Raw genomic sequence first — 144,179 nt, forward strand, 5'->3', positions numbered from 1 at the left:
ATATACCCAGTGAGACTCCATCGGGGAAGACTATTTTCTTTTAGCATGCTGGTGCAGAAAACTTCTTGGCTAGGGTTGGGAATCCATGTTCATCTCCTCCCTTCAGGACTAGAACCCTCTCTGGCTTGAGTCTGTGAAAAGGCCCCGCATGTTCTGTCAGTTCATGTATGTATCCTTCCTGTTGTGTCTGGAAGACATTACCTGCATCACCTCTGGCTTTTATAATCTGGTTCTTTGCACTGGACTTCAGGATGTGGTGTTTTCAAAATGTACGAAGGGACGTATTTACAATTTACGGAACAGGATCACTTTAAAATATATTTTTAAAGTATTTTAACAGTTAATTAGCCTCTTGTCCTTTAGAAGAATTAACACTTAGACTTGCAGCTGAGATTAATGAACCTAACCTCAGGGAAACCAATGGAACAAGAGATGTTTCTGTGCCAATCTCAGGATGTTATCTAAGTGTTTTCATGAAGAAGAAAGTGAACTTTTTTAAACTGCTGAAACTAGGATTACATACCTGTTGTCCAATATTTCCAGTGATTGCAGTTGTCTAAAGTCATGTGCTCTGAAGGGTTGTGGGAATCTACTGAGGAACATCAAGCAATAAATTACTTGAGTCTAGAAACAGCTTTCATGAAAGCGAAAGAATATTAAGAAGTCCCCATGTTATGTACTTGCTCACATATGCTAGAAGGATATAAATGAAGAGACCTTACTTAGTAACTTCAAATTTTTCTTCAAAACAAATATCACTTGTTATTATAAGCCTACACCAAAAATAAAAAACAAAAGTTATCAAAGAAATAAATAACCTAGAAATCAAACCACTTCACTCTTAACCATTACTTATTTTCCATCGACATCACTACTCCTGATAAGGTCTGGAGTTAATTAGCTAGTTGAAAGAGATAAAACTCAAAGAGGCAAAAGAAATCTAGATTTGATGAATACCAACATTTCTACTTTATCATAGAAATACATTTCTGTTTTGTTATCTACATTTGGTTCTCATTTGTTCTTTATCAACATTCGGTAAATATTTGGGGAATTTCTAGAAAAAGTGAGTTTTATCAGTAAGCCATCAAGTTGAGGAGTTTTTATTTCATGTGCATGCATTGCTACAGCATATTGCTGATGTCTGCAAGGATGGCTCAGTGGTTAAGAGCACTGGCTGCTCTTTCAAAATGTCCTGGTTCAATTCCCAGTACCTATATGGTTGCTCACAACTATTTATAACTCCTGTTCTAGGCAATCCAAGGCCCTTTGCTGGCTTCTGAATGCATAAGGAGTGCCAGTAGTATACAGACATATAGGTAAATAGCTATATTCATAAGATAAATCATAAAAAATATTGTTTACCCCTTTAGAGACTCTTTGGCAGCTTGCAATTGGAAGAGCAGAAGTCACTAAATGTGGTGAAATTCCCAGATGCAATATGTATCAGTGAGAAAATTAGTAATCATATCCCTGCTTGGTAATTGCTCTTGCTGCATTTCACCTTAATAATTTACTTAATTAGAATCCTCAGATGCTAACGCAGTAAAGTAACATTATACTTACAGGTTTGACTTGGTATCAACTGGAAAAGTTCTGCTGGAATTATTTGTCACTTTGCCAAACTTCAGATTACTATAAAATAGCAAAGTTCTTTTTGTAGATGCTGGCAATATTTTAGTTGACAATAATTGATGGGTTTATCTGACATATATATATATATATATATATATATATATATATATATATGTCATGGTAATTAACTTAAACAACATTTTAGTTTTTAATTTCAAAGAAACAAATGCCAAAGGAACATGGCTATGAGTGTGCCCTAGTCATCTTTCTGATTTCACCACCTGGTAAGGTTGTTCAGGATGCGTGGAGAGAGTTCTCAATATTTGTAGAAGCCAGTATTTCCCAGGTGTCTTGACCATATGCAGTGGCAGAATTTATATTTATACTGAGAAACCTGAAATATGAGAAGGTTGAAAGAATACACTCCATTTTGGGGATATCTGGTATGGAGCTTTGGAAATATAAAGTTGAAGCTCGGATAGAACATAAACAAAATATATGTTTTGTGAGGGTATTTCATTTGGTTTTGCTTTTGCTTTGAGATCTTATTTCCTTTAAGTTTTTTGTGTTTTTAATTTTTAAAAATATATTATTTAGTAGATATAGAGGAGATCAGTAGATCAATATAGATCTATAAATGCATACATATATATATATACATATATATATATATATATATATATCTCCATTACCTTCTCTTATTCCTCCTCACTTTGGCTTTCTTTTTTATGTTTGTTTGTGTGTTTGTGTGTGTGTGTGTGTGTGTGTTTTAAAGGGTTTTTGCAGGATAGACCAGCCTAAACTCACAATATAAATAAAGCACAAAGCTGTCCTTGAATTCTATATCATTTTTTTTCCTCCCACCAAGTGGGATGACATGTGTCCTAATACACCAACCCACCACATTATCTAAGAGGTTTTAAATGTTAGAGCCACTAGAAATGCAAGTCTCTCCACTGATTAATGTAACTTATAAAATTGACATGCATGAAATTTTGGGCTATCTCACACTTACTAGCCTGGGACAATAGAGATGAAAGAAGCCTAAGTAGCAATATCTGAATTGTCTCCAAGATAAAGCTTTCTTTGTAAAACAAGGCTTAACTTTGTGTTTTAAATTGTCTGAAGTGCTTTTGATGATCTGCAGCTATGAAATTGTAAGTTACAACCTTGTTTACTCTGGATTTCTTGCAGACAAAGCAATAGTGCTTTACAACCTGTTGTAAACACCACCTTTCACAGGACTTAATGAAGCTAATAAGAGATATGTAAATATGCTAGGAGAATTAAAATCAGAATTAAGGCCTATTAAGACAATCAAGCCACGTTAAACATGAATCTTCGGAACATTACTAATACAGTAATACAGATACAGTCTCGTTTGCATTTATCTTTGAGTAATGACGTTAGCTCTCACATGAAAACAAGTGTATGTATATATGATACATTTGTATGTGATGTGTGTGTGTGTGTGTGTGTGTGTGTGTGTGTGTGTGTGTGTGTGTAAGCCAGGGGAAAGCATCAGATACCCTCTTCTACCATTTGCCATTTTGCTATTCCAAGGCAGGATCTTTCCCTGAACCGAATGCTCAAGATATATGGGGAGGGTAGCAGGAAACAACCTCTCTGCCTTTTTCCTGCTGGGTGCTAAGGATACAGACACACATGGGAGCTTGTATTCTTGATATATGGGTTTGAAAATCTCAATGCAAGTTGCTTAACAAGTGTTCTTAACCAATAGGCAATCTCTCCAGCCTATACTTTACATTTCATATATGGCAACCCACCTACAAAATGCACTTAGCAATATCCTTAGAAAGCTGGTCGTTGTCCTGGATTCTTTTTATTTGTTGCCCAGTTTTGTTAAAGTGAACCATACCATTAGAAATGTGAGCATCCATTGTTACCATGCTATAGACAGTATAAGTAGAAGGAGCTTTTGATGTTCAAAGTAATTAATGAGTAATAACAATAAGAAACTGATCCAGGAGCTATGGTTTTAAGCACAAATAAACTGAAATTAGTTACTTTTTGAATTTTATTTTTTTTTATTTTTGAAAATATAAATCACACATGAATATATATATATATATATATATATATATATATATATATATATATATATATATATATACACATAGAGATACATGGTCTCTGAGTACATACTCTTCATCTGTTTGTCTGCACATTCATTTTGGCAAGCTACATGAAACCTTGCCCACATACATCTGGACATACTCAGGGCTCATCAGGGTAGAGCTGAGAGACGGGGATGGATTCTGCTCTGCTGTTACTGGCTTTTGACATTTGTGTCTGTGCCATTGCTTTAAACGGAGAGCATTTGCAAACAGTTTGCAGAGTGGTACTTGAGATCTGAAGCACACTGACACAGCTCGTTGTACATGAAAAGGAAGTGTTTCATTGTTTGCCCCTGGTTTCCGTGCCAAAAGTTTCAGACATGAAAGATAACGATGCCAAGTGCTCAGAGAACAGAGTGTGGTGGAGTTATGGTAAACATTGGTGCAGCCAGGGCATTTGGACTTTAGATGATAAAACAATGAAAGCTTGAAGGTTCAAGTTATGCTCTCTGAGAATTACAAAGGAACATCCCTCTCTCTGATGGTCTGTCAAGGCTCAAGAAAGAAGGTTTCCAGGAAGGAGCTGGAAGGCATCTCCTTTACAAATATCTGCCAATTTCCTGTAGAAACACTACTTAGGAGTTGCCATGCCTTTTCGTCTTAATTGTGAAATCACCATCTGTCCTTCCTCCACTTTTTTTCCATAAGGCATGAATGATAGGAGCAAGCCGTGGAATGAGGGAAGAAGTCAGGGAAGAGGGAGAGAATGGCTTGAGAAATGTCTGTCTTCAAGGTGATAACCGTGATGCTATCTTTTTTCTTAAATATGATGAAATTCAAGTCTTGAATAAAGACAAATTACAGGCAGAGCCATTTTACAAAGCAAAGAAATGGAACAGAAAGCACGTAACATTTTCAGGATAAAATGCTGATCTGTCTCTCGTCTTATCTCTTCGAATGAGATAGTACACCATCTGCTCTCCCAGCCGGTATTTCCTATCAAGCTGGATTTCTGCATGGGCTCCTCCCTTCGTTTCTCTGAGTTTTCAGATTGGCTCTCTTCCGGTGAGTCACATCCTTTCTTTAAATGTTTCCATATTTTCCCCCATTCTCTTCAGCTGATGTGTAACTCTTGGTTCAGCATTTCAAAATACTACACTTAACGTAATAGTTTCCTTGTACCTAACACCTCCATTTATTTATAGGAGTTGGTGGTGCTCAGACAAATACCATCCTCCTCAGTATAGCATTAAAAGTGGTCATTTGCTTTGCTGCTTCGAAACCTGCTCGAATGGGCGTCTCAGTCTTTGATTCTACAGTGCTCAGCCTAATTCAGGGTCTTGTCAGTATAATCTCAAGGCATCCCTCTATTTATAATCACGTAATATCTCCTTGTCTTTCTCAGATTCTTCTGCGTATCATCATGTGAGCTTTAGGATTACTCACTGGCAATTATCCTTACATGAAGACTAGGTCAGGGTCTGGACAGCATTCTCTTCTTTACTTTTATCCACCCCTCCCCTTGCAATTTTATCTCCTCAGAAGTTTGGTAATTCTTGCAAAGCTTGACCGTGAGTCAAAAATCTGATAGCTGCTTTTTGTAAATAAAGTTTTACTGGATGAAACCATGCTCGCTTATTTTCACACTGGCTGTGGCAGAATTTTTTTTTTAAATAATTTTATTTGTTTACATTTTAAATATCACCCCCTTCCCTGTCTGCCCTCCACATTATGGCAGACTTCAAACATAAAAGTCACAGATTGGAATTCATTACTATCCAATTTCAAAAGCCAGGGACTTCCGCCTTCTGTCAGTAACATTCTCACATTCCTAACCTCAGTTTGCATGGATTTTTGCCACTTGGGGTGTCTTTGTTTTTCTTGATTCCTACACAACAGAGATTCTAGACAGGAACAACTTCAAATAAGTTGCCGTATTATCCCAAACCATATTAGAAAAGGTTCCTAATTCTAATAGTGTGTGTTAGATACCTAGCCACTGGTATGTAAGAAAATGTCACATTTCTGACACTTCCTAGAATTTCTCAATTGCTTCACTCATCGTCTGAATCACTGCCCCATTTAGAAGCACCGCATGCAGCTCCTAGCATACAGGAAGAACTGAGAAATAAACAAATAATAAATAATAAATTGTACCTGCTGCTCACATGCTCAAAAAAAAAAAAAAAGAAGAAGAAGAAATGGCAAGAAAAGCCAATATCTGCAGAGATGGTTCGGGAGTTGATAAACTTACTGAAACTTCAGTTTGGCTCTCAGTATTCACATCTGGTGACTCAAAATGGCATCCTTTCCTAGTTTCTATTGGCACACTGCACTCACTTGGTCCGTATACATAAACTCAGGACACACACACACACACACACACACACATACAGACACATACACACATACATGCACACACATACACACACACATACATACACACACACACACACACACTTTTTTTTAAGAATAGGAAAAGCCTCATATATATATGATATTTGTTCTGAAATAATTCAATTTAAAAAATAAAAGGAATCAGGTAAAATCCAAAAGTAGTTAAAAGGATATGTACGTTCCTTGGCCATTTGTTTAGTTTTGACAAGTAATATCATGGAGCTTTAAGAAATAGTGATGTAAGACTAGCCTGTATTTTCTTTCATCATATGAAGAAGAACCAATGCCGTAGCTACATTTCTTATTCTACTTATTAACATACTTATTACACAATTGCACATACATTAGCATTTCTATTTTCACATGATACTTCTTGTAAATAAATTATGATTTATCCACTGTTTTAATATATATATATATATATAGAATGGCATTATTTCTATGACTGCTTACCTGGGTATGTTTTTGTAATATATGAAGTGCATTAATTAGTATAAAATTACATGACTGAACATGTGCCTCATTAAACTAGACGGCAAATTACTGCATCTCTGACGGCAGCTAGGTAAGATGCCCGATGGGAAGAACTGCTCCCTGCACTTTGCTGTTTGATTCCATTCCATAGTACCTAATGTTTGAAACTCCCCAAACAATCTCAGGATTGGGAATAGTATTGTAATATGTATTTATATTCCCTACTCAAGTTCCATTCAAAAAAAAAAAAAAAAAAGACAATTGCAGTGTTCTCGCTAGCATTGATTTGTTGACATACTTCCTGTTACAGCTTTTTAAAAATCAGTCTTACTCAGGATGATATTCTCTAGATGCATCCATTTTCTTAAGAATTCCATAAAGTCATTGTTTCTGATAGCTGAGTAGTAGTCCATTGTGTGAATACACCACACTATTTGTATCCATTTATCTACTGAAGGGCATCTGGATTCTTTCCAGCTTCTGGCTATTATAAATAGGGCTGCTATGAACATTGTGGTGCACCCACTCACAAAAGAACAGACATAATATGCAGTCACTGATAATTGGATACTAACCCCAGAAAGCTCAGAACACTCCAAAAACAGCTCACAGATTATATGAAGTTCAAGAAAAAAAAAAAAAAGAAAATGAAAAGCCATTATTCTTAATCTTTACACACCAAGAAAACTGTGACTAATTCCTGGTTACATCTTGTTTTACAAGTACTTTACGCTCATTGTAACTAGTAAGATCTTAAAGCACACTATCAAACCTTTAAAAAAACCAAGTACTGACAAAAACGTATTTGTATACTTTTATGCAAAAATGCATAAAATCTGTACATTTGTCTCTGTTTTTTAAAATAAAGTTGGTCAATTAAAAAAATCATTCTTTATTACAACTGCTCTATGTAGTTTCTGGCATTTCTGACAAGAAAAATATCAGTGTTTGTAAATTGGTAAGAATGAAACATTTGCAAAAGAGAGGACTTGGTAGTGTTTGCAGAAGAATCTGAATGAATTGCCAATGCAGTTTAACCACCAAGAGTGACCTGAACTCTTGGGCTGTGTAACTAGCTCATTCCTCCCCATGAAACTTTCCCCCTTAGCAGTAGGATAGAATGAACGCTTTCCATTTCATCTCGCCCAGGCAATGCACAGGAAGGACCTTCAGCACCTTTGCCTCATCATAACTTTAGAGCATTAACTGTCTGAAAACAAACAAGTGTGGGATAGTATGTTATTCACATAAACAACCTGCCTGATCCTGGGAAAGAAGAGCCCCCCTGCAGTTCTCAGTGGTTACATGACAGGATAGACCTTGTTTGAACTGTTTGAATGCATATCTACTTACTTCTGCCTGGTGGGATTCAGAGTCACCCACTAGGCAGGGTTAACTAATGACTGAAATGAAATCCAGTCATTTAAGGAAATCTCAAAGGCTTCCTGGGGCTCGGTTGAAAAGATGTTATACTAAGTGTAGTGTTGTACTGGATGCTGCTGCCTTGTTTACAGAACCTGTAAAAATGGCTCCTGATTAATGAGGCTCTTCTAACTCTAACCCTGGCCTAAGACCATTCTTGTCTACATGATCTACTGGTCTTCATGTCTACAGATCAACCTTTATCACCCTATAATGACAGAAATGTAAACCAGAACCTTGTCATTTCCAGAGTGCTAACTCTGGCTTTCATCCCCTAGTGAACTAATGGGTTAAGGAGGAAATGTTCTCATTCTCTAAGTGAGATCCACACTTTTTCATTGTGAAATGTTTTATCCTCAAACACTTTTACACCAGGCATGTTATTCTATACTCATGGAGTGGTGTAAAACAAGATTGCAAAAATCATTGTCATTTCATGATGGCTGAGATATCTGGGGCACAAGGTTATCGAGTTAACTACAGAAAATATAACAAGTTGGAAACTTGCTTGGTCCTGGAATTCAGTCTGGCTCTACTATTTTTATTGTTATCATTGTCGTCATCATCATCATCATCACCACCACCACCACCATCATTATTATCATGTTTGATTTTGTTTTGTGAACAGGTTTTCTCTTTGTAGCCCTCCTGGAACTTGCAGACTGGCATTAATTCAGAGATTCACCTGCCTCTGCTCTCCCAAGTGCTAAGATTATTGGCATGTGCCACCACCACCTGGCTTCATTATTATTATTATTATCATTATTATTATCATCATCATTATTATTATTATTATTATCATCATCATTATCATTATTATTATTTAGGTTTCAATATAATAGTTTTGTTATGACATTTTTACCTCTGTATCCTTGCATTTGGTCAGATTCACTTCTCATTCTCTGATATTTTACTTCCCCCACCTTTTTAAATTTCAAACTTTTGTCTGTTCATTTTTTAATGCATAGTATACATAAGCTTATGTACTTCAGACTCAAAATATACTGACACGTCTTTATACCTAAGCACATCCTATAAGACATTCACCAAAAAAACCTGGCTAACGAGCAGTTCTTCCTAGCATTTCCAAATAAACTCTTCTCCCCCTTTCCCTAGAAGAATATGCAAAACAAAGGCCATGTGATTTATACCTAAAGGGAACAATTTTTCATTGTTTTGATCAAAAATAAAAACGTCGCTCTCAAAATCATCATAATTGTTCTTTCTTCCTTCAGCCCAAGATCCTACCTTCTAAGGTGTGCTTTCCCCTTTCTCTCTCACTGGGGCTGCTTCCAGAAGCGCAGCTCATGGGTGCTTCCCAGGGCCAATCGCTCTAGTCCTAACCCCCTCCATCCTAGAATGCTCTTTGTGGTCTGAAGCTAAAAGTTGTCTTTGCTGTAAAAAGCCATGAAGGAGCATGGCACAGCGATGTTACTGCTTCTTTGGTTGGAGACATGGACAGAGAAAACCAAGGAGGACCTGTTTCTCACGTCTTGACACTCCTGGTGTGCAGAGCACAATCTGTTTTGCATCCTTTTGTGTCATTCAAGGTAGATGGGAATCATTCTTTCAGCAGATTTGTTTTTCCTTAACAACACCTCCAAGGTGACAGCTACCCAAATGTAACCAACATGACCTGCAATTGTCATATTTTCTTCTTTGGTTGTACTTAAATTTTGTCAGGTCCTTTTCTCAGTAAAATGACAGATTTATCTTTTCCAGACACCGTAATGGAGAACACAAAGACACATTATTTGGTGGTTTCGGTTGTTTATTTTATGGTTCCTCGGAGTTCTGGATTTGTCACCGTTTGAGTAAAGAAAGACTCTTCATCCAAGAGTCTTGACAGACAGGATGTTGTCATTGTTCCCGCCCCTTGGCAACTGATACTATGTCTGATTGTCTTTAGCCATCTGTCTTGTGTTTCTTACTTTGCCAGAGTGAAAAGGAAAACCTCGACAGTTTCAGAAATTGATATTGACATTGCTGTAGCTGGACAGAGGCAAGGAAACCCAAATGATGCTTGATGCTTGAATATCTAAAAAACTTAACGGCTTTGTGTGCAATCAATTCATAATTCTGTGATCAAAAATAAAGTTTTATGAAAAAAAACCTATCCATCTTACCATGAATGTAGTAAACAGATATCCCAAAAGCTACATACACACACACACACACACACACACACACACACATGTATGACAGAGAATTTTGGGCATCCGTGTCTGGGGGCAAGTAGCCACAAAAACCAGAACTTTTCCTTTGCATGTGAATTGACAAACCTTTAAAATATAAATGTCTTCTTAGAGAAAATACAGTGGGAAGAATAAGTTATATTTTTTTCTAAATTTAACAAATCACATGGATAGATTTAATTAAAGTGTTGGTCACCTGTGGCTGTCAAGTGCTCTAGAACCACAGATAGTGCTGTGTGTTGGGTATTTCTCTTATACCCCAATATCTGATTTCCCATTAAGATTCACATCTTATACATCAGTGGTAACAGAAAACTTCCAAAGATTAAATAATCATAAGTAATGACATTGTTCTTTTTATCTTTTCTTTTTGAAGATAATCCTACTTAGGCATATTTTGTATAACTCAAATGTTCTAAAAAATTGTTTTGCTCAACAATTCTAAAGAGCTTATCGAATAATGTATCTTTCAAGATTATCACTGTAATAGTATGACCCAATATATTTTTATATTACTTCTACTCATTTCTTGAGGATTTCACCCCCCACACACATATATATGTAATGTGTGTGTGTGTGTGTGTGTGTGTGTGTGTGTGTGTGTGTGTGTGTGTGTAATGTATTTAGGTCCTGGTACTCCTCTCCCTTGCCTGTCTCACTTAGAATACCCTTCAACATATTCACCCTTCCATGACTAGGCTCTCTAGTTTTTGGTGTTTGGTTTAATTTAGTCTAGTGTACAAATGAGTTTGATTGGTGCTGTTCATGCGTGCATGAGCATGGAGCCATCCAGTGGAGCACAGTCCCAAAGAAAAATGCCCCTGCGTCCTGCTGCAGTCATGACTTTTTAATAGTGTCTCAGCTAAGAACATGGCCTCAGGAGACATCCACATCAGACTTCTGAAATAGTGTATGGGTTTGGCATCTGAATATGGAATGGATCCCCAGGTAAAGAAGACTCTGGATGGCCTTTCCTTCAGTTTCTGTTTCACTGTTTGTCCCTGTCCTTTCTTTAGGCAGGAGCAATTCTGGGTTAAAATTTTGAGAAGGATAGTTGCCCCCATTTCTCAGCTGGAGGGGCCATGTTTAACCTCTGAATATGGTCTTTATAGGTTCTCTCTCCCCTTTTTGGGTATTTTAGCTAATATCATCCCTGTTGAGTGTCTCCTGGGAGGCTCTTCCAGAAAGCTTTATAGATACAAATGTGGGTGTTTTCAGCCAACCATCAGATTGAACATGGGGACCTCCATGAAGGAGTTAGGGGAAGGACAGAAGGATCTAAGGGTGTTTGCAACTCGATAGGAAGAACAACAATATCAGCCAATCAGATCCCCTAGAGCTCCCAGAGACTAAACCACCAACCCAAAACATAGAAGGACCCATGGCTCCAGCTGCATATGTAGCAGAGGATGTCATTATCTGGCATCAGTGGAAAAAGAGGCTCTTGGTCCTGCGAAATTTTGATGTGACAGCATAGGGGAATGCTAGGGTGGTGGGGCGGGAATGAGTGGATGGAAGAGCACCCTCATAGAAACAAGGGGTAACAGATTAGGATAGAATTTTTTTTGAAGGGGAATAACATTTGAAATAAATAAAATAACTAATAAAATTTTAAAAAATAATATGACCTCCGCTATCTATTTAGTAATTTCTACTCTTTCTCTGCTTGTCCAGATCTAATGTAAATAACACACTGCAGAGTTTATGGCTGGGGCAGCCATAGCAGGATAGATAGCTGCTAACAGCACACCTTCCCTTCTTAATGTCTTTTTTTCCCTTTTTTTCCCTATGCTGTTTTCTAAGCCATGTTGGGTAAGGGAAGCCCAGGAAGGGAATTGATGTAAATGCCCCATTGAGATTTGAGTGCTCAAAAGGCATTTATTCTGGGTTTTTTGACCAGTTATATGTCTCTGTTTTGACTGCTGCCTACTGTACAAAAGAAGCTTCTCAGATCAAAGCTGAGAAAAGTCCAGGTCTATGGGTATGAGCATAAATATCAGGAAGGCAATATTAAAATCTGACTGTTTAGCAAAGGAGCAAAAGAAGGCTCTCTATTAAGTTCTATGACTTGCCCAGCTATAGGTTTTGGAGAGGTTCACACTTTCAGTTATGAATTCCACTCTATAGATCAGGCCTCAAATATAATAATAATAATATAATTATGAATGGATATTTCCATAAGTGTATTCATTTATTGTATCATTTAGTATAACTAGCTCTGTAATGTGGCACGCAGAGTCTAGGAAACAAGAAAGAAAACACTAAGATGATGGATTGGTTAACAAAGGAGGAGGAGATCAAAAGTCAAAGAAAAATAAATAGGTGATGTTACAGGTGGGAAACTTTAAGCAGGGAAAAAGTTAGGGGGGAGTGGGAGAAATGAAGTTACAGGAAAAGAGAAGTTAAACAAATTAAAGGGTTATAGAAAGTCATTGGGAAATCTCTTAACTTGCAACCCAATTTAAAAACAAATATATATATATATTATTAGCCAGATGATCAAAAAGCATGCAATATGAAAAAGAGGGTTTTGATGGGGTTACGTTTTTTATCTAGGACAGAGGATGTGAGCGAAGGTAGGAGTGGGTTAAACAAAACTAATGATATATGAGAAGCCTTAGGAAAAACTTACTAGTTTGTCAGCTAATTATGATTGTCTAAGGGAAGTTTGAATGGAGATGCCCTGAATGGGTGGATAATGCTGCTCTCAGAAAATGGAAAATTAAACGAAAAGAAAAATCTCAGTGCTAGTCAAAAAATGCCTTCTGATGAGCTATTGTTCAGGAAGCACTGGAGCTCTCCAAAACAACCTAGGCTACTACTCTTGCTCTTGGCTGCCTACCATAAATAGATGCTAAGACTTCATTATTGACAACAGCACCTGTTTTGGTTTTAAAACAGAGAGAAATTAATCTTGGTCTGACATGAAAACTTCTTCCCTGTGGGCTTGCTTGTCCAGTGCTCCTAGAGTTACTACTTAGGTTGCCGGGAAATAAAAGACGTCAATAGCCTTACTGTGTACTTTCTCTGTATGCTACAACCTCATACTCTTTTACTGTTAATCTACATCTCTTCTTCTTTGCCAGCTTAACCTTCCATAGAAGCCATTAATTAATATGCTTTAAGTCTGCATAGTTTAAACACACACACACACACGTACACACACACACGCACAAATTAGATCAAATAATCTAATTTTCCCCCATGTTATCTTTCACTGAATACAATATTTGTGGGTTTCAAACATTTTGTAGAATGTAACCATAGTCTTATTTTTCATTGTCTAATAGCATATCACTGTGCAGCTATGCCACTTTCATCTGTCTGTTTTCTCATTCCAGTAGATATTAATTGGTGTCTCATTCTAGTCTGGGTTTGCAGTTTCTTTAGCTTCCCTAGACGCACTCCTATAATATAAAATGGCATCTATTAGAGACTGACAAACAAAAAAAAAATATGGGGCCTTTTTGGTCTTATAGGTATTTATATTTTAATTCAGGGGTAATTAGAAACAACTGGAACTACTATTGGCTTCACCTACGATCACAAAACTAATATTTGTCCCTATCCAAAAATGAAATAAATACTCATCAGGAAGGGGGCCAGACTCTACAATCTTCTGAGAGATGACATATCATTTATTTATATCTATTTCACACACACAAAACAATCGAACACTTCATCATTTACAAAGAACTAAAGGAAAGATGGGGAGGCATGAGATGAATGAGAGACACAGCACAACTAAATCAAATACACACACACACACACACACACACACACACACACACACACACACACATATATATATATATATATATATATATATATATATCCTCCTACAAGCAGTCAAGGTGAAAAGTGAAGAAGATTCTCTACTCTCTTGACACAGGAAACACAACAAAATCATGCATATCATGAGATTCACGTCTTTGTTTTCACTTTAAGAACACCCTGGAAAGTACCCAGGCCATCAAAGATATGCATATCTATCCAAATCTCTGAAGAATGCCACTTTAACAAACCAATGTGTGCCGTCCCAGCACACATTGTGTATGATGGAAGAGTCAGTACATGCACCCAGGCCAAAAAGTGGGGCTGGACACAAGAGTGATGGCCAAGAAAAAGTGCTGAATTTTTGCTGAGCGTGTTTTAAAACACAGAGGGTAATGTTGAACTTAAGGGTTTGAATATAGATTCTCTATTATTGAATGTAAGGAAGTGAACAAGCCACCTACAATGTGCTGCTGCTGATGTTACAGACTCATGGTCAGATTAACCCATACGTGAGCAGCTCCCCTGCCACACTGAGATGATCCTCACTAAGAAGGAACAGATGGTTCCAAAGCCAGAAAAAGGCATTGCACAGAAGAAAAAGATATCCCAGAGAAATTTGAAGAAACTTCATGGCACAGTAATTAATTCAGTGTAAAATAAATGCGGATAAAAGTAAAAAAAAAAAATGTATAGTTCAGAACCAGAAGAATCTCAGACTTCCTAACATGAGTATTCTGGGTGGATGAGCAAAATATTCCTTATTCCTTATCACATAAGTTATATTAATAAAACTGTTTTTATAAGACATTGGTCCCTTATGTTTAGATATCTGACTGACAAAAACATTTTTATTACGAAGTGAAGCTATTTCTTCTCTTCTTTTTTCTTTTATTGAAAATAGATTTCCCCCTAACACAATGTATCTTGATAATCGTTTCCCTCTCTGCCTACACCCAGCCCTCTCCATGTCCCCTCCCATTTAGATTCACTTCTTTCCTTTTTCCCATTAGAAACAAAGAGACTTCTATGGGATAATAACAAAATAAAGTATAACATAAAACTGCCACAGACTGTCTAATGGTCAGTGACATCCTGACTGCAAGGTATACTAGAGCCAGGGAAGCCCACAATTGGTGAGAAAACTGAAGCTACTGCTGTGATGAACTTGGTGATGTGCTTCATGGGTCTAGTTATTGGAGTTGCAGAGTATACCATGGACTCTTCAGGAACTGGGCTAGAGGGCTTTCATGTGATAGTCTGAAGAAGAACCTGGCTTCATCTGTCCATGTTCTGAGAATATGAATGAATTCAACAGAATACAGATTATATACTGAGCTGATAGTGCAACTTGAAAGCTCTGTGTAAATAATTCTGGTTTTGTAGGCATGCGAGATGCAAGAACAAGTGGATGATAGTGGCCTGAACCAATGTTTCCAGAAAGCTACAAAGGCCAGTCACTGTGTTTTTACCTCCTTTGTCAAAGATCAAGTGACTGTAGTTGTGTGGGTTCATTTCTGGGTTTGTGATTCTATTTCACTGATCTACCCTCCTGTTTATCTACCAATATCATGCAGTTTTTATCACAAATGATCTGTAATACAGCTTGAGGTCAGTGATGGTGATTCCCTCAGAAGTTTTTTTTTTTTTTTTTAGTGTTTTTTTTTCTATCCTGAATTTTTTATTATTCCAGATGAATTTGCAAATTGTTCTTTCTAACTCTATGAAGAATTGAGTTGGAATTTTGATGGGGATTGCATTAAATGTGTAGATTGCCTTAGGCAATATGGCCATTTTTTACTATGCTGATCCGTCCAACCCATGAGCATGAGAGATCTTCCCACCTTCTGAGATCTTCTTCAATTTCCTTCTTCAGAGACACGAACTACTTATTATACAGATCTTTCACTTGCCTGGTTAGGGTCACCCCAAGGTATTTTATATTCTTTGTGACTATTGTGAAGAGTGTCGATTCTCTAATTTCTTTCTCAGCCTGTTTATCCTTTGAGTATAGGAAGGCTACTGATTTGTTTGAGTTAACTGTGTATCCAGCCACTTTGCTGAAGTTGTTTATTAGATCTAAAAGTTCTATGGTAGAATTTTGGGGGGCACTTATGTATACTATCATATAATCAGCAAATAGTGATATTTTGACTTCTTTGTTTCCAATTCATGTTCCTTTGACCTCTTTTGTTATCTAATTTCTCTGGCTAGTTCTTCCAGTACTATATGGAATAGGTAGGGAGAGAGTGTGCAGTCTTGTCTAGTCCCTGATTTTAGTTGGATTGATTCAATTTTCTCACCATCTAGTTTGTTGTTGGCTTCTGGATTGCTGTATATTGCATTTCCTATCTTTAAGTATGAGCCTTGAGTTCCTGGTCTTTCCAAGACTTCTAACATGAAGGAGTGTTGAATTTTGTCAAATGCTTCCTCAGCATCTAACTACCCAAGATTGTTCTTATACCCAAAGTCTTTTAAGACTCAAGACTGAAAGTAAAAAATAAAAAAATTAACAATATTTATCCTATATACAATGAAATAAACATTCCAAGAATATCAAAGAAAGACTCAATCAAAGACTAAACTGTAAAAGAGCAGATGCCAACCTTCATATACTGCAAATGAAGTTAACCCTGCTACCCCAGGTCTGGTGCCTATAGCATATGCCCACTGTGCCTTGAGTTGGCTCCATTCTATTCTAAAATTTTATGTGGTAAATATTTTACAGTTGTCATTCCTTTCATCCTGGGGTATTTGTTGTCATTTAAACCTTATATTGACACCTTTATTTTTCTGGTCCCCCAAGATTTTCCTAGAGGGGATCCAACACAAAATGATGCTGGTTCAACTGGCAGTCAGTCAGCATGTAGAAGAATGCAAATTGTTCCATTCTTAACTCCTTGTACAAAGCTCGAGGGCAAGTGGATAAAAGACGTCCACATAAAACCAGGTACACTGAAACTAATAGAACAGAAACTGAGGAACAGCTTAGAACACAAGGCACAAGGGAAATTTTAAAAATGGGGTATAGAGCTGAAAAAAAAAAAAAACTCAACTGAGGAATATTGAATGACTGAAAGAAGCACCTAAAGAAATGCTTAACATTTCTAGTCATCAGGAAAATGCAAATCAAAACCACCCTAGGATTCCACCTCACACCAGTCAGAATGTTTAAGATAAAAAACTCAGGTGACAGCAGATGTTGGTGTCAATGTGGAGAAAGAGGAACACTCCTCCATGGTTGGTAGGAATATAAACTGGTACAACCACTCTGGAAATCAGTTTGGAGGTTCCTCAGAAAATTGGACAAAGTGCTACCTGAGGTCCCAACTCTACCACTCCTGGGCATATACCCATAAGAAGCTCCAACATCTAACAAGTACACATGCTTTACCATGTTCATAACAGCCTTAATTATAATAGCAAGAAGCTGGAAAGAACCCAGATGTTCTCCAACAGAGGAATGGATACAGAAACTGTGGTGCATTTACACAATGAAGTACCACTCAGCTATTAAAAAACAATGAGTTCATGAAATTTCTTGGCAAATGAATGAAACTTGAAGCTATCATCCTGAATGAGGTAACCCAGTCACAAAAGAACACCTGCGGTATTTACTCACTTCTAAGTGGATACCAACACAAAAAGCTTGAATACCCAAAAAACTAACAAAACTTATAAAGATCAAAGAGAAGGAATGCCAGAAGGTGGATGCCTCAGACCTTTTTAGAAGGGAAAACAAAACATTCATGGGAGAAAATAAAGGGACAAATAGAGAAGAAAGGTTTGGAGAAAAGATCATCCAGAGGCTGCTCCACCAGGGGATCCACCCCATATGCAGCCACTAGACCCAACTACTATTGCTGATGCCAAGAAGTGCTTACTGGCAGGAACACGATATGGATGCCTCCTCAGAGGCTCTGCCAGAACCATACTGATACAGAGGAGGACCTTGCATCTAACTATCAGACTGAACACAGGAGGACCCCAATGAAGGAGCTAGAGAAAGAACTGAAGGAGCTGACAGGGTCTGCAACCCCATGGGAAGAACAATATTATTGACTAACCAAGCCCATCACAGCTCCCAGGGACTAAAACACCAACCAATGTGTTCAAAAAGAGAATCCCTTGGGCCCAGGTGCATATGCAACAGAGGATAACATTTTCTGACATCAATGGGAGGAATGGCCTATGGTCCAGAGAATGCTCGTTTCCCAGTATTGGGGAACACCAATGTACTGAAGTGGGACAGGGATTTGGGAGAGGAAGCACCCTCATGGAGGCAGTGGGTAGTAGAAGCAATTGGAGGAAGGAAATACATCTGAAATGTAAATGCAGAGAATATTCAAGTTAAAAAAAAAGAACAATGTTGCAGGTGTTAATAGATAAGGAAGCTTCCAGAGACAAATTTTGAATTATACTATGAAAATGAAGAGCTAAGAACCAGAGGCAGGAATCTATATTATAAAATTGATGTGTTTGGGTGTCAGGTTGACAAGGTGTGGGGTATGATGATTGTTCCTTGTCAGCCTGACAAGGTTTAAAATCACCATGAAAATAAGCTTCAAGGTCTTAGACTGTGTTTCCAGGAAGGTTTAATTGAGGGTGAGTCTATGGGATGGGGTCCCAGGCTGAATGAGTTTATTAGTCCAAAATTCAGTGTCTCTCTGCTTCCTTAGTTTGGATTACTATGACAAGTTGCCTTCTTTTCCTGCCTCCATGACTTCTCTACAGTGGTAACCTGACTTTCAGATAAAGGGGCCAAATAATTTATATTTCTCTGGTACTGTGTTTCAGCAGAAAATCAACTAACACAACTTTTCAAAGCAAATATCTTTGTGAACCAAAAAGAATAGCCTAATAAACTAGTGTGTCCTTAGTGCAAAGTGGCAAATATCAAATTGAAATTATATGGATGGAGAAACACTTTGAGAAACTATTTAACTTTTAAAGCACCAAGTTCTGATATTCATTTTAATTTTCGAGAGTGTTTCTAACAGAAAAAGGAGAAAACATGAGACCCAGGTAGAACCAACTAAGTAAATGTGATACCTAAATCATGGAAATTTGAGTCCTAAAATAAAGCAAGAATATAATAAAGATGACAAGTGACAAAAACCTATTTGAAAAGCTCTACTTCTGCAAGTCAGAAGAGGAAGTGTAATAACGATTTCTCAGCAAATAATATGACAGCTTTAAATGACACACTGACAGATTAAAGTCTTGAAGGTCAGGTACTTTTTCTTCCATGAGTAAAATTTGGTACCAAAACATGACTGCTGAAGGTATTGTGCCAAAGTAACTTTGCAAGAGCCCTGTGGGTCTATGCATTGGAAGTTAAGAGAGGCTGTGTAAAACCAAGTGATGAGCAACTGGGGACCTAAGACACAAGTAAGATCTCATGAGGCAGTGCTCAAGAGTCTAGAGTGGAATATGTCAAGAGTAGAATTATGCTCTACCGAACACCTTAACAGTATAAAGACAAGTTCTTCCTATGCTGAGGTCTGAGCTAGCTCAGTGGACTTGTTTTTTTCCACATGCATCTCTATGGTAGACTCGGTTTAAGATTTATTTGATAGCAAGAAGACTGGGCCTGAGAGCCATGTAATGATTTCCTGATAAACTGATGGGGACTTGAAATAAGACCTTCTAAGTCCAAGTTTGGAATATCTGTAATCGAACACGCCAGAGTGAAGATGTGTTTGTTTTCCTAATAAAAGTCAGTCTTGCAAGCAGTCTCTGCCTTCCTAAGAAATTAAGTTTATTTTTCTAGTATGTCAATACACAGAAACTGAGAGCGTATATCAGTTTTAATTCAGAATCTAACATAGACATATTCAATTAAATGTGCTTTTCTCAGATTATAAGACGCTGCCTCTGCTCATCAGAATCACAGCTAGATATAAGAAGCTCTATTACGTTTACTATAATGGAAACATCTAAGATTAAGTCAGTCCCTGGGTAGATCTTGCATTTCTTTTTATATCCCCGTTTTAAAAAGGTGTGTCTCCAAGTTATTCCCCCTAGTGCAGTTGAAGAATATACATCACGTTTTTGCTAGCCTTCCTTTGGAACAGAACAACTGCAGAACACAAGGCAGGTTTGTGTAAGAGGAAATCTCCATGGTTTAATGTGCTTTTGTTTCCTGTCAGTGTGTACCTTCTGTTTTTGTTCACGCATAATCATCTTGTAACCTACACAGAAATGAGAAAAAAAAAATAACAGGGCTAAGAAAATGGATGTTCCAGCAATTACTTATAGGCTGGCTTTTCAGTCTTAGTTTAAATTGCTTTTCATGAGACTAGAAACTCCAGTAACAGTGGCTGCAACACAGAGAAGGCTGGATATAAAATAATGCTACAGAGGTCCCTGTAAAATCAGAATACTGTCAAGAGATCCTCACCATCACTTGAGTGAGGCCTTCTCTCCAGAGAAATGTCTTTCAAAGCACTAAAGCTCTTTGCACATACTAAACTTGTTTTATTTCTATAATGAGCATGTAATTATGTGTCTCTGGGACTTCACTAGACTGAGAATTTGACAGGGTAGACACAAAATCTATTCATCAAAGGCCCTGCTACAAGTTGTACGTTTTCTACAGATGTTGGTGGGGTGTGCCCAACACTTTGCACTGTAATGTTTTCAAATCAGAAGGGAATGTTTCCCAGTGCTGCAGAGGGCAGGACAACAGCCCCACTGACAAAATAATTTCAGGAATTAGTCCTATTTTCTACTTGTGAAAGAGAAGAAAAGCCATCTGTGGACTGTGTGCTAGCCATGGATTTTCTTACAATTGTCCCCACCTTAGAAGAAAGGATGTATCTCTATGACTGGCATAGAAATCAAACCATCTTGGAGCATCTGCTGGGGGAAAGAATGATGAACTATGTACAAGTGAAATAGAAATGTGAAACTGATATAATTCTTTGTGATGCTAAGGTCTAGTTGGGGGACAAAAGCTGAGATAGTTATACATTACCTTATGAAAAACTGAAATGAACAGCAATCTTGTAGAAAATTTGAGATGGAGGGACAGAGAGCCATGCTTCTGATGACTGTTGTCTTTGCAAAATGTGATGTGGGTATAGAAAGAAAGCACAAAACAAAAGTAAAAGAAAGAGTGTTTTGATACAGATTAGTTGAGGCTTTATAGTACTAGAAGACCATCTGCACACTGCAGAGGGAGGAGGGTAATAGGTAAGTCCTACCAGCTATAATTTCATGTCTGTCACAGAAAAAGAGAAAACCCTGCATTGGCAAGATATCACCAATAGTGCAATTTGGACAAAGGCTTGCTCAATAGGAAGGAATTAATGTCTGATACTGTAAACCTGGAAATGCAGAAGAGGTGACAAACAAGAAAGAACCCATTACTGCCATTTTCCAAAACATATATACTTCGCAACCATGTTATAAATACTTACCTTTAAACCTACAGGTAACTGTAGCTCTTACCCTTCATCAAAGGAGCTTCTTTTGCAACAGATGAAGACTGTTATAGATATATGCAACTTGTCAAAATACAAAGATTAAGGAATGCAGGTGTCCAGTCACAATGGAAACATCTGCTGTTCAACCTCTGCACCCAAAAGGCTCACAGGACATTATGGAAAAGAAGTCAGAAAAGGTGTAAGATGGAGAATCTCAGGATGTCTGATGTTAGATTGTACCCCTTAAGCATGACAGGAGAAATGTACCCATGGTACCTTATATTGTGATTGCCTGGACAAGATAATAATGATAATTCCAGTTGACATGTCAACAGCAGACATTTCACATAGTCCTACACTTACAGGTAGAGTTACAAGTGGTCACCCAATGGCAGACGCAAGAGAATCAGTCTTTCCCAAGAACCAGGTTCCTCATAGAATGTTCAAGCCCAGGGAGGTAACGCTTTAGACACGGGTATATGAGTAGTGCTTAGTGGACTCATTAGCCCCCTCCCTCCCTCCCTCCCTCCCTCCCACTCACTCTCTCTCCCTTCCTCTCCCTCTCCCTTCTCTCTCTCCCTCTGTCTCTGTCTTTGTCTGTCTCTCTGTCTCTGTCTCTGTCTCTGTCTCTGCCTCTGTCTCTCTCTCTCTCTCTCTCTCTCTCTCTGTGTGTGTGTGTGTGTGTGTGTGTGTATGTGTGTGTGATGCTTAGTAAGACCACTGATTCAGAAGGAGAAACATGGGAACATGAGGTTAATTTGGGGCATAGTAGAGGGTGGGGGTAATATAAGAACCAATGACCATGTAAAAAGTTCTCAAAAAAAAAAAATCCTAACATATTAAAAAAAAAGAAAAAAGACCAGTACCATTCCTTGAAGATGCTTTCTTTTTTCCACTCTACACTTTTGGCTTCTTTGTCAACAATCAAGTGTACATGGGGGTCTGGGTTTATTTCTGGGTCATTGATTATATTCCATTGATCCATTGATCCATCTGTCTGTCTCTCTACCAATACCATGAAGTTTTTATCACTATTGCTCTGTATTACAGCTTAAGGTCAGGGATATTGATTCCCCTGGAAGTTCTTTTATTGTTCAAGTTTTTTTCTGGTTATCCTGAGTTTCTTTTCAAATGCATGTATAATGCACCTTGCCTGTACTGAATCCACAGTGGAGCAGGAATACTTCATGTCCATTTTCTGAATCAAGTGACACTGGTTCAGTGTGGATTTTAATTAACACAGTATTGAAAGTTTAAGCACTTGGAGTATGAAGCATGGTTTGTGATCTACGTATTCTGTTAGATAGTATTAGGAAAATTGGTCAGTTCCCCCTCCAGTGTGTGTGTGTGTGTGTGTGTGTGTGTGTGTGTGTGTGTGTGTGTATGTGTGTATGTATATGTGTGTTCATACATGTGCACCCATGTGCACATGCTACATATTGGTGGAGAACTCTGAGAATTTGAGACATTAGAATCCAAATAATTAATCTGAAATGGTAATCAAGTTTCAGTTGCAATTAAACATCCACTTAGGACTAAAGATTATTAGTGATTTAGCATCTCTCTCTCTCTCTCTCTCTCTCTCTCTCTCTCTCTCTCTCTCTCTCTCTTCATTTCTCTTCTTCCCACTTTAAGGCTACCACTAACATTCTAATATATTAGTCGTGGTTTCTCAATAAAGTCTAAAACATTGTAGTCACCAGAGACTGCCAGTTTGTAAGATCATTAGACTGTGGAGCCCCTAGATCACATCTACTTCTGTTTTTTTCTAACCTGACCTCCATGCATTTCTGAAGTTGCCTCTTAAGTCATCTGATTTATGACTTATCACATTGCCTTTCTTCCTAAGTTTCCAGTAATATTTTCTTTACTTAAGTGATCACAATAATCACACCCATACCTTTTTAGGAAGGAAACCATGATAATCGCATAATTTTATTATAATTTTGAATCACCATTACTGGAAAATGAAACTTTATTAACAACCCTCCCCTCTTCCTTTTCTGGATTAATTCTGTTCCGAGCATCATAAATCACAACTAAAGCCTGTTTAGAGTTTCATCTTGTCACTTAACTGATATATGTTTGTACGGATGAACTTAAACTGTCCTCTCAGGAGAAGAAAGCAGAGGAAAATCGGTTCTGCGGACCCATCTGCATACTTGCACAGAAAGATACATTTAAAGAACGGTGGAGATGCATTTGTCCTAAAGTGTGATCTTTGCTGATTCAAGAACCGAAGGAGCTATTCCTATGCTCTACTGCCACCTTGGCAAACCAGAAGGATTTACAACAGAATTCTTCAAGCTGAAGTTTGAAGCAGCTCCAGGCCTCTTAGGATTGCTGGGCTTAGATGGGCATTTGAAGTGGCTGCCTTTCCCATCAGGTTGGGTATGTTGGGTCCAGTGGAGGGCATTGGGGTTTTGCTCTTCATTTAAAAATAAGCCATCTCAGCAAAGCCTGCCTCTTAACTCTCAGAGCACTCTAACAAATTCCTACTTCTTTAGTGTTGAATGGAGCCTGAGAAAAGCAGTTGTAGGTTTGAGCTCAGATGATAGTCCTGGCTCATTTGACAGAGAAAGCTACCACAGAGAAGAAGTTTTTCTCAGACTTTAGTTTCTATTTGGGGTCAAGGAGCTGGTTCTCTGCTTATCCAGTTAACTTTCTGGAAGTTCTGATTGTACAGGCAAAGCTGTTCACTAAACCCTAGCACGAGTTTATTATATAATTAACCTGTTTCAACGTTGCTGAGGAAAACTGTTGGTTAAATCACCCTTAAAGCTAACCTGCTATATTAAGCCCCGCCCTCTTCATTACTTTTCGTCCTTGTTTTTAATTTTTGCATTTTTTAGTCTCCCCCCCCCCACCTGCTTATTCTAGTCAAGCGGTTCTCTTTAGGCTCATCTCCCCAATTATGAATCAACTTCTTTCCTTTTTTTTTTTTTTTTTTTTTTATCCCACCGGGTCTTTAGGTGCCTTACTTTCTTACTTGATTGATGTCATTTAGTTGACACCAGCCTCTGATGGGTGGAAGGCAGCTGTCCCTGCGGTTTCATTTAAATTTATCAGGAGTGAGTGGGTACCTATCTCTATTCCTCTCAGACTGCAGTCGAAATTCTGTGAAGAGTTAGAGCTAGCTAGATATGAGATTTCTAAGCCTTTAAAGCGCAGCTGGGAAAAAAATTATATTAGAGGCGGGGGACACAGAAGTAAAGGAATAAAAACCAACTTTGCTGGCAACTTCAATAAATTCGGTAACTGGAGGTTAAAAAAAATAGATTGTGAGGACTAGGTCTGGTCCAGAAGAAACGCTAGGTTCCTTCCCATCCCCTAGTCTGGCTCAGAAAGCACTCCACTGGCATCTTGCCAAGCCAAGTGCCCCTAGACAGCCACAGGCCCGGTGGAACTGCACGTGAACAAAGCTTTTGCCTGGAGAGCCACCAACTGCAGTTTCTCAGCACAATCTAGATTCTATCCAGAGTGTAGGGTGAACACAGGGTTAAGCGAGTTCCCTCCTTGATGGGAGGGAAAGGAGTGGGAGGTGAAGGAAGCTCTCTCTCTCTCTGTCTTGCCCGGTACCTTGCAGTTAGTTGAACCTTTGAAAGCAGTCACCATCACTTGTGAGTTTGGCGTCATCCATTGTCACCACTGAGGAATGTGCGCTGGGAGATAACACCAAGTGCAGGGCTTCTCAAACACGCAGCGCTCTCTCTGCTTCCAGGTGCGCTCCTCTCTGGTCCTAGCTCCGGAGTTTCCAGCATCTGGAGGAAGTACCGCAGAACGGGGTCGCCCAGTCCACTGAGCCTCGGGATCAGGCTGGCAAGTCTCAACGATGGGCAGGAGGGACCTCGGCGGCGACCCCTAAAACAATACAATGCCCGGAGAGTCCCTCTGCTGCCGCGTCAGCTTCTTCCCTTTCCACCTCCCCGACCCCGTCGGATTCGGATGAGCTAAGGAGACAAGGCTGCCAGGTAAAGGAATTGCTATACCAGATGAAGTTTCTAGTGACTGCCCTAGCTTTCTTTACGTGGCCACCACGTTATTTGATTCCCCCTCCCTTTGGGGAAAGTGGTGGGTGGTCACTGGGTGGGTGTTCCAGGTTTTGTCTTTTTATCTGCAAAGAAAATTGGCTTTTTTTTCTTCTCTACCCCGACTTTGGGGATGGGGGGAAGGCTTCTATACTCAAGTCGATTCCAAATCCTCTAGGGGAGTCTTGTAACTGAGTTGTGGGTAAAATCACTCATTTGCTACCTGCCAAAAACATCGATCCTAAATGGAGATTTCCAAATCCCCTATGCTCAGAACAGTCTTTCATTTCCTTAGAATGCTTCTCTTAAGTCCGGTAAGTAGCAACCTCCCATACCCATCTGTGTTGAATGCAAGAAGTGCTATTATCAAGCCTCGGTATCTCGAGCCCCTTCCTGCCCTGTGCCTAAAATGCGGGCTCAATTAGCCACTAAACTGAGGACACTAGTTCCTTTTCTTTCCAGTCCTCTGTGATTTTTTTTTTCCAAGCTAAGGACCTTTCCTGCCCTGCTGTTGTACCCGGGACTGGCAAATTTCAGCGCTAGTGTCTCTGTGCTTTACTCACTGGCTGGCCAGGGGAGAAGTCCCCAGGAGTCTGTCACCCACTTTCCCTTCGCTTGCGCTCCTGGGATGCTAATATAGGTCCTCCCTCCGGTGCTGAAAGCTGGCACCCAGAGTAGTGAGGGGGGAGGACCTATCCAACTGCCCTAGAGTCTCCAACAGACTCTGGGCCTCCTGGAAAGAGTCCTCCTCCGAGTTAAACAGTCCAGGGCTCTTCCCGGAACTCCCCCCCTTCCCAATCACTCTCTGTGTCTCTGTCTCTGTGTCTCTGTCTCTGTCTCTGTCTCTCCCTCCCTCCCTCCCTCCCTCCCTCCCTCCCTCCCTCCCTCCCTCCCTCCCTCCCTCCCTCCCTCCCTCTCTCTCTCTCTCTCTCTCTCTCTCTCTCTCTCTCTCTCTCTCTCTCTCTCTCTCTCTCTCATATTCTCCTCCAGGATCAAGAAGCCCAACTAGCTAAGTCTGTCTTAGAGGGGCTGGTCCCACACTTGCTATTTGGATAAATCATGTGGCCTGCCAGGCGCCTTGAGCAAGCAGGGGCAGTAGCTCCTGAAGGCTGCCTCCACCTCCACTTTTATCCGGGCACTTCAGAAGCTCCCAAGATGACTCTCACTATCTGTTCTCAGATTAGTCTCCATTGGAGCCGGTTCTCTCCTGGTTATTTGTCAGTTACTCCCTGAGTTTGGAGAGAAGACAGACAAGGATATGCCCGTGTGTTTTCTAGTCTCCTTTTGTATATATAAAGCCCGGGGAAGGATGGCAAGCTCTTTTGACCCCCAGTGGTGTGAACCAATAGGTGTGAATGCAAGAGTCTCAGAGGGTTTGGGTGGATCCCCGTGTGACTTGGGAGACAAATCGGGCGTTTCTCCCAAGTAGCCTCGCCAGGGTTTAAGAGCCCAAATCCATGAAGGTAGCAGACACAACAGCCAGCACTGCAAGGAAATAAAAACAATTGGGGAAGTGCTGCCAAGTGACTCAGACTTTGAACTGAGGACAAGGAGTGCGGTCGCGCCGGGGGTTCATCCGGAAATCATCTCCAGCGCGTTACAGCCAACGCCCCTGCCAAAGTCCTCAGCCCGGCGAGCTAAGATCCCTAGGGAGTTGGTCCAGGCCATCTTTCAAGTTGCAGATCGCTTTTTTTCCCCGGGGCTCTACCCAAAGTGCGCCTCCAAGAAGCCGAAGGCTCGGTGACCGCTTGTTCTCCCTCTTCTGTTAGTATTCCGCTGCTCTACAGACTAGTTAAAACAGGACCACAACTTGCTGGAGACACGGGGGACAGCAATGAATGGAGGAACAAACCAGGTCACTATTCTCTTGCCAAAAAGGGAAGGTGGGGGGTTGTCAAATAAAAGAGTCATGTCTCTGATTTCTTAGATTACCTCTGCAAAGAGAATCCCGAGTGAGAAAGCTGTATCACTGGACTTCTTAACTACACAGCCGGTTCTCTTAGTCTTTAAAGCAGACATTGTCAGTTGTCTATTGTAATTTATGGAGACAACTCACCTACTGGACACCCTTCTTTCCAGGAGCAGCCACGGTGGTAGGGGAAAGTGAATGTGTCTAAATATAAGGCCAAACTCTAATTTCTCCAATTAAAGTTTATGAAAGAAAGCTTGGTAAGCGGACTTTTGGTGGCCTGGGGGTGCAGCACATTCCTAGTGTTGCCTGTGAGTGAAATTACGCCATTTTGTTTGAGAGACTTGCGATATTTTTTTCCCTCTAATGTTCCCTTTCGATCATTTCTGAGTCTAAGTGATAACTCCTCTGGCGTAGACAGACATCCGGAGGACCACAGGGAAAGGGTCTTTCACCTTTCAGAGAAGCTGCGAATGGTACTGAGGACGCCTGGGGAAGCTTAGAGAGAGGGAGCGGAGGAGCAGTGCTGGGTCAAGTTGGCATCCCTGGGTAAGCGGGGTGCACTTAACTCTCTCCAGGGAGGACAGGGTTAAAAGCCCCATCTGATTTCTCTTGGAAAGCTTAGAGTTGCTGCGGCTCCTCCCTAGCATTCTTTAAACCAGAGAAGTGGGAGGGACTCCGCCGGGCGAGGGTGGGAGGAGGATAGGGAAGCAGAGAAAGAGGGCTCCTAGAGGGGAGCGCGCCAGAGCACGAGGGACCGCGGGAGAGGAGGGGCGCGAGCGCAGCAAAGCCGACCCCGAGAATTCATTACAGTAAACATCTCCCGAGAGAAGGGGGGTGTGTGTCAGGAGGGGTATGGGTGGAGACCTCGCTCCGAGCCTACATTAGCTGGCCGGGTCCGACCCAGGCTGCAGTGTGGCTGGAGCAGCCTCCAGACCCGCGCCCCGCAGACGCTGCACTTGGAGCCAGACCCGCGCCCGCCCCCGCGCAGCCCGAACTGCACGCCCGGCTGCTGGAGGTCCGCGCACACTCGGCTGAGCTCCCGCCCGGTTCCCCAAGCGGCCGAGTGGTCTCTCAGCAGTCCCGGTATCGCTCGGACGCTCTCCACCGCCCTCCTAGATCGCCCTACTTTTGGGGTGGTTCCAGGCGGAGAGGGGGGAAACAGAGGGGAGAAGACCAAAGCTGCGGTGGCAGACCGAGCCTAGAGAAAGTGGCATGCCCGACCCCTGGAGGCGGAGGTGTTGGAGGACGGGGGAAGACGATGCCGCGGCTCCGTAGGGGACGTAGGCGACAGCAAGCGAAGCGAGCTGGGTGCTGGGGCGCCGGCAGGCTGCGGGGGGGCGCGCACCGCTCTGAAGCTCCAGCCTTTGCCTCCTGGGGCTCCGACGCAGCGGGAGACCGAGCTCGGTTCCAGCAGCCGCCGCCGCCGCCCGGAGGACGTAGCAAAAGTTTGGATCTTGGGGAGGGCGCTGTGCTGAGAGGAATTACCAGCGGGGCTGGAAGGAGACGTGAAAATCCTTAGCAGGTAAAGGAGCACCCTTAACCTTGCCTTCCACTCTGGGCTTCCTTTCCTTTGAGAGCAGAGTTAGCTAGGTTTGACTCAAAGTAAAAGGAAGTCCAAGTTCACTGTCCCGGGGATGGGTATCCAGCGCAGGCAGTTCGACAGTTCTGTTAGCTGGGTGTGTGAGTGTGAGTGTGTGGCAGCGGCTGGGGGAGGGGGGTGTCTTGGTGTTTCTTCTTGCCAGATAGGCAGCTGTGCCAGAATCGACCCCCCTCTCTCCCAGGAGTTCAGGAGAACCCTGGGCTCCAGCTGGTGTCTGATTTTGTATAGTTTGAAAATTTGGAATGTGTAGCCAAGGACTTTTAAGTGTGCTCGAATTCAGAGAAGAGATTGATGGATTTCACTCACCCCCGCCGTCTCTTTCTCTCAACCTATTTCCCTGTGAACCATGCCCTCTTCTCTGGGCTCTCCCTGGATCTTAGATTTGAAACGGGGATACGAATATTGAAAGCAAAGTGGAAAAACTGTATCTTTCCCTCCTTTGACGTCCTCGGAGTCTTCCCTACTTTCATTAACCTTCTGGTGTCATAAAAGCACGAACTATAAAATTCACATTTTCACTGAAGGGCAAAATGAAATGTGCTACACATTGGTGGTTGAAATTCTGTGTGGTAGCGAAAAGGGGGGGTGTAGATATGGGTATGGTGTGCTTACCCTGCCTGAGGTTATTGATGTTGTAGACAGCCCCCCTCTCGCTTTGCCTAATGCTCAGTGATGTGGGGGATGTGAGAATGGCCTCCTGTGTGCAAGGAGGCTAGAGTAGCAGGGGAAGAGGCTCACAAATCCTGAACAGTAGCCCTATGCATTTCAGCTAATAAAACAGCGTCTGCTCATTCCCAGGGCAAAAAAAAAAAAAAAAAAAAGATTCAACACCACCATCACCCCTTAAGGCCCTATAGAGTTTTGAAGCATCTCTTGGGGCCCTGCTCTCATCTTTATTATGATGATCACTATTAATTCTCCTGGAAACTCTTAGTACTTTCCCTGAATGAGCATCCTCTCTCCATGAGCTTCTGATGAGTTCTAATACAGGGAATCTCCTATAAAGCTAACAGTAGATTAATCAAGCAAGCACAAGGCGAAAATCCCTGTAAAAGCTCCTACAGGAGTGCAAAATGCTGATCAGATTTCCTTGCATGCTGTGTCTGCTGTGCAAACCCTCTTCTAAATGGGAGCCATTGCTCCCCATTCATCTGGGAGTCTCCTTAATCGCACAGGGTTCCAGGAGCTTTAGAGCATGTCCACTAGCTTACAGGATTATTGCTAAATTTATTATGTCTAACTTCCCCCAGTCCAAAGCTAATATGAAGGACGGCTTCCATACCAGAGTGGGATTCTGTCTAGATCTACCTGGCATGACCTTATTAAATCTGCTAAGAAGTGTCTCCCAAACACTCTGAGGTAAATAGAATGCAGGGTTAGCATTCATACAGCACTGTGAGATTGTTGCTGAATGAATATAAAATTCTAGGTTGGGATCTGAAATGTTAGGACTGGATTGTTTCTTTTAAATCAGCAAGGATATTTACCAGATGGTATAACCTCTGAATGGGAACAACTTTTCTCTCCTTGTCTGGTTTCTGTGAAGCCCTAGAAGTAATCAAAGCAGGAGAGGATAAAAACCCTTTAAGGGTCTTTACTAATGACCCCTGACAGTGCTAGACCACACTTTCATGTCAAGTTGTAAATATCTGTGATAGAACGAGGTTGAGAGGTGTAATTTCAATCATTGTCCCGTGTGACCGATATTAGGACCATGTAATTGTTCAAAGAACTGGACCAGCTGAGTTATTGCAGAACCCATTATACTAATGTAGACCTTGCACAGAATGAATACTCGTTTTGTGTGTGTGTGTGTGTGTGTGTGTGTGTGTGTGTGCTTTTGTTTTCTGTTGTTGTTTTGTAAATGGGCCCATATCTTAACAAGTAAGTGGCTTCACAGCAGCCTTGCAAATTCTCTGGGGTGCTTTCAGGAAAATATATTAGGTTCCAAAAGATGTCATGCTGCCCTTTTCTGGAGTCCTTACAGCAGTCGGTCATGTTTTTCCTGTGTACAGGGTTTGAGTTGATGTGGTCCTATCTGAGTTTCAATGGATGGATCTCATTTGAACCTCCTCTGAAGGCCTTTACATTTATTCTGACCTGCTGAGGATGGCAGGACTTAGGATTTAAATGAACTCCCTAAAGCAGTGGTTTAGTTTCCCAGTCTGAGGCTGTGGTTTTAAGTATGTCTACAACCAGAAGTTTTATTCTGTAGAGGTTCAGCTGGAGCATCTGATCTAGTTTGACCCTTGAGCTTTATACTTTTCTAAGGAAGAATGTCTGCTCTTAGGATGATGGGCAGTGCCTAGGGTTCTAAATAAACACATACAAGGAAAGAGTGAGGGTGCTCAGAGACTGTTGCTCTCTTTTTAGAACATTCCAGTAAGTGAAGGTGAAGAATGTTATTTCTGTTTGGGTCATAGGTTTTGGTTTTGTTTTGTTTTTGTTTTTTTGAATAATCATCTTTTGGTATCTTTAATTTTAATTCAGGTTCATTTTTTCCCCAACTGGATTGCTTTCGTAACTTTGTGGTTTCTGCCACACTGATTCAAATTCAGTCCATTAGTGACCTCTATCTGTGAGAAGTGAATACTCATTGTTTTTCTTTCTTCTCATCAGGATCTGCAGACAGATGATGTGTGTCTGGGGACCCACCAGCTCCATAGATCTTTCTGAATATTTCATATTTTTTTCTAATTTTATTTTTCTAATACAGAGTCCAAGATGGTTAATGATATTTAATAACAGCAATAAAATGTTATCAGTGAATAGAGTCATCCTACTAAATTGTTATTCCATAAAGCATTGACAATATGATCAAAATAAATTAAATCCAAGCAATGTAAACTGTCTGAAAGAATTATGCACTCAAGGTGACTGTTGTGTGAGACCGAATGTCTGTGAAATTTTATTGCCTCTAAGTGGTTACATAAGAAGGGAAACTTGAGATAGGCCCGGAGCATGTATGTGGTAACTAGACTTCTTAGTAACTGTGTGCCTGCATCTTTAAGTTAAGCTTGTTTGACTTCTGTGAACTTTGGTGCTGATGAAGGGTGAGGTGGAGTGTGAGAAGGGCATTTATATACAGATGGCCATTTTAAGGAGACCCTTTATCCAGTTCTGTCTTCTGGGGCTTTTCAAATAGAAATCTGGGTTTTAGTTGATTATTGGAAATATCAATTGAAGCCAGAGATTATGCCATTTATTAACTTGGGTGGATATCATTATCTGACATTTTCCACATGTTTTGGATTTACTGGTATTTGAGACACAGAGTTTTCAGGAGTTTGTCTTTATTCTCCCTTCAGCAGGTTTTACACAAACGACATTTTTAATGACCAGTTATTACTGTTGAAGTCAACCATTGTGGTTTTCCCACCGGCTTTCTTCCTCCCAGCCCTCATTTATTTGCTTTTGTGAAATCGTGTTTTTTTTTTTTTTTTTTTGCTCTGTAACTACATGTTGAGGATACAAGCATATTATCAATATGCTGCAACTCAATCTCATTTTTTTTAAAAAAGCAAACTCCATTTAAATATTTGTCTATTATCAAATGCACTTATATGTACACATCATGAGCAGTTTTTCAGACAGAGATTCTTTTCAAAGGTCTAAGTATGTTTCTTTTTTATAAGGGATATGACACAAATATTGTAATGAAAATATTCTGTGTTCTGATGAATACAGAGGCTTATTTCAGTTGTACCGAACAGTAAAACACTGTATTAGCAAAATAATCAGTGGTATTTTGAGTACATGGTCAAAATCTGTTAGAACTTACATGTTTCTTTCCTTTTTTTTCTTATTTTTTTCTTCTACCCTTTGGCAAATTTCACATCTACTGGATCTTTTGGTTTTCTTTGATTCCTTCTACTGTGGCCCTTTGAAGTGCTTCAAAATTAAACAGTAGCTACTTTTTAGGGAAATTCATCATGTTATGTTCAGGATTCCAGGAGAGTTAATGACGCAGAAAAAGTCCTGTAAAACATCTTTCTAAAAGAAGCCCTTTTCTCCCAGGTTTCCTACTTACTGGCCTCCTGTACCATTTGCAGTGAATTGGAACTACGTTATTTATTTGTTTTTCAAATACCACCTTTAACTTAATTTAATGTGGGATGTGTTTCTGCAGAAGTGTGCAGTGCCTTGTGTGTTTTGAGTCCCTTGAACAAAGCAGCATCATTGTTTCCAAATTGCTGTAACAGAAGGTAAAAGAAAATCCTCTGGTGGTAATTGAGCAAATCTTAAGGCCTCATTCACAATTCTCAAACATTGGTCAGGTAGTCTACTGATGTTTAATAAGGACATCTCCCCCCCCCCTTTTTTTTAAAAAAAATTGGGCAGCTTATCGGTTAAAGACTTCAGCCATTTTGAGAAGCATTCCCAAGATAAATCTTGGGAACCACAAATGATTGCCTTCCCTTCACACTTCCTACTTTCCTCTCTTGATGTCCAAGAAACGTGGAAGAAGCCTTCTGTTGACCTACACTCATAGGTACTCTTGTTCATTTCAATCATACTGTTATATGTCAGTTGTTTTTACCCTGGCTTTCATACAGATTAAAGGATCCCCTCATAGGATCGTTTTGGATTCTCATTCTTTTGGAGAACCTGGAGGATTTTGGAGATAAGACCACTGAAAGATAGCAGGTCCCGAAGTTCACAGATAGCAGTGACCACCCTTGTTTGGGAAGTAAAAGAGCAGTGGCTTCTATGAGTGTTTATCAATCTTCTGTTTCCTGGAGTTCACCCAAGTCACGTGGCCAAGTGGAAAACATTAGATGCCTGTTAGTCCTGAAATAGGTTCACCTGTTGGTGTCCCTCTAAGCCCCAGCTGGTTATGGGTATAACTTTCAGGAGACACTGGGGTCAAGACAAACTTTGAGATCGATTCCTCTCTTATTTTGATCTTATGCTTGTACAGAGATGCTTGGATGAAGGCATTTTGAAGGGGTTCTAAGACTCAACTCCATGTGGGACAAAGGGGAGCTGAGGAGAATTGCTTAAACATTGCCCTTCAAGTCCCTAACATGCATTTCATTTATTTTTTTCCCCTCAAATTGCAGAACAGCTTCTGAATAAGTGACATCATGAAGGTGAGGGCTACCTTGCTTTACACAGTCTTAATAATGAACATTCACTTTACATTTTAATTAAGCAGATTCAAAATTCTCCAAATACAAAGAAAATTTTCTTTCTTTTACAGATCCAACAAAAATGATCAGAGTTAAATATTTTTATTAAGATATAGAAACTTCATGACAGTCTTTGATGTATTTACATTTAAAATAATAGCATTTCTTTATTTTTATGCTATTATACAAGATTATAAATTTTTGTTGTTTAAATATTTTTGTTATATAGGTATTTGGCCCTCAGTCATGATAGATAAGAAATGTCATATTTTGGTGGAAAAAATACAATGTGCATTTTTATGTCCGTATATTTCTTCCTATATTTGACCTTGTAGGAATTGCTTCATGTAGTAAAAACTTAATTTTCTCTTTGTAGAGTTCAATAAAGTTGTTGAGAGTTCTAATAAGATTAATGTGTATGGAATGCCTTGATAACAATACAGAGTTATATTCTCATAAAGAGGCATTATTCAGGTTGATAACATTTATCATTGCATGACTGTCTTGTGCTAGGCTAGTCTGGGTTTTCTCTAATTAACAGGTTATGCAAGAGATTCCTTTGTCCTTCAGGAGACTTGGTTCTTGTGTGTGTGTGTGTGTGTGTGTGTGTGTGTGTGTGTGTGTGTGTGTGGTGTTTCAACTAACTTATGAAGTGTTTTCTGGACCCATGAATTACTTTTTCCAGTTCATTTAGTGACTGGCTGCCTCCTTTGATGAACTTTATTTTGTTCCACTTCTTCTTGCCAAACATGGAAAGTAATTTAGGACAAGATCAGTTCAAGGGCTAGCCTTTCTTTCCCTTGATTGAACTGATCATGAATAAATTCTGTTAAGAGTATTTATTGGAAGGATGCTTGAAATAAATATTCTTAATGTAAAATCACTTCTGTTTTTGACCAGGTTTAAACTTTTTAAATATGAAAGTTACCTGTTGTAAAAATAACAGCATTCATTAAAAAGCAAAGTATGGTGCATTTTTAAACGTTTGTCTTACAAAATAAGACCACTTTTCAGTTCCTCGGTAAAAAGAAAAAAATATTCAATACTTATCAATGAATGAAAAGGTTGGATTTGCTATGATGGAAACATATATACAAATGTTAGGCCTTCAGTGTTACTAACACCGGGTGATGCAGTTATTTATGACTTATTTCTGGACATTCTGCTCAGCTGTAGTCTTCAGTCTAAAGTTTCACAAATGTGTGCATTTGTGGAGTGTGCAAAATTATCTTGTCATCATGATTCTTGGTTGGAATGGAAATTTTAACTCATGATTCTAGCTTATTTTCCATTCCTAATTGTTATCTTTCCAGGTTCTAAAAGTCAGTGTTAATTTCTGTTTTATGTGTTTGTTTGATATTATTTATTTGTACTTTTTGAAGTTCCTGGAATAGGTTCTTACTCCAGAGCCTCAGCGATTCTAAATTGGCTTTGAAGACCAGGCTGGTCTTGAACTCACAGAGACCTGCCTGCCTCTGCTTTCTAAGTCCTGAATTTAAAGGCACTTGCCATTAATCTTCCTTAAGTCTGGTACTTTTATAGCATCTTTTAAAGGCCACGGTCATAGATATATATTTTGAGATGGAAAATTGCTTGCATAGTTTGGCAGAATGGATGAGCACACTTTTGGGTTTGGCCATGTATAATACAGTAATAATAAGTTCTTAAGAAGGAAGATGTTTTCTACTGCTGAAAGTTTCAACAACCAAATGAATACAACTTATATGTATCTGTGTAGGGAAGTTAACATATTAACATGTACCCTTGTCGGGTAAAAATATATCTTAGGTCTTGGAAACTGGAGAGGAAGTAATGTTTAGGCTAAAACAATCCATTGTTAATTTAGCTGTCATTCCCTTGAGATAATAAAGTAATGAGGTCTCAAGTGCAGTACCTCCAATTTATCTTTCTTTGTTTGAGTTTATAATGTAATTATTCTTTTCCTTACCCTTTCCTCCTTCTGAAAATGCCCCGCCTCCACCCTATAAGGCCACCTTAATCTTTTTCAAATTTATGCCTCCCTTGTCACTATTGCTACATAAAAATGTGCATATCTATATACACATTTATGTTTAGATATATACGCATGCATTCTCCAATATAACAGTCTCAATCTGGACAATACCACTCATGTGCATGTCCTCAGAAGTCATCAGTTGCACAGCCAATTGGTGTGCTCTTCCCTGGAGAAGACTGTTTCTCCCACTCTCAGCATTCCTTAGGTACTTGTTGCTCTTCTTTAATTGGAGTTCTTTCTTTCCATGTAGGCTGAAAGGAAACAGCATGGGGCAAATGTGCCCCTTGTGAAGTCCATTATGATGCTTTAGACACAGAAGGTATACTGCAGATGTGGAAGAAAGTTTATTCATTCATTCAAAATACAATCTTTAGATCTTGCCATGGGCCAGGCACACAATGCAGGCATAAGTAGACAGGATTTCTGGAATTTTCCAAGGTCTGTAGTGAAGGAGTCCTGTGGTCAGGCTCAACTCTGGTGGCAGGAAAGGGGATTCAGAACCTGATTACATCACTGGGTTATGCATGACTGAAGATAGTGCTGTCAACCTGAATGAGTGAGCCAGAAATATGCAGTGAAAGGAACTCGGCTTTCAGATAATGATGCCCTTAGGTCCTAATGTTGTTTCTTCTACTTGTTGGTTTTGTGAAATATGCAAAATTGTAATGTGTTTCTAAGTCTTTGCCTTCTTTAAGCAGGAAATAGTACTGCTAGGCATATATCTCTATGGCAGGGAAACTGCCTAGCATATAGAAAAGGATCTGCTGTCCATTTCTAGCATCGGAAGGACTGGGAAAGGAAGAAGGAAAGGGATCGGGAGACAGAAGGGAAGAATGCCAAGAATGTGGAAAATGTGTTAGATACATAAGCTGGTCCTGTGAAAATTAAGTTAGTTATATGAAATATCCAAGTGGCCAGAAATAAATACTGACTGTGTACCCTTACATCCTCAAAATGACACCTTCACCTTCTATAAATATTTTGGCCATTTCCTTGAAATCCCAAAGATTTTTCCCAATTTTTGACCAGATGTAACCTCTACTCCAAAGTATTTTTTTTTTTTTTTAGATGGCTGGGACCTGTAGATAACAAGGAAGGACATGAAATGCGATATAGTGACAAAAGAAGCCTGTAGCTAGTAGGTGTAAGAAGCTAATTTGAGCCAGTGTTGGGAACAAAGAGAGAGAAGACCATTAGAATGAAGACCTTCTCTCAAGTTAGGAAATCTGATAGTCATGTCAACTAGTTCATTGGAAGCATAACCTATTGACAGTTTTCTTTGGGCTTTCACCCATGGAAATATATCCATGCACCACTGGCAAACTTCTTCAAGAAATTCAGATTCTAGGCTATACACCACTCACAGTGAGCTATGCTGATTATGCCTTTGCATTTCATAAAAATGTACAGCGATTTTTATCAAGGTGAATTTTCAGCACGTTCTTTGCCCAATTCACTTCACACATACTTTATTGTAGAAAATTAAAAGTTAAATTATTGTTATGTTTCTTCTTTAATGATTTTTTATTGGATATTCTCTGTATTTAATTTTCAGATGTTATCCCCTTTCTCTCCCCTTCCTTCTCCCTCCCCTACACTTGTTTCTATGAAGATGCTCCTTCTCCCAAGCATCCTTTCCACCTCAGTGCCTCGTCATTCCTCTACACTGGGAAAAACACACCTACACTGAACCAAAAGCCTCTTCTCTCATAGATGTCAGACAATGCCATTCTCTGCCACATATGCACCTGGAGCCATGGGTCTCTCCATGTGTGCTCATTGGTTGGCGTTTTAGTCCCTGGTATCTCTGGAGTGTTTGTTTGGTTGAAAATGTTGTTCTTCCCATGGGGTTGCAAATCTTTTCAGCTCCTTCAGTCTTTCCTCTAGCTCCTTCATTTGTGGTCCCTGATGATTAGCTGCAAGCATCCTCAACTGTATTAGTATGACTCTGGTAGAGCCTCTGAGGAGGCATTCATATCTGGCTTCTGCCAGTAAGCACTTCTTGGCATCAGCAATAGTGCTAGGGTTTGGTGGCTGCATCCCTCAGTCCTTCTTAGAAGGGAGAATAAAGCACTCATGGGAGAAACTACAGGGACAAAATGGAGGACCAGGGCTTAAAGAAAAGATTATTCAGAGACTGACCCACCTGCGATAATTATTATTATATTTCTTATACTTTTTTTTACATCCTTATGCAATGATTGAGCCTGAAGGGTCACAGTTTTTATTGTCAACTAACTCAATGCAAACTAGGGAAGAGGGAAGTTCAACTAAAAGAATCAGCTCATCCAGATTGTCCTGTTGCCAAGTCTGTGAGAGATTGTCTTGACTGATTTATGTGGAAGAGGCCATCTATAGGCAAGCAGGTTAGGGTTTTCTAATGAAGATGAGCCAGTGAGTGAACCAGTAAAGAATTTCCCAAAAGTTTGTGCTTCAGTTCCTGCCCTGGCTTGCCCTAGTGTTGGAAAGTATAAACTGAGATGATCTCTTTTCTTCCTGAAGTTGCTATGGGTCATAATATTTATCAGAGCAACAGGAATCAAGCTAGTCCCCTTATATAGTTTGGATATGGGATGGTGTCATTGGGCTATTAGTTCAGTACAGAGACATCTCTTTCAAAAGTATGTTTAAATCATTTCAAAGGGAGGTTTTGCACACCTTCTATAATAGGCTTCTTAGCAAGTAAAGTCCTAAGATGCACTGTTGAAAATTCATTTTAATTTATCATTATATGCAGAAAATACTATATATATATAATTATATAATACTCTCTCTCTATATTTATATTTATATAATTAAGAAAGTATAATATGTATTACTGAAATCTGTTTGCTTTTTTGAATTGTAATTCTATGAATGTCTTGGTTTAGCTGGGTATTTGACAGACCCAGGCCACCAGGTACAGAAACACAGTAGCTTTTCCTTTTAAGATCACATAATATATAATGTAACATGAATACAGGTAACTAATTAAATTAAATCAAGGGGCAGCAAGCCCCAGAGTACACTTCTTAAGCTGTTACTATGTTTTTAAGTAGCTTCTGAGTTAACATTCAACCCAATATAAAACAATAAGACCTTGTTTTGCTACTTTTGAAAATATAAAAGAGATTAAAATTCTTTCGAAAATGATTTTAAAAAAAATATTTTTCTTTTTACCCAAATAAGTAAGAAACAAGTCAAGTAGTGCTGACAGCAGTGGAATGTAAAACTTCAGTGTAATACTCGCAGGCTCCAAGGAATGCCAGACAGACATCTGTTGGAGTCAGGAGCTTGTAGTAACTGAGGTCTGGGCAAAGACTGAACACTAATCATGTGCCACATACTACGATAAGTTTGTGCAAAGGCATTTGGGATAAATGTTGAAGTAAAGCTCCATTCTTGTTCCCAAAATGATGTTAGTTTTACCCTCGGTAGAATTAGTTGAAGACACTAGATAAAAATGCAAGCTTTTAGACCCTAACAGACATTTTGGGCTCATAAGAACTCCTTGATAGTAATCAAAGGTTAGATATTATGTTCTCTGACCTTGTTATTCAGTAGGTATATAATTTTCTAGTTGAGAATTTGTCTGTCTTTCTGTCTGTCTGCCTCTTTCAGTGTGTGGGGGGAGGGGAGAGGGACTGGGGGAGAGAGAGAGAGAGACAGGGATAGGGAGAGGGAGGGAAGGAGGAAGAGAGGGAGGGTCTGAGAGGGTAGGGAGGAAGAAAGGGAGGGAGGAAGGGAGAAAGTAAGGGAGGGAGAAAGGGAGGAAGTAAGAAAGTGAGGGAGGGAGGGGGAGATTGGTTGGGGTGTAAACTTTCCTCCTAGTAAGCATAAATCATATCTTTCTTTGGATCTCTCCAAGTATCATTTAAAACTCCATTGGCTATTGATAGATGTTATCTTATAATATATTTGTACATATATCTGTTTCTCTCACTGTACTCCAGAGCTTTAACTTCCTGATGCTAAAAAAAATGTCTGGTTCAGCAAATTCTGCGTACATGTAATTAAATGAGTTTATATGTAACTGCATAAGTTAATCAGGAAAGACAAGATCTTTATACTGTAAGAGAGAAGGGCTGTCAGAAGTGCATTTCATTCCCATACATTGATTTCCTAATGGAAAAAAAAAAAAAGCGTCCAACTTTTTACTTTCTCCAAACAGGTTTTACAGGTAAACAGCTGCTGGTTAGCCCAATCCTGATCAGCAACTAGCTCTGCAACCCACACATGAGGTAATTCAGATGCCACATTGCATAGATATGTTAAAAATAATTTTGTTTCATGATATGACTCCCGTTGTGCCAAGCGAAATCGTTTGTAATAAATCCTCATATCGCTGTGTATTTTCACATAGAATTAAAAGAGTAACCCTCTGAATCACCTTTATGTATCTGTCTTGGCAGTTTTCAATAGAACAAAGAAAAGAAACATGTGAGAGTTTGTGCATTTGCTCTCTTTTTATATTTCTTGTCCTTGGATTTGATGTTATTTCCTTTATCTTTGATATATTCTTTCTTGACAGTGTTCTTTGGGAGGTAGGGGCTAGAGGAGACTAGAAATCACTTTTCTTAAAAAAACGCAGGGTCTGCTGAGCCTATTTATTTGCATGTCGAGTGCAGCAAAGGGTATGTGAAGGTTATGATAAGTTATAACAAATATGGAAGAACTCGATTTGACAGATAACCCTGGCAACTACAGAAGGTAAACCTTACGTCACTTCCTGTTGACAAGTCTAAGTGTGCTTTTCCGATTTCATGGTGGGGAATGAATTGGTGGAAAGCCATGGCTTACTGGCAAGTGTTGTGTCTGTGGTTGTATCTATTCCTATTTAATAGAAAAAATAAAACATAAGACAGGTAGAAAAAAAATGGGAAAAAGACTGTTTTGATACATGCCTTTTAGGTTTCCTTTCCCATTACATATTTATGTTATCCATTCTTTCAAACCCCAAAACAGTTTTTTTTCACAAGATCAAGGCCTTTGATACTGCAGACTAATGCCAACTCAGACTTTTATTGTGGATCTCTTGGTTGCTATGAAGCAAAAACCTCCCTCTCCAGTTGGAAATTTCAAAGAGCATTAGCGAGGCTACATTCTCATCCAGAGAATCAATAGTAATAACATGACCAATAACTATTAGTAATAATTTTATTAATCATATAGTTATTCTTTCATAAGGCTGCCTTTTTAATTTATATATGACACCACATTAAATTACTCCAAAAGCCTGTGTGAAATACCTTCTTCTGATCACTGTTGTAAATAAAGGCTCTGCCTTGCACATAGTAAAACTGATAGGCTTACTTAGATTTCTTTCTCTTAATTTATAGTTATTAATAGTTCTCTTAATACAATGGAACAGCCTAAGGCATTGTGATGCATTCCTTGCCGTTATTTTGACTGAAGAAAATCATCCTTGAATTGATCAATATAATTCCGTGAAATGAGAATATTGAAAGTGCCACTCATTTATACACAAAACATGACAACTTTTAGTAATGTTTGTGATGAGAATCTGAGCCTGCAGATAAATGCTAGAGGTGGAGAACTATTATACAGGAGGCTCTCCATTTTTTCCTTCTTGTCCTCCCACCAGCAGTGCTAATAAATAGTTAAAAGGATTGATTTGAGACTCACCTCTTTTCTCTGTGCAGGTGATAATGGGCAATGGAGTGACCATAGCTTAAGAGAGTCTGGAATAATGGAGGATGACTGTGTTATAAATAGGCCAGTTTTGCTCCTTTTCTCAATATGTGTAATTGCTTGGGTAGTAAGCTTTTATTAAATGAAAAAAAAAAAAAAAAATGGCCCAGAGATAGGCTGGGAAGGTTGATGACTTGAAAATAAGAAAAGCGTCAGCTTTCAAGACTCCCATCAACTCTTGAGTGGAGGTTTGACTGCCTTTTTCTCTTATTGACTCTCTGTCTATGGAGACCATTCCTGCACATATAAAAGCTGTATTTTCATAAGGTCCAGACTTAAAATTAAGATCCTCCAGTTATGTGTTCATTATGTTTGCATGTAAATACTATTAATACTGCTGAAATTAAGTGGTCTGTTTATTAGTTCTTTCCCTCCCTTGAGGCAGGAGACTGCAGTCTCTGTTATTTCTGTACATGGTTGTCACTATACCCAATTAGCTGTTGTGAGTCATGAGGGTACTGCAGATTATTTCTGACCTAGGTCAGCGCAGAAGAGCTCATTTCTGGGTTTGTCTGACAGAATTCAGTACTCCGGTGTGGGAAATTTTTAGAGAGCATATTTGAAGGCACTCAACTCCATGACTCCTTAGAATTATCAGCTCAGCTTAGCTCTCTGTAAATGATTCAGTGTTTCTTGTCTAGGACCCTGCACTAGGTAGAATGTCAACATTTGTTATGTGATCTTATAATTAGAAATGATCAAGTCTAATTAAAGTAAAGCCATAACTGTCCAGTGTAAATTCTTCTGGAAATGGCTGGGCAGTTGGTGTCTTTGCACCACAAACTTCAGCAGGTAGGTCTGAGGCATGGGGTCTCTCTTCACCCCTATTCTTGTTGGTGTGCTTATTTGAACACTTTAGATTTCATTGTCAGTACTTTTTAGGTCCAGATAGTTTCACTCATGCTCAACTCTCAGATATTTTGTGAAGAAGAGATGCTGCCTACATAGGACCACAAATTTAAGTCATTTGCTCTTCTTGTTTGTTCTAGTGAGGCCAGCCAATCTCACTCTGTGGCCATGGTCTGCTTCAAACTCCTGGCTTATTAGCCTTGTAAGTGGTATAAGCAGAGGTCTGCTCTACAATGGCTGGCCAGCTCTGAGCAACATTCACTTCTTCATCTATCATCATCTTTCCCAGCATTACTTCCATGCATTATGAGGGAGTTCCTTCCTTAGTATCCTTCATGCGTATTTACAACTGTGGCTAGTGTAGTGATTTCCACCCTTTCATTTCTCATTCACTGACCCAAAGGGCAGTTACATGAATCTTCCCCATTCTTCTTGATAATCTTATTCTACACTAATTGTGGGGTTCAGGCTGATTTACAGGGTTTGTAACCAATATTTCTCCCTCAGAAATATTCCATGGTCTTTCAAGGACACGTATCTTCTCTTTTTCTAACTAAATTTTAAGATAGGCTGTTACTTTTTATTTTTCTTCCTCTCAATGTGAATATAAAGTATTACTCAATCCTCTTCGTCTACTCCCCAACTGAGAGCTCACTCAGAGCAAAAGTCATTTGCAAAGATGCATAGCTGAATTAATCTCAGTTGTCTATCTCTCCACCTCTTTGTATTATAACATGATAAGTGTATTGTTAGAGATACTTGCTCCACTTGGGGTTCTAATTGCAGAACATACCAGTATTTACAGATTCTGTACAAACAACACAGATGTACAAAAGTTTTTAATGGTCTTTTGGAAGAAGCATCCTTTGTTCTCGCTGGAATACTTTTCAAAGCAGTGTGCCTTCTTACTTTGAAAACAGGAAGGTAGAACATTCCAACAGCATCATGAGCCCTCTGTTTATATTTGTAAAGCTTGTACTCTTTCTGTGCCACTAAGAAAATGCAAATAGGAATAATCAGAGACATTAGAACTTGAGTATGTTCACTTGGATTCTTAAAATCAAAACTTGATAGCAAAATTATTGTTGTGATAGTGTATTCTGAAAGAGATCCTTGTGATATTGCAAAACTATAGACTTTCCACTTGCTGGAATCTTTAAAGACTGCTAGACACCTTGAAAAAAATAATACCTGACTTTGATGATATTTTGATTATCTCTATAATGAACATGGAGCTCTGCATAGAATGGAGAAAGAGGAAGGCTGGAGAGCTTGGATTTACATTAATTCAACTTGAATCCTGATTTGACCTCAGATTGTTAGCATGTGGTATTCACTTTATGTCTGTTTTCTCAGTTTTAAATTAGGGGACAAGTAATACTCAAGGGCCATTTTGACTGACAGCTTATGTGGTACATATCATGTCTAGCACACATGAAGGATTCTCTTCTTTATCCCTCAACTTGATATAATTTTATGGCTTATAAGGCATTTTGTTGTTGTTGTTGTCATTGTTGTTTTGATTTTTTTCGATCTGAACTGATATGAAAGTCCTGTAAGACAATTACCATTTTCCCAAAGGAACCTTCTGTCTGGCCACCATAAATTTTTCTATAACAATATTTATTTCTAGGGTCCAGAGCAAGAGAAGATACTCTGAGACACGTTACTGTTTTCTCTAAGTGAGGAACCTTCTTTGCTCATAAAAATCAATTCTTCTGAAAAAGAAAAGAAAAGAAAAGAATTCTCTTCAAGAGACTTACCATTTCACAAGCAGTGGATAATAGGGATTGTTAGAAAGGAGTTACCCAAACAAAGGGTTGTTCAAAATAACTGTCTGTAGAGGAGCATTGCTGATCAGCTGGAGAAAAGAGAGGTTTTCTACTAAATTTCCTCTTGTCACTATAAATGAGACAATACAGCATCCCTGATGTATTCTATGGGGACAATGCTGTGAACGTTTCCACTAGGTTCAATTCTGTAGGAGTGTCTGAGAATGAACATGTACTCTCCAGATACCCAGGGAGAAACTCCTAGGGCACAGGCAGATGAACAAATGAGAGCCCTTGCAAAGGGAAAAGCAAAAATAACTATCAATAATAAATAAGCAAATCATTTCACTAAATTCTAGACTACATTGTGTATGTGACACATTTTGCTCAGAATGAAAGATCATTGTGATTATTGTTAATGAGTATCTTTGCTTTTTTTGCATGGTACTAATATCACCTAAAATCTTATAATATTTTGTGTCCAAGTTTCATAGTAATGCATAATAATAATAACAATAATAATAATAATAATAATAATAATTGTGGTTGTGGTTGTGAAAAATAACTTGTATTTCTCTGTTCTTTAAAAATGTTAATTCTTATTCCATTGAGTGCTTACCTGCTCCTATATATGAACATCACATGTGTTCATTTCTTGCAGAGGACCAAGCAGAACACTAGATTTCCAGGACCTGGAGTTGTGCATAGGAATGAACTGTGCTGTAGGTGCTGGAAAATAACCTGGGTACATTTTAATCGGAAGAAGTGACTTTAGCAGTTGAGCTGTCTCTCTACCCAATGTTCTTTTAATCTTTTTTAAAGCCTCGACTTAACAGTTTACTGACCATTGGAATCTCAACTTCAGAACATAGTCAAGGATTTATAGAATATATTTTGTGACCTAAAGCAGAGGAATGATGGAACATTCTTGTGTAGAAGGATTGTCCTTTTATAACATATTTTGGAGATCTGGAAGTGGTGTCACTTCCAGTAGGGTCTAAATCTTCTAGGTCATTCAGAGCCAGTTGCTCTAATTCTGACAAGTGTGCAAACAAGTTGGCCATCATTGTCTTCTCTAGATCTATGCTTCTCACATTGCTAAATCATTAATGGAGTTTCTCTGAATACAGCATATAAATTCCTGAAATAAACTGCTATTCGAATAATTCTTCTCTGTGTCCAGAAGAGACTTCTAAATAATTAAATCTAGCAACAAGTCTCTAGTTTCATTTAAATGGTAGATTGGATTCAACTCTGACTACAGCTGCTTATCAGAGCTCCCAACAGGAAGATGAAACGGATCTAATCTTCAAACCCCATTTCTTTTTCTCTTTGAAATCGAGACCTCTATGCTGTATTGGAAGGAAGGTGATGAATGGGAGAAGTTTGCTATAGTTAAAGTAATATGAGAAGTAGAATTGTCCAGAAAGTTTTGAAAATGAGGGCTGGGTGAATAGGAAAGTACTAGAGAAATGCCCCTCTATGTTGTAGATTTTTAAAAGAGTCATTTAACGTGTGTTTTTATGTTAAGTAGACCTTATACTTCTCCAAAAGGGCATTACCTGTTAACACTGTTAAAAACTTTAAAACAAATCTCTTGCTTTCATCCAGTTAACTCTTAAAAGCTCATTTGATAACAGGGATTCTACATGTCTTGTTTAAGAGGGAGGGACCAAAGAGGTGGTGAGGTGAATGTTCTCCCTTGCCACATACAAGCATGACTGTACACAGATAGAAAATTAGTCACCACCAATGAAGAATTAAATACAACCAAAAAATTGAGAGTGTTATTAGTTTTATCTAAAATTTTCCTGCAAAGCGAGAATACTGTATGCAGTTTATAGAAAAGTAAACTGAAATGGAGTGATCACAATCGTCTGCATAGGAATTTAGTGTGCTGTGGTTGGCATTGTATATGCCTTTCAATTGACCACTATGGTCTCATTGTTTAGTAAATTTAATGGGCAAAGGCATTCATGCAATAAATGAATGTGTATGAATGAGAGTTTAGCCCTGGAAGTCTGTGAAGGCTTTTTGTTTGTTTGTATAAGGTGACAAGGAACCCAAATAGATAACTAAAGTTTCAAGTCAAATTTTACCAAGTGTATCCATATAATGAGGGAATGAGAAACTTGGAGGAGAAAACAACCTTTCCTAATCCTTTTTCACTTTTGTAGTCTGTTTGCCTTTGATTAAAGTGTGCATTGTGCATATCACATTTATAGGCATGTGGAGTCACAGACAGGGGAGCAAAGGAAATGATCTCCTTTTTGTAGATTTCTGCCATGCTTTCCGTAACTGTATCGATCTGTTGAAAATCCCACGTAACATGTTGGGGCTCAGCTCCTAGCATCAATTGTTGATGAAATACCTTTTGGCTATTTTGCAAAATACTGCACCCTAATTCTTATGCTACTTCAAAAAAAAAAAAAAAAAAAAAAAAAAAAAAAACCCTTTGTGTAATATGAGATTATTTAACCTTGGTCTTCAGTTTATTTATCTTTCAAAGTCTAACATCTGATTTTCACAGTTTAGGTTGTCCACAGTGGTAGACTTGGCCTTGACTTAAAATTAAGTATTAAACCATGACTTGAATTAAGGACTGCCTTATTTTTCATGTTGTTGTGTTGACAAGATGCTTAACCTACATATGAGCCTCATTTTTCATATATGTACAGTGTAGAAAACATTGATCAAAAATTGTGTAATAATTTGTCCTGAAAATTAAATGACAGAGTCATTAAGAAGCCTTTAGCAGAGTATGTGATACATTTAAGAGTTGAAAAAAGTACCACCAAATTTTCCAATGTGACTGTAAAAACATTTAGACAATATTTGTGATGTTTTAAGAAATCATTGGCATTAATATATTCTTGTGTTTTTACTCAGCAGCCTAGATCATGTTCAATAAAATACTCCAAAGGCTGGCTCATCATGGCTCAACTTGGCATATCTCAGAGTCCTCTTCAAAGTGAAAATTAGTTTTTGTAGGCACTGGGTTTGGGAATGATAGTGTTGCTGAATTTGTTAGACGTGAAGTTTTCAGGTGAAGACAGATAAAGTGTGGAGACTTTCAGAATGTAGGAGGTTATGAGGGACATTTTGGAAGAAAGTTATTTCGAACATCTAAGATACCTAAACTGCTGACCTAATGACACTTGACAACCATTCATCTAATGTATCTTCTACTGTATTCAGTCTCTGAAAAGGTAGGGTACAATTTCTAGGATAGAGTTCTGAAGACTGCAGAAATGATGCTCTAATTTTTTTTTTTTAATGCAGTGTTTGACATGTGAAGCCTTCACTGAATTTCAATAATGGGAAATTTGTGATTAAAGATATTCAGGCAAAGCAGATAAAGGGGATCAGGTAGTGCTGTTAAGTAGAGCTGGTCTTTATATTTTACCTTTTGATCCAGGTAAGCTAGTATGAGGCTCAGTATTAGTGATCGTTATGTAATGTGCTCCCAACTATCATTTTCAATATTCAGAAAGGCCCAAATGATTCTGTTAATGGTGCAGCTATGATGTTTGATTTGCCAAGAAGCATGAATAAGGACAAGATGTGATGATGGAACTGCTTAACATACAGAGTATTTACCAGTGGTTAACTTTAACTGCCGCCCTTGATGTCACACAGGTTTCCTTTGTTTCAGAGCTGATGTCAGTGTTAACATTGCTGGCAATCTGGCCTTGTTGAAACACTTGAGGACTAGAGATGTTAATTCCATATTTTTATTGTTAGATGCTGATGGCAATTGTATTCATTAAGTGTTTGTGGAAAGCAGGGGTTAAGTGGTGAAAAGGAGGAGAATGAAGATTGTAGGGCTTGTAGTAAAGAGAAAAGATTGAACCTTGCTTCCAAAAGTCATTGTAAATTGTTTTTATTTTCATTCAGTACTTTAAATTTTGAGGACAGGGACTTTGTGAGGGCTATAAAAGAAATAGAATTAAAAGGTGATTTTCAGGGTGTATTAAAATTCAACTCTGCCTAAAGAAACACAATAGATTCTGTGCTTTTTGGCTTACAGGAGAGGGTAGATACTTGTCAAATGTGCTTTTGAGGGTTTAAATTGAAAAGAAAATCTTATCAGAAACACAAAGCAAAGCCTGCCTTTTCATTTGCAGTGAGAAGAAAGGGGAAACTTCTTATTTTATTCTCTTTTAAGAGCTTAACTTAGTAGAGGAATTTAAGACACTCTGCAGGACACCATATATGCTCAAGCAAAAAAAGATTCTTGCCAGAGTCAGCGATCATCAAGTATTTATTGAAGTTCCAAGTGCCAGAAAGTTCTAAGGCTAGTACAGTGGCCTTCCTCAGAGATTCAATGGACAGTCATCGAGTGATAACAAACAGCTAGAGATGGACATTCATCTGGAGTTGTCATGGCTATGATGCCCTTCTGACATCTATGAAGGACAGATCAGAATGCACAGAGATCCCTTTTGCTTTTAAAGTACATCCGTGGGTGACAAATCATTCTCATGTCTTAGTATGTTATAGGCTTATGATTTTTAATTTATTGTTATAGGCTTATGATTTTTAATTTATTCTTTTAGTGGAAATAGATTGATTTCTTGCACAAATATACTGATTATGCCTTCTCCTACCTCCTGATTTCTACCCACTTTATGTCTCTAAGGAAACAAACATGTCTCTAAAAGATGATAATAGAAGGAAATAAAAGTCTTCCATTTCAGGCCTGCTTAGGCCTTTCCTACCTAATAGGAAAGAGGTTGCTTCCTCTTTGAGTTGTGTGATTTTAGTTGAAACATTTGGAAAATTAAATTCATTAACAACTGATGCTATGAATATCAGTATAGCCTTTAACCTACTTCAAGCAATGATTATCTCTGCTTAGTATTTCCTTTCTGAATGTTAACTCAAAAGGAAGAGATCTTGCTTTGTATTTTAATGAACTTCTCCTGGTAAAACACTTCTCCTTCAACACAGAATTAAGGTGACTTTGAGGTTTCCTTTTTGGTTTGGCTGAAAGTAGTAGTTTGCTGTCCTGCAAGGGTGGGGTCAGCCTTTACCATGTGGTTGGACCACATATCCTCACCTCTAGGTATTTATCACACCCTTGAAGAATGCTATGATGTCAGAAACCAAAAACAAACAGACAGACAGACAACACTGCATCGTCAAAAAGTGTCTGTTTACTAGAAACAGATATCACTTTGATAATTTAGTTTTGTTCCTTAGACATTCAGTGTGAACTTAGGAATTGTACTTTGTGTAAAAGCTCTCTTAAAATAGGGGGAAAATAGGGATATCCAATGTAGTAGAAACATAGTAAATGATGTTTTATCTCTTATTGTTTGGGACGGCTTGGAATTGAACCATGGGCCTGGCACATTCTAGGATATAGTGCTGGCATTAAATAGGTAAAAGGGATTTGGGAAGGATATAGGCAAGATAGAGCCAGGCAACTTAATATCTTGATGACACTTTTAAAGATGAGAATAAATAAAAATTTTACATGTAAAAACAAACCGGAAAAAAAAATAAGATAAGTGCTCATGATTCTGGGAAACTGATCAGCACAAAAACACATACAAGTCATGCAAGTATGATTGGAGTCAGTGAACCCATGTAAGAAATCAAACACAGTAGCACATGCTGTGAATCTCAGACAAAGACACATCTGGAAGCTCACTGACAAGTTAACTCGCCATAAACAGCAGTAAACAACAAGCCATCCTTACTCAAATAAGGTGCAAAGTTAGGACTGACACCTGAAATGGTTCTCTGACCTCCCCATAGATGCTCTGGCACCCATGTGCTTATACCAAACATATGGGGACCTAAACCTTTAAAAACAGAGAAATATAGTGCTTTCTGGTTTCTAGCAATAGGCTTTTGGTTCAGGGTGAATGGTAAAGTAGGAATATTTATCAGATAGGCCAGTGCGATCTTGCAAATCTCAAATTCTTTTTTTAATTCAAAACTTATTTTGTGTGTGTGTGTGTGTGTGTGTGTGTGTGTGTGTGTGTGTGTGTGTGTATACTTGCATGACATGGAACACATGTGGGCAAAAGAGAACAACTTAGAGGAATTAATTTTCTTCTTCCACTATGGGGACTGTGGGATCAAACTGTGGTTTGGTGGGAAGTGTCACTATCCACTGAGACATTTTCCCAGTCCATTGAATGTCACTAACCATGTGCCTCCATTACAAACCGTCACCACTTAGGTATTCATAATACTTCGAAGAATGCCATGAAGTGGACTAGAAATCCATGGCCTCATTTAAGGGTATCTGTCTAGTAGACACAGGCATCACTTTGGTGGTTTAGAGCTGGAAGGAGTATGTCGATGATTCTTTATTGCAAAGTCAAAGCATCAATAGCAATTATTGCGGACCAGACACTTAAGGTGAGCAGGCTTCATGTCCTAGAGATAATATATAGATCCTGTCTATAGTGCTAACCATACAGAAAGAATGCCTACTTTTATTCCCTTTGAATGTCCTTGGGAAGCAGTTTCTGAAAGATGGTGTCTGTGAGACACAATTTCAGCAACAGGCACTTTCTAAAATAACTTCCCTTTCCAAACCACCCACTTACTCCCCAAATATCTTCTTTTTATTACCTGTATTTCCATTCTAATAATGTTGATAATCTTAAAAATTATCAATAAAATTCTGTTGCTAAAATATGTTCATTTGGAATGGAATGTAGTTTAGGTTTGGAGCATATTCTTGGGCGAAAAGCATGTTCATTCTCATTATAAAATAGGCCCCAGGGGGATACTTCAGTTGTAGAAAATGTAAAGCAGGCAAGGGAACCAGGCTCCCTAGTTTCAAAGACAATCTCTTACATGTACTGAATCACTATGGTCAGACTTCTTGTCTCTGAAGACTTTAAGGTGGCTCTGTTTGCATTTGGGGAGGAGATTGCATCAGTTAGCATACACAGAGTACAGAACATGTTTTTGTGTGCAGTGAGTATTCGTTCTTACTGTTAGTTATAAATAGTACATTCTTGGCACAGATTCTGTACCACTTGCGGTTTTCCTTGCTAAAAGACTGTACAGATACCTATGGAAAATAAATATATTCCTACTGGAGCAGAAGCTTAAAATACTCACTGATTTCCAGTGTTCTTTCTTAAAGCATTTTTGATGACATAGTTGGTATGATAGATTTAAAGTATTACAAATGAAAAGTGTTGCTAGAAGCATCTAGTGATACCTCTATCCAGCTATTGAAATAATGACCAAATCTCCTTTCATGTTTCCTTCCCTGGATTTACATTAGGAATATAAGCAATATCAGTGGTGATGTTCCCTGCGCAGGCTACATGACAGCAAAAACTGAAAGGACTCTTCTTCAAAATGTTCCCCCACACACACACTTGTTCATGTCAAAAGAACACTGACCTTTGAAATGGTCTGCCTAGGAACGCTTTCGGGAATTATAGCCCTGAAAGGACTTCCACAGAAAGCATCTTCCAGGACATTCTAGGACAGATTGTTATGATAATGAAGCCTCTGGGCATTGCCCTTGGAGTATTTGTTCCTGTGTGTGTGTGTGTGTGTGTGTGTGTGTGTGTGTGTGTTTGTGTGTCTGTGTGTGTGTGCATATATGTGTTTATGCCTGTGATTTCAGAAGTGTCAGATGAAATTTTTATTTGCTAAGCACAATGAGCAGTAAATTGTTCTTTGTTTTTTAACCCACAAATCATACCGAAGATTTTTTTCCCAGAGAATTTTTTTCCCCACAGTTCTTTGTACAATTTGTTCTTGCTTCCAAAAGTAATTTGAAAAATAAGTAAATGAGACAAAATGAAAAAGAGTCAGTGGACAGGTGGGAGAGGCAAGAATTTGAATTTGATAATGGGTTCATGGTTAGATGATTACAAACAAGGAGTAAATCTGGGGCCAGTAATCCTGAGTAAATGCCAATATGCATTATTAAAGGAAACAGGGGTAAAATAAAAACTGTCAGAAGAATTTTTTTCCCTTACAGAGACACAGGGCAAATCGAAATATGGTTTCAAAGGAGAAGTTTCTCACTATGCTTCTTAATAATTTTCCCTGTGAAGCTTTAATCACAGTACTTCTTACTGCCTAACACTTTTGGTTTAAATCCCAACACAAAAGAGACTGGCTGCTCTTCTGCACAACAGAGAGCTGTTTCAGCATTAAGGTGATCCTTCAGCACGGAGTTCCTGCTAAGTGGTTCCTTCCTCGATCAACATTTTGTTTGGGGGAATGCTTTTGTGTCCTGCGTTTCTGTTTCAGTCTTTCTTTGAAGTGAATGCTCAGACACTATCATTAGCAGCACTGATAGCAACCTGTAGGAAATAATATGTTTTAAATAAAGAAGCTCATTAGTCAAATATTGTTTTCTAGATAGGACAATGTGTGCAAGATGACTAGTGCCTTCCCTGGTATCTAGCATGCTAATCCTGACACCTTGAATTTAAAATGTATTTACATAGCTAGAAATGCACATGGAGGCACATATACACATGGATACACAAAAATTCACAGCCACACAAAGATTCTATGTGTGCTTAGTGTGAGGAACAGAGATGTGGAATACTCTGTTCCCAGGTTGCTCCATGGCTTGGCAGAAAAGGATGGGGGTGCGGATTACAATCGGATGGTCGAGGACATAAACACATAGTTGTAAGCAGAGCAAAGTGAGGCTTTTACTCCTTGGCAGTCTCCAGGAGGGAGTGACCTCTGAGTTCATTCCTGATACAAGAAGAGGAACTAGATAATAAGTACAGAATCAGTAGGAAGTTATAGCAGGTGAAAAGCAGTCTTTCATTTACTGAGGAAAGGGAGACAGGGGGCTGGATTATTCCATATTGCCTGGCATGAAGACCGTTTTTAATGTTCAGTGCATAAAATCTATTTGCATAAATGTATGTCTTCATTTACATATATGTAGCATATATATGTTGTATAAAATTCTTTTCTATGTTCTATGTTCTACTTCTTTCCCTGCTTCTGCTTCTCCTCCTCCTTGTTTTTTTTTTTTTTTTTTGGTTTTTTTTTTACCACCAACAAATTAGACCAATGGGTCTATTGTCTTTCAGTAAAAGACAGTGTCCGTATTGCAAGTTCATGGGTGTTCTTTATCTCCAGTGATGTTTTAGGGCAAATCTCCCTTGCCATGACCCTTAGGTTGAACTGCAGGTTGTATATGACATTTATGATCTTGGTTGCGTGGTCATTGTCAACATCTAGTTAGTGACTTTCCTGGGAGTATCTGGCTTATACTCCATTCAGACTATTTCAGACATCCTGTCAAATCTCAGTAAATCATTGACTTCCTGTCAATTCTGCCATGTCACCAGGAGGATAAATAAATCGCTTAATGCCATTTTCTCATTTCCAAATCTCAAAAAGTATCTGCCAGATGCATATTGCCGAAACCACCTCTGAGTTTTTATCAAAGTTCTCATTTCCTTCATATGTATGGGCGTACGTAATGTAGGGAGCTGCTTCCCCTTCCCTCATTTCTGTAGTCAGGGAGGTGTAGTCACTAAATTAACTGAAAGGATATTGGCCAGAACCTGATAATATATCTTAATCGAATAGAATTAGACATGCTGACATAATGATTCTTCACACACGCAACACAGATGGATCCATGCTGTAGGACCAAGAATTTGTAGCTGCTTAAAAAAAAAAAAAAGGTATTCACAGGAAGCACAAATGGGAGGAGTTGTTTATGTGTTCATGTGATAACTGTAGGAAAATTTAAAAGTAAATACAAATATCCATTTCTCTTTTTTCTTTCTAAAATTAGATCATTCTAATTAAAACTTCAGACAAAAGAGCAACTAACCAGTTATGATAATTGCTCTCCTAATTATAATGATGGCCTTGTCATATTACCATAATCTTCCAAACAGAAAATGCAAGCTTCAAATTGCACCAATATTGGTTATGTTCCTTTGTAAATGGCTCACTGTCAAGACTTAGGATGATAAAATTTTTCTCCATTACATTTCTCTTACACTGCACATATTTCGTTGCCTCAGAAAATGATAATATATTCAGTCTGATGTGTTTGTGTTCCACTACTCCATGATCTGAATATAGCTTTTTGAACATCTCCACAGTTCTGACACCATCTCCTGAGCAGTATATAATTCTCCCTGGCTGTTTGATGGTAATGGGAACGGTACACATAACCGAGGGAAGTAAAACACAGCCGGGGGTGAGCAAGGCACTATTTATCAAGGTATCTTACAACCTTGGTTTATGTTGTTATAAAATGTTACTGTGCATGCTCTGTAAGATTACATCCCCGAGAAATTTTTCATCCATTATCAACACACTGTAAGGAGAAAAGAACGTGTATTCTTCCAGTCAGCTTAATTTCATTCTGATTTCTTTGCCCTCATTTTCAAAGAGACTATCAGGGACACTGTTTAATGGTGCCATCTGTTAGATTATGAACTGTAGAGAATGAGCTGAGGAAATATACCAGGACACTCCCTGAACACGAGAAGGTGGATGACAAGGCACCCTGATGCATGGCTCCTGCCAGTGTGGAAACCCTCCCTCCATCATTATAGCAGATGATACTGTTGACAACCAATAATGTTACAGAATGGCTGTCTCCAAAACAGTGATGAAGTGGAGATGCCATAAAATAGAATCACTTTCTGCATGCAGTGGGGAATTGCCCTAATTTTAAATGTACTGCAATGGCACCTTTAAAACCATTAGTTCTGATGGCTCGGTGCTTAAAGAGTACTTATCCCTCTTGCAGAGGACGTGGGTTCCATTCCTAGCACCTACAAGGAGATCACAATTGCCTTCAACTCTAGTTCTGGGGAATCTGATGCTCTCTTCTGGCCTCTACAGTCACTGCATGGGTGTGGTCTATGACACATATGCAGTCAAACTACCCTTACATCTAAAATAATACAAAAATACCCTTAACTCTTCAGTTCTTCAGGCATCTGGGCCTTGGATAAATATTTTTAACTCTATTTTCTGTAATTGCTGGGAGTTAGTACTCCTGAAGGTAAAGAGAGCCTCCTTCTTGAATGTTCAAGGCACTTTAAACACGTAGTTTATGTGTGTCCTAATGTTTTCTGACTATTGGAAGCGGTTTCAGTGAAGAGGAGACTCATTCTCATTACAGTGACTCTCACTGAGACCCATGTTGCAATGGACTTAGTCAGAAGCATTTACCCTTTAAAACTGTGCCTTTATCTTGGACTACAAGTGAGTACCTGTGGATATGGGTACTTGGACAATGGATGACCTGGGTAACAGGACTGGTTAACAAAACTACCACTGTCTCCCTTAAGATGTCCTTATATCTCTAGGTTCCAGGGCATCATTTAGTACATGTTGAGCCTATGACCTAGTGAAAATTGCTAAACGTTCCAAAAATCCAGTCCCTGTTATATATTTAATTTGATGATATAGAAATGCAGACTAATTCCAAGGCGTAGATGACCTATTGTTTGCATATCATCATAGAGAATAAATGGCTAGATATTGTCTGGTATATGGTGCTTGTTTCCAAAACATCCCTTGGGGCCATGTTCTTTTGTTTTTAAGTTCTATAACTCACTTCACCATGTTTTTTTTTTTTTTTTTTTTTTTTTCCGAAGACTGGTGTTCATAGGCATATTTCATGTTTCTCTGCTGTGTTAGGGCATTCTACAAAATGCAACAGCTTACTTGAAGGAAAAAAACACCATCCCATGATGGCACTACCAGTGTTGAGAAGGGAATATATTCATTGCTCAACAGCGTAAACAGCAAAGAGTATAATTGGTCGGAATGACCCAGGAGAAATAGCCCAATGAAATTAGGCAAATGGAATTTTATGCCATGAGTGAAAATCAATGATTGTAACAGAACCCCACACAAAGAGTTGTGCTCTTAGAAACAGGGAGGCATTGTACAGCAGCATAAGCCAGGTCCTGGGTCCTTATTTCTACATTACTATGACTTTCTAAATATAAAACTAAATAGTAGCCAAATGTGGTTTCCTTCTCATTGATTCTACTTCTCTCAGTGACTCATATAGCAACAAATTCAGCTGGATGCCCACCGCCTTGATATCTGTGTAAAGATATTACAGCAAAAAAGCTTAGGTTCCTGCCTCATGGATTGATTTGGCCTACACCTATTAATGACATGAATACTCATTGGATGATTGGTTTGTATTGTCTCTTTCAACGCTCTATGGCTCTTTAAGCCCTGTGTCAAGTAGCACAAGTAACAATTTAGAAACAGTAAAATAGGTACTGGTTTATCTTATAGGTAAAAATGGATTCTTTTAGAATGGTGTAGTTTAATTAAAAAAAAAAAACAAACTAACAGAAATAACCACTAGCAACTTGAGCGTATTATTTATGCGATTAAAAGCTATAGTCATTGTATTATTATCGGACCAACCAATACCATTAACATGCATGCTTTTTGAGATCTATTTGAAGATATTTTGATATTCCTGAGAAAGGCTGTCTTTCAGATGTAGGTAGTGTTCTGAAATAACAATCAAACATTAGGAAGCAAGATTCTATTATACCATGTGATAGGTCTTTCTTAATGACATAGAAGTGCAGACTAATTCTAAGGCTTAGATGATCTATTGTTTGTGTATCATCATAGAGAACAAAGGGTTAAATATTGTCTGGTATATGGTGCTTGTCTCTTACGATCTCTATCCTGACTCAACAATATGTAATTTAAACAATATTTAATTTAATGCTGTAACTCTTAAACTGCAGCATTTCTCCCCTTTGGAGATCAGCTGATTCACCAGTCTATGGGGCCCATAACATGCACATCGAGAGGACTTTCTGTGAAACTGTCTAGAAGTGACTTTGAAGTTGAAGAACGCTATTCACATGTAAATCCCATGACTGATAATTATTGGGAGTGTCTGAAGAGGTTAAACACTGAGTAATTTCATATGGCTTATCTATTTTTCATATAGTAATAACAATGTGACTGTTTTTCTTACCAACTTCTCTTCAGTTACTGTATACCTACAGATTAGTTCTTAAAGTACAATCCTGGATTCCTTAAAAAGCAAATGATTTTAGGACTTAGTCTGATCTCTGAGATGTTCAAATATTTTTTCCCAGTTCAAAGGTAATTGTAACTAGTGATCGGATGGGCTTTCCTAATATCTATGATATTATAAAGAAAGCTGTACAATGTGCACTGACAATTTTCTACTATAGTGGAGAGTTACCATTTATCATGTGATGACTAATTTTATCCAGGCTGCACATACTGTCTGTGACAACAAGGACTAAGCACTGGGAATCTGAACTGTGCCTTAGTCTCAGGTGCAGAGACTAAGATGATATATAGTCGCATGTTCTACAAAGCCCATAGGATTCTAATTCAAGCTTCATGCTACGTTTTCATTTGTGCCTGCTATTCCTCCCATGGATCTTAGGAACAGAAATGAAATGACTGAAAATGAACAAACAAAAACCCAAAAGAACTCGATACTATTTTTTTCTATGAATGAAAGTAAAAAAGTCACTATGACTCCTCAGCTGATGTTCAGGTAGCAATGTGTGTGTGTGTGTGTGTGTGTGTGTGTTTGTGTGTGTGTGTTTGTGTGTGTGTGTGTGTGTTTGTTTGTGTTTGTGTGTTTGTTTGTGTGTGTGTGTTTGTGTGTGTGTGTGTGTGTTTGTGTGTGTGTGTGTGTGTGTGTTTGTGTGTGTGTGTGTCTGTGTGTATTGGACTGGGGAGACTCTTCACTTACCTCTTTAAAGTCCCTATAATTCACACACACACACACACACACACACACACACACACACACACACAAACACACACACACACACAGACTTGACCTTGTTTGTATAACGCATGCATATTTTGCATAGATTGATGTGAAAGTCCTCCATACATATACAATAATAAAAATAACTTTTGTCATAACATCACTAGTGGGCTATTACTTTTCTCATAAGGAATCTGTCACGTTCATTTTAAGTTAAATTTGTGGCTGTGACTCAAGCAGAAGCGGCAGGTTTTAAAAATGCTCTGTGGGTAGAAATAATGATCTCCCAGTAGCTGCTCCGAGTGTTATGTGCTAACAGAAATTCTGACAATTGCCTCATCTTACCCCCAAGAATATTGTCACCTTTATTGCATGTCTGGAAACTGGGTTTGTTTGTTTGTTTGTTTGTTTATTGGCATTTCTCATAATATCCAAATCTAAGTAAAAAGATATATATTGGCAGGTGGGGTCCTTGAACTCTGGTTTCAGGTTTTAAAATGTAGGTTGTTAAGTCTTAAAATAAATGTTGCTATTTTGAGATGTCTCGCCTGAAAGACATTTGAAAATAACATGAAAGGATTCCTAGATTGAAAGCTGCTACATGCCACAAGGGAAAAATGTGCTTCCAATGACAGTAATTTATTCACACAGGTTGAATCCACAGGGTCTCGGGAATCTGTGATGAAACTTATTGTAAAATAGCACCAGTCACAGTGTTAAAGGAGACAGGATGCTGCTTTGTTGGCATCCTTGGCAGAAAATGGCCCGTTTAAGGAGAGACTTTGATAGAACAGGAATGTATACTATGTACTAAATTTCATAGGATTCTTCTGACAACATTTAGAATATGAAAGAAAAGTCTTCGTCAGCTTCCAGATCTATACTATCCTAACAAATGAAAAAGTTAAGAAAATTAAAAAAAAAAACTTAATGGAAATTTTTAGATTTTACTGTCAGTAGTCGCTTTTTCCTGGTGTAATCTAATGACACACACTGGACACACCTGTAGGACAGAAGAATTATACCTGGGTAGATGGTGATATTTATAATGGTGCTTACTTAGTCATTCTGCTTTGGGGCCTTGAGAAATATGTGAGCCAAAAGTACACTGAAATCTAGATATAAAAACTGGAGAAAGGGCACATTGTTGTGGCCTGGGGAACCCAGATCATCTCGATATGCATGGCCCAGGGATGATGGCATTCCCTAGAACCTAGTGACTTGAGGATGGATGAGTTTGACTACAGAAATGCAAAACAGGTTTCCCTGGGAAAATGCAAAAGTAACAAAGCATTTTGATAAATTTTTCCTCTAAGGATATGATCATTGTAAAAAGGTGAAAAAAATGACTTTTTTTAGTGCATAATAAAAGACTGACAGAATTCACAAGTTTAAGTTATGCAAGCTGGCCTCATCTATTTGTAGATTTCTCTTTCTGTCCTTCTGTCTGTCTTTGTTTTCATCTCTGTGCTCTCTCTCTCTCTGTCTCTCCGTCTCTCACTGTCTCTGTCTCCCTGTCTCTGTCTCTTTCTGTCTCTGTCTCTCTGTCTGTTTCTGTCTCTCTGTCTCTCTCTCTCTCACTGTTTCTGTTTCCCTGTCTCTGTCTCTCTCTTTCTCTGTCTCTCTGTGTCTGTTTCTGTCTCTCTGACTCTTTGAATCTCTGTCTATTTCTCTCTATCCTGTGTTGAGTGTGTGCATTCTCACAAGTATACATACGTGAACAAAACAGACATTTATGCTACTTTAGAGAAAGAGTTCCAGAAAATGCAAATGTTGTTACCTATTTGATGGAAATGTGTTTGGTAGACTTTACAGGGCTTATATCCCTAGCCTACTTTGCAGGAAAAAGAAGTATCATCAATTTTGGCTGAAAAATAATGTCAGTGTTTAGTCTTATTAAATCTTTGACATGATAAAGGGACTTATATATTCTATGTGTCAACTTCCTAAAACTGCAGCAAGCGTAAATACTGTGTGAGGAAGTCATTTGTGTATTAACCATAATTAAAAAGCAGCCTATTTCTGCCAGAGGAAGGGTAATATACTATAAAATTTCAAACACTATTAATGTTCGTATTGGGATTAAAGTACAATGAATCCTGGTTTAGTTATACAAAATGTCTCATTCTACAATGTCATTGAATGTTGAGTAAAAGATGTATCTCTTGAAACGTGTTTAGAAAAATAATATGCAACATCTCTATCAAAAAGTAATTCATTGGGAAGAGGCTAGAGCTGGAGAAATAAGTATATATTATACGCACATTGACACATATATGTAAATTAGGTGAAGAATTTTAGGTTTAAAATTTAAAACAATCAAAATTATCTGACCTACTAGACATGTTCTCCCTAAACCATTAGCCATAGTCTTCATCATTGCTATTTGTTTGTTTGTCTGTTTTTCCCAAACTCGGCTCTTGGAGATGCTCCAAGTATGTTTAAACCTCTAAACTTCCTTCTGCTTATAAGATAGATATGAGAAAGAAAGGAAACTTAAAAGGCTGCTTTCTATGTGTACAGTGTGTATTTCTGCTTTGCATATTGGGTTGGTTCAAAGTGCCTGGTTGTCTCCTTAAGAGCTAAGGCATATGCCTTCCTTCTGCTTGCTTGTCTCTCTTTGCAAAGTGCACATGGGATCTCTCATGCCTCACATGAAATGATGGCTAAATGTAAAGATATCTTCAAATGGCTTAGAGTATGGTACTTATTAGGGAAGTTATCCCTTTGTTCACTGTTCCTATAAAACACCATGATTTTCCCTTCCCTTAGCACATTTGTTTTAGACAGCCTGTGACATGACATTAGCAAGGATTTTGATGGCCGACTTGGTAATTAACCATTTCTGATCCTAACTTGGTTGTCCTCAAGAATCTTTTAACTTTCCTGCTTTGTAAGTGGAGTAATAAAGACTAATAAATACTTTTCTCATAAAACCTTGCTGATGTACATATAGGCATATTAGTCCACTTACAAAGCAGGTGAGGTAGCCTTTTTGTGTGTCGATCCATTTATATATTAAATTATTATTGATTAAAAAGAAATGCATGGACAGTTTCTTGCCATCCCCTCAATACAATAAATGACCATTGATATTTAATATGACATTCAATATGTCAAGATATCAAGAGATGATTTAAATATAAAGATGGATGGGTGTAAATTTCATGTAAATTCTACCAACTTATAAGAAGGAGGTGTTGGAGATTTTGGAGCTGGGATGTCCTGACACCGGTAACCCTCAGATGTTGAACTACAAGTGCATTTTATCTAGCACAGTGTCTGGCTTGATTTTCCTACGCCTTTTCCCTGACTCTCATTTATCCATTTTTGCTTTATTTTGATACCACTTTCTCTTAAACAGTATGTAAACCAATGTTCTTGTTATCGTAGAAAGAATATGATATGTTTGATCAATAATTTAAATTGATCTGGTATTTCCTAGTAACTGTATGTAGCCTTTCACAAGAACGGAGGACTAAATAGTCCTGTAGGTTTAAGCTGGCATATTGTGTAGGTAGGCAAGTGGCACCTCAGAAAGGCACCCGTGGGAAGAAAAAGTGAGCACTGGAGAAACCACAGGTGCTCACCATTTTGATTTTGACCACCATTCTTGGCTTTCTCCTAGGAGGAATAAAATGTGTCTACTCAGAGCAGCTCTGACATACCCCAACTTCTTTGGCAGCTGAACAGCTACTGTCAAGAATACTGCTTTCAATGTGGGTTTTTCTTTTTACAGCCTGACCTGAAGTGAAGGGAAATTTGATCACCTCTGGTTTTCTTCCCTGATCAGGAAATGACACCAGAAGGAGGAGGACTGTGGAATCTTCTATCCTGGGACTGTGGAACCAGGGCGGGGCAAAAAAGGCAGGGACAAGAGGTCATTTCATGCTATGTGAACCCAACCTGGTTGAATTCATTTCAGAGGTACAGATAAAAGTTTGCAGCAGGGACCATTCAGAGCCATGACAATGTATACATGCTGGAGGGTGCTAATCTCAGTCTGTAGTCTGTCATAGACATGCTTATGAGAATTTCAGGTGAGGATTATTTTGTCCCTGGGCCTTTATAACTGTGGGTTGTTAGGATTTTATTACAGATATTAAAAAATACATTTATCTTGCTAAAAATGACAAGACAATGACAGAATGACAATCGTAGAATATTCTTAAGGCTTTAGCCCCAAGTCCTGTGATTTAGGAGGATCAGCAGTAAGTAGAATCACAAGAGTTTTGGTGACAAGGCTGTTTTCTTTTAAATGTTTTTGGCCAGATTGAATTTCGGAATCAAGTTAATTGAATGTGACAGCAAGTCTCAGTGGTATTTATAAGATGTCGCTGTGCTCATTTTGTTTACTCCAGAATTCTTTAAGCAGTCTTCCTCCAAATGGGCATATCATCTTTCAACCTCACATAAAATCGAGAGCTAAAAGTGACAAGCTTTCGTATCAAATAAGAAAGCATTTCTACCTTTTCTCTGGTCTCTAGTATTGACAGCCATCCTCCAGGAGGGAAGAGTTGTCATTTCAGTGCAGGAGTAATATTGCTGCCCATTCAAAGATGTTTTCTGGTCTCTGTGCCCAGCTTCTGTTGAGCACTGAAGATGAAGAACTTTATTTTTTAACGATTTCAAAAATCCACATTAGATTAGAATCTATGTGATGGTATTGTAAATAACCCAGAACACATATGGAAAATGAAAGTGTAATAATTCTGCTCCTTTTGGTTTCAGACATTAGAATCCTTGGTTGTGCTTTCTCTTCTCAATTTGAACATGGTGTTATAAGTAGATAAGAGATTCATTGCCTATTTAAATTTTTCATTGATATGCTTTAATTTATATAATTAAATGAAGAATCAAAAATGTAGTACATTAAATATTCTTTCCTTATTATTTTGTTGCTTTATTTGAGGGGAGGTTTGTTGTATCCTTGAGTGGCTTCCAACTTCCTAGTTGTCAAGGCAGATCTTAAACTCTTGACTTTCTTTCCTCTACCTACCAACTGATTCACAACCCTGTAGCATAAGGCTGCCAGTATGATGGACTTAGAAGCATACTTTGTATTTTCCCTTCAACGTCCATTATATTTTGAGAAATTAATGAGGAAAATATTATAAAATATACTTGTAAGACTTTATCTAAAATCTATGCTACAACAGGAATTGCACTTATTGGACTTGTTGCTGCCATTAGCAACTTTCAGGAACCCTGTCTCTAGAAGATGCTTGGTTAGGGTTCTCAGTTTTGTTTGAGTGATGTAAATTGAAAACAGGAGAACTTTAGTCCAGGTCCTGGTTAAGGATTTGGAACCATGCTTTCCCTCATATGTTTTTTAGCAAGACTGAAAAGGTTTAAAATGCAAAGCTGTATGTTGACTCAGAAGGCTGATGTGGTTCTATAAATGAACATGTCATTTAATGAATACCATGATGTTAACTTGGGGTCATCTAGCTTGTCTGTAGAATGTAAATGTTCTAGCATTTCTTTCAAAATAGAACTTATTACATTCTTGTATATATATGTTTCAGAAATGCTCAAACTCTATTAATCAAAAATTATAGAGTGGTGAGGGTATTGAATTATTAGATAGCTGAGCTCTGATTGTTAGGATACTCCATTCCCTATACAAATTGACAGTGTACAAAACGTAACCCAGTCCTATTGTTAGAGCATAGGAAAAATGCTCATGTAATCTCTGAGATCTTTTTATTCATTGATTGACATGTCGCAAGGCTATATCAACAGCTTGTTCTCCAAAAGGTAGAATGAAAGGTATCCATTATTCATCTGGAATTATTTCCATGATGTGGTCACAGTGGTAGCAAGGGGGAAATTCTAACAAGTGGAGTGGCTTGGGATGACATGGCCAGAGCTATAGAGTGTTGTGTTTGTCTAACTTCTGGTGCACATGATGTCTAAAGAACAGCGTCAGCACCTTCTTTCCTTATCAAGTGTTCTATGATAGGCCTTGTCAAAGCATCCAGTGACTCCTGTTCCACAGAGTGGTGATGTAAACCATGTGTCCAGAAACTCCTTTACTTTGCATTCCATGAAGCAACAACATGGGCTTGGGCTTAGACTGTTGAGGGAAGGCAATTACAATTCATTGGCTAATTCTTATATTTTGAGAAAGGACATTACCTGAATCTGATTGTTATATAATATCAATATACTGCCAAGATAACATACTCGTAGAAACCCCTAAACAGCAGCGGCTTAATAATGGCATTGAAGACATGGAAAATGTTGATTAAGGGTTGCTGTGTCTCCCAGTTTTCCCCTGGTTCTGTATTTTTTCATTTCTAAGGCTTCCCTTGTGTCATAAGTAAAGGATTTTCTCTTTTCTCCTTATCTGAACTCTGATTCATCTTCAAAGCCTGTCTCCAGTGGCTTATCATCCATGAAGAATTCCCAGACTCCTTTAAGTGAAGGTGGCTCTTCTCTTCTGAGCTCATATATTCCTTTTAACCAATTACAGTGGCTATTCTGTTTACTTTTATGCAGTCATTTTGTAGTCATTATTTCATTCCTTGCTACTAACTTTTCAAGGCAATTACACATTTTCTCCCCATCCAAGATGTGGAGGCCAAGCATAAAAGACTTAGAATTTTTGTACAATTTGCATACTCATATGCCAAGTTTATGAAGAGGGTTTATATTGAGCATGAATTAATTTCCTTAGTAATATGACATTGATTGTCAAGTAAAACAGTAGATTTTGGTGTTATTCTGTTGTTCCTTTGTCCTGTTCACAACTAGGCACAAATTTGCATTCATAGCTAGACACAGAGTAAATTCATGCCTGAGGCTGGGTAAATATATGGTAATTGGAAAATCTTTTGGGTGCACAGAAATGCACTCCATTGCTGTCCATTCCTCTCATTAAGTGGCACGTATTATTCTGTGTGCTGGATACTTAGTACATATAATTTTATTTACCCTTCATCGATGATCAAGAGACTCAGAGGATTCAGATTTGAATATTCTGTGCGTTAGCCAGTGTCAGGAAAACTTGAATTTGAGCGTGGGTAGGTCTGAGTAACTCTTAAGAAGGAACTCCTGTCAATCATTTCTTTCCTGTATGTAATATGGACTACAGGGCTATTTACACTTCAGATTCAGCTTTTGAATCCTTGGTCATTCTTTGCCCTCATTTGCAAGGAGTTTTCTCTGAATATCTGTCTCGGTCTATATCATCATTATAGAAGGTTGGAATTCCTAGCAAAATATAATTGTCACCTATATGCATCCATAGGGAAGTTCCTATCAATTATCAGTGACCACACATATGATGGGGTTTGTTACCAGCCTAGTATTTTAATTACAAGATGATATGTAACTTTCATCTTTCTTCAAAGAAGGTTCTTTGTTGCAGCAGAAGGAGACCATTACAGAAAGCCACAGCTGGTTCACATGCGGAGAATAGCAATTGGCCATGAGGTGTCCAGACCCTGTCATACATTTATGTGGGAATCCCTACATGCAGGGCTCCGGGAACTTTCAGATGGGAGGCTGTGAAATCGCGTCTCCCAGAAATGACAGGGAGGTTACACCCATGTAATCTCAGCAATATGGCTGCCTAAACAAGAACTGCCCAGTAACACCAGTTGACATGCCAACAGAGATGAGAGAAAACTCATGGAACTCCACCCTTAGATGAAGAGATTCAGGCTAATTAGCTCCAAGAGGGAGAGAATCAGTCTTTCCCAGAAAAAAGTAACTTAAATGTTTATGCAGCCCTAAAAACATACACGTGCAAGCCACAGTAAATGGATTCCAAAAGTTTTATTTACATTATTATTCAATGTGTACACACACATATGTAGAAATAATAATTAAAGATAAAAAAAACAGGAAGCAGAGGCAGGATGTGGGGTATTAGACAAAGGAGAGGGAATGGGAACATGATACCATTCTATTTTAATTAAAAGAAAATAATTGTCAGATGTTAATGATGTTAAGGGAAAAAGAAAAAAATATATATATATAAAGAAAAGAAAAGGAGCTATTTCCTTCTCTACCCATGACTATACATGCACACATATAACACATATACCAAGAAGAAACAAAGTTTAATTTGATTCAACTTCAATTATATAATTTTGTATTTACTTTTTAATGTTGTACAACCTTTTGCTGATAAAATGAAGAAATGGTTTACATCTGGTCAGGTAATTCCTGATTCCTATGTGGATTTCCTTATGCCCTATGATGATGATCTGACAGTCTCTCTGTGGTGAAGGAGTTAGGGCATTATGTAAGCACAGAAAAATGTGTCCACTCCTTTGGTTGGGTGTGCCAGTTCTTTCAGCTGTTGAAGAAACAGGACTCGAGGGGGATTGTTCAGCAGTGACAGCATGGGTGAGTTCTGGATCGGGTACCACAGCTTCTATTCTTGTCCTACTCGCTTGCTACTTTAGATGACTTTCTCTGTAGTGTCCTCATCTGGTTGCTAAAGAAGCAAGCTCTTATTTGGATTGGCATAATCTCTTTGTCCATTCCCAGGGTGATGCTGTCTCAAGCTTCTAGACTTCTAAACTATCTTTATAAGTCTGGTGGAGTGACATGAGATGTCACAGGTCCTTCTTCATTTTTCCTTGTATTAATTGGGTTGTAACAGTTATTCAAAAGTGGGTGTGCACAGGGACTATGCCATGATGATCCTTGATTCATAAGAAAACTGAAAAGGGGAAGGCTACAAGAGTTAATGCTTTTCAAATATGTCCCAGGAAACTGGAAAATGCTTACCTTGATGAGAACCTTTGGCTTGCATAATTAACCAAGAAGAGATCATTCAGTAATTGGCTCCTGACTGCCAGAATTCTTTCTTAATGCAACAATAGTGTTAATAAATATATTTCAGAATAATAGATTACCTTGGAATTTATGACAAATACCCAATATATTTTGTGCACATATGCCTCAGGGAAAAAGTAGTTTGATTAGTATACTTCCCTGAATGAAACAACGAGTCAGAGAAAATTCTGGTGTTCTCAAATGTTAATGCAGGGAGATGGGGGACAGGGTTGGGTTTTGGAAGTACTGGTCCCACCATGGACCTGTCTTCAGATACCTTCTCCAGAATCATTGTAATAGAAACGTGGTGATGCTTTATTTATATTTTATTCTGTTCTCTTCATTTTTGCTGCTCTGTGACAACCCAACATTCACTTCTGTCCTTTAAATAAACTGAATATTGCCTTGTGAAGTACGGAGGAGAGAAACCCCCCCGGCTCTTATTAAGTCATCTCTTCACATGGAAATGGGTACCAGGTTTTCTCATTTGGGTACAATTTCTTCCCCTAAATTTCAGAAATTTATTTTGATTGGTGGTTTATGAGGAAGCTGGGATGTCCCCATTGACTACTTTGTTCTCTTCTGAAACAGTCATTTTCCCAAATGGAATATTTTGTCTAGCAGTTGAATGGCAGTTTTTAAGTCTCTGTTTGAGAAGAAAAACAAAACAAAACTTTGAGGGCAATCCTAGGCAATGTGAGAAAGCAAAGCTCCTGGCTACCTTCCAAGAGTAAAGCAGGTCAGTACCGATGATGGGAGGATTCATTTTCACTAGGATCTCTGGGCATCGCCTAACACGTGTTACAAATTCACTTAGCAGAAACGTTCTTTTGCCTAGATAAGCAAATGCTTTCTCTATGGCTTTTAGTAAGTTATCACATGTGGCTTTTTTTTGTGCTCTTCATAGCCACACACATTTGTTCCTGTTACAGGTTCTAAGAGAGAACTTGGAATGGCTAGTTAGGATGGCCACTGAAATAGCTGAGCTGGCCAGATTCCAACTTATTATAGTTTTGTTTATCTCCAATACTTGTCCTTAGACATTTACAATCTGAAATTGAGAAGCTCAGGACCAGATGAACCTCCGCAGTGATATTATGCCTAAAGCATGAGTGGTGTTACTTTACACAAAAATATTGAGTGCATGTTTCTGCTACATCTAGAACATCAGGATGGAATATGGATGCTGTACAACAGGAGATTCTGTACCTGCAAACTCAGTTCCCTTTTCCAAGACTAAGTGTTTGGTCATCCCTTATTGAAATATTTCTTCCAATTCAAATACATCTTTTTGATTCATTGTCACCTTAAAAATAATGTTTTTGTAAAGAAAAATTGAGGTATTTTGTGCTCCAAGTTTTTCAGGGGTACAATGTACTAATGAATAAAGACCATTCTTCACAATTCGAAGCTTCCCCATAGGAAGTGTACACTGAGAATGTCTAGAAGCCAAGGTAAAGAGCCTTTTAGACACCTGCTCACTAGAGGGCCACAGCCCTAGATAATGCTTACTTCTGGTTGCCAGAAGTTCATAACAAAAGAGGTGGTACCTTCACTTACTGCCCTAAGCTATGGGAAGCATTAGAACTAATATTGGCTCAGAGCGTAGCACCTTCCCAACCTTAATACTTCGTTGCCTCTTGGGAGATCACGTTGTAGGATTGAAATGAATGTGCATGCACCCATAAGACTTCTTTGCTGTTTCCTATAATTAATGATCTAGTGTGGGAATTCATAATTAACATCATGGGGGGGGAGATAATCTGGGCTATGCTTGAAAATCTGACAGGAGTCTTGGGAACTCATGATTATACCCTCAGTTACACAATTTTGTTTGTATTCAGTGTTTTTTTTTTAAACTACAGATGTTGTTTTTTTTTTTTTTTTTTATTTTTCAGGACAAATACCATATAATTTTATTATGACAGTAACCTCTGAATAGCTCAAGTTGTTTTGCCTGTTCTTCTGTTTGAGAATAGAAGCAAAGGACTCTTGATTTATTTGAAAGTATTTGCTGTCTCCAAACAGTAGGAAGAGTGACTTACATTTATAATGTGAAAAGACATGACCGTTATGTGCTTCTCCTGGTTTGCAAACTTGGGATTTTACATGTTATTAAAAGCTTTCAACACCCGTTCTCCTTTGGAGAATAATCAGCATATTACTTGCCCCTAGCTTTCTTTCAAGGAAAACCAAAAACAGCATTTTCTTGTTCCTGAAAATTCTAATTCTAAATACAGAGGCAGCACACACTGGTTGTGTTGCTTAGGACTCTAGGTAAACGCTCTATTTGTCCTTTTTACTTTTATTTTCAAACTCATTTTCAGCTTTCAAGCTCTCCTTGGGTAAAACTAATTGCTTGCTCAGTGGTGGGAATTCCTTAGTTCATAGCGGGAAGGACAGTATAGATGGAATTTAGAAGCATCTCCAACATACCTGCGAGAGCATTTACTGCAGACATCAGAGTGGAACGGAGAATTCTGCTGCAAGGTGCACACCACTGATGTGGGTTTCTTACTGGGTGCATTTGGTTTCTCTTTCTGTAGAGAAAGAGTAGAAACTAACTCTGTCAGTGTGTGCTCCTCATCTTAAATATTGTTATTCCTCTAAATATAGCTCAGGACATTTGTCGGCGGACTGTAAAGCTCTTGTTAAAAATAAAATGGAAATTCGAATCTCAAAATAAATCCAGAGCAATCTGCAATGCTCAAGCACTTGCACTTTTCCTTGTGAGCTGGTTGAGTCTGTGGCCCATTTGAATTCCATTGTGGGTCACCCCACTTGAGTATTTGTTCACAGGCCGTCAAATCTTTTAATTCTCAGGGCTCCTTTTGATGCTTCAGAAGAATACTACAAAACAAAATTGATTTTCTTTTCAGAATGTATTTTTATATTCTGTCAATATATATAAAAAATGTAGGAGAGGAAGCAAAATGAATCATTGAAAATGACGTACGAATCCATTTGCCTCTGCAATGCTGGAAGAAAACTCCTGTTGACATTGGAAGAGAGTACAATTTCAGTCGGAATTCTAGTCATGGGCCCACCGCTGCTGTTACTGAGAAGAGATGTATGGATTTTTACTAATTCCCCACAGCCAAACTATTTATCCATGTTCACTTTCTAGGCAGCATTCTGCCTTGTAGTGTGTTTATTAGCCTCTGAGGATCATGCGCAGCCTCCAGGATGTTTTACTTCCTTGATTGTCAGTAGGACAAGCAGTAAGGCAGACTGTAGAGAGATTCTCAAACTGCTTAGAGAATGAATGGACCCGCATTTGCTTTCTTTTCCTGTTGGGATGTGCATTTACTTTCTCTTTCCATCTCTACATGAGAGGACACTCAGCCCAGTATTTCAAAGGATGCTAGAAACTTGTTGTCTTTTTCCTCTTTCAGCTCTACAGGTAGCCATCCAGAAAGCTGCCAATGGCTTTGGTGGCAGAGCATCAGTTAAATGTATCTTGTTTTAACTAGGCAGTGTGGATGCATATTGCAAACATTACCAGAAGGTTCATCTTTATAATCTGTAATAATTTGGATTCATGATAAACCAGACCTGATGACGAAGGATGGATAATGAAGTAAGATTGCCCAAATAGATGTTTCAAAGAAGTCAGCTTGGAAATCTGTGACAGACCAGTTGGAGAGAGGCATGTGCCCGACTTCCAGGCAGACTCCAGTCCCTGACACAGCAGAGGAAACAGATGCCCTAGCAACATGGAGAGGCTGGGGTTGGTAACACAAGCGATCTCTACTAGTATCACAAGTTTCTTTAATACACTCACTCTAGGGCCATCTTTTCTTCTACAAAATAAAATGAATTCTTAAAATTACAGAAGTGTATAAACACAGACAGTTTAGCTCTGGGGAAACATAGTAGCCATTGCTTTGTCGTGGTAGATCTTTTCCTGCTCATCAAACCCAGACGGACACAGAAACCCGGAACAGTCTTAGAAACCTGGGAACTATCTGTGCAGCAGAAACACATCCCGCCCCAATGGAAACTCTGAGCCACACCAGGTCCCTGATAGAAATCAGCATCGGGTGGATTCTTTGAACACATGATTTGAGCTAACTGGCATGTGCAATGAATCTCTGTTTCTCCCTGCCTCTCCTATGTATCAGGGCCTTCTCCACCTGGCCCTTTTAGACCTCATTGCTCTTGCTTTTGTAGGAGCTGATTCTGAAGTCAGTGGGAGGTGGAATATCAGGAAGAAAGGAAGAGTCAGCAGATGTCCACGTCGTTCCATGGAATTATAGCTTTCTTCTTTACCTTCTTTTGCATCTATTCGTCTCTTGTTTTGAAGTGGATATATTCTCTTTGCTAAAAAAAAATCATCAAGATTCAGAAACCCTTGAAAATCAGCCTATTTTTCCAGAGCAGTGTGTAATGAGCTCCTGTATGCAAACCCATTGGAGCCAGGATTTGGAAGTTGGGCAAATATTCATTTCATTTAGTCATAGTTAAAGAGAATGAGTTAAAGCAGGAGGGAAGTGTTATAAAATTCATAAAAGATTCATATGTCTTCTTATACCCATTTTCTCCGTATTTACTATATGGATCAAATTTCTTTTCTTCCCCCAAGCCTCCTTTTTTTTTTTTTTTTAACTGTAAAATAGAAAACATTTATCACTCCTTTGGTTGTTTCAAAGATTAAAGGATCCAGTATGCTTCAACACTTAATATAAGTTCTCATTTATTCTAACTGTTCATTGACCTAAATACTTGTCAAGAGCAGAGCCATGTTTATGGCAAGGCCCTTTCTACTGGATATGCATAAAGACTGGAATGGCAAAATTTGGCATTTTTTTTTATGGCAATACCACTGGAGTCAGCATAGATACTTTCTTGTGAACATGCAAGCAATACTGCAGATGGGACCACTCACGGTGGTCATCCCACACACACAGTGCTGAGATTTCATAGATCAGAAGAAGATGTCCTCATCTATTGGGGATTTGACCCTTAACATGTGCTAGCCTATTATGGGTTGTCTTAAATTTGTCTCTCCCATTTGCATCTTGTCTTTGCATTTCTTTCCCAGAGTATTTGTGGCTGAGAATTGTTCGGACTCTGAGCTGCCTTTTTTTTTTTTTTTTTTTTTTTTTAACATAAGCTTTGAATGAGACTCAATAGAACCAAGATGCCAGGCACATTTAGCTTAATGGCAGGTGTGTGTCAGCTGGACAGTGTGACTGACTGTTTTCCTGACAATAGCAAATTTGTGCCAGAATTAATGATCCAGAAATTGGTGCTGTTGATGCTGCAGGGCTTGTGCAGACGTTTTCAGAAGAAAGATGGGTTATTTTTTCCTCTCCTGATAGGTACATTGACACAAGAAATGTCTGTTCATTCAAACACATGCCTCTATCAGTGTACCTTCATTATGAATTTGGTCCAGCTTAGTTCATACAACCTCAGTAGGGTTTAATTTAAAGTCATGGTTTTATGCTAGTTAGTGTTCGGGGAGCAAAACACAGGAAAGCTGAGTGGGTTGAGTTCTCCGTTGCATTTATCAGCCTCAGTTCTATCACAGGAAAAAAAAAAAAGAAAGAAAAACTCTTAGAAAATGACTGGCCAGAAAGCAAGTTGGGTAACCAAGGTTTAAGGATATGGGTCAGATCCGGGTATGACAGCATTTGTATCTTGTTTCTGCTCTTACAGTATTTTGAATGTCTTCATTATTCTAGATGCCTTTACATATTAAATGCAGATATGCAAATGAACGACAGGGATACCGCATGGGCACCCCATAAATGCTGACTCTCCAGAAATTCATGTTGATAGATAGGACACGTAGTGCTGTGTCCAGTTGCCTTCACACTGACATCTTCCACGGCCACTCTGTCTGTCTGTCTGTCTGTCTGTCTGTCTCTGTCTCTGTCTCTGTCTCTGTCTCTCTCTCTCTCTCTCTCTCTCTCTCTCTCTCTCTCTCTCTCTCTCTCTCTCTTTCTCTCTCTCTCCTTGCAATAAGCTTTCTCTAGTTCCAGCTATTAACTTCAGATATAAACTGATTTCTGGAGCATGTGCCTTCTAATTACTGATCTTGTATACCCTTCTCTGTTAGTGACTTCCCACATTTGGATGCTTCCAATCCACACTGATCTAGATTTAGGCCAAAGATGAATGAAGTAGAAATCAAACTTACGCACATTGGTTTCTCCTCTGTTCCACCAAGATTTGGAGGCAGTAGTGAGGGAAATCGGCCTTCTGAAGTTAAGATGGGAACAACCAGTGCTCTGAATGAGATGCTTGTGGTCACAGTGGCTCCTTGAAGAAAGCCACTGGGCTCAGAAAAGGCATGCTTTAGTGTAAAGAGAGGAAAACAAACAATAACTGGGAAGTGCCACAGAGTTCTGGCTGTAACAGTTTAGAGAAGTCTACCACATCTCAATTTCTTGGAAGCATGTTCTGGCTGTTGTGGTGCCTGTTTCCTACCTCAAAGTTCACAACCCCAGTCTCTTTACGCATGCCTGCTCACCATTACAGGAGCTGTAGAATTAAACTTTCTTTCTGAAGGGTGCTCACTCTGCTGGAATCAGAGGCTACATTTCCTCCATACAATGCAGGCGATACAAATATTCTTATGGCTATTTTTATAGAATGTTTTATGTCTTAATTTTTAGGAATGAATTTGAAATGCTGAAATTATTTTTTCAGAATGGAAGTGTCAAAAACACAATCATGTGCCCTATTAAGGCAACCAATATCACTGCCTTTGAAAGGATGCAGTTTTGGCTATAATTGGTAGAGGTACATGTGAGCAAAAACATTCTCTGGTATAGACAATCTATGAGAGGCATGTTATGGTACCTTTAGTAAAGAAAATCTTTCCTTAATGAGGACTGCTAATTTACATTCTGTAGGATATATGAACCAAAATGCATGTTTAGGTTGTGCTGTTGGATCCTATTGGCTTAAATAATGTAGGGCAAATAAAAATTAGATGTAATTCTCTTCAGTAGTGATGGAAGTATTATTTTGGTAGACAAGAAATATTATTTACAATTGATATATATGGGTGTTTTTCTCTAAGGAAATGTAGCTGTGATTTATTTTGATTTAAGACTAAAGGAAGCAGACATAAAGTATGAATATTTGGATGACCTGGCAGTTCGTTGATCAGTAACATTAGATATCCTTTGGAGTTCCATTCATTGGTTTTCATTTGTATCCAGCATTTGTTTGAAGTATATTTACACAGTGACTATGAAGTCTAGGACACAGGCATTTTGAGTTAAAGTTATTGTTTAGGAGGCATTAAGTCACTGGCATTCTGGGGTATCAATTTCTGACTCCATATCATGGAAATAACTGAAGAACCAGCTTCAGTACGGTTACATGAGCTAAATGAAGGCACCTTAATTATTGTGCCTGGCAGGTACAGTTAATTTACTTTAAATCTTACTGGTATAATCACTACCGTGCGTGTATAATAGCAATGATAATTAGTCCTTTCTTAAGTGGCTATTTAGGGGATAACATGAGATATTCATATATAGATTCTTTTACTTCAAAGAGTAAATTCTGGCTTGCTATTTTCAGCTAAGTAGGAAACTTCATCATTTTGAGAGCTTGTTAAGTAGTGGTGCAATACAAAATATAATAATAATAATAATAATAATAATAATAATAATAATCTTAAGACTGAAAAGAAGCTAGGAAAAAATTCTCTAGAGGAATGAAATATCTTGGTGAATAATCAATGAAAGATAGTTTGTACGTATAACGAACATTACTGGAAAGGTTCAACTTTGAGGCTGAGACTGTCTCTTGTACTGGTACAAATAATACCTAAAGAAATGTGTTCATTTCTGGTCTGCGTTACTTTTAAGGTATATTATTTTTCAGGAGCAAAGGAATTTAAAGTGTATTTTTAAAGGGATTTAATTTTTGTTCATATTCTTAAAACCATCCCAGATTCTTGCTACTGGGAAACTGGAACATGTACGTTTTCAGAGTAGTAGTAATCAAGGGGTAAACCCATTTACCAGTGGATGGGCACTCTGTCACTGGAGGAATTCACATGTGGGTTAGTACAAGAATTTTAGAATTGCAGCTCCATCTTGGCAGCAGGTGCTTAAAGCCACATGTCCTCCCAGAATCAGGCCCTGATGCCTCTGAGAGCTAATAGGAATGTATCCAGGAACTCTTCTTATAAGACCAAGGCAGAGTCACAGCTCCTGGTCCCATTCAGGAAGGTTGTTTCAAGGTATTGTTAAAGAAAGAAATACTGTTCCCTTTATAATCACTAAGTGCATGAAGTTGACTACCATACTGTAGGGAGCAGAGTGGTTGAAGGACCTTCTTAAGCTAATCAGAATCTGGTCATGAGAGAGAACATGGATGGTGTGGGACCAGCACGTGATTGGCATTGGCTTTTTGTTATCGATGGGTCCCTATGTGTGAACTGTCTTCAGCACCGCAGTCAGATTTATTTATGACCCAGGGGATGTGGGCACCCCCACTCCTTTGCTCTGGAGTTTGAAGGCTCTGGGAGGCGCTCCAATAATATTGATTGCTCTGTTGTCTTAACCTCCCTAAGCACTGTTGAACTAGGTCTTCTTAGCTACTTACCTCATAATGTTAACGGTGAGATGATTAATGTTTGCATAAGATTTGAGATGCCTGTCCCGAGGAGAATGTGCACATATCAGGTTGTAGAATGTTGACTCAGGATGTGATACTTATTTCCGTGTTGAAATAATTAAGGAAGATCGATCGTGACCAAACCATTGAAAAGTAAGTATAAGTGAGGGAAATGTAGAGGCCAATAAAAGGTGCACAAAGCCTTTTTATTTTTTTTTTTTTTGTAACTCTGTATCTTTACTGTAAAAGAACAGATATTAGTCACCTAGACAGGGACATAGTGGGGCTGAGATTCTTCCACTGACAGCTTTTGGCTGGCTTTCCCCTTCCTGTCTTTCAGCCTGTGACAATACACCCTCCAGAGCCACAGAGGATGGACATTCTTTTCTGGCTCCCAGGCCCTTTTCTTTGCTCACATGCAGGCCTGCCCCAGTTCAGCAGAGAATCGCTCACTGTGCAGTGTCTGGCTTCGGCTGCAGATGCACGCTCACATGGGGTGCTACGTGCTGCTGAAAGCTGCTTTATGAGCCACGCAGAGTTGGCGTGCTTGTCTGTGGCTGCCCTTCTGGGGGAATGCTACCCTACTCCGGCACTGCTGACTTTCTAGGTGGATGTATGGGGAGGGTCTTGTACCCTTGCTTTCTTTTCACTGAAAGGAGGCATCAATCCAAAAGGCGCAGAGGGGACAAGCTGGCAAAATGGCAAAGGAGTGAAGAAATATATAGATGGACCAATGAAAGAAGAAGCAGGCTAGGTCTCCATGACATAGGTCAAAGGGTGTTCAACTTAGTTCCAAGAAATATGCAGGCATTTCAAAGTCCTATTCTGGTCCTTTATGTGGCTTTGAACCCTGATTTCTTTTTTCTTAAACTACACTAGGGCGCATACCTTGTATACCTAGTGATAACTCCAAAGGGGACTGAGAGAAAGGGAGATAATAGTGCCACATTGTCATTAGCTCTCAGGGATGAGTACAAGCCATCTCTGATTAAGTTTTACCCTGCCACCTGTCTAGGCTCCTCCTCCAGACAGAAGGTTGTTCACTAAGGCATTCTGTTTTGACACTTTCCAGGACAGTATTAGCACCGTACTAGAATTATCCCACCTTCCCCTTCCAGAGGGGCAGTTAGTGTTTGGAGATGATGGTAAGCCTGAATCCATCCTCATGGAACAAAGAGACACTCTCTTCATTTCCGGTGATAAACAAAACTGTATTCTTCACGGTTCTCGGAAATTCAAAGCTGAAGAGTAAATGACCCAGCGACTGGAAACTCAACACAAGAGGGATCATCATATGGGCACCTAGGTGTGTACACGTGTGTATATTTTCATCTGTTGCCATGCGGGTAAAGGGTGTTCTTGTAAGCGTGGTAGTTCTTATTGTGTTATTTAGGTTTCAGAGAATGAAGACAGGCTGTTTTTCATGTTTATCTAAATCTAATCATTACAACATTTGTCACACAGACAAAGTTGCAAAGGGTTCCTTAGATTTCTTCCTGAAGCTCTCTGGAAGAATGAGGAGAAGAAGTCAAAACAGAGATGAGTGGCTCTCTGTGCCTTTCCTCATGCTGAGGGAGAGGAACAGCTTCAGTTTTGTTGATAATTACAGTAAATATTGTGATATATTTTCCTCCTTGGCATCAGCTCGATATTCCTTAAATGAGTAAGTGAAAGCATTTTGTTAAAACACTGTGCAACTCCAAAGTATGATTAATGTAATCAATGCTTATAAAACATATAAGCATAAGCACATGTGTTAATCATCTACTTATATATGTATTATAGATTAAAATATTATTGATTCTTACTAAGAATTGAAGCTAAGACCTTGTGTTTGCTACATTGCTGCTTTGCAATTAAGCTGTATCCATAGCCTAGATGATTAATTCATAAGCAATACTATGATAAGTAATTCTTTCATCTTTATTTGTAAAATGAGGGAAAGGAAAGCCAACCACTTAAGTGATTAGCTCTAAGTGACAGAGTCATTGTGGGGAGACTAGGTTTTGATCCTATGTGGTGAGCCTGAGCCTTTCCCTAATTAGGGTCGACCAGGCAGGGCAAACTCTCATCCTCAGTCAGCAGTAGGAAATTTTCAAGCATGAAAGAGCAAGCTATGGAGGTCTGTAATACATAATTGCCCTGTGGTTAATATGCCATATTCAACAGATAACAATTGTGGATCACTAACATGTTAGATGTTATTGCCATAGTGTGGCAGAATTTTTAAAACAAGGGATGGTGCTAAAATTGGTGTTTAAAGCCCTTGTATGTGTACCAATGTTTGTGTAGTAATTTAAGTCCTGCATTTTTTCAAATTATGGCACTTACAGGCCTGCAGAGAGTGCCAAGTGGTTAAGAGTACTTACTTGTTGATCTTGCACAGGATTCTGGTCCAATTCCCAGCACTAACGTGGTTGTTCATAACCATCTGTAACCGACACACAGAAATGAAAACAACCTTACACTTAAATTTAAAAGTAAAATGTCTTCAAAAATTTGGTATATATATACATGTGTAATACATAAAACACATGACAATACATGAATAATTTTTATGTATAAAATGAGCATCTTCATGGGATTTTTTAACATAGAATCCATTTGAAAAATGAACTTGATCTCAAAAGTAATAAGTAAGAAATTCACAAGGCAAAGGTCGCACATGGAAAAGGTTGACACACAGGAAAGACTTATTCTGAGGCACTTTGGTGGGACAAGGAGACTCCCACAGAGCTTAAAAATGGTAGAAATGTTTTTGTCCTTATTTTTCTATGTTTTCCTTGAGAAACCAATAGTCTCTGTTGTAACTGCAGCAAACTCTAAGAGGAGTTATACAGCGCAGCATCTAGCTTGGTATTTGCTACTTGACTGTATTTTAGACAAGCATGCAGTGATTGTCTCTTGTCATCAGAGGAGGAAGCTCCCTTTAACCTTGTTTCCAAAAGTGACACAGATGTGCATGCTCAGTGACTCACACACACGGAGGAGGAGTCTTTCTGCATTTTAGAAAGTGGGCACAAGTTTTTTTTTTTTTTTTTCTTCCACCAAAACTGCTTTGTCATCTAACTTGTAGCTGGCTACAGGATGAGAGAAAATTAAAAACCAGAGGTCATCTTGATCCCCGCTAATTGACATTGACAGCAAGTACCAATGTGCTAACAGTTGCAGTGAATTTCTGCTGAAGAGCTCCTTCTGCTGTCAGGATCTTCCCGAGTTGTTTTGTTTGTTCATTGGCTGTATAATCTTGTGGTTTCTGGCTCTGCTCACCTCTTAAAACAGAGAAACGTATTGGATTTTAGGTCGTTTTAATAGAAACTTGCTTTTCAAGTGCCAACTGTTTCAACAAATTAAACGACCAGACCCGGGAGGAAACCCACCCTCCCTGCCCAAGTGAAGACATCCCTGTTATTCAAAACTTGCTACAAGATCAGCAGACCCATGCAAAGTGCCTCTTCTGATGTGGTCACAGTTAACAGTTCAAACAAACCATATTAGATCTCTTAAGACTAGATAAAAATTTTAGCCTTGGCATAGGAACTCCTGCTTCAGATAATACAGATAAAATTGGGATTTTTTTTTTGACATCCTTTTAGGTGTAAATTCTTTCTGCTTAAACACTGAGGGAAAATTTTAATTGCTTTTTTTCTTCAGAAAAATACTCAGAATTGTGGGACGGCAAATGGAGAGACTGTTATGGAATTGTTTATTTTAGCATCCTGTCTTCTTGATAGGATTAAACCAAGGGTGGCAAGTATTTGCTTTTTTCAATAATGGGCTTCCTTGTTGGTATTTTAAATCTAAAACTAGGAGCTTTTACCACTTTCTCAAGTTGTCAATCTATAATTCAAATGTCTGTTCTTTATAATAAATTATTTAAAGTACAAATAATAAAACAAACAAAAATAAGATACAACTAACCAAACAAACAAAAACCCTAGGGTTTTTTTTTTTTTTTTTTCAGAGATAGATTTTCTTCATTTTATCATATTTGTTCTAAAGCCTTCTGGGTAACATTAAAGCTGAAATTCCAGGATCCTTTCAGCAACTGAATGAAATGTTTTGATTGAATTGTGTCTTGACACACCAAAATGTAGCTTTCAAGGTAGAATTTGTTTTATTAGTAATATTATGTAGGTGGGGATACAAAGGCTTCCAGAAAATCAGTAACCTAGTCAGGTTCCTGTCACCCACTGGGTATTCTTTAGGATGACAGTAGTGAACATGGAAGGCTTTGTTACAGAAGGTTGTTCTGTGCTCTCCACTGTAGGAGAATTAGCCATCACTATCCTCTCTGTCTCTGCCCACCCAATGCCAGTCACACCTCCTACTGAGACTTTCAAAAGTGTTTGTATCAGACCCATCATTTAGAGTAGAGACAGAAGTAGAATTCTTATAAGGGGGAGCTATGATGTAGAAATGCCTAGGGGCATTCCTCAAAAGTGTATTGTTGTTTCTCTGTTTAGCTTGTACTTAGTGAAAGTTGCTTGCTTTTGTCCCTGCTGTCTTCCTGAATATATTCAATTAAAAATAGAACAGAGACTTGAATATCTGAAGGCCATACATAGTATCTACATATTATTACATGGAGAAGCATTTGAGAATCATCATGTGGTTATTCTCATTGAATGTGTGGGAGGAAAGTGCTTCACTGGGTCAAATGTTTCATCACTGTTTCCTCTGAATGCTGAGTGGCCTTGGGTAAGTCACTGCGTGCTTGTCTTTCTCCTTTCTCCCTCCTCCTTCTCCTCCTCTCCCTCCTCCTCCCCCTCCTCTTCTTCCCCCTTGTATTGCAGAGAGAGTAATAGTCATTCTCTTTTGCTATTCTTTTTACCTTTTACTTTGGGTAAGTGTCAAAAGGCTAATTGCAAGGTAGCATAAAAGAAATTCCAAGTCAATTAATTCATTCACAATGAAATGCCGCCGTGCTTCAGAAAGAAAGCATTTACTCAAAAGGCTTTACCATTTGATGTGAAATAGTCATCATTTAAAAAAAATGCATGATTAAGTCAGGAACTTTTCAAAGACCTGGAAGCTACTGTTAGGTTTCTGTTTTCTCCTTGTGGACTCTTTCTTAGGCCTTGAAGTTTTAATCTAGCTCTGTGTGCTGCTTCAGTCTGATGACTGCCTTGAAATTTTGCCCCTTCATTCCATTCTTAACTTCCAAGTTTAGCATCTCTGTGACTTACCTTAATCTGGTGAGTTTTTCCTGATTCTAGCCTATCATGTATCCTTCCAATCTCTAGGTTTAGACTGGGTCTCACATCTGTGCTCTCTCCCAGTCTGTTTTCTCCCTGAAAGCTTTCTTTCATGTGCCTTTCTCAGCTCTCATCTCTAACCTCTATCTCCGGCTTTACACTGCCCACACTGCACCAGCCAGTGCTTAAGGCCCGGGCCCACACACTACCAATAGCTCAGGCAGCCCAGTGGAGACACACACAGCCTAAACATGTCCAGCTGTTTGTCTCAGTCCCATGGACTTTTTTGCTGGGATTATATCCTTTCCTTAAATGTACTTTCAACACTGCCTATCTGAAAGATTCCCTACATACTTCTTATATCTGAGTTGCAGTCAGTCTATCTTGGAAAACAACAAGTACCCAGGCATTAGGAAAACATAATGTAGGTGCTGACTTGATATTAAAGGCATCTTGAGAATAACAGAAGGTTAATAAGACCTTGTTATGTAGATGCTTTGGAAGGGCAATGCACTGTTCTGAAGACTTCTATTAGGAAGCCTCGGTCCTTCTTAGTAAAACAAAAACAAAACAAAAAGAAAATAAGTGTATAGCATCTTCTCAGAGTGGGGTATACATAGACCTTAAATCATTAATAAGTCAAGGCTAAGAAAATAGCCTTGTGGCAAGCTTTGGTATTTAAAAATCATTATGTTTAATTTTTACACACCAAGAAAACTTTGACTATCTACATGTTATGTTTTGTTTTACACGTACTTTATGCTCACTGTAACTAGTAAGATTTCAATGCATACTATGAAACCTTTAAAAGAAAATAAAGGGCAGCTTGGCTGCTTTGTGAAGAAAAACATATGTATATATAAAGAAAGTCTGCAGTGTGAAGGAATTTGGATTCTGAACATCTGAAGACACACACAGTGAGTATGTGGCACAGCCCTTCCCTTTGCTTGAACCAGTAGAACAGGTTGCTATTATTCCGTTAAAACTTAGCTTATCACTTGGGTATTTAGAAACTCACTACGTCAAGTCTTCAAAATAACCGCCAACTTGTTTCTGCCAATTACTACATAAAACTATATGAGAATAATATAAATCTTCATTTATCCAGGGTTATAGGTCATTGCATGTTTCTCTTTAATTACTTTTGATTTATTGAGTGACAGGTGAGTGTGCTTCCTAAGTTATAATTGAGCCATTGTTTTAACTGGTGAATGTATAGGAGTTTTATTGTGTAATAAATATTTTGATGGTGAGACCTTGACACTTAGAGATGTGTAAGATAAAACAACATTACCAGCACACAGATAATGTATAATTTTAGTGCACATTTATCTTAATTTTTTAAAACATACGTAAGAGTAAAAATGAGTATCTTACTACATTCATTGAAAAATCACACATTGAAATACAACATGACTCAGAAATTGTCAAATGGACAAATTCTTTACACCACAGTAATAGATTTGACCCTACTTGAAATTGGTCATTAAAATAGATGTTTTTGAAATAACTAATAAGTTTTTCTTGACATCATATATTCAAAATATCATCATTGTACAACAGCAGTTGTTAATAAGAATATTTTACACTGTCTTCAAATAATTGATGTATTTTAAAAATTATGATGACATCATTTTCATCATCCATTTGCTTCCTTCAAATTCTTTCATACATCCCATCCTGTTCTCTTCATATTCATGGCTTCTTTTTAAATTAAATGTCATACTATTAGTTTTTCTAAATACATATTTTAAAGCTGCCTACTCTGCATGATGCTTCATTTTATATATGCTTTCAAGGCTGAGGGATCATTGTAGAAGATTTTAAAAGAATATTGTTGGAGTTTGTGGAGGGGGGAGGGTATTTTCTTTGTGTACATTTCAAATGTTATGTCCTTTCCCAGTTTCCTTTCTAAAAGCTCCCTATTTGCACTTCGTACCCCTGCCTCTATTGAGGTGCTCCCCCACCTGTCTATTTACTCCTGCCTCAGCTACCTAGCATTCCTCCATCTTGGGTCATGGAGCTTCTACAGGACCAAGAAGAGTCCTCTCCCAGTAATGCTAAATAAGACAATCCTTTGCTATATATTTAGTTAGAGCCATGGATAACCCCTGTATACCCTTTGGTTGGTAGTTTAGTCCCTGGGAGCTTTGGGTGGTCTGGTTGGTTGATATTATTCTTCCTATGCATTTGCAAACCCCTTCAGCTCCTACAGTCCTTGCCCTAACTTCCCCATTGGGGTCCCCATGCTTAGTTCAGTGTTTGGCTGTGTACATCAACATCTGTGTTGGTCCTGTTCTTGCAGAATCTCTCAGGAGATAACTATGCAGGGCTCCTCTGTGCAAGCACTTTTTGGCATCAGGAATAGTGTCTGGGTTTGGTGCCTGCAGATTGGAAGATGGGAAAAATCCCTAGGTGGGGCGTAGCAGTAGGGGAGGGGGAACTGTGGGTAGCCACCAGAAAGTTTCAGATGCCAAGGACCCAACAGGGAGGATTTTAGCCAAAATACCAAACAAATGGGAGATAGAACCCATAGAGACCATAAGAAGTGGAAAGGCATGGCCCTCATTTGAAGGATGGGGCTACCCACCCACCTCAAAAATATTAATCCAGAATTTTTCTTGTCAAATGGAAAGGCAGGGACAAAGAGTGGAGCAGAAAATGAAGGAAAGGCCACCTAGAGGTAAAAAAACATTATAAGAGCTAGAAGGACAGGCATTTCTTATAAGATTGTATCTCCAAAGAACATCAGAAACTTTCCCATAATGTTTCACCAACAGGACTGCTTAATCATGCACTAAATAAGGAAGACAGCAAGAAACCTGCTAGTGGAATTGTAGGAAATTCCAGGAGATGTCAGTCATAACCAAAGAACTACAGGGAACTAAGGAATGCTGAGAGTAGGAGAAATAGTCATCCCCATGGAAGTGAACACAGACTGATTATCCATTGAAAACATTTTGTAAGACAATTCTTTGGGGAATAGGAAATAACTGGTTAAAGGTGGCATTTTCTTTCATCTTTTGTGTGTCTGTGTGCATATACATATACACAGTATATTAATGTACATATATATATATATCTATATTAAGATCAGTGTTTATTGTAAGAATAAATTGTAAAAATATAACAGTTAGTCCAGAGAAGGACAAGCATTTCCCTTTAGTGCTGCACAATTTGTTGAGAACACTCTGGGTTTTTTTCCAAGTCTAGAAGCAATCCATCTGCAAATAGTGAAGCAGCCTGTGGATGAAGCATTTCATCTCTCTTCCTGTCATATAGTAAATAATAGAACTTTCTGTAAGAACAGAAGTCTGCAGCATGGGGAAATATCTGCTCCATCAGAAAGTATAACTTGTGAATTCTGCCTTTCTTCCTGTGCGATATTATATGGTGTTCTGGGGAATGCATTTGTGGAAAGTAAGCTATCATATTAGTTCCATGAACATGAGGCTTTTTAGATTATGCATTCTAATGTATGCCCTAATTGCATAAGTGTTTTATATGTGACTTTCAGATCAAGGGGTGGATGTGAAGCACAGAAAATATTCTTTCTTGTACTATATACTATTTCACTTCAATTATAGATATAAGTAATATTTACTTCTTTTCTTAAATAACAGGGTATGTTTCTTTAAGAAGGCTCTGATTGACTACAAAACAAGTGCTGTAAAGAATATTTTACACAGTGTTAATAGTTAATTTGTTTTTCTTTTTAGGACAAATGACTTTTAAAATGAATCAGTTTGCTTTTGAACTTTTAGGTTTTTAAATTTTGTGTAGATTTTATGCATTCCCTGTTAAGATGCAGCCATGTGTTTCTTTTGAAATTGCAAGAAGCTATCCATATCTCTTGCATCTGATTTTGGAACTTTTTCATTTTACACCCTTGGATTGCATGGATATTGTGTAAATCCTGCCATACTTTCTGCAAGGTCCCTCTTTAACTTAAAGCTTGGGTGCTTGAAGAGATGGAAATGTGTTGAGCATAAATCAGGCCATGATAGTCAAATATTCCAGGTATCCGATGTTCTCCGTGGGTGAGCCCCGTGGTATGTTGTGCAGCATTTGTATTCTTTCTGAGAGCCAACGGATAACATTTGGTAGTCTCCCAATAACTCTACATCATTATCAGCTCTTAATTATTTTTTTATTATTTGTAAGTGTTTAAATGCTGCTTACTTGCCTATATGTTTCTCCCTTTCCTAGAAATAACTTGGCATCTGGCTCTGAGTATTAAAGATAGTTAACATCTGTTTTTTAGTCATATATTTTGCACCTCTAGTCACCTTAGACTATAGATCTTGTCAATTACCCGTCTTTCTGAAAGCATCCAGATATTTATTAATAAAATAAATTAAAATATTAAAATTACTAATGAATAGAATATAGGATGCATATAAGAATTTAATAAGATAACTTAAGTAATCTTAAGGCAATCAACTCATGAGAAGTTTTACTAAAATAACTAGCTTTAATGTAAGCTAAAACTCACATTTCTAACAATAATGAGTTTCTTCAGTCCACTCATATGGCAATATTTCAAGGCCCTGATTTCTGATTCTGAATCAAGATTCTATAAGGAATTCAAATAAGAGTTGGGTTCACAGACACACCCAAATCACCAATATTTAGAATGAAGATTGGCTCTGTCTTGACAGGACCAGAATATGTGTTGAGGATGTGATGTAGCTGGTGTGGGAGAGTACTTTTAACACCATGTTGTACTCTGAGGTACATAAACCTGGTTAGCTGCTCCTAACTTTTACCCCAGTGTAACTCACTCACCAGCAAGGTGACCTTCCTTGGGATTTCTCTGGAGCTGTCCTCCACTAAAAATTGATTGAAAAGTAATTCATGAGGATTGTATGTAGGCAGTCTTTAAAGTTTATATGTCCTTGCCCTGGGATGTTTTGAGTGGTGTAGTTATTAATGTTGATTTTCAATGTGATTGTCTATAGAATCACCTAGGACACAAACCTGGCCATGCCTGGGAGGTATTACCTAGATGAGACAGACTGATCTGAGTGGACATGACTAGACAACTGGTGACTTTAGTCAATGAGCTGAGGTCCTGGACTGGATAAAATGAGAAAGTGAACCGAGTAGAAGGATTCTTATCTCTCAGTGTCCTAACTACAGATGCAGTAATACCAGCTGTTCCAAGCTTCTGCTATTGAGACTTCTCTGCCACAACAGACTGCAGTTTACACTGCGGGGAGCCAATAAGTTCTTTCTTAAGTTCCTTCAATCTGGTATGTTCTCACAGTACCTGGACAAGTAAGTAATGCAGCTATTAATGTAGGACAAGAATATAGCTGTGAAATATGTTTGCCAGAAGGAAAAGTGAAATACAAAAAGGCACCTGAGTCAAGATGGCTCCACACAGCAAGAACAGTAGAGATTTTTTACAGACGTCTATGCATGTTGAGACTCATATTTCATGGGAGTTAAAAGCTTGTCAAAGGGGCAGAAAGTTGGAAATGATGTACTATCAGGCTACGTACACGGGTCTTGCTTGGGTTCTGCCTGTGATTCAAGTTTGAAGGGAGAGAGAGCTGGGAAGTCTAAAATGTCTGTAGTGTAAGATACACACTTGTGTCTTTGCCTGTAGGTCTGGGTGAGCTGGCAGAGATGACAACAGATGTCTTTGTGCCAAGATCCTTTATGTGTATAAGTCTTATTTAAACATCTTGGTGAGGTTTACCTTGACCATGGCTGTGTAAAATTGCTCCCACACAGCCCTTTACTGCACATCTTAAGCTCCACTATCTTAAGTTTGAGAAGCTCTGGTTCACTTAGAAAAACACTTGGCAAATATCTTCCCGAACCCTGCAGGAAGCAGAGCCTTTGGGATTATCTATGTCTTGCTCATTTGTAGTTGACTCGCAGATACAATTGTGTGTTAAAACCTTCAAATTTCAATCTTTCCATTGTTATCTACACAATCCTGTTATGAGCTAAGATTTTTTTTAGGAGTTCCATGCACATTTCTATTAACTAAGTAATAGAAAATGAGTATTATAAATCATTATGATCCTGGGTTGGGGGAGTTTTGTAATCATAGGATCAAGTGCTGATTCTTAAAATAATTTCCATCATAATGAGTAATTTTTAATTTTTCTTCATCTTAAAAGTCTTATAACTATGTGAATAATCAGAACCTACAGGGAGTATTCTGAAGATATTAAGAGAAAATGATGATAAAAATGTCTGAAAAAATCTGAAATAGGTGATGATCTCAAACATTGATCCACATGCATTCCAAGGACTCTTTTCATGTTGATTTGTTTGTATAAACGTATATGTACATGGCTATAAGAAATTATAGATTTCTTTCAATGACCTAAAATAAAGACCCTTTTGAAGTTTATGAAAGAGCTCAGGAGTTAATGTTCTGTTTTTATCCAAGTTCTAAATGCCTGCCGTGTTCAAAGGGTACCGATAGGATTAATATGAAATTTTTCTTTGAAGTTCTAATACAGAAGAACCTAGGAGTAAAATCTATAGTTATTCCTATAAGGGAGTGCATAAAGAAACATGCACAGTGGGAAAACGCAGCATCCTTTGTTGTTATGTTCTCTGGACTTTTATCTGTGTTTCTGATTCCATGGAGAGTTGAGCTGGTCCCTCGAATGGCGAGTGATGATCTTATTGTCTGATGTTCTGTTAGGTGTCTGTAGGAGTCCTTGGGAGAATGTCTGCAGCTCTGAGGATTCTGCAGCTCACATGACACTTAATTTCATGTTACTATATCAAGGAAGAGCTACATCACAAAGGAAGTTACAGTTCTTTTTTTTTCTGTTTTTGCTTTTTTATTTTTTATTTTTATTTTTGGCATGACCAGGAAGAGTCTTGAAATTCTCCTGCCTTCCAAGAAGGCAGCATGGAGGCTGGGACTTGCCCAGGGTGCAGGAAGCAGGTGCCTCTGGACTGTCATCTGTTTGTTTCCACTGCTTATCATATCTTGTAGATCTGGGGACAGATGCAGTAATAGTCCTCACAAGTCTCTGTGGAGTCAGTACAGTGATTAACCGCTCCTATCTGCCCACACACACATGCAAACAAAATTCATCATTTATATCTGTAAAAATGTCAGACACACACTTTCCATGTACTTCTGTTCCTTCTTCGTTTTTGTTTCTTTCTCTTATTTGGGAGGCAAAGTAAGCAGGAACATTTTTTTTTTTTTTTTTTTTTTTTTTTTTTTTTTTTTTTTTTTTGCTCTTTGTCATCTTTCTTTTTAAAATTGTGAACCAAGCCAGAATTAGACAGTAGTACAAAGTAAGCTGATTTTTAGTTCGTGTGTGTGCGCATGCATGTTAATGCACAAATATGCCTGTGCTGAATTTAGGTATGCCCAAATTATATATGCGAGTATAACTATTTATATGTGTGTTGGCCTGGCTTGATACCACGTCCATTACTAAAAAATGTCTACAGTTTTTATTTTGTTTTGTTTTGCTTTGTTTTTGAGGCTGGGTCTCTCACTGAACTAGCAGACAAATTCAGAGAGATTGGCTGGTAGAAAGTCTACCTGGCTATTTTCTAGGTCTGGTGTTACAGGTGCTGCTGCAGTGCCCAGCTTTTTATATGAGCATTTGGAATAAGCTCTCAGGCCCCTGTGCTTTTTACTGCAGGCATTATTTCTATAAATGATTTCTTCAGCCTACGAAGTAATTTTACATGTGAATATATAAAGTGATATATATATATATGTATATATATATATATATATATATATGTATGTATTCTAGAGTTTTCAATGTTCAAGTAGATAAAAAAATTACATTTAAGAATTTTATCATAACCCTACCTATCATCTTTCCTGAGACTTAATTTTATTTTGGAGCATTTTTTTTCCTTTTAAGCTCTTTCTTCCTGTCAGAATGTCCCCGGGAGAATTCAGGTGTTTCCTTGCACAGATCCAGACCTGCTAACTAGGCTCTACTATATGACGTGGTGATGTTCCATTGATTTTAAGCACACTTTAAAGGGTATGCTTGCATCAAATGCAAATGCTGAGCAGGGAGATAGCATACAGTTTTTAAAGATCTGATTCTCAGAATGCAAGCAAATATTTAAACACAACAGTTTTGTGACAGTAAAGATCAAGGTGAAATCAGGATGTCTGAATGGCAGAAATGATTTACTTCTTCCTTACTTTACCTATGGCTCATTCTGTTGTTTTGTTCATATAGTTGGAAAAGCAGAACTAGCCATTCGAGTTTAGATAAAGTTAAATGTGACATAAAAGACCACTATGATAACATGACCTTTTCGGGGTTTTTGAATTCAAAAAATCATTTAAATAAAATATAGGATATGAATGTGAAGTAAAGTGTAAGAAGGAATATACTGTTAACATATGGAATATATTATATATTCTTTTACTAGTCTAGAGAAATTTGTGGCTGAATATGATGAGATTGTAGTAGTTAATTTGACAGAACCAGAGGAATCTGATTCATAGCTATTATCTTGCTTGACAAATGACCCTAGTCCATATGCCAACCTTGTAGGAGAAGCAAAGTCACTAAAGCACTCATAGAAGAATTATATACCATCTTTGGTGGCCAGACTATTTTCTCACTATCATTAGAATATGTTAATAGAATGAGAGAAAGCCCAAATACATTTTGACTAAGCATGATCCACAAGTACTATATTACCACGTAAGATCCTTTAACCTGCTTCAGGCAGTTAAATTCCCCCTGTCTTGATGCTGAGTCTTGGGCAAGATTAATCCTTATGTTGGTCATAAATTTTGGAATTCTGAAGCCATCTGTGTCTTAAGTCCCAAGGTATCTGTAACTGTTGGAGCCATACACCAAGAATGCATTCTATTACAGTTGTTTGAATTATGCAGGGAAATATTATATGTACACTTCTAGATAGCAAGAAAAGATTGCAATAAAATAGAAAAAAATTCTAAGCTAATTTTGAAACTGATATTGTTTTCTCATTTGAAAGACAAATACTAGAAATATCAACACACAGTTGTCTCTAAGATACTTAATGAGTGTGAACGAGCCAGAGAATTCCAATATGTTTATGGAGACTTTACATTTCTCTTCTCAGTGGTTTCTCCTTCTGCAAATAAATATAATGGTATTGAGTTTTGTTCAGTAATATTTGGCTGAAATTTATATAACACAAGATGTTATAGCTGAATGGAACTGCAGAGAAGATAGAGTCTGACAGTATTGTTTTTAGTCCAGAAATTGTTTTTATATTTACAGTCATGACACACATCTCTGTTTGCCAACTCTGCTAGGTTGATTTCCCTGGTGTCAAATGGTCTCCAATGGCTCCCGTACATTTACCACTATTTGAGTTCACTTTATACTATTAAGCTGGTCATGTTATGGAGATACAGCCTATGCTTAATGCTGAATCATGATTACTTTTTCTTTAGCACTTGCGACATTTAGGCTATTTCCCAAGTAAAAGCTTTACCCGAGTGGTCTTGTTTAATCTCTGCAACTATGCTTCAATGAAATGTTGCATTAGAAGAGTTAAACGACTTGTTAAATATTTGCCCACAGCTCATTAATGGCAGAATAGTGTTTGGATCCACAATCTGACTGACTGTTTTATTCATCCTTGTATCAAGCAGACTTTTTAGCTCCTGAAACAAGTTATTCCAGAATCCTGAACTTCATTAGATTTTTCAAGTTAATTCTTGGCTACAATTCATAAATAATGCCTGAAATTCAAAATATGTGCAAGGAATTGTCTTTTTTACTATATTCATTAAAGTTTCAGGAGTAGTAGATATAACATAAGCTTGGGCTTCTGATGGTGAAACTCATGCTCTGAAACATCTCTAGGTGATTAGACTTTTTCTCGAATGAATTTAGTGGAGTATATTCATCTGAGTCTCAGGATCTCAGGCTGACTGAGACCTTACTTATGAAAACTCCCTCATGTTTCACTTTCAGAAGACTCAGTCCCAGATAACCAAGATGTCTAGTCAGTGACAGAATGAATACATGAATCTAAAGCTTGGAACCCAAACCCCCTTTCTACTATACATGTTACACAGTTGACTTAAAGGTGTATAATCCATTTTGTGCAGTTATGCATTAGGGGGTAATAAGAGGAATGCAGTTATTCTAAGGTAGCAGATGGAATTAAGGTGATATTGTAGTGTCAAGAGGCTAAACCTATTGTTAATGTTAGAGAAGCCATTTTGTTTGCTAGCCTAGGTCATATTTCTTAGACAAGTCTCAGAAATAGTTTCAATATTCAAAAAACTAGGGACATAGCTCTGTAGTTAAGAGCAAAGTATGGAGCTGAGTAACCCCAATGTGTGGGTGTGTAAATCTAGGCATGATCATGAGTGTTTGTAACCCCAGTACCAAAGAAATCAAAGAAAGGAAGATCTTTGGGGACTTGATGAACAATAGCTTATCCCCGCAAAGGTAAGTTCCAGTTTTCCAATTTCCTGTTCAGTGACAGATCTTGTCTAACTCTCTCTCTCTCTCTCTCTCTCTCTCTCTCTCTCTCTCTCTCTCTCTCTCTCTCCCTCCCTCCCTCCCTCCCTCTCTCTCTCTCTCTCTCTCTCTCTCTCTCTCTCCCTCCCTCTCTCTCTCTCTCTCACACACACACACACACACACACACACACACACACACACACACACACACTCTTAATAAAGATAATGCAGTACGTGATGACCAAAGGTAAAACCTGTTGCTATTCTCAGTTCTCATTAATTTATTTTGTATATAGTATTCTGCTTGCATTTATACCTGCATGCCAGAAGAGGGCACCAGACCTCATGATAGATGGTTATGATCCACCATGTGGTTGCTGGGAATTGAACTCAGGACCTCTGGAAGAGCAGCCAGTGCTTTTACCCTCTGAGCCATCTCTCCAGCCTCATCTAAATAACTCTTAAAGTTAAGTAATGTTATGGCCTTATATTGACTTTTTTTTATTAAGGGACATAATATATTTCAATGTCTTTTCAGTACCACACACACATTAAAAATGTTTAGGAATTGAAAATCACTTCCCTTTTGTTTAAATGTGCTTATTTGCTTCTATAACATATTGGATTAGTTGGGTACATATTTGCTTGATCTAATAGTGCCATGCAAAATTAGTAAATCATACCTTAGCCATGTATTCTTAACTGTTCTTTTTTCTTTCTTTTTCTTCATCCTCACTTTCTGCCTTTATCATCTCTCTACACATGACTACCTCTCCTCCTTTTCCCTCTTCCATTATACGAGGTTTTCAGTATTTCACAGGCTTAGAAGTATAGAGCCAAATTTCTAGTCAAATGATATATCTTTTTTAAACTTTAAAGGTTCTGTTTAGTTAGTTTTGAGGACATAGTGGATGGAATCAATTGTTGCCATAGAGGTTACTTTGAGGGTGGTTAAGGCAGTTAAAAGTGAACTTAAGGAGTTGAAAAGAAAAAAACATGGTAGAAAATTTTAGGTGAGAATGAGGTGGCCACCTCCCCTTTGAATTTAGAGAAAGGCAAAGACCATGAGACATGAGGTAATTCCACAGCTAATTCAGTAGGTCTAAGTTAAAATTTTATGGAACTAGAGAAGAGAAGACATCATAATGCACATAAATGCAAAGTAAAAACTGGGTGGGGAGTTGGTGAACCTCTAGTGCTACTAAGAGATTTGGTACAGTGAAAACATGACCATCTTTATCCTCAAGGTTGACTTTGCCTGAGGCCCCAGCTTTGGCTTGTTTCACCTTGCAGTATATTGACTAGTGGATTGTTTCTGATGACAAATTTAGCTTTTTTTCAAAGCTAAATTTTACATATTCCTCACACGTTATATTGATATGGTGCTAGTGAGTCATAAATCCAAACTCAAAAAGGGCAGCAGGATAGGGGTGCAGACAGGGAGGTGAGAAAGGATGCTCTGTGAGAGGTGCAATGGTGTCCCACTGTCACCAAAGTTACGGGTGTATCATATTTAATATTAAATTTGGCCAGAACTTCGTAAAAGGGTTCAGAGATACAATCATACAATATGCCTAAAATAATTCCCAGTATCACCCATCACCTGTGGAAACAGGGGAACCTCTCATTAATGAGAGACAACACATGCATTTGTGGTTAGTGGTCAGGTCCCGCAGATAAATGGCCCAGAGAATAAGCCTTGAATATCTTACCAGAACAAAAGAAAGTAAATACACTGTGGCTTGACTCCAAGTTCTGCTGTCTGCTGCATAAACAGGCTTATGCAAATCCTTGGTAAGGCTGTTTTGTCATTTTAAAAGGGAGATGTTTGATGATATTTACTCCCCAAATACTGTGATATGTCCGTAAGGTGTATCAGGATAGAGTTTAAGGGATAGTATATAAATATTAGAACTATACTAATCGTCATTACTGGTCAAGCCTCAGAGGTAGGTTGGGATTGTATAGAAAGAATACTAACAGAGGAACTGCCCTGCAAGAGGCACAGAATACTCAGGAATGGGAGCCTTTCAAAAAGGGTTTCTTTTTAACCATATATAAAGGTGAAAATAATAGCAGTAATTATTTATTAATGATATTTGGTAGTATTTTGTCTGTGCAGACATATTGTAAGAATACATGAACACAGTAAATGCAAGTAAGCGTGCACACATTTCTCTCAGATTACATAAGTCTGATGATTTTCTGTGCTGTGTTCTGTCAAATGTTGGTCTAGATTTTCTGAGTCATAATGTTGCCAAAGTAGCCTTTGGACAATTCTTTTGCTTTAATTACATTTCTCTTCATGAAAAAATTTTCACTTAAACCTGGTTCTTCTTCCTGCCCTGATATTTTGGGAAACGGAAGATGGCCCTTATGATGTCACAGAATCATCCTGTAGTTCAAAGAACAAATTGAAGAAATCGGGATTGGTTTCCTTATCTGCTCCATGTCTGTGTATTGGGGTTTATTCAAAACTCTGGAGTTTTCTTTCCTTTTGCTTTTAAATTCAATGATATATTTTTACAAGGCAGTTAAAATTACAGCAAGGAGAAAAAGAAATAGGCACAAAACCCCATCCTTAGCAGAGAAGCTGTTGGCAACTGATAGCTGCTGGGAGAGGGAACACTTATTCCTCTTCCTTAACTTACACTGGTTGTTTCAATCACACACCAAGGCAGGTCCCATCCACAGTAGTGGAAACACAAAGAGAAATCCATGGCACAGTTTTTGTAGCTTTTTTTTTTTTTAAAGAGATCGTGAACATGAAGTTGGATGGATAGAGAGCAAGTAGAAGAGCTGGAAGGAACTGAGGGAGAGAAAGAAATATGATAAAAAATACATAATATGTCTCTGCTTTTTCTCCTTGCCTGCACTTCTTGTGGACAGGATAAATTTTTGGGTTGAAAGCTTTGAAGTTTTCAAGTGAGAGTCTCCAAAAGACATCTTGTACTCAGGGCAGAGAAGTATAATTTGAGCAAAATTCTGAATACTTTTAATGAATGAACTATAAAGGGAGTAAATATACTTTTTCAACTGCACTTTCAGATTAGTGCCTTTTGTCACATAAACTGCATTGGTCTGGGAACATATTGGAGAGCAAGCTGATTATGTCACACATGAATGGTACATGGATCCAGGCATGGGATTCTGTGTGGAGATCTTTGCTGCTGTGGAGAATGATAATTATCTTCCATAATGCTGGATTAATAGCATCCATGTCCTTGTTTTATGTTTCAGGAGAAAGGGTATCTTTCTTGCAACTCACTGTAGAGTGTAAGCCATCAAACACAACTAATCTCTCATGCAACTTTCCGTCCTGTCTAATGTGTTTCCCTAATCAAATAGCGTCTCATTCTTTCGAACAGGGTACACATTTGTACCTCTATTCATGATGCTCTGTCTACAGAGCATCTTTGTCCCTATTCTAAATAATATATAGGTGGGATGTCGAGGTGCTTTTTCAGTTGTGTTCCCTACAGTTGCTTAGTATATACTGTCCACTTACATTCTCACTTATTAAATAATGCATTTATTCTTTTGGCATAAGTTGCAGAGGACAGGACATAGAGGTCCTTTTATGCTGTCGGGAAGAGTGAAGCTGAAGTCCTGGGCACTGATTTTTACAGATGTTGGAATAGACCCAAGTATGCTTTCTAGAACAAGAGGATTTACTGAATAATTGAGAACCACATCAGAAAATTTCTGTAGTATTAACTGATAATAGAAGCTTTCTCATGAGGACATGATAAGAACAGATAAGTTTTTATTCCCTTTTCAATTGTGTGTGTTATTCTGTCAAAAATATAACTTTTGCACTAAAAATGCAAAAAAGTTCAACTGTTAAAGTTGTACATATTTCCAAGTAACAAAATATTTTTTCTTGTGTTGTAATTGAGGTGGTTTTGATTGTATTGTGATATTTCTTTCATAAATGTCCAGGTCTGTTGCTTTCCACATTATTTTGATGAATTGAATGTCTTAAGAAGCCATTCTACTTGCCTTATAGATTTAAAAACTGTTGTAAGATGTTGTATTATCTATTATAGATGAGTGTTGAAATAGTGTCACACATTATAAAGTTGGAAATCAGGTTACTTTATAATTATGAGTAATTTTGTGTTACGCCCATGAAAGCTGAGCAGCTCATCTGCATTTGTATAACATACAGAACTCAAAGTCAAAGTTCCAAACTTTTCTCCAGGCCTTGACTCCTTCTCTTTTTGTTTTCTAAATGTTTGCATCTTCTCTGTTGTACCAACTGTGTTCATTAATCTAGGCTATATTTCTCAAGGACTTTATAAACACTTAAAAAGTATTATTGTTGACATCTTTTGACATTTCACCACCTGCCTCACATGTTGGCCATTATCATTCTTGGTTGGGTCACACATTAAGGATGCATGATTCTCATCTATCCCATGTCTACCACATTGTGATTGTTGATAGGTCATCCTTCAAGAATAAATTATGACTGTGGGTTGCATTTATTTTTACAAATTGATATGAGTGGTGAAAGTGAGAAACAATTGGAAAATTACACCAAAATGTTTTAAATGGAAATAGGAATTTCTAAGTCAATGTGATGTTTTACTGGTTATTGTTAATTAGATGAATTATAGAATCAGTAATTTGGTACAGATAAATGAAGTTGCTCTAAATAGCTATAGTTCAGAGCTGTACTAAAGAAGACTATTTTTCTCTTTTTTTTCATTTTTTTATTGGATATTTTCTTTTCGTTTTTTCTCCCTTTTTAATTGGATATTCTCTATTTATATTTCAGATTCAAATGCTATTCCCTTTTCCAGTATCCCCTCTGGAATCCCCCTATTCCATCCTCCCCACCCCTGCCTCTATGAAAGTGTTCTCCCAAGGAGCCCACTTTCTCCCATCTCCCCGCCTCCAGCATTCCCTACACTGGGGTATTGATCCTTCACAGGCCCAAGAACCTCTCCTCTCTTTAATGCTTGACAATGCCATCTTCTGCTACATATGTTGCTGGAACCATGGATCCCTCCATATGAACTCTTTGTTTGGTGGTTTACTTACTGGGAGGTCTGTGGGGTCTAGTTGGTTGATACTGTTATTCTTCCTGTGGGGTTTCAAATCCCTTCAGCTCCTTCAGTTCTTTTTCTGACTCCTCTATTGGGGACCCCATTCTCAGTCCAATGGTTGACTGAGAGCATCTGACTCAGTATTTCTCAGGCTCTAATAGAGCCTCTAAGGAGACAGCTATATCAGGTTCCTGTCAGCATGCACTTGACATCCACAGTATTGTCTGGGTTTGGTGACAGTATATGGCATGGATCCCTACCATCTCTGGAAGGTCTTTTTTTCAGTCTCTGCCCCATACTTTGTCTCTGTATTTTCTCCTGTGAATATCTTGTTCCCCCTTTTAAGAAGGACTAAAGCATCCCATCTTTGGTCTTCTTGAGCTTCATGTGGTTTGTGGACTGTATCTTGGGTAATCCTATTTTTTTGGCCTATTAGTCACTTATCCGTGAGTGAATACCATGTGTGTTCTTTTGTGATTTGGTTACCTTGCTCAGGATGCTATTTACAAGTTTCATCCATTTGACTAAGAATTTCATAACGTCATTGATTTTAATAGCTGAATAGTACTCAATTGTGTAAATATGGCACATTATGTATATCCATTTCTCCACTGAAGGAGATTTGGGTTTTTTTTTTCCAGCTTTTGGCTATTACAAACAAGGCTGCTATAAACATAGTGGAGCATGTGTCTCTGATATATGTTGGAGCATCTTTGGGGTGTATTCCCAGGAATGGTATAGCTGGATCCTCAGGTAGTACTGTGACCAATTTTCTGATGACACCAGACTGATTTACAGATTAGTTGTACCAACTTGCAAGGGCTTTCAACAGAGCAAGGATGAGAGATTGTTTATTTATTTTTTCCTTACTGGGTGTGTGTCTGCAAAGACCTGAGGTGCAGGAATTAGGAAACAATACAAGAAACTGGGGGAATAAATTTTGGAAGTTTTTGGCTATCAGCACAGTCAGCAAAGACAAGAAGACCCTTCTGTGTAGAGTCTAGCATTCTCACAGGACTCAGAGAAAGTGTCACTAACTAGTCATAGCCCTTTGGGAGTCTGGAGGCAGTGACCTGATAAATAATGCAGAGGCAGGGATTTGTTTGTGCCTAAAGGCAACATTTCCCTTCACTTCTTTAATGTCATCCTGGACCTTTCCATCTGACTCACATCCTTTTGCATACTTGCTTTGGTCTAAGAAGACTTGTCATGGAGCCAGAGGTTTGGCTTGCATTCAGATAATTTTCTTACAGTAACCACAAACACAGGTGGAGATTGACCCTTGTCTCTTGGTAACTGTATCTCTCTCTCAGTTGTAAGATAATTGGTGTGGGGATCTTACCTCAATGACTCTACTGCTCAGGGCTCATAAAAACGTTTTATGCATTTGAAAATGTCTGCTGTCTTCAAGTTACTTATTATCAAAGTTGATAGTTACTTCAGTAAAATGAAGACATAAACATAAAATGCCAGTTTAAACATAAAATGTGCATGGTTGGCCATGAACTTGCCAGGTGGTGGAGCCCAGATATCACTCTAACCATGGAAATGCTGACTGAGGAGGCAGCATTGCTTTCTCCTCTCATAGAGGCTTCTCTCCTTCCCATTTTCTCTCTTATATTAGAAGGATGGATTTAATATTCTCTCTATCTTAACTCCCCACAGCCTCAATTCAGTCAGTATGTTGACTTAGTATTATTTTTAACATTGCTAGTATTTATTCTTTTCTTTGAAAGTTTCATACAAATTCTACTATATTATTGTAATTTTATCACATTCCTGCCCACATCTCCAGGCCTCCCTTTTGTCCTCCTTCATCCTTCCATCCAACAACAAAATGGTATGGGGAACACTACATAGTCTTCTCACTCTTGATTAGCATGGTGCTCAGCTGTCAAAAGTAGGCATAGTTTCCAGTGCTATGTAGTGTACCTATGGCCCCAGCACTAAGGAAGCCGATGCATGACAGTTGCATGTTTAAGGTTAGCCTGCTCTGCAAATTGGGTCACACAGATTTAAAACCAAGCAAGTAAACAGAGTACTGATAGAGAACCAAGAAGAATATATATTCTCGGTGCCCTCCACTCACTGTGTGGTTTTTCCTATGTATTTTTCTGAGGGCATGAGGAAAGAGTGTTGGCATATAAACCTCCAGTCCACAGATCTTAGCAGGGAGCTCTCAATAATGTTACCTTAGAAGAGTGATCTAAATATTTGACCCTTCAGTGTACAAATCGCAAATGTGATAGCTTAGTGATGTTTATTCCATAGTCCTGTAAGGAAGATGAATTCAGTTGACAAGTTTCACACAGCTATGTGATATAGTTCCTTTCTCATGATGCAGGGTTCTCAGTTACAGTGGTTTACTTCCATGCTTGATAGTCTATGGCACCGTACATTGTCATTACTGCTCTCTGAAGAGCTGCCTCATAGACCTTTAGTCTTTATAATTCTCGTCTTTGGAGGGACACAAGCAATATCACATGGCTAGTGATTTTTCTCTCCTCATCCAAAGCCAAATTTCATTCTCTGGTGCTTACTGCCCTCATTGAAGTTATAGACTCTGTTCCCAGTATTGTGTTCTCTGTAGTACAGGCACTGTGGAACCACAGTAAAATGGGAATTACATTAATTGGGGTTTGTCAAATGTCCACTTGAAAGTCCCACTCTGCGCCCTTTAATCTGACATATGTCCCTTCTGAGATAGACACTTAATTTTGGAAGCTATTGGTACAAAGGGTCAGTAAAATACTGAAGTACTTCAGTGATTTTCATGGTCTGAGAAAGCAATTAGAGGTAGTTGATATCACTTATCTTAATGAACACTTAGCAGCAGTTTTCATTTTTGTTAATGGCTTGTCATTGAAGATATGAAGTCATAACTCACTGTCCTGGATAGGAGGGGGTTGGTACATTCTTATAACTGCTAAGAACTCAGCACCTGGGAAATGAGAGTTTCATCTCCTAGAATACAAAATACTCTAGGGGGATGCTGGGCATATGAGATTAGATGCAAAATGGGCATCAAGTGGAAACATTTGTTGAACATATGCATGCTTTGCAAGACCTTTTATGGGAGTGGGTACTAGCGGGCTGTTTCTTTCTCCCTATGGTAGAGCAGGGGGTTGAATAATGAGCCCACAGTCATTTGCATGTTTGAACACTGCTACTGAACTATGTCTCTGGCTAAATATGCAGGTTTTTAATCATCCTCTGTGATGATGACTTTTACTTTCTTTTATGTCATGTGTTTGTGCCCTTGTTGCTGTCTCGAATGTCTCTGCTTTAGCTATCCTGGAATGACAAAAAGCACCACCCATTAGGCAACAATGGCTCAGGTAGCTTATTTTCTCTCATTCTGAGGGCTGAACTTCCTGAGTAGAGATATGGACAGAATTAGATTCTTCTGAAGACTCTCTCCTTTGATTGTATAAGACCCTACTTTCTTCCTGTGTGCCTTGACATGGTCTGTCTTCTGTATAAATCAATGTCTTGTTCTATTTTTGATAACAACACCAGAGGTACTAGCCTCTGTCTCTAAATATAGTCTCATTTTAAAATATTAGAGGTTAAGACTTCAACAAATGGATTTGCATGCATAAATGGGTAATGGATTTTTCGTTAATTTTAGTATGCATTAGGAGTTAGAAATTCTCACAGTTAACTAATGTGCCATGTTCTAAAGTTTCTGTGCTTTGCTCACGCTGCCAATATATTGAGGAATCAACATTCTTTGGTAATATTTCTATTGATTCAATAACTGTGCCCATTTTTCTTCATGTAAGGAGGTTAAAAAAAAAACGTTCTATCTACCATGAGACCCACCATGACCCTACCATGAGAAACAATATATGAGGGGTTTGCTAAACCTTTATTGCACATATTTAAAGAGGTATGTTGCTGATGGAATTATTAAAAAGTTGCACACCTTATTCCTCAGTTTTTAAAAATGTGTGTGTGGTTTGTGTAATATGTGACTAATGTCTCAGTAAATCCTGGAAGGCCAGGCAAGCTATACATTAGAATTCTCAAAGTCTAGCAAGTTCAGACTGGAAAACTGGCAGTGCACTAAGGACTGACCTTTTATTCGTCCAGTTGTCTGTGTGCACACTCTTACCCTCATCTGTGCCCTCTGCTCCTCCTCTATCTACAAGCCTAGAAACATCATAATGAGAGCCACCCTGGACCAGAATGGTTTAGCACAAGATATTATGTGATCTGTGTACCTGAGATGTTGTCCATTACCATTCTAATGAATTCCATGACTGCCTTCATTCAGCACCAGTAGATCACTTTGTTATCAAAATCCTTGTTGGCTTGAAGCTGTGTTTTGCTTATTTATGTTTGTTTGTTTGTTTGTTTGCTCACTTCTTTGTTTGTTACACTTTGTCTAGTCGCAAAGAGAATTTGAGAAAGCTGAGCAAAGTATGTAGAGTGCTTAGGAGACACTCAAGTAGTCATTGAAAGAATGCTGACAATGGTTGGGGGATTCTTTTCCTCTTTCTTTCTCTCAGAAAACATTTCCCATCTAGTTCATTATGACTTTCATTTGGTTCTTCAGTATCTTCAGCGACAGTGTTAAATTCTTATATTCTCTTCATATCTACTTCTTGCTCAAGAGAATTCAGATACAACGTTCCCCTCACTTCCCCAGACTCATCAAAGCCACATGGTTTGCACATCCTAACCCTGTAGAACTCTTGAATGTCTCTTTTTCGTTACAAGTTAATTGCTTTTAGTTTCTTAAGGTAGCCAGTAGGTATCTCCCTATTGGCATCGCACCTGCTTTAGGAATGACTCTGAACTAAAGCATGTTCTCTAATAGCTGCCCTTCCTCATCTTCAATCCTGGTCCTTAGCAGTTGTTGTCCAATCTCATTTTTTTTATATCTACCTTTCCTGACTACTCTATCTTAATTCCCTCCTGTGTCTTTTTGTTTGTTTAAAATTACATTTTAATTTCTTCTTAACATTGATCATAATTTTTTCACTCCAAGTCTTTTTTGTTGTTATTTTCTTTTTATTTTGTGTGTTTTATTTCTATCCATATGATTGTGCTGGCTATAGAGAGTTCATCTCTATTGCCCCATATTATACAGGAGCCACTAAATAATGAATGAATGAATAAGAAACACTGGAGGAAAAGATCTAAGTCTAGAAATTTGATTCAGCTAGTAAAGCAATGGACTTACCAGTGTGGAGATTGAAACATCAAAATCTCTATAAAAAAAACTGGGCATAGTACCCTGTACCTACAATCCCAGGGATGGCAAAATGGGGGGGGGGTAGAGACAGAATGCTCTTCCATATTCACTGGTCAGCTATCTTTGTTCACTTGGCAGAATTCCAAGACAATGAGAGACACCTTGTCTCAAACAAAAGTGTGAAAAGCACCTGATATGATACCAATGGTTGCAGTCTGAACTCAAACTCACTGGGTAGTAATAATAAACATGTGAATGCTATGAGTCGACAAGGGCAGTGCTTAAGGAAGTGGACGAAATCATTGGAAAATGACAATCTTTTGGTCATCTGCTGGTAGACCCCCCCAAACGTGTGTCATTCTCCTTGATGTGTGCTTTGTCATGTTGTTTTGAGTAAGAATCTGATGACGTCTGAAGCAGTTCTCTACAGGTGCATAATGGAATGCCATTCTCGAAAATGCCATATTTGGTCATCACATCTCAGCTCATGTTTCCAGAACTCTCTATCAAAATAGCTCTTATGGGTGGATGAGAGGGAGTGAAATTGAATGTATTGGCACAAGCAGTACCACCTCATGAGGGACCTAGAATTGGGGCTTTAGTTGGTTATGTTGCTTAAATCTAGTGATAAATAGGACCAGCATGCTGAACATTAATTTTCTGAACATTAAGTGATTGGAAAAGATCGATACTCCCTGGTCATAATATGAGCAATAAGAGGTACACAATGGTGATGTCATGTTCCCAACTTAACTTACTAAAGGATCTTTATTTTTTGGATTGCTTCCAACACTCTTCAGAACCAGAGCCTGCATTGCAGCCAAGCTAAAGAAGGCATGAATGGCCCAGTCCCATGCAATCATATAACGATCTCCTCATAAAGTGTCTGTGTTTCAAATCTATTTCATTACGACTCACTTCCCATTGTTCTCTGATGTGTGCATGTCATTTACATAGAGCAATGAAGACTATTGGTGTTCTGCGGAAGCATCATCTAGTTAAAATCAAGATTAAAAATGAATTATATTTTCAAGTGAGTGATTGTGTGTGTGTGTATGTGTGTATGTGTGTGTGTGTGTGTGTGTGTGTGTGTGAGAGAGAGAGAGAGAGAGAGAGAGAGAGAGAGAGAGAGAGAGAGAGAGAGAGAGAGAGAGAGAGAGAGAGGTGGTAATTTTTTTGACTGATGTGGTAATTTTAAGCACACGGACCAAACCAAAATGTGGCTTGAGTTCCAAGCTGGAAAGTAAAGATATGATTTGTTTTAAATTGTGGACATGGGTGTATGTGATGGTCTCCTCTCTTTTCTTTTCTTCTTCCTCCTCTCCTCTCATTTCATCTCCCCTAAAATTAAATCGCTGAAACCCATTGACAGTCTATAAACATGAGTAAAGGGAGAATTATCTTTTGGCATTTAGAATATAATACAAGAGCAGTGTTTGGATAGCGTGTCACCTACACCTGACACTTCTACAAGGTTCAACTTGTATGTTTTAATATCTATGTGATTTCTCAAACCACTTCCACTATCTCTCTGCTTCCCTTCTTCCTCTTCCTGCTCTACATATGCACGGGGGCTTCTGTAATCTGTTATGTGAGTTTTAATTTTTTTTACTTTGAGTAATGTTTTCTGTCTGTTGTGAAACCACTCTGGGTATGATGCTGATTACCCTTATCAGAAGTTTTATTTTAAGCATTAGGAATGAATAATCTTAACCTACATCCTTTCTAGTCCTGGGGATAGCACATTCTTGAGAGAATGAAATAGGGTCAAGGATATGGAAAAAAAATAATCTTTCTTCTGTTTCTTCCCCTTCTCATTTCTACAACCCAGAAATAGTCCCCAGAATGTAGCCTTGACACCTCAACATGACAGGTTTCTGAAGATGAGAATGCACACTGTAAAAACTACTTATTCAGAAAGAACTCTTACATCATTTACATTCAGAGCCATGACTAGTTGGTACTAGTCATGAACTTAGGTGATGAATTTTTCATGTTTCAGACAAAACTCCAGAAAACTCACCTGGAAGTACACGCTGTGTAATTTTATTTCAGGTTCACAATTTTTATTGCCCACTGAAATCTGCATTGGTCTTTTGAAGGAGGCATACAATTTTCTGTTCTGATATGTCTATTATGTGTAGCAAAGTATTTTGGTGGAGAAGTAGGCAATGTTTATATATTTGGATTCAGTTTTTCATTTTCCCCCATTGGCTTTTTTATAGCTATCAAAGATAGTGGCCTATTTTTATTGATATTGAGTATATAGAATGATAAAATGCTATACAACTGAAGCTCACTTCAACAATGAGCTTCTGTAAATATTTAGAATTTCTGTAAATACTTTGAAATTCAGTAAAGTTCTGTAAATATGTAGACACTAATGACATTGTGTAAGCAGAAATGTATATATTTTACACCACAAAATACACCACAAAAGAGTTTCCTAATTTTACCTCACAACCCTCATAGAACTGAAGCAGTAGATAAGAACATGCCTCTTTTGAAACTTAATACCCATGGCTCCAGCTGGATATGTAGCAGAGGATTGCCTTATCTGGCTTCACTGGGAGGGAGCCCCTTAGTTCTATGGAGACTTGATGATCCGAGACAGGGAAATGCTCAGCAGCTGTGGCAAAGGTTGGTAGACAGGTGGGAATAACCCTTACAACTTCAGGGGTGAGGAAGGAGGGGTTAGGGAGCTTGTAGATGGAAAAGTAGGAAAGGGGCATAACATTTGAAATGTAAATAAAGTAACCAGTAAAAAAGAAACTCAGTCACAAAAGAACAGACATAATATGCAGTCACTGATAATTGGATACTAACCCTAGAAAGATCTGAACACCCCAGAAACAACTCACAGATTATGACATTCAAAAAAAGAAAAAGAAAATAAAAAAAACATTATGTTTAATCTTTACACACCAAGAAAACTTTGACAAATTCCAGGTTCCATCTTGTTTTACATGTACCTTATGCTCATTGTAACTAGTAAGATCTTAATGCACACTATCACACCTTATTAAAAAAAAAGCCAAGCAATGACAATAATGTATTCATATACTTTTATGCAAAAATGCTTAAAATCTGTACATTTATCTTTGTTTTTTAAAATAAAGTTTTTCAATAAAAAAAAAACCTAGTTTTCAGCAATGCTTCATTCTGACCCTATTTCTAAGTTAATAAGACAAGTAATTTAGTAATTATTTCAAATACTTTATTATTTTATAAACCAAGTACAGCGCTGAAGCAATTTGAAGTTTTTCTCTGGATTCATGTTCTATACCCTTTTCTCAGATCATTTATTGTCTCAGGATGCAGGAACTATTATTCATCCATCTCTGCCACTCAGCCTTCCTGCACAGGTGAGGGTATCTTAAACTTTTAGAAGGCATCTTTGTGATTTCTTGTGGAACTTCAGATTGAAGACATTGCAACAATTTATAGATTGCCTCTTCAAATGGTGCAATACCTGAAGGTCATTCTTTGATTTGTTCAATTTTTATAAGCAGTTCTTAAATGCTTGCCACATACATGTGTGCGTTTGGGGACAATAGCACAAGATAAAATCTGTCCAGCCTGCAAGGAGCCTACATGGAAAAACAAGGCCCTGTAGCTCAGGTCTGTACTCCTATTCTGACCAAGTCTCCTGTTCACTGATGAGTCACTACGTATGTCTATACATCTGCCTCACTGGTGTCTGGGAATGAGTATATGTATGATACCAAAGGGAACATTGGTAAAGAGCGAATAGAAGAAGGAAAGTAACATTGTCTGGATTTTTGAGAAGAGCCTTTGTCAAATGAGAAACAGATCTTCTGTGGTGTGGGAACTATTGTTATCTAAAGTAATAGTTGGGAATATCAACAGAGTGAGCATCATTTTCTGTGTGTTGATGTTAAGAGATGGTGGTACTCTTTCCTACAAATTTACCCAGAGTATTTGTGTTGTAGATGTGAAAGACACTATTGAAGTTAACACATGGAGTAAGTGGAGATGCCGATTAAATTTATACCTCCTCATAGCTCACCCCTTGCTTGGTACATTTTCCTTCTCTATCTTTCTTAAACATGTGTGCTTTCTGCTTAATTGCTGATGTTCCCAGGTTTTCCTTTCCATAGCTAATCTTCCCCAGTGTTCTGTAAACACAGCTGATTGTTACCCTCTGTGATAGGCCTATCCAAAGTGAAATCTGGCATCATAATCCTGCTCCTAGCAAGCAGATGACCTAAGATTAATTTGTATTGACTCCAACCCCCCCCCCCCCGATTTTTCAAAATGCCACATCAACTCCATCATTATTGTTGCAGAAGAGAAAAGGGCACAATACGTAGATACCAGGAAAGCAGTTCTTGAAGGGAATATCTGGCTGGATGCATGCTAAAGTGGTTGAATGTCAGTTAGTTAGCTGGGGAAAATCTGTACCATGTGCATGCATATCTAACTACCTTCAATGGACTAAAATGTTTATAAGCATAAACTATAGGAAGGTCATCATCAATGAACTGTGTCTTTTCTTGTCTATTTGTTCTTTCTTTCGTCCATCTCTCCTTTTGCAGGGTGCCTCGCCTGACTACCAATCAACAGCTCTGTCAGTGGTCAGAATTTGTTTTATGAGCATCTATTAAGGCAGATGGTCATCCTAACTGCTGGCTCAAACTAACTCAGGTGGTTAATGTGCAAAGTGGTGTGTGCCAGGCAGCACCCAATACTACAGGTATTACAACACAGTCGCTTGAAACTTACAGTGAAATGAGGCAGACAAGTGGCAGTCATGAATGTGCATTCAGATTTTATGTATCTGACTCTGTAATGGTGGCCGTTTGTTCTCAGTTTATTTCTACCACTCAAACTAATTGGAAACTACAGGGGGGAATAAAACCTTTTAAGCTCCCTAGAGCCTGTGCTTGGCTAGAGTAGGTTTTATTTTTACGTTTACTGCTTCCAGCTATGGACTTAGTGGGACCAGAAAATTGTCCAGTGTGTAAATTGTATCTTTCCCCTGCTCATTAACATTCTCTTCTATCTGGTATTTTTCATTTTCCTATTCTGCTTCTGAAAAGGAGAATATTCCCCTGATGGTGTATTACAAGAGGGCAAAAAAGTGATTTCAAGATGAGTGGGAGGGCTTTTTTTCTTCCACTCTTTCAAATTCCCTTCCTAATTGTGCATTTTGGTTGGCACAATCAGTACATCTCTATTGATATATCATGGTGCCTATAACCTTTGCTGAAGAACGAAGACCGGCATGCACAATCTCTAAATCGCTTTGGTGATTCCGGATTGCAAGGGAATCATTTACAGGCTGGCTGGCTGTGTAGGTATCACACCTGCAAGGGTCTGATTTTAAGTTCAAATTGCTGAACTAGCAATTACCCGAGTGGAACTTGAACCTGGCAAGCTTTTCTATGATGGTCCCTATTCAGATCAGCATCCCCTGCCCGCAACCAACGTTTCCTGTAAGCTGGGGTGGCCTTGACCTCACTGGGTATCCAAAGGAGACCTCACACTTCTGATCTGATTGCTAGAATTATAGAAGTGCATCAGCCTTCCAGTTCATGTGGTGATGGGAATTGAACCTAGGCCACTGTACACTCTGGGCAACTGATCTACATCCCCTGACCTACATTGTCATTTGTACCCCATTATACCCAACGCTGTCCTGTCACAATCCAGCCAACATAACTAGCTCTGGAGCCATTAAGGTTTTATTAGGTTTGTCCTGGTATCATTATGTGATGCGATTGGCAGTGCTTATTGACGATTCTTGTTTTCTGTTCTATGATTTTTATAGCCTGAGTTTATTAAGCGCTCCTGGAATCCAGCCTTCTGGAATTAATTAAAAAAAAAAAAAAAAAAAAAAAAGCTCTCTTCTTAGGCAGCACTCTGGCAGAAATGTGCAGAAAGCTTTTTGCATGATTTATATGCCACGAATCTCAGTTCCCGTGAAAGGAGTTAAATTAACTCACAGAAGCCTAGAAGAACAGCTGTTGTCACTGTCTTCCTTAAGAGACTGGCTGGACCGGGTTCTCCTTGCCACGGATCGGCAGTTGTACATTCTGCATTTTGATGCTGTGCTGATAGTCACTGTCTGTGCAACTTTCTGTTTGTAGCCTTAAAGACCTATAAAGCCATTATTTGTAACCTGGTTTCCTGGGCTGGGTACGTTCGTATTACAAATAGTGTCCATATGCGTAAGGGGAAAAAAAAAAAAAAAGCAGTTTGCTCTCTATGTTTTTGAGTTCGTTTTATAAAGCATTTTTATCACTGACATTTAGACACTTGTAAATGGAGTGTAGAATAAATTTTGAAATGTTCATTACTTTCTAGAAGGACAGCAAATCGTTGGAGAAAGTATTCTGCTGTAGAAACTTCAGTCACTCTCTGGGTTAAGCTGGGTCTTAGGCCTTGCTTCAAGCCACAGGCACTCATAGCACAGTCTTTTACATGAACCCTTGCCATGAGCCCTCTGCCCTTCAGATCCAGTCCTACCTCCTGCGTGTTGTTGGTTGTTAGGCTTGTGTTTGTGTTTCCAGTGACGCCATGGATTAGGTTAGAGTTCAGGACACAGTGCCAAGTCTATGTATCATGACCTCACAGTTCTTGTCATATGTTGCTAATTCCCTCCTAACACACTCCTTCCCCTCACTAAACATGAAACCCCATGAGGTCAAAAATCGCATGGTCCCTTTTACCGTTTTTTTGTGAGTTAAGCTCATTAGTAATTATCTCTGTATAGCCAATAATGCATATGTGTTATATTGATGATGTAAATAAAAGCACTTCCTCTTGGAGTTATTTAGCTATGAATGAATCCACATTTGGATTTTTTTTTTTTTTTTTTTTACTTCATCTTCCTGGCCTGTGTCTTCTGCCTGTCTATCTGTCTATCTTTTGTATGAATCTGAATCTGTGCCTGCCTGAAGGCTGTCTTGTTCATCTGTTTCCTGTGACTGTCTATATTTGTCTCTCTGTGTGTGTCTGTTGTATGACCTTGTGTCTATGTGTCTGTTCCAAACAAAGGGCTTTGCTTTGTCTTTATTGAGCAGGACAGAAAGCATCCCATGCGGAAAGAATGAAATACATTAATAAATATCTTTAACAGAGTTTTACAAGGGATTAAGTCATTGGCACCAAATGATCTCAACTGACTGAGACAACAGTGCTATAAATGTCATTATTTATCAACCAATATCTATAAATGTTGTATTCAGCATTTATGGTAGATACTCATTTCAGAAGACTAAACATCTGAATTTGCTGCTTTCAGCAGACAATCTATATGCATTGTTCTACATAGGGAGCTTGCAAGAGCACATGACTTCAGATTACAACTATGCATTAGCCTAGGCTATAAAAGCTGACCATATGGAAAAATTCATGACCAGTAAGCTTGGTTGTTATATTGGTTTGTTGGTGTTGTTTCAGGCTGAATACACAGTAGGATATCAGTCTCAAGTTTTAAGTTACCTCAAGCTGTATCATTTATTAACTCTTTTTGTCAGGTACAGCCCAAGTTTTACAACCCCCTTACACAGCTGGGTTCTCATTATGTTTGACAAATATTGGTTGGATAAGAGAAGGAAACTTACATTAGGACCGAAAAGATAGCTCAGTAAGACATAGACTTGTCACTTAAGTGGGACAACTTGATTTTGAACACACAACCCTCATATAACTGTTAGATGGCTGTGGCAGCCCAAGTGCATAGGAGGCAGAGCCAGGAGATCCTCAGAGCAAGCTGGCAGGCTAGCAAGTTTCAGCCTCTAAGTTCTAGTGACTTTAAAATTGGGCCTTTCCATGAATTAGTACTGGTCAACTAAATCTGCATACATGTTTAGAACATACACTCAAATGTAAATATGTGCACACATACCATACACACACATTCAAACAATAACTCGGACGTTAATATTTGCAAAATTTATATAAAGCACATAATGTTACCACTTTATGAAACTGTGCTTCTCTGACCACAAAGAAGCCTGTAAATTGCTACTGGACTTTTGTGCTAATTCCTGAGTTCAAACAGAATGGCAGTGTATCCACTGGACTTTCATGCCTAAAATATACCATTTACATGGAAAATTTGACTTGAGGTCATTTCCTGGAGACAGAGTATTTTTAGCCTTTCTTCTCAGAAGAGATGTATGGTATGCCTTCACATTTTTCTTATATTTTGTATATTAAAATTATTAAGGCACCATTGTGCTCAGGAGACTGTCCAACTCCAACAATGCACATACCCAGAGCTTTTGCTCACGTGAACATTTTGTTCCCTGAGATTCTTTTTTCCTATCAACAACCTATGTCCGAATCATGCAGCTGAGAAACCCACTACAATAGAGTGAAAGATGAAAAGGAAGCACTAAGACTATTTTCAAGTGAATGGTGTACCAGCGTTTTACATAGATCCTGAGGATCCAAACTCAAGTTGTTGTGCATGAGGACTTTATACTCTAGACATCTCTACAACCACCTCAGCTGCTTGCTACCTAATTAAGATTGGTTCTGTTTGGAAAAGAGATCTTATCACTTCTGCGAACATCCTTTTTTGCTTCAAAGATTCCAAAAGGTTCTAATAATTAACTATGTATTATAAAGTTCTGGTAAGTTTGTGTTCCAAGGCTTTTCCGATGTCTTTTATTTGTTTGCTCGCTTTTTTACTTTGTTTTCTGCCTGTAAGTTTCAAAATGAGTATATACTATCTTTGACACCTATAACACTGAAGGTGCTCCATTTTAGTTTCGAATTGAAAACTTTAAGTCTAAAGATAGCTAAGAAAATACTTTGAAGCTGAGTCTCTTGGCTGTGGATACAAGCTGTCTCAAGCTCCCTGTTGGTGAGAATTAAGGTCTTACAGCCAGCCTTGTCCTGTCATGTTAGCTTAGTTTTCAGGGAAATCAAATCTGGCACCTTTCAATTAACTTCTTTCCCTGTTTGTCTAAAAACAAATGGAACACATTGAGGAGCAAAGAAAATATGAGTGCTATCCTTGGATTACACTGTCTTAATTGCAGCTTCTCTCCTTCCAAAACTTGGTAAAAGTCCTTCTGTAAAGTCAAGAAAGTTCTTTCCCACCGAAGTGGACACACTGAAGCAAAATTCATTCTTATTTTCAAGATTGGCAGCACATAAAATATCACAGTGGCCTATCTCTTTTATACCTAGAGGTCCCAAGAGAAGGAATCTCTAAGTAGAAATTTTCTTGGTACTGCAGTTTGGTTAGACTCTTGGGGAAATTGTTTAAATTATTCTACAGGGGCAATCTGGGCTGGAGCTAGTAAAAATGAGATTTCTTTCCTTTCTTTCATGACTTATCTTTCTTCTCGATATCGGATATTTTTAGTCAAACTGGTTGTTTATACTTATGATGGTAACTATCATAAAAGGTGATAATTATTCCAAGTATGAGTGGGTGTTTGTGTGTGTGTGTGTGTGTGTGTGTGTGTGTGTGTGTAAGTGTGCATGCATGTGTGTGTTCATCGGAAAAAGTGGAAGGAAGGGTTTGCCTCAGAGTACCCTTATTCTTACCTCCCCCCGCCGATCTTTATAGTGCATCTTCTGGAATTCTCCATTAAGCACAAACATGATTTTCTACCAGAATTTAAAAATACATTTTACAGGAGACAGAAAGTAACAGATTTTCAATTCTCCTACCATATCTAAAAGATCACATGGTAACTATATTTAAGGTTACAACACATTTGGGGAAATTTCTGAAGAAGGATGCATTTTCAAATGGCTTAATACCCATTTTGCACTTTTACGATTGATGATTCTATAGGGCTCCCTGTCATTTCCAGATCACCATCAAAAACAATAGAGCTTTCAGCTAATGGTCACTGACAGACGCCATGTAACCAACAGTGTGTCATTTGCATTCACCTGTCAGTGTGTACAGATAGACGTTAGAAAATCCTGATTGAGGTACAAACTTTCCCTAGGGTTTTTGTCAATTAACTGCAACAGACGCATCTCCTTTGGAAGATCTTGTGCAATAATCATTTATTTCTTAAATATCTTTCAAACTAAACTGTTGTCACTTAAAATGAGACCTCATGCCAACCTGGCTCCCAGTAATTGGCCCCAGTAAGGGTTTTGCTCCAGGACTTAGAGGTAGCAAACACATCTTCCTTTGCTATACTTACTGACTCTAATGTTTTCTTTTTTACAACAGATTACAGACGCTGCTTAACCAAGAAATTCTTAGGCTGCTCTACACTGGCCTAACTAACTGTAGAAGAAGGAAGATTTGCCTGCCTGGCTGGACTTCTCTATACAGTACTCGGCATCACGCTTTGTTTCCTATTGAGTCGTTTTGCACATGGAGGACCATTGCCTGAGGGCAACCTAGGGAGATCAGACTAAAACCATCAGATTGTTTTACCATCTTCCCTCGGATCATTCCCTCTAGCAGAAGTTCTAGACTTTGACAGACCCTGGTCCAGTCCTTTCGATTTTTGCCTTCTGGGTTTTTCTTTGCTATTGTTGGTTGTGCTTTTGTTTTTGATATTTTTTCTCCCTTTGATCACATAGTCTTTTATTTCTGTTCTTCAGAAATGGGCCCACAGACTACAATGTGGCCCATCCATGGGGCTTTTTTCCTAAAAGTTTGGCTCACCATTTCCCTGGGACTCTACTTACATGTGTCAAAACTCCTGGCCTGCCCTAGTGTATGCCGCTGTGACAGAAACTTTGTCTACTGTAACGAGAGAAGCTTGACCTCAGTGCCTCTTGGGATCCCGGAGGGCGTAACCGTACTCTACCTCCACAACAACCAAATTAATAATGCTGGATTTCCTGCAGAGCTGCACAATGTCCAGTCTGTGCACACGGTCTACCTTTACGGCAACCAACTGGACGAATTCCCCATGAACCTTCCCAAGAATGTCAGAGTTCTTCATCTGCAGGAAAACAACATTCAGACCATCTCGCGGGCTGCTCTTGCTCAGCTCCTCAAGCTGGAAGAACTACACCTCGATGACAACTCCATATCTACAGTGGGAGTAGAAGATGGGGCATTCCGGGAGGCGATCAGCCTCAAACTGTTGTTTTTATCAAAGAATCACCTGAGTAGCGTGCCTGTCGGGCTTCCTGTAGACTTGCAAGAACTGAGAGTCGATGAAAACCGAATTGCAGTCATATCGGACATGGCCTTTCAGAATCTCACAAGCTTGGAGCGTCTGATCGTGGATGGGAATCTTCTGACTAACAAGGGCATTGCTGAGGGTACCTTCAGCCATCTCACGAAGCTCAAGGAATTTTCCATAGTCCGGAACTCGCTCTCCCAACCACCTCCTGACCTCCCCGGTACGCATCTGATCAGGCTCTATTTGCAGGATAACCAGATAAACCATATCCCATTGACAGCCTTCGCAAACCTCCGTAAGCTGGAAAGGTTAGATATATCCAACAACCAGCTACGAATGTTAACTCAAGGAGTCTTCGATCATCTCTCCAACCTGAAACAACTCACTGCTCGGAATAACCCTTGGTTTTGTGACTGCAGCATTAAATGGGTCACAGAATGGCTCAAATATGTCCCTTCTTCTCTCAATGTGCGTGGTTTCATGTGCCAAGGACCTGAGCAGGTCCGGGGAATGGCTGTCAGGGAGTTGAATATGAATCTTTTGTCTTGTCCCACCACGACTCCTGGCCTACCTGTCTTTACCCCAGCTCCAAGTACAGTTTCTCCAACAACTCAGTCTCCTACTCTTTTTGTTCCAAGTCCCAGCAGAGGTTCTGTGCCTCCAGCTCCTACCCCATCGAAACTTCCCACCATCCCTGACTGGGATGGCAGAGAAAGAGTGACCCCTCCTATTTCTGAAAGGATCCAACTTTCCATCCACTTTGTTAATGATACGTCAATTCAAGTCAGCTGGCTGTCTCTCTTTACGGTGATGGCCTACAAACTGACCTGGGTAAAAATGGGCCACAGTCTCGTCGGGGGCATTGTTCAGGAAAGAATTGTCAGTGGTGAGAAGCAGCACCTGAGCTTGGTTAATTTAGAACCCAGATCCACGTACAGGATTTGTTTGGTGCCACTGGATGCATTCAACTACCGCACTGCGGAAGACACCATCTGCTCTGAGGCTACCACCCATGCCTCCTATTCGAACAATGGCAGCAACACTGCTTCTAGCCATGAGCAAACAACTTCCCACACCATGGGGTCTCCATTTCTGCTCGCCGGCTTGATCGGGGGTGCAGTGATTTTTGTCCTCGTGGTCTTGCTCAGTGTCTTTTGCTGGCACATGCACAAAAAGGGACGTTACACCTCCCAGAAGTGGAAATACAACCGGGGCCGACGGAAAGATGACTATTGCGAGGCAGGTACCAAAAAGGACAACTCCATCTTGGAGATGACAGAAACGAGTTTTCAGATTGTCTCCTTAAATAACGATCAGCTCCTTAAAGGAGATTTCAGACTGCAGCCCATTTATACCCCAAATGGGGGCATTAATTATACAGACTGCCACATTCCCAACAACATGAGATACTGCAACAGCAGTGTGCCAGATCTGGAGCACTGCCACACGTAACAGCCTAGACGTCCAGCATTAGAAAGTTGGACAACCAAACTCTCAAGAACACACATATGTGTGCACATAAAGACACGCAAATTACATTTGATAAATGTTACCCAGATGCATTTGTGCATTTGAATACTCTGTAATTTATACGGTGTACTATATAATGGGATTTAAAAAAAAAAGTGCTATCTTTTCTATTTCAACTTAATTACAAACGGTTTTGTAACTCTTTGCTTTTTAAAATTAAAAAAAAAATGTTGCTGAAGTACTGTACGGGGTTGTACAATGAGAACCCAATGCCAAGCAGAAGAATGAGTGATTCATCCTTAAGATGCATATTAACCACTTCGCTGTTGAGGCTGTCAGAATAAATTTCTTTTCTAGAGCCGATAGTCATGTGGAAGGATAATGACAGATGGGCTCATCAGAGCAAGAAGGATAGTTTGAGTAAAGAAAGAATGGCCTACTTATTCCTATATTTTCTATACCTCGTGGAAGAAACACTTTGTGGGAAAAAATTATAATATAATAATTGAAGTAGTTACTCCAGTTTGACCAAGTGCAGAAAATAGAGAGAATATCATAATGAAGGCAGTTCCCATGAGATAAGTTAGGCCTGCTTGACCAAATCAAGGAAACAGAGATTTGCAATGTCCTTAATGCCCTAAGGTTGGCTTTCTGACTGTGAACTTGAAAAAAAAATCACTCTTCAGGCTTCCCTGGCCTTATGTGATAACAGATTGGAAACCTGAGTCTCACTCTAGTTATCTTCAGGGACCAGTATAATCAATTCTAGCAAGAAAATTCCCCTCAAAACTGTCACTCTTCAAGCCGCATGTCAGGTTGAATCCTATCCCACAGAGTTATATTCTAGAATAATTTTTTAGAAGAGGCTAATAAAAAAATGGGAAGAATTATATTGAATGGAATTATTTTTGATAATGAAAATTATTTGGGTATATTCACTGAGGCTATATCAACATGATATTTAGACCTACAAAGGAGCAGTGTTCAGAATCTGTTCTGGTAATATGTTGATTTAAAAAGTACTAATGGCATTTAGACAAATATATTGGTCGTTCTCTTTCACTGTGTTTATAGACTTTGTTAGCATCATGTTGAAATAGCTTGAATTAATACCTATAGTCTCCTTCAAATTCTTGTCTTCCGATAATTTTGCATATATTTTTTGTAATTAAGTTGTATATGCCATCTCCCCCTGCCCCTTGCTGGGTATTTCAAAGAAAAATATGGATGCAAATTTTGGTTGCATAAAATATTCCTGTGTATTTTTGCATATTAAAGTCCATATTAACAGTCATTGCCAATGCTTTTGTGAAGGCACCCAAGCTAGCCAAAACAATGCGTATTGTTAAAAGCAATACTATCCTTTCATTTTAATTAACTCTACTCTTGTTTCAAACAGAAATTCCATTTGTTCCTTTTAGATTGTGTTTCCTCCTCTAATTTGGCAATTCCTGAATGATAATTAACCCTATGGTAAAAGACTACCAGTGAAAACAAGTAAGTCATAATGGAAGTTTCCCCAAATCATGGCAGACAAGGGCCAAAAGCAGGGGGCATGGTAGAAGAGAGATGTATTCATAGTGGAAGCTAGATATTTTTAAAACAAGTTCATTTTCAGGAAACATGCATAATTTAACTTAATTCTTGGTACCACATAGATGTAGAAGGGCTATCGACCACGTGTTCTGTCTAAAGAAATTCACCCATGGGAACATTTTTTCAAACTCACTTTTAAACATTTTATTCTCTGCTCCTTGACAATCATCTTCCACTTTAGGGACTCATGAAATCAATGTCACACTCTTCTCTCTCTCTCTCTCTCTCTCTCTCTCTCTCTCTCTCTCTCTCTGTCTCTGTCTCTGTCTCTCTTTCTCTCTCTCTCTCTCTCTCTCTCTCTCTCTCTCTCTCTCTTCCTCTCTAAGCAAAATAAAACTGTGATGTGTCTTCTTGTAAAGTTTAGGTATATGATGCTATGCAAGCTTTTCTTTATAGCAAGAGCTTTATTTTCTTTAATAATATACCCTGACTTATATGTTATAATCTCCTTCATCCCCCGAATAGGCAGACAAATATAACTGCAGTGATGATGTTGTAGACACAAGTACTGAAACTGTGCAGTCAGTAGAGCTGAACATAATTATGAATTAATTTAATTAATTCTAAAGTGACTTGGGTTTTCACTTTAGTCTATTAGCTCAAGGCTGTTGGTTTCTGTAAAAGTAGGTTCACATAGGAAAGGAATAAGACCATCTGGAACAGTGATCAGAGTAGCATTACATCATCAATAACCAGGACAGTAACATAGGGCTCTGTGTCTTAGCTGGATGTTTTCCTTTCAATGTCCTCTTGCCTCTCATTATATAGGTGTGCTGAAAAATATAATGGTACTTTGGTTGTTTTGAGGACTTTTATTTTATGATACAACAAGTAAATCATTCTTTTTTCCTTGGTATTGTATATTTAGCTCCCAGTGGGATTTGGGACAGTGGAAATGTCATCACTTTATTCCAAGAGGAACGTGAGTGGAGAGATTCCCACCGTAATGTATGGTGTCCACAGCAGTACTGGGATTCGAAGTGGTATCATGGAGAGCCAGTCATATAAAACCATTAGGGTGCTCTCAAAATTGCTCTGGTAGAAGGTATTTCCGAAAAGAGAGTCTTTATTTTTGATCTCATGATTTGGGAAATCCCTCTGAGGAACACAACAATATTGGATTAAAAATCACCTCATGGAATCTCTACTAGCATGTGGAAATTTGAAAAACAAATGGCCAGCAATCCTTACTGGATGACATTTTGGCTGTCATATTTAATCAGGAGACTGCACTCTGCAGTTACATCTTCTCTGATTTTGGTCCTCCCTCAACACCATTATTTATTTTGAGGTGATTAGTAAAGAGTCAAAGTTGAGTTGATTCCATATATTATCTAACCCTTGCCTGCATAGTAACTTTACTTGCACAGAGACTATTGCAAAAGGAAAGGCATAGCATGGTCACACAGATATTATTGGTAGTTAGTCAAAAGTGGCGCCAATACCCCTTGGCTTGTAGAGATGTATTTGACCCTGGAGAGGTCCCGGGTTTCTCTTAAACACTGCCATATGTGTTGGACAGGTAGTAGAGCACATGGTCATTCACAGACAGACATGACAAGAGTGTTCCCAGCTTAATTATGATCTAAGTGGAAAAATCCTCCCTTGTGAGAAATAATGTTATTTGTAATTTTCCAGATGTTTGTTGACACATTAGACACTTTCTCTCAAGAGTAAAAACAAAATCTGTATTATCAACTCTTTGAAAAAAATGTATTAATGGCATAGCTAATATTGTACCCTTGTTTTTAATAATGGAGGTCATAATAGTGTTAGACATGGCACATAGCCCGAACTTCCTTCTCCCCTTGAGAAAACTCAGCTCTTCATGTGAGGGGAGCATCTATTCCAAATACAATGCACTAGTGTTTTATTCAGAGGCAGTTGCCACACTGGAAAAGCATACTTCAGCTGCAGGTTCCCCTGCAGCTTTGAACAGTGAAGTGGTTAATTTCCATTGATATCTTTGTTTATAGCATCTATCTCTGACCTATCAAAAGAGGATGTTGCTTTAGAACTTGAGGATCACATATCAGCTCATAGTAACTTGCTTTGTTCCCAACTGAATGGGAAAACAAAAGGAAACAGTGCCCTACACAAGAATAATATTTATACAAAACAACTCCCAATTCTTAGTCTTGTCAAACTTGGCTTCTTTTAAAGTTGAAGTGAGAAATGATAGGAAGCTGTATCTACACCCTTTTCCAGGTTAATCTGTGGGATTGAAGGAATTGTTGGCAACAGGGATGCTTTTCCGTGATTGTGGGGAAAATGCTTTGTACACAGTATAATACTGTTTTAGCAAACCAGGTTGTTTTGTTAGAGTATTCGATTTCCTAGCTGCACATCCACCAGAAGAGCACAAACCAAGGCCATTGCAACAGGTATTTTAAAATTTACATAAAACATTCAAACTCATGCATACACATACATGGGGGTGTTTGTAAAGGTGTCTGGAAAATGTGAGATTTGTAACCAGTTATGGCAAAACGAGGCACCACCACTGTATACCTTCCTAGGATGATATTTACTGAACCAGTAACTTGGATGAGTGGTTACTGTTTGAATCATATGTTGATTTAATTCTGGTTTGTGTTTAGTGTGTTTCTCTGACAAGGGACTGCAAGGGGCTAGAAGATTCTGTGTCATGCATCCTCGGAGACCTACCATGTTGCACACTTTGTTAACTTCAAACTCACTCTACACTATACAGTACCTTGTTGATATATTCAGTAAAGGCTTATTTTAAAAGAAAACCTACTGTGTTTATCTGAGTTAGTTCATTGGAGTATAACTTGTACTTGTGCTGCACTGTAAATGGAAAATTAGAAGCTTTTCACACAAAAACATACCAGAAGGGAAACAGTTTGTAGAGGGTTCATGTCCTATTATTAACATCTGTTAACATTAATTCTGAGAATTCTGGTCCCTTCTGTTTAAGTAGTCCCCACCGTATACCTGTCTGTACTTTTTGATGGATACTCAAAATAGTGCATCTATTCATACAACTCACATTTGATTCTAGTTAGACTTCCAGAAGTCTTCCAGAATTCATTTCTTTACTACTTGACCATTTTACCACTGACATATTTGACATGAGACAAATTAATCAGGAAATCAAATTATAAAATGTGAGTTAACTCCCTTCACTCATCCAGGACCCCAACTGTATAGTTAACAGTGAAAGCCAGTGTTAGCCATCAATTTCTATTACTTTGAGATTTTTCCATAAAATACTGAAATTGCTAATCTTGGTTCTTTTGCTCAAGAATTACCAACTTCACTGTACTAGGCTCTCAGCCAATAAGAACTATTCAATTAGTAGAATTTATTAAGGTCATCATTTACTGTTTCAAGCTCTAGGGGGGACTGCAGACCCTTTCTAAAAATATACCGCAATCTTAGATAAATCAACCCTATTTTCTAAAACACTTAAAAATCTGTGAACACAATGTATTTACTCCTGACCTATTTTCTGCAGGACTAGGTTATATTCACTTTGTTAGATGCAGAGAAAATGGCCTTGCTATTTAGGAACTCAAAGACTATACCCTATATAAATTTTCTAGGACACTATAATAACAGTATGACCACAGTAATAAATGAGGGTTATCGATAGGGAAGATGATGAATTTGTCATAACTTGTCATTAATTGTTGCAAAGTGATAGTACATTCGCAAGTGGAGGACGGTAAGTTGAGGTTCATTAGGATAAGATTTTAAAGTCACAGCAAAGTTTCATATTGTATTTCCAAATTACACATGTAAACTATTACATTTCTATCAACAACCAGAAATCTAAAGAACACATGGACATTGGTTCTTTCATTCTCTCTCCCTTCCTCCGTTTCCCACTTCTCTGATCTCTCAGTCTACTCCATTGTGCCTTTAAGATATCCAAGTAAGGTCCGTTCTCAGTAATTTCTCAAAATTTAGAATGATTGGGAGAAGCTCAGGGTTTGTTCCAAAATCCTAAGTGCTGTAGATAGTGAAGTCAGAATTTAACTTCCAGAAAGACTACATAAAATCTACTGTACTGACTAGTCTTACGTTTGACATTCAGGATAAAATATTAGTTTGGATGATACAGATTTTTCAGGGTTTTGGTGCATGTCAATGTTAACTTCGCTTTCTAGATAGATACATCAATATTTCCCTGGAAAAGGTGTTTCTTATAATTTGAGGTGATTTAAAAACTCCCACATTGGGATAATCTTTTTCTAATGATATAAAACACAGCCTTGAATTTGTTAACCTCAATGGATTGGTATTACAACCATTTGTGCTTCTTCTTATTTTTACCATAGTCATCTGCTGATGAGTTTTGGGGTTGAATTGTGCAATATTCTAAGGCAGTTAATATGTCTGCATCAAATTCTTTCAGAGAAATTTTAAGTACTTGACACATCACCCAGATCCCCCTGTTTATACATCCTACAGGAGCTTAAACATACACAAATATGCTTAAATTTCCATTCATGGGTGTTGCTCATTCCAGGATGAGAGCTTCTCAAATTTGGTTTTTCCTCTCCTACGCCCTGTCTCTCTTCAGATTTTTTCAGGTTTTCCTATGCAGGGCAGAGAATCATAGTCTTTAGAAAATGCCTAAGTAGGACATAGTCTTGCTTTTAAAGTCTATTGACTTCACTTTGTGAGAGGAAGGTCCAAGGTACAACTTGCTGAAGTCAGATCTCTGTATTTCAACATGTGGGTCTAGGGATCAAACTCAGGCCATCAGGTTTGACAGCAAAAGCTTTTACACACTGATCCACCTTTCTAGCCATTGCCATATAAGAATTATTTCACTCTTATATTCTAGACACTCTGGAAATCTTTAACATATTTTATTAATTATTTTAGTCTCTCCATTGCTGAGTGAACTTCCAGACCTCTGATTTGTACCATCAACTTCAGCAGTCTTGAATCTACAATGCCTTCTACAAATGGAAGCTTGAAACATGTGGGGTAGCTCTACCCAAACAGTTGAATTGTCCATTACATAACTGAAGGAAAACAGTTTCCCTCTCTCAAAAATTCCTCAATTGCCCATTAATATGTGTTTTATAGAAAACTTTTGTTGCCATCTATTTGATTTGAATTTTTTTTTACAGAATTATGATGTGGTAAAACGGTGAACTGAGCTACATGAACTGAGAAACTTAATTTTATTCAAATTTTTGAAAAAATTTTGAACATAGAGACATATAAAAGAATTGTTATTTTTAATTATCTTGCAAAAAATGACATGATCATAAAAAGTTCAAAAAGCACCAGGACACATTAAGTCAAACATTATAACAAATTGGGAGTTAACATCAGCTTTCTCCATTTGAAAATCAGAAGTATATATTCCTTATATTTCAAGCAATAAACAGACCAGACTATCATTATTCACTGTCTTAACACAGATAAAAATACAGAATATCACTTATAGGTTCCTATTCTCTCATCTGACTTTCAGCTATGGATAATCTATAATCCTTCCTAGAAACAATTTCTCCCAACAGAAAGTACATTAGTGGTAATTAAAAACTCAGACTTGAAATCATTCTGATTAGTTTTAGAAATGTGATCATACTCTGAAGTAGCCAACTATCCTAAGTAATAGGTTGCATTTGAAGCTATCATTTTTCTCTTATATAAATAGAGATAATATATTCTGTGCAAATGTCAACCTCTAGAGCAATCAGCACAATATTTGATTCTGAAAAATCACCAAATGAGTGACCTTAAGTCTTATGTTTTGTGATTTTTGTTTGTTGACCTCTTCAGTACAATGTGACATGCATCCATTTTTATGATGCAAATTTAACTTTAGAGTAATGGACAATTATATGCAGATGCTATCACTGTAAAGGCAAATCCAACCTAACTGCAAAACTATCAGTGCACAGATAGTTTTTCATTGTCCTAATATATATACATATATATGCTTTTATTTTGAAAGAGCAGTGAGTTGTCTTACAATAGCATGCAGAACCGTAGGCTTTTTGGTTCTTGCTGAGGTGAGAACCACTGAATAACTGTTGAGTGAAGGAAAGGCACACTGCTTTGTATGTGAAGCCTGTTCCACCTAGTGTGAAGAATGACAATAAGCGTGCTTTTTATTGAAAGTCAGCTCAAGATCTGTAAGCATCATGCATCCCTTAAAAGGGGTATTTAGAAAATGCTAAAATACAAAAAGCTTGATTTAAAAAGCAATGAATTTGCCTTAAATCTGTAAGCGTTTCTGTATTTGCCATGCTTGGGTTCAATGCTATTGCCTTCATTAAGCTGTACACCGAGTGTCACACAAGTCTAGTTTAATTGATGTCATGTTAATTTATGCTACTACACCAGCATCATAACATGCACTTCTACTCTTGAATTACAATGGCCATGCCGACAGTAACCCAAAGGAAAATTATTTCTCTGTCTCTAGAAGGCACATGCCGGTTTTACCACGTGCCAGTCACCGTTTGCAATTAGATTCTTAGTCTTGTCTTCCGGCAGTAACTTACAGTTCTGCATCGTTTCACACTGTCATATTTAGCAATGTTTTGTTATTTATTTTTATATTATTTTTCTTTTAGATATGTACCTGTGCACTGCATATATGCCTTATACCCATGGACCCAAAGAGTCCTTTGCATATTTTTGGAACTGTAGATGGAGAGAGTTGTGAGCTGCTAGGAATCAAATATTTGTCCTCTATAAACAATGAGCTGTCTATTCAGCCCCTGACATGTTATTCTTATATTTTCTTATCATATTTTTGTCAATGGAAGCAAATAGACTCAATTCTGCTTTCTCACCGTGGTTTGTATCAGCATCCCCTTCCGCGAACTTTTCTCTTAAAAAAAATGGAGAAAGCCAGACATTTTATTAATTCATGGAAAATATTTTTTCCATCCTTAATTTTATTGTGCAATTGACTTCAAGAAAATTATTTGGCAAGCATGCCAAGTAGCCACGGAAAGTATCACTATGGGGTTCAATAGAATCAATCTCTGTTCCCTTCAGACAAGTATTGACCAACTGGCACTCAGTTCTTAGTACTATATTACCTTCTTTACTGGCCCTCAGTAGCAAGAAAATGGTCAATTGTGCTAGTCTTTCTGAGCAAAAAGAAGCTGGAGGAATCCCATAAGAACAAAAGCACCAATCTATAGAACCTTAGACTACTTCATGAAGAGCTAACCTATTCAAACATGACAAATCTCTTTAATTCTGAGGTGAAAGCTACCTACAACTAGGTTCAGATCTGTGCTATGCCTTGTTCTGAAGTGACTCAGAAGCACATTTATACTCTGGCCTTCTCATTTAGGTCAGAGGAATTCAATTACTCACCTCTACAATGATGGCCCGCCACAGTGCCCGACATACACCAAATGCTTAATAATGCTGGCTATTTTGGAAAACTTGTGCAAGTGACATCCAGGATTTTATTCTCTATACCGGTTATTTATTGGACCATGGTTATGGCCACTCATTATAGTCACTGCTAAAAACTGAAGAGCTTGATACAGTCTCAGATGTCTTGGTGGGTTTAAATTCTGCTTTACATTTTTCAAAACATTTTTTTTTCTATGATGTTTAGCTTTTTTTAATTTGTTTCTTTGTGTGCTGTCTTGGGAAAACAGACAAACAAACAAACAAGCAAAACTAAAAAAAGATTCATAGAGGAAATATACAGAGACTATTCAACTAGTCAGTTCTACTGATTTTATTTTAAAGCCTGTCATGTCATTTGAACATTAACTGAAGCGGTTGCTAAGCAATTAAGAGTAACTACTACTCCTAGAGTGAAGCCAAGATCACTTCCTAGCACCCACATCAGGAGGTCCACAACCATCTGGAAGTGTAGTTCCAGGGCATCTGTCTCCCTCCTCTGGCCCCCACGGGTATTGCACACAAGGGCAATTATTACCACATGCACACACTGCATGTGGTAAATGTGAACTAATTGAGGCATATACATAAAAAATTAATTAATAATAATAGTTTGAAACTGGTTAGGAAAGTCACATACATACTCATGACCAACAGGAGCAATTTGAATCTCAAATAACTGACTTAGATTTCATGTGTGATTTTTTTCAATGTTCCCAAGGCTCAGTTGCCTCATACATGAGATAAGTTATTTAAACTTCTAAGGGTTTTCCAAAATAAATGTTGTGTAGGGGTCATTGAGAAGCATTACTGTTAAATCCTGAAAAGGTATAAAGAGAAAAACAACTGGAAATATTGTCATTACTTTAGACAAAATTTAAATAACTAAGAAGAAATATTTACAATATACATTGAGTAAAAACTTTGAGTTTTTTGAAATGCTGAATTTGTCTATTTGTGCAAGTCTGAAATGTTGGAAGCTAGCAATTGTTTCATATTTAGAGAAATGAAATTTTGAGAATAATACTAAGGGTTAGATCAAATCATAAGCCCAATGCAATTCAGAATGACCAGGACAGCTTTCAACACCAAATCCCACACTCCATCCTTTAATTCTGGAAACAATCCTTTTTTTTTTTTTTAAATCATGAAATTAATTCTCAGAATAATTAGGTTATTCTTCTCCAACATCTTCAGTTAACATTGATAAAACTTCTCTTGAGCAGATAACAATGAGATGATAATTATAAAATTTTAGATTTAAAGTAATTGTCTTTAAACAGCCTTCTTATCATATCACACACCTGGAGAAATAATGAAACTTCTTTTTAGTAAGTATGTTTATATAGTGTAGACTTTCCAATAATTTATAATTGTCTAATGACTAAGATTTTAAATGAATTGCTTTTAAATATCCAATTGGAAAGGGATTGTTAGGATTGAAATTGAAGAGTTACCTATTCTTTCACAAGCAGTTATTTGTATTTCTAATTTACTAGCTCTTATTATGAAATTTTAAAACTTTAATTCTTCAAGAGAATTTGATAAAATATAGCCAAGTTATTAAAATAATATTTTTAAACATACCGAAATATTATGCCTCCTCTAAGTAGAGCTAATAAAGGAATTTAACAAAGAAAATTTAATAAAAGTGTTTAATCACACTTTTATTGCAACCACTAAAATTCTAATTAGCAGTTTAGGAACATTAATACTTCTCCCTAATGTCAGGAAATCAAAGTGGTACCACCAGAGTGAAAGGTGTCACATCCTATTAATCTCAACTAATTCTACAAAGTGGTAATTTTAAGGAGATGTGTATTTGTCATAATTTATTTTATTAAATCTAGGTTCTATCAGTGAACTCATTACTACAGAGTCTGTTTTCAAATGTCAATGTCGTCCCAAAATATACACATCAAATTCCTATAAAAAAATAAGTTTACTTAACACTAAGGTGTTTACATAAAATTTGTCATATTCTGGCATTAAAAGATAAAAAACAAAATGTGGCCAAATAAATTGTGATACCACATATATTTGAGAACAAAACCAATGTAGGTTAAAGATGAATAAATGATTATTAACCATACAACATTTGTGATTATATATATATATATATATATATATATATATATATATATATATATATAATCAGTACAATTTAGAAACAACAGAAAATTATATCTAAATCAACATGTTAGTAAAAGCCCTAACAAGCTGTTTAAAATAGTGAGCCTCCAATACTGGAAAGCTGACTGCTATTATTAACATCTCACAGTCTAGCATTGCCCCATATGTGCAGCACTGATTTAGTCCTGAAAATGGGCTGATCACTCATTCTGCCATACCTTCATTGTTCTAGATTATTGGACTCAAAATGTAAAGGATGATGACATTTTATTGCACTCATGTATGGGGGTCTGGAGAAAAGTCTTCAGACTTTCCTTATTGTAATCACATAGTATCACAGAACAATTAAGTATATGGACATTTATGATATGTTGTGGAAAGAAATCTTGAATGTCTCTATGTTTTGGCTCTACAGTCCTCCATTTGGATAATAACCCATCATGATTTTTATACTTTTGATTCTGAGCATCACCACCCAGATGTGTACAGTTAAGCTGGACTTTTCCCCAGCCTTTAATAGAGAACTCTTAGCTAAGTAATTGGACATCAGGCTGAGTGACTATCGGGGAATGAGTGGAGATTGTTGGGTTACAATACATTCTGAGATGAGCAAAGTCACACCAGCCCATCCATAACCAGCTTTTATAAGAAATCAGGATAAAGTCAGCACTCAGAGCTCAGAGCCAAGAACTGTGACATTAACACAATGCTCATTGCAAAGGCTTCCTGGCAAATTTTGCTGGTTGGCTCATGCCCTTTGCCTATTCATGTAACACAGGTTCACACATGGAAAAAAACAAAAAAACAAAAGAAACAAGACACCATGAGAGGACACTGACAGAAGTCAGGGGCTGAATGACAAACTTAAACTGGACTTGGAACTTTCACAAATGTCCCTCTTAATTAATGAGCCACATAAGTGACCTAGAACAGCATCCTCCTGCTCCAGTTTGCCCGGTGTCATAACCTGTGCAGTGAGAGAGCAAAAAGAGAATAGTTGTGTCTACTCTGGAGAACAAGGATCTGATCATCTTGAAGCTTCAGACCAGAATCTGCTCCAACCAAGATATTAAGAAAATAAATCCAGAAGCTTGAGAGATGGCTCAGTGGTTAAGAGCACTGATTTCCTTTTCAGAGATCCTGAATTCAAATCCCAGCAATCACATGGTAGCTCACAACCACCTGTAATGAGATCTGATGCCCTCTTCTGGTGTGTCTGAAGACAGCTACAGTGTACTTACATATAATAAGTATTTTTTAAAAAAGAAAAAGAAAAAAAAAAAAAGAAAGCCAGAATATAAAATCATTCTGTGGAATAATGACCTTCTCAGAAAACCTTGGAAAGCAGTCATGATTAGAAAGAATAGAGATTACACATCTGGGGACTACTTGCTTATGACACTCCTGACCTGTAGTATATATTTGAGTCAAAGTGTCAGGAAACCTGGTTTCTACCCATCCTTACAACTTAAGTGACTAAAAAGATTGTCTGCCTACATAAAAGTGAAACAATTACTCCTAATACCTGCATTTACAAGAGTTGCCACCGGGAATAGTAAATAGCTCCTTGAAAGGGCAGGAAGTTGGGAAAAATGAGCCAATGTTTGTATTGCTTGAGTATTGGAAGGAATGATTTGACTTGTATCCATGGAGCCAATTTCAACTCCTTTTACTTCCTTTCATGCATACCTTAAGGAGTCATGGATCCACTATTTTTTCTTACCGAATTCTTACTCATCCAGACCATGTGAGGTATGGGTTCCTAGTTCTCCTTTAGCAAAGTTCCCTTTTAATGTGCCACATTACAGTCAGGCTGGTCAGTTGCTGTAGTGCTTTGAAGAGCTAACTTTGGATTCTCATTCACAGCTCATCCTCACATTGTAGTGTGAGATGCTGGTCTGGGAAACTGCATCCCAGTGTGGCTCCTAATCTACCCTTTCCATCCTCTGCAAAACTTAAGTAACCACTTACCCTGGCTATTGCATTCACCACATTAAAGTATGACTTAAAGGCATTCCTAGAAACACTGATTCACAAGCACTTGGTTTGGATGGGTACAGGTTTGAGGCTTCTGGATTTTTAGAGCTCAGGAGAATAATCTTAAAGGTAGAACACTTCCTAATTTTAAAAGTATTGAAACCTACTAAAATCAGGGAGTACACAAGGCCGCCCACTCTTACCTACTTATTCAATATAGTATTAGAAGTCCTAGACAGAGCAATTAGACAACAAAAGAAGGTCAAGAGGATACTACTTGAAAAGAAAGAAGTAAAATTATCATCATTTGTAGATGATATGACAGTATACATAAGTGACAACAAAATTTCTACCAGAGAACTTCTAGCCTTTTAAACAAGTTCACCAAAGTGGGTGAATATGAAATAAACTCAAACAAATCTGAAGCCTTCCTCTACTCAAAGGATAAACAGGCTGACAAAAAATTAGGGAAATGACAACCTTCATCATAGTCACAAATAAAATAAAATACCCTGGTGAGACTCTAACTAAGCAAGTGAAATATTTGTACAAGAACTTCAAGTCTCTGAAGAAAGAACTTGAAGATCTCAAAGAGATCTTCCAAGCTCGTGGATTGGCAGGATTAATATAGAAAAATTGGCTATCTTGCCAAAATCTATCTACAGATTTAATGCAATCTTCATCAAAATTCCAACTCAATTCTTCATGGAGTTGGAAAGAGCAATTTGTAAATTTATTTGGAATAACAAAACACAGGGTAGCAAGAACTATTCTCAACAATAACAGAATTTCTAGGGGAATCATGATTCCTAACCTCAATCTGTATTACAAAGCAATAGTCATAAAATCTGCATGGCATTGGTACAGAGACAAGCAGGTAGATCAACTTAATAGATTTGAAGACCCAAAAATGAGCCCCCACACCTATGGTCACTTGATCTTTGACAAAGGAGCTAAAACCATCCAGTGACAAAAAGACAGCCTTTTCAACAAATGGTGCTGATTCCACTAGTGGTCAACCTCTAGTATATGCAAATGAATCTATTCTTTTTTCTCTTTATATCTTTTAGATATTCTCAGCATTTACATTTCAGATGTTTTCTCCTTCCCCCAATCCTATCCCCTCCTCACATTTTCTCTCTTCTTGTGTTCTTCTAAATTGCTCAAGTCCAATTAGACCAACTATCTCCACATAAAACTAGATATACTGAAATTAATAGAAAAGAAAGCAAGGAAGACCCATTTCTCCATCCTTGGTCTTAGAACACAAGCCATTAGTATTTTTTGTAGGAAATTTTCCCCTGTGCCTATGTGTTCGAAGTATTTTCCCACTTTCTCTTCTAATAGTTTCAGTGTACCTGGTTTAATGTGGAGATCTTTGATCCACTTGCACTTGAGCTTTGTACAAGGAGATAATAAAGGACCTATTTTCATTCTTCTGCATGCTGACTGCCAGTTGAGCCAACACCATTTGATGAAGAGACTGTCCTTTTTCCACTGAATGTCATCAGCTTTTTTTTTTTGTCAAAAATCAAGTGACCATAAGTGTCAGAATTCATTTCTGAATCTTCTATTCCATTGATCTACCTGCCTATCCCTATATCAGTACCATGCGGTTTTTAACACAATTTCCTTGTAATATAGCTTGAGGTCAGGGATAGTGATTCCCACAGATGTTTTCTTGTTGTTGAGGATGGATTTCTATATTCTAGGGTTTTTGTTATTCCAGACGAATTTGAAAATTGTTCTTTGCAGCTCTATGAAGAATAGAGTTGAAATTTTGATGGGGATTGCATTGAAACCCCTTCAATGGGGATTGCTTTTGGTAAGATGGCCCTTAATGAGATTGCAAAGTTTCTGTAAGGCTAAGGACACTGTCAAGAAAACAAAACGGCAGTCAACAGATTGGGAAAAGATCTTTACCAATCCAACATCTGATAGAGGTAATATCCAATATATATAAAAAACTCAAGAAGTTAGACTCCAGAGAAACGAATAACCTTATTAAAAGTGGGGTACAGAGCTAAACAAAGAATTCTCAACTGAAGAATACCAAATGGCAGAGAAGCACCTAAGGAAATGTTCAACATCATTAATCATCAGGGAAATAAAAATCAAAACAATGCTGAGATTCTACCTCACAGTATTCTAAAAGGCTAAAACCAAAAACTCAGGTTTCAGCAGATGCTGGTAAGGATATGGAGAAAGAGGAACACTTTTCAATTATTGGTAGGATTGCAATCTGGTACAACCACTCTGAAAATCAGTCTGGCCATTCCTCAGAAAATTGGACATAGTTCTACCTGAGGACCCAGCTTTACCACCCCAGGAAATACAAAAGATGTGCCAATACATAACAAGGACCCATCCCACACTATGTTCATAGCAGCCTTATAATAGGTAGAAGCTGGAAATAACCTAGATGTTCTTTAATGAAGGAATATGTATATATACAAATAAAATATGGTACATTTACATACTGGGGTACTATTCAGTTATTAGTAACAATGACTCCTTGAAATTTTTAGGCAAATGAATAGAAGTAGAAAGTATTATCCTGAGTGAGGTAACCTGATATCAAAAGAACATACACGGTAGGCAGTCAGTGATAAGTAGATACTAGTCCCAAAGCTCAGAATATCCAAGACACTATTCACAGACCATGTGAAGCTCAATAAAAAGGACAAGCCAAGTGTGGATGTTTCAGTCTCTCTTAGAAGGGGGATCAAAATATTCACAGGAGAAAATATGGACACCAAATGTAGAGTAAAGGAAAGCCCATCTAGAGGCTACACCTCCTGTGGATCTATCCCATATACAGTCACCAAACACAGACAATATTGTGGATGTCAAGAAGTGAATGCTGACAAGAGCTTGATATATATATATATCAGTCTCCTGAGAGGCTCTTCAAGAGCTTGATAAATACAGAGGGGATACTTATCGACAACCATTAGACTGAGCATGGGCTTCCCAATGAAGGAATTTGAGAAAAAACTGATGGAGCTGAAGGGGTTTGTACCCTCATAGGAAGAACAACAATATCAACCAACCAGAAGCCCTGAGCTTCCAGAGACAAAACTACCAACCAAAAAGAACACATTGAGAAACCCATGGCTTCAGCTTCATGTGTAACCAAGGATGGTCTTATTGGGCATCAATAGGAGTAGAGTTCCTTGGTCCTGAAATGCCACTACAGGGAAAAGAGGGAGAGTGAATGAGTGGGTGAGGGAGCACCCTAATAGAAGCCAGAGGGTCATGGGATACTAGTTTCTGGAGGGCAAACCAGGAAAGGGTATAAAATTTGTAGTGTAAATAAAGAAAACATCCAATAAAAAAAAAAAAGGAAGAAAACAATAGAAGCCGCAGAGAAAGCTTTTCAACTTAACTGATACAGGCTGGGATTATGACAACTGAGGGTATATTAAGGATAATAAAGGAAATTGGAACATAAGTCATTTGGATGGACAAATGCCATGGAAGATGCCAACTTAGGGGCATGGAGGAAAGCAAGCTTTACCTGTATGCTTACTTTGACTATAACATCTACTGAATTATTAATAGAAAATCTCCTGCTGTCACCTCTCTTTGATGTTACTGAAGCAGAACAGAGATTTCACCCAGGTTAAATCCTCTTTACAGAAAAAGGTATGGGAGGGGTACCCAGACTTCTTCCTCTACTCAGACTAGCCCTAAAGTGCCATGTGCTTTTTGAATGGGATCAGACTTATTTCAGTCTTCCATTTAAATCTCATCACGACTACTTCCTCTAACCAATCTCTTCAATTTTCCATGCCTCTCTCTAGTGTCCATTCCAAAAGACCAGCCTTCGTGGCCTAGTGGGACCATGTCTGCTTATCTCTGCCTGGATCTGCTTACCTCCAATTGCACACTGCCAAACCTGTTTCTCAATTTTGAAAAAAAAATGTTCTAAATGTAATTAGAGAATGAAACATTAGCTATTTAAAGTTATAACCCTGAGGTCTAAGGACTTCCTGTCTTATGGAGAAAAGTGAAAGAAAATTTACTTCACTTTATAATCTCTTATGCTTCTTCTAGTTCTATGAATTTGAAGGATACCGTTCATTTTATAATTTCTCATGCTCCTTCTCATTCTTTGAATTTGAAGGATACCGTGAACGCTGGAGGCCTATGTATTGCAGTAAATGTGTGTGTGGTAAACCTGTGTTAGTTTGTCTGCATTGTGTCTTTCTCTGATGACTGTAATTTCAAGGATACAACCCCCAAATACTATAAACAAGCAGGTGAGCCAAGGCACATAAAACTGAACTAGTACTTTGAATAAAACAAAAAGAAATTGTTTGTTACTTTACCTGAAATCTGTAGACAAGCGGCAGTCAGCTTTACTGGCATGGTAGGCTAAGTGTTTGCTATGGCTAGAAAAAAGAAAATAAACTAAATTCAGTGCACTTTTGCAGCTGACAGCCTATATTCTGCAGCCACTTCTGGCCAATTGTCTTAACAGTCCCTGCATGATGCAATGGGTTGTCTTAGCTTCTGGCTAGAAGTTGAGAAAGCATGGACTCCCTGTTTTCCTTCTACTGACAATAGCACTCAGCAAATTCAGTTTCGTCCATGTTGTGTTGTTTATGAGTGCACCTTCCTGTTAAGTTGACAGTCTTGACAGAGGTAAAAGAGACTGAATTCTTCCTCTGAAGTGGCTTTAAAGTGGTTTTAAAATAAGCAGCTTTTCTTGAAAGTGGTTTATCTGTATGAGGAAAATGAAGATGGACATTAAAGACCTTCAAACCTTTAAGGTCCAAATTTACTCTCATCCTTTCGAGCAACGTAAAGGACTAGAAATCCAGTGACCTCCATTTCTACCTTCGGATGCTTATTTCTCAGGCGTCCCCTGATTGACAGATGCTGAGTTTTCTCTTTTGTGTGGGCATTTTAACCTCCATTAAACACAACATGCATTTTAAAGATGGAAAAAGTGCAGCTGGGGGCAGGTGACTCCTTTGGTAACACACTTGCATGTGCGTGGGGGGGGGGGTATAAGTATAATTCATAGCAATTACAGAAGCCAGAGGCAGTAAACTACTCCCATAGGTCTTCCCCACTTCCAAAGTGCAACTGGATTTAAGCCTCTTTACAACATGGAAAACAGTATATTCTAAGAAACACATCTTTAAAAGAGACTCACTAGCCCCCGGTACCCATGTTTGATCCTACTTAGTGTGAACCAGCATTTGCTATTTACAGCTTTCCTGTAAGCTTTTATCCAATATGGCTAGGTTGCCTGTGTAGACATACTGGCTTTCCTCTCTACTAGCCAAGTACTTTGAAGACATTTGTTTGCACCATGACAACAGTTTAAAATGCACATAAATCTAGTACTACACCTAGTACCCATCCTTATAATGTAGGTGGCAATCTTTCTATACCACACACAAAGTACTCAACCTATGGCATATGCTGACAAAATCCATTGAGTGTGACCTGGAACAAGAAAGAAAGTATTTACAACATGTACCAACCACTAGGACAATGCAGAATAGAATCTGGTATTGAAGGAGGCGGTGGCAAGCTGTGAGGATAAATTCTTTTAGCAAAGTCCCATATAAGGCAGATGTTCATTACTCCCAATTCTTTCTGTTCACATGGATATATGGAAAGAAGCAACTACTTGCTAGAGTATGTTCCTTTTGCACACAATTAATGAACAAAGCTTGGCAAAATATTTGCATGTCTTAAATTTGAAGGTCCAGGAGTAAAGAAGTTATCTCCTCAACAAAATTTAGTCTTAGAGCCAATGGCAATCAAGCAGAGATTGATGCTCTTATGTCCAGGTTCCGGTAGATCCAGGAAAAATCTGATCCCTTGAGAAGGGCTATGCTAGCATGTCCTTGGATGCTAGAGCTCAAGGGAGAGTTCTCACAATCAATCTCTCCAAAAGCAAAGGCTTGCATTAAGCATTTTCTCGTGAGAATTATGTGGAGTAGGTTTTGTTTCCTGCATTTCACTGGGACTAACACCATAGGAGACTTGTTTACCCATGAATGCAATGTAATATTGGTTCCCTAACCAGGTTAAATTTGAAAGAAGGGCCACTCTTTCAGTGAATAGTTAAACTGTGCCAAAATTCCTTGTAGTATGAAAGGAAAATAATCCAAAATATTTTGTGACTAAAATTATTATCTGAAGTCATTTGTAATCCAGGCCCAATTAAATTCAAGGTTTTCATGGTTTCCTGTGATTGGTTCAATACAATTTTGTAATGAGAATATAAATCCAGCAATTATTATATAGGCTGTTTTTCCTCTAGGACAAAATTAATACAGCAAATTCTTTCAAATTCGTTCCCGATAACTCTATAAGCCTTGCAGCTTCCATGACAACTACCTTAGCATTTGATAATCAAGTACTGTTACTGGTAAAATTCCAGAGAACCTGATCATATTTAGCATTGAATTAAAATGAGGTTGATTCCCAGCATACTTACATTCATGTGAAAATTGAGAAATTACGTCATTGATTGAAAGTGACCAGAAATCTGGTCATGGCAATACAAGAACGCATCCATTTTGTTTATGTTCTCCAGTTCTTGAGTTACAACATTGATTACTATTCTGTGCTCTGGATATTCAAGGCAAAAAGTTCTTAATTCTTTCACTGTATTCCCCAGACCAGTTCCATAGGTCTATAAACCATGTAGTCAGGTTTATCTAGAATATGCCACAACTTTTGGTATTGTATTATTTACTTGTTTATTTTTGTTGCTATTCCCAAAATATAAACAAACAAGAACAAAAATTAATAAAACCAATAAAAGGGAATTAAGGAAGGCATGGTTCATTTTACACACAGGTCTCACAGTCAGTCTATCATGGCATCAAGGATGCAAGAGCTTGAGACAGATAGCCACAATTTATCTACAGTTGTGTAGCAAAGGAACTTAATGCCTATGCTCAGATCACTTTTTTATTTATTCAGTTCACTCATCATCCACAATTGAAATACATATTTCCAATGCAACCTGTTCTCATAGTCCTTTAGAATCATGATGGCTAGAAGCCAGAAGTGTATCTCCCATGTGATTTTAGCTCTCATCAAGGTTAACAATCAGTACTAATCATCATATAAATTTTTCTGTCATGGACATAAATAAAGATATGAATAGGACCCTTGAAATAAACTCTATCTTTGGGTGGCAATGATGTAATACTGATGTAATAAAAGACAAATCATAAGGTACAGCACAAGGAAGAGATGCTCTCTATATTTAAAGTAATAATGATATAAGAGAAAGAAAGTGATTCAACCTATTTATGAGTAGAAAAATTTCAGCATCACATCATGGATTCAATGATACATTTATTTAATTTGTACATGAATTCTATAATAAAAAGCCAAGTTTAGCAAATAGAATCTTAATGGATTGTCACAATGTAGAATAATAGCCATTCACTCAATTTCTAGATTGCAGGTACTCCTTGAAGTATGTCTATATGAACTCCATGTGAATGAAATGCCAGTAAAAAAAAAGTGGCTACACTTTAAAATTTTCAGATCTGAAGGAGCTTACTCTAATGGTAATCCTACTTATTAATTTCAATTAGGGACAAAGTCAACTCCCTATTTTTATTGCAATAACCAATGGCCAATGAAATTTTACATGTTGGTTTTAACTTCATTAACTTTATCAATGATATCTTAGTATTTTTTTCTGTTGCTATAACAAACCACTCAAGACCACATAATATATAAAGAATATATACTTTTCGGTTTGCTACTGAAAGCTGGAAAGCACAACTGTATGAAACAGGCATTTACTTAGCAACTGGTGAAGGCCAACTTGTTTCCTCTTAAGGTGGTGCAGAACATCACATTTCAAGACATAGAAAATATGATTTCTTAGATCTTTTTTAATATATAAATTCAATACTGGCACCAGAGAGATCCAAATTGGTGACTGTACCTAAAATTAGTTACCAGACAGAGGTGCATCTCCAAATTCATTAACTGAGCTTAAGATTGAGATTTACATACATTGATTTTGTAGGCATAGAGTGGCCCTATAGCATATGAAGATATCACAAATTACTCCAAGGGTCCTTGATATTCTTACACCAGACCTTATCTCTTACTTAATGTGTCACATGATTAAAAATGGAGAGCTGAGAACAAAAGGCCATCCTAAGTAACTTGGAAATTCAGATGTATTCAATCAAGTAGAAAAAGAAATGATCATGAAAACGTTCACACCTGCTCTACTTTACAATTTTTTTGTGTTCATTGGTATATATCTGAATAATTTATCTCAAGAAATAGAAATAAAGTTAGCTCTTGTTACATTCTCCAGTCTTTGAAAGAAACATACTTGACTTGTAGATGTGCTATTTAGGTACTTGAATATAATTTCTAAGAATGTGAATTTATAGCTCATTCAAAAGAAGACACTTTCTATCATTCATAGGCTGGGGCTCATGTAGCTATCTTTGTCATCACTTACTGGGATTCAGAAAATTCATTAGTGTTTGAAACATATGGCCAGGGAGTTTTGAAAATAGTGCAGTCCTCATAAATACTAACAGTTTAGAATACCAGGGCTTTGAAATAAAACCATGCCTTGTTTAAATTATTAACATTCTCTTCATACCCATATTCTGAATTTTGAATAGGTTTTGGGAGAGGCCAAAGCCATGGATATTGGACCCAGGGGATCAAGTCAATAGCAATCATTACTGTTATGTGCCACCAGCTGCTTGAAGAGGTGGCTAGCTATTTAAAATATGATAATGGATTGTTGAAGACTCAGTCACAGCACCATTTCATTGAGAGTACTATTGGATATTGAGACCACTGCCATTAAGAATAATGTATGTGGTCTAGAATAATGACTATTAAATGGGGTTTCTCCATCTTCTATAGTAATTGTCAGTGGAAACATTAACAGGAAAGAGTCAAAGTACATTCACACATTCCTTAGAAGAAATTGAAAGTGAGCCAGGTATTTATTAAATAATTTATTTATTGATTAATTAATTAATTTATTTATTATTTTTTATTTGCTGAAGGAATGGTTATGAGGACAAAAAGTGAGAAATGAGGAAGTACTCTATGAGATAGATATTGTTACAGCCCAAATACTCTACTGAAAAAGCACAACTGTCCAGATGTTAAAATTTCAAGTGCTAGACAAATAGTATAGATTTGTGTACATGTGCCACAGATAGATAGCTAATCTGTATTTCAGATATTCCTGAATATATAACATGCTTTTGTATATTTAGTTTGTGGAGAATGCCAGAGTCTTATATATTGCATATATATATATATATATTGCATATAAATATAAATATAAATATAAATATTTACCATGAATAGGATAATTGTCTAGGCATCTAAAAACTTCATCTTTGTTCAATGTAAAACACGTTTGTTTTAGTTATGTTTTGTCTCATAATTTATGAATTTATCTAACAGTTTTAGAATTGTTAAATGTTCAAATATACAGAATCTTTTTAATTTTGACTTTTTCATTAGACATATTCTTTCATAAATCCCCAAGGCAATTATTCCTGGTAACAATTTATTTGAGAGGAAATCACTTGACCCAAATTATTTTATTTATTTTTTGCAACTTTGTGGAGAGCCTGTGTGCCCGCAGTCACAAGATGGTGCTTGGGACTCTGGCCAAGTCTTGTGAGTAGCACCTGACTTCCTCCTGCCCCTGAGATTAGCCACTCCCACCGTGCCAGCTGCGCAGGCTCACCCATGATTGGATATCAGGCCAGATGACACGGACCTATGAACTGCAGCCACGCAACATGGACTGAGGATAAAAGGGACTGCGCTTGGGGGTGGAGAGAGAGAGAAAGAGAGAGAGAGAGAAGGGGAAACAGAAAGATTTTCACTTTCATGTTGTAAGGTTCCTTAATAACTGCTTTGAGAAGAACGCTGTTTCATCGCTCCTTTTCTGCTGGTTGGTGACGGTAGCGACACAACTTTATTTAAAAAAGAGAGATACAGGTTCAGATTTTTAAAAGCATTTTGGCAATTCTTTTAGAGATTTGATAGCATGCATTAAAATCTCACTAGTTACCATAGCATAAAGTACATGTAGAACATAACATAACATAAAAACTGTCAGAGTTTTCTTTGTGTGTATAGATTAAACATAATGATCTTTGAATACCAAAAATTTCCCCAAGTCTATATTTCTTCGTTGACCCAAATTTTGATGATTCAATCACTTATTGTAAGGGATTGACCCAAGAACATAACAAAATCTATTTGTATTCATTTGATTTTTGGTTTATGGGATTTAATACTTTGAAGAATAAAAGAGTAATCAGGAACTGAGATGGATATATGAGTCTTGATGGAGAATATAAAGCACTATAAAATATTTTGGCAGATGAACTCTCAAAGCTCATTCCTTCTCCGAAAACTTGCATAGATTATAGTGGATTAATGTTGAAATGCTATGTAAAAATCATGTTTGATTGGATCTAACAAATAAAAACTTTAGAGTCAGGGCCCATGTAGGCAAGGTATGAGATCATTCATGCTTCCATAATAAATTATATAGTTGCTATAACATTGATACCTAGTGCTCATTACAAAATGTAGTGTTCTTCATACATTTAATGCTTTCATATAACTGATTTCTTGGGTTAGTTTTTTGCTTGTTTTGAATATTTAACTTCAACAAAAAGCCATTTTGCGAAAATAGTAAAAGTACTCCCATTTTCATAGTGTATATGTATTTTAAATACATTTGCATAGCATGTAGACTGAAATAATGCAGTTTGACTTCTACATTAATGGAGAGTTTGTTCTGTTCTTTCTATAATTTCTTACTTTTTTGTAGGCAAAATATATCAATCTTACTGAAATCAAAGAGGAAAAGTGAACATATGCTCATCTACTTGTTATGAAGTTTTATCTGAATTAATATTTTTGTAGACATGCTTAATAATTTCATTCATAAAATTGCCTTCTCTCACTGAGGCTAGAGCAGGCAGTCCTCTGCAGTATATGTATTGGGGACCACATATCAGCTTCTATATGCTGCCTGTTTGGTGGTTTGAGAGATTGCAGTGGTCCAAGTTAGCTTAAGAACACCTAACCTCTGAAAGACTTGAGGCCCAGGAAATTGGGAGGTCTGATGGAATGGGTATGGGGTGGGACATCTTCCTGGAGACAGCGGAGAAGATATGGGGTGAGAAACTGGGAGGGGAATAACAACTGGACTGTAAAAGAAGATTAAAGAATTAATTTAAAAAATAATGTCCTTTTTCCTTTCATATATCACATTGTTAGTTTTAATTCTCAAACATATGAATTGAAAAGCAATATGATATTAATTTACATTTTATATTTATACAAAATAGTATTAACCATCATGACTTTGTCTTAATAACTTGTTCTATCAATAGCCCCATGTTGCTTTAATTTAATTCTTTTAAATATAATGTAGAATTATGTGTATTAATATTTATTATTTATGCCTATAATATCAGTCAAAGGAGGGTTGTTGTGAATACCAAGAATTCTAATATATTATTTTATCTATATAAATTAACTCTAAGTTTTCTTTTTTAAAGTTTTCTAATATATGGATGTACATTTTAATTTCAACATTAAAAAGAACCCTAGAGTAACCATTATTTTAATGTATTTTCTGTCATATATGTAATCTCTCAGGAATTGATATCTAATAATTAAATTGAAGAATTTAAATTCAATTGCCACATTTTGTCCTAAATTACTGATTTTGTTGTAGCAGTATTATATCAAAGTTCTCTTTGCCCTATCTTTAGTATATCCTTTGTAAAATTTTTGTATGTTTATATATCCCACTGACAGATATATCAATCATTAGGGCAAAATTAAGTTATTTCAGAAGTAATTTCTGTCAGTTGTGTCTTATATTGATTATGTTTCTTTAACTGGCTTGATTTTTTAATGCATTTATGAAGTTACCTCATTTTTAATTAAATCATGACTCATTATTAAAAAGTTTTTTTTGTATATATTTGATACTAGCTCTGTATTAGATATAAGTTTGGTAAAGATATTTTCTAGTCAGTTGGTTGTAGTTTTGGCCTATTTGACAATGTTCTTTTCATTACAGAAGGTTTGCAATTTTAAAAAGTCCCATGTGTTGATATTTGATCTTAGAACATAAATCATTGGGGTCCTGTTCCGAAAATATTCCCCTGTGTCCATGTGTTCTAGGATATTCCCCAATTTTCTCTTATTCATGTCAGTGTATCTGGTTTTACATGGAGTTCCTTGATCCATTTGGACATGAGCTTTATACAAGGAGATACGAATAGTTCAATTTGAATTTTTCTACCTTTTGACCCAGTAGATCCAATATTGTTTGGTGAAAAGGCTCGCTTTTATCCACTGAATGGTTTTAGAATCTTTGTCAAAGATTAAGGGACCATAGATGTGGGAGTTCATTTCTGGACCATCAATTCTATTTTATTCTACCTGCTTGTCTCTCTACCAATACCATGCAGTTTTTATGACTGTTGCTGTGTAATACAGCTTGAGGTTAGGGATCATAATTCCCCGAGAAGATCTTTCATTGTTGAGAATAGTTTGTGCTATACTGAGATTTTATTATATCAAATAAATTTGCAAATTGCTGTTTCTAACTCTATGAAAAATTTAGTTGAAATTTTGATGGGGATTCTATTGAGCCTGTTGATTGCTTTCAGCAAGATGGCCATTTTTACTATATTAATCCTGTCAATACATTAGCATGGGAGATCATTCCATCTTCTGAGACCTTCTTCGACTTCTTTCTTCAGCAACTTAAAATTCTTGTCATATAGATCTTTCATTTGCTTGCTTAGAGTCACAGCAAGGTATTGTATATTATTTGTGACTATTGTGAAGAATGATCTTTCCCTAATTTCTTTCTCAGAATGTTTATCCTTTGAGGAGGGGTAGGCTACTGATTTGTTTGAGTTAATTTTATATCCATCCACTTTGCTCAAGTTGTTTATCAGGTTTGGGAGTGGTCTGGTAGAATTTTGGTGTTACTTGAGTATACTATAATGTCATCTGCAAATAGTGATGTATAGACTTCTTCCTTTCCAGTTTGTATCCCTTTAACCTTTTGTTGTTGTTGTTGTTGTTGTTGTTGTCTCATTGGTCTGTCTAGGACTTATAGTACTATAGTGATTCGGTAGGTGGAGAGTGGGTAGCCTTGTCTAGTCCCTGATTTTAGTGGGATTGCTTCAAGTTTCTCTTCATTTAGTTTGATGTTGACTACTGGTTTGCTGGATACTGCTTTTACTATGTTTATCTATGGGCCTTAAATTTCTGATCTTTTCAAAACTTTTATTATAAAGGAGTTTTAAATTTTGTCAAACATTTTCGTAGAATTTTATGAGTTGATTATGTGTGTTTTCTTTGAGTTTGTTTAAATAGTGGATGCCATGGAAGGACTTCCATGTATTAAACAATCCTTTATCCCTGGAATAAATCCTACTTAATCGCGGTGAATGATCATTCTGATATGTTCTTAGATTCAGTTTGCAATTATTTATTAAATATTTTTGCATTGATATTCATAATGGAAACTGGTCTGATGTTTTCTTTCTTTGTTGGGTCTTTGTGTGTTTTAGGTATAAAGGTAGTTGTGGCTTCAAAGAATGCATTGAGTAGTATTTCTTCTGTTTCTATTTTATAAACTAGTTTGAAGAATATTGATATTAGGTTTTCTTTAAAGGTGTGATACAAACCCATCAGGTCCTGGGCTGTTTTGGTTGGGTGAGTACTAATTACTGATTCTATTTCATTAGGGCTTATGGGACTGTTTAGATGGTTTATCTGATCCTGATTTAACTTTTGTACCTGGTATATGTCTAAACAATTGTTCTTTTAATCCAGATTTTACAATTTGGTTGATTCTAGGCTTTTGTAGTAGGATCTGATATGTATATTTTTTAATTTCCTCAGTTTCTATTGTGATTTCTTCCTTTGCATTTTGATTTTCTTAATTTGAATACTGTCTCTGTGTACTCTGGTTATTCTGGCTAAGTGTTTATCTATCTTGTTGATATTTTTTCAAAGAGCCAGTTCCTGGTTTTGTTGATTCTTTGTATAGTTCTTTTTGTTTTTACTTGGTTGATTTCGGCTCTCATTTGATTATTTCTTTTGATTATTTGATTATTTGATATTCTAATCTTATTTGATTATTCCTCTTTGGTATGTTTGATTCATTTGGTTCTAGAGCTTTCAGTTGTGTTGTCAAGCTGCTAGTGTGTACTCTCTCCAGTTTCATTTTGGAGGCTCTCAAAGCTATGCGTTTTCCTCTTAGTACTGCTTCATTTTGTTTCATAAGTTTGGGTATATTGTGCCTTCATTTTCTAAATGCTAAAATGACATTAATTTATTTCTTTTTTTCCTTCCTTCCTTCCTTCTTTCCTTCCTTCTTTCTTTTTTTCTTTCTTTCTTCCTTCCTTCCTTCCTTCCTTCCCTCCTTTCTTTCTTTCTTTCTTTCTTTCTTTCTTTCTTTCTTTCTTTCTTTCTTTTTTTCTTTCTTTCTTTTCTTCTTTCTTTCTTTCTTGACTAAGTTATCATTGAGTAGAGCATTGTTCAGCTTCCATGTGTATGTGAGCTTTCTCTTGTCTTTATTATTATTGACAACTAGCTTTAGTTCATAGTGATATGAAAAGATGCATCAAAATATATACAGAGAACTCAAGAAGTTTGGTTCCAGTTAAATAAAGAACCCTATTAAAATGGGATACAGAGTTCAATAAAGAATTCTCAACTAAAAAATATTAAATGGCTGCGAAACAACTAAAGAAATGCCCAACATCCCTAATCATCAGGGAAATGCAAATCAAAACAATGCTAAGATTCCACCACAGACCAGTCAGAATAGCTAAGATCAAAAACTCAGATGACAGCAGATGCTGGCAAGGATGTAGAGAAAGAGGAACACTGCTTCATTGTTGGTTGGGTTGCAAGCTGGTACAACTACTCTGGAAATCAGTCTGTCAGCTCCTGAGTAAATTGGACCCATGCCCCACTATATTCATAGCAGGCTTATTTATAATAACTGGAAGTTGGAAAGAGCCCATCTGTCCTTCAACAGAAGATTATATTCAGAAAATGTGGTATATTTACACAATGTAGTACTACTTGGGTGTTAAAAACAATGACCACATGACATTCTTACACAAATGGATAGAACTAGAAAATATCCTGAGTGAGGTAACTTAGTCCAAAACAACACATATGGTAAACACTCACTGATAAGTGGATATTATACCAAAAGTTCAGAATATCAAGGTCCAATTCACAGACCACATGAAGCTCAAGAAGACTGAAGACCAAAATATGAATGCTTCATTCCTTCTTAGAATGGAGAACAAAATACTTGTGGTAGAAAATACAGGGACAAAGTGTGGGTTAGAGACTGAAGGAAAGACCATCCAGAGACTGCTCCACCTGGGTATTCATCTCATATGTAGCCACCAAGCCCAGTCACTATTGCTAATGCCAAGAAGTGCTTGCTTACAGGAGCCTGATATGGGTATCTTCTGAGAGGTTCTGCCAGAGCCTTACTGATACAGTTCAAGGTGCTTGCAGCTAACCATCAGACCAAGCTCAGGGACCCTAAAAGAGGAGTTAGAGAAAGGACTGTAGGTGCTGAAGGGGTTTGCAACCTCATAGGAAAAACAACAATATCAACCACCAGATACCTTCGATCTTTCTGGGAGTAAATTATCAACCAAAGTGTAAACATGGGATATCTCATAGCTCTAGACAAATATGTTGCAGAGGATAGCATTATCTGGCATCAATAGGAGTTGAAGCCATTGGTCTTATGAGTGTTGAATTTGAAGTGGGTGGGAGGAGTAGCATCCTCATAGATGCAGTGGAAGGCGGAATGAAAGTGTGTGTGTGGGGAACCAGGAAAGGGGATAACATTTGAAATACATACATACATACATATATATATATATATATATATATATATATATATATATATGTATATATATATACATGTATATACACACACATATATACTCATATATATACATATATATAAACTCTCCATTAAAATGATATTTTAATTTTTTAAACTTTGAATATTTTATGTATTTATATGTAACTTTATTATATTTGTCTCCTTTATACTTTGTCTCAATGTTTTTAAAATAAGTATTTGTCTTTGACATTACAATATAGTTATATCATTTCTCTATTTTTTTTTACTTTCATCAAAGCCATCTCATGTTCTCCTTGTTCTTTTTAAAATGTTTAACTTTTTAAAATTGTTACATATATGCAAATGTGTGCACATATCCATAAATATGTAAGTGCAAACCACTTGTCTGTATAAGATCGCATATATGTATATGTTTTCAGGTTTACAGTTTAGTATTAGACAATTTGAGAAGATCCTACAACTACCTTTTTAACAAAACAGTATTAATCCCTAAATACCTTCTGAACATGTAAGTGTTTTAATTGTATTGTTTTCAAGTATACTTTCTTGTGAATATTTTGAAGGCATGTATTCTGTTTCTTGTTAGTTAAAGTTTTTCTCAGCCTTTCAGCATGCTTACTTGACTTAAAATTTATATTAATCATCACATCCTTACTTTCTCATTTTTTTTCACAACACAAGGAACTTCATGTTATTAACGATCACCACCTACCTGCTTACATATGCTCTCTAACAAGGGCTTTGATTAAAGAATAATATATTTAAAAAAAACTTTTCTGTGTTAATTATAGCAGTAAAAGCAACACTAAGAGAATGATGTTTATCAGATTGGTCACATTGGATCAGCTTCATTTTACAAATGGAAAGCAACTAGTAAGAAGCAACAATAGCTCATAAATGAGACAAAATAAAATATCATAACTTTTACTGATTCTTTGTGAGTTTCTCATCATGCAACCCCATTCCACTCATCTCTGTCACATCTTAATCCTTCCTCTTCCCTTTCAACATCCCCTCAAATGATGATAAAAAAAAAAAAAACAAAAATAAATTAAAAATTAAACAAAACAAAACCAAGCATAGGAAATGTCTTGTGGAAGGTGTGAGATGGCACAGAGTATCAACTTTTTGTCTAGGCATCTTTGTTTGTAAATTTTTGTTGCAATTAGCCATTGGTTCTTGTTCAAATCCTTTGGTTTCTGCCACACACTCATTA

The 144,179-nt window shown here is 37.9% G+C and overlaps 1 protein-coding gene across 1 annotated transcript; it reads left to right on the forward strand.

Moving 5' to 3' along the window:
- The first annotated feature begins 28,047 nt into the window (after positions 1-28,047).
- On the forward strand, positions 28,048-115,838 carry FLRT2 (fibronectin leucine rich transmembrane protein 2). Its single transcript, XM_080936417.1, has 2 exons — positions 28,048-28,807; positions 111,549-115,838. Exon 2 carries the CDS (start codon positions 111,931-111,933, stop codon positions 113,911-113,913), a length of 1,983 nt encoding a protein of 660 aa, XP_080792543.1. The 5' UTR covers positions 28,048-28,807; positions 111,549-111,930; the 3' UTR covers positions 113,914-115,838.
- Positions 115,839-144,179: the final 28,341 nt, after the last annotated feature.

Source organism: Micromys minutus, assembly GCF_963924665.1.
Source record: "Micromys minutus genome assembly, chromosome: 1".
Taxonomy (NCBI): Eukaryota; Metazoa; Chordata; class Mammalia; order Rodentia; family Muridae; genus Micromys; species Micromys minutus.

Excerpts from the sequence above, each read along its gene's own strand:
- FLRT2 (XM_080936417.1), top strand. The coding sequence starts at position 111,931 with ATGGGCCCACAGACTACAATGTGGCCCATCCATGGGGCTTTTTTCCTA.